This window comes from Somniosus microcephalus, chromosome 6 (genome assembly GCF_052327205.1).
Source record: "Somniosus microcephalus isolate GS21.2 chromosome 6, FLI_Smic_1.0, whole genome shotgun sequence".
In the NCBI taxonomy this organism is placed as follows: domain Eukaryota; kingdom Metazoa; phylum Chordata; class Chondrichthyes; order Squaliformes; family Somniosidae; genus Somniosus; species Somniosus microcephalus.
Window position 1 is genome coordinate 224,923,605 of NC_140992.1, and position 144,179 is coordinate 225,067,783.

Below are 144,179 nucleotides of genomic sequence, written 5' to 3' on the forward strand. Positions count from 1 at the left end.
AATGTTTAGACAAGTTATTTTTGTTTCCTATTTGTTTGCGCCTTAAAACACCATGAACTATTGCTAATTAAAAAAAAACTATAATGGTAGCAAGCATGGAGCAAATAAATATTATTCCCAATTATCTAAGCTTTGAAAAATTATTTAATAAACAGATTGAAATATTAATGAAGTGTTAGCTATCATATCTTAAACATGTACCCAATATGAAGGCAAAAGTGTCTTATTATTTTCTTTTGTTATTTATTCATTCAGTGTTTACAGCAAGAAACTAATTATCTGAAGCCCAAATATAGAAAATTTTATTTGAAACCTTGGTTAATCAACAGGGTTTCTGCAGTCACAAGCGATTCATACATGCAGGTTACACAACAACTGAGAAATTGTACGAATTTTGGCTGAAGAAGAGCAAAAAAACAGAATGATCTCAAACTGGACAGTGACACTTCATTCTAGTTCATTCCTGTGGGCACTGAAATGCCTCAAAATAACTAGGATGGAAGTTTGTGGTGTACTGGCAAATAAAAGTAAATAAGGGTGATTAAAAAGATTACTCTTGCATTACAGTGTGTCAGAACTGTAGGAACGTGAAAAAACCCCATCGAGATTGACTTCAGACTCTTTCATATGTGGATGAATATCGACTTGGAACCCAGATTCTTCACATTGTTTCAGCAAGGTAGAAATGTTGTTTTGAGACAGTCGCAAATATCTGGGGAAAAAATACAGTTAAATATGTGCAATGATAGAATGGATTATCTGCTGTAAACTATAAATCGAACTCTTGGGCCGGAATTTTTCCGGCGCTCGGGGCAGGTTTGGAGGCGGGACATCTGGCAAAATCGCAAAGATTGACAGCGGGCAGGAAACCCGCTGTCAACCCGCCTCCAATCAATCTTCCCAAGTGTCCCCGATTTGTGCATGGACCCGACATATCGCGGTGGGAAGAGGATTATAGCCACTTAACTGCGTGTTAAAGGTTGTTAACAGGCAGTTAACAGGCTCTTTTGCAATTCTGACACTTCTAGTTCGGGCTTCCTGACTTCCGGACACCACGTCAGGTAAGTGTGGCGTGTTGTGAGTCTGCTGTAATGTTTCTGCATTGATGACAGCTGCAGAAGTGGTGTGAAGGATCCAATGGTGCACTGGTGAGTTTCAGAGGTTAGGAAATGTTGGGAAATTAATTTTTAATGCATTTAGACTTTTCTGTAGGTAAGAAGTTTTGAATTGTATGTGTAGTCCCACCTCATTAGGAGAAACTCTCTCACTAGTGACAGATCGCTTCTGTAACCTCACCTGCAGCTGCCATCTGTTCTAGCCTAAGGGGGGGGGGGAGTCATGGAGAGCCTGGGTGCAAGAACTCACCTGTGAACAGTCATTGTCAGTGTTTGCAACGCCTCAATGCTGTCAAACACTGAGAAATAAGCTGTCAAAGAAAAAATGTGCGTGGTCCCTTTAAGAAAACCGGCAGATGACATGTCATCAAATGACATCATCTGACCGGCTTCTTCTTAACAAGGCCAATTGACATAAAATCACGTCCGTGGGCCGATTGAAGTTGGGGGTGGGACTGGAACCCGGAAACCAGCTGACCCGCTCCCAAGCCGCATCGATCGATAAAATCGCGGCATTGGTGTTTGTTAATGACAGCCATTCCACAGGGTATCATTCTGCTAGCCCTTGAGGTAATTTCTCAAGACTGGCTCAAGAACTAAGATATCCTTATAACAAGGATGTAATATCTACATGCTACTCATTCACCTTCTACTTCCTGAAAATGATATCCCTGCAATTAGTAAATTCTGGTGTAAGAGTGTGCACATTTAATTCTGCACATCCAATATCGGGCGATGTGCTTTTGATACATGCTTGTCATTAATTACCAACAGTCTCTTTATGTCAGGGTGTTTTGACCATAGAACAATCAACCACTGATATGAACAGAGGCAAGGAAACACAAAGTAATGGATAGTTGAATGGTGAATTACAAATGTATATGGGGGGTCACTGCTTTTTCAGTTATGGGCTGGAGTAGGCACTTTTCAGCTGTGCTAGTCCTGCACAAACTGGCTCAAAAGGGACACAAAGACACATGTACATTTGTGCCTTACCTTTATCATTCATCTATCATTTCATATTTAATAATGGTGTTTTCAAAATTACATATAACGGATACATTTGAATAAGATATGTACACGCAATTCTTAGTGGAACTGAATACTAACACTAAACTGCATAGTAGCTAAATATGTATTGAAAAAGTAGCAATATTTTATTATTAGTATTTTATATCTGTTTTTGCTAAGAAAAATACTACATATCATCTCAACATTTTATAATTATTATAATTGTAGTGTAGTGGTGAAAAGGTTAAAAAGAGCTAAGATGAGGGGATTAAGGAACAGAGTATATCTCCAACCATATAAGGAATGGTTATGAACAGAAGGGATGTCTGGTGTAACGTGGCCAAAGTGCACAAACCGTGAATCACTAACTGAGGAATGTATTGAGAGATAACTTATTGGGTCACAAGACCAATGCACACAGGTCACAAGAATTTGCACCCAAAGCCAACTGTATGATGAAAGAAATGTATACGTATAATGCACCTAATTGTAAACAGTAGCCACAACTCAGAACAAAACCTGTATATAAGGCAGGAGATTTTCAGCAAATGGGGAGCATTCATCGCAGGATGAGTGTCTTCCCTCTCAACTTGTAAGTAAAGTTGCTTTACTGAACGAACCTCCGGACTCCAAGTGATTGATTGGGAATAAGGCGGACGTTGACCCTTTATATCAGAGGGTCCGTCTCGGGGAGAAGAAGCTCTCCCGGTTTACCCTTACAAGTGGTTCTGGTACTGGACTAATAACTCAGAGGTTGTGAGTTCAAATCTCAACATGGCAAGTTATGAAATTGAATTCAATAAATCTGGTACAAAAGCAAAATACTGTGAATGTTGGAAATCTGAAATAAAAACAGAAAATGCTGGAAATACTCAGCAGGTCAGGCAGCATCTGTGGCGAGAAAAACAGAGTTAACGTTTCAGGTCAATGACCCTTCGTCAGAACAGAGTTCTGATGAAAGGTCATCGACCTGAAACATTAACTCTGTTTCTCTCTCCACAGATGCTGCCTGACCTGCTGAGTATTTCCAGCATTTTCTGTTTTTATTTCAATAAATCTGGTCATTTGTGGCTAGCACCAGAACAGTGAGAGCTGCTGCTGAATTGTCATAAAAACCCAACTGATTCACTGATGTCCTTCAGGGAAGGAAATTTGCAAACCCTTACCCAGTTTGGCCTACAGGTGACCCCTATCCTGCACTATGTGGCTGACTCTGAATGCCCTCTAACGTATCCTAACAAGTCACTTAGTTGATGGGAGAAATAGAGATGAGTAATAAACGTGCCTTGCCACGTTGCTCACGTCCCCAGAAGAAATAAAAAAAACTACTAGAATTACATTATAATTCATGGATTGTGCTTTCCACTATAAAGGAAAAAAATTGCATAAGTAGCCAGTATTTCAGTAATTCAAGAAAATTGGTTGAAACTGCATTGCAATTTTGCTTTGACACTGAGATGTCATACCCATAGAGATATAAATTTCCCATTGGTATTTCCCCACAAGTGTTACACAGTGGGTATGAAAACATTCACTCAAAGTTACGAGAAGAATTGATGACTCTGATTTCTGCCACACCACTTAAAGGTTCTAAACACCTTTACATAAATGTAATCCTTGGTCATTGTTTTGATTAGTAGATGCCAATTGGACCACATCTTCCCCTGCAGAATAACATAAATAATATTTGCTCTGATAAAAAGTGCTGGTGCTCATTGCAAACATAAAAAACAAGGCAAAAATTTATACTTATACTTTATACCCAATAACCCAGGCACAAAGGAGTTGTCACTGCAGCGGTATCAGGTGGTTGAGGGAACTGGGAAGAAAACTGGATTTTTTTTTTATTCGTTCATGGGATGTGGGCGTCGCTGGCAAGGCCAGCATTTATTGCCCATCCCTAATTGCCCTTGAGAAGGTGGTGGTGAGCCACCTTCTTGAACTGCTTCAGGCCGTGTGGTGAAAGTACTCCCACAGCAAGAGTTCCAGAATTTTGACCCAGCGATGATGAAGGAACGGCGATATACTTCCAAGTCAGGATGGTGTGTGACTTGGAGGGCAAATATTTCTGGAAGAAACTATGATTATGTGCAAGTTGGGTAGTTCCAACAATTCTGCCTGTGTGTGTCCTGGGGTAAATCAGGATGTATTAAAATCATTTGATTTGCTTATTTAGTTTTAACTTTTAAATGGTCACTGCAGTTGTTTTATTACCTGCATCTTAGAACCTCTTCAGGTTTGAGTGTTTCATAACTTGTTGATTGAGCTTTAATGTCCTCATTAGTGACCTTCGCAAGCATCTCATTTAGCTTTTTATCAAAGGAAAGAAATCCAAATAAGGTTTCACGTGAGTCATTCAAATGCTTGCTTCCTGCAGATAAGACCTTTGACAAAGAGGGCATCCTTGTGATTTTCCCACGACTGCCAAGACTACTGGGGATCTGGCTGGAACGTGAATAAGAGGTGCTAAATTTATTCAGTTTGGATAGATTGACACTTCCTGGCACACTGTTCATATTCTTGTTCGGGGTGTCCATGTTCCTAGAGACTGGCGAGTTAATTGGCAAACTTAATCTACTAAACGGTACTGAAGATTTTAAAGTTGACTGTGCTGCAGGAGAAAGATTTTGAGTTACTAAATATTCTTTTAAATCGAAGGTTACATCCTGTAAGTAGCAATATTCTATTGAAGACACATTATGCTCAGTCTTCACTTGCTGCAGCATTTTGCATTTTCTTCAAAAATATGTAAACACAACATGAAATTACACTGGGCCCAAAATTCAAGAAATACTTTCTCACGAATGTAAACCTTGTCATCCACAAAGTTTCATTGCAAGTAAAAAGCAGCAATATTCTTTTCTTTCTGTTTCATTTTCTTTGCCTCTTTCTCCACTTATCTCAGGTACAGTTCCACGTGCACCAGTGGTGCTCCAGTACTTTGCACAAGTGAGCATTCTACGTGAAAACCACTACAGTGAGCGTTGACATTGGCAGACTGCAATGACGGACATTGAGTCTGATTCTAATCTCACCCGACATCCACTCATGCATGTCCAGCAGGCATCACTGGATACGGACCAGAAGCAAAAGCATGGGCCAATTTTCCACCTCCTTTGCTCACTGTTACCCTTCTGAGATGGACTAACTCAGAGTAGTTCAGGGATTGAACCTGGAACCTTCCTGATGTATAGTGCTGCATTCTACACCATGAAACAATTGTTATGCTGATTGGAGATCACATGAACAGCGAAATTAATGTACAGATTCAGGTTCCACTATAAATGTTAAATAATAAAGAAAGAACTTCCATTTATATAAGCACCTTTCATGACCACAGGACATCCTAAAGTGCTTCACAGCCAATGGAGTACTTTTGAAGTGCAGTCACTGTTGTAATGTAAGGAAACAAGGTAGGCAACTTGTGCACACCAAGGTCCCATAAACAGCAACTAGATAAATAACCAGATAATCTGTTTTTTATTTAGTAATGTTGTTTGAGGGATAAATGTTGGCCAGCCACCAGGAGAGTTCTCCTGCCCTTCAAATACTATCACAGGATCTTTTACATTCACCTGAGAGGGCAGGGAGGGCCTTGGTTTAAAGACTCATCGAAAGACAGCACCTCCGACAGTACAGCACCCTCTCAGTACTGCACTGAAGTGTCAGCCTAGATTACGTGTGCAGGTCTCTGGAGTGGGGCTTGTACCCGTAGCTATCTGACTGCCACCACTAGTGCTACCACTGAACCAAGGCTGACATAAATGTCAAACATTGACGCTACAGGATAGAAATTGTGAGGATCCGCTGCTGATAGGGCTACAACATTGTTACTTTGCACCCTGCACTCATGTCTAGTGACCAGGAGTGGAAGCTCACAATTTTTGCCATTATATAATTAGCAGAATTTAACCAATGAAATTAAACTAACACATTATATTAAAAAATGATACAATTTAATTTGTCTTCTGGAGTCTGCCCTAAAAGTCCAAATTCACAGATTTGGAATTTTGAATCTGAAAATCCATATTAGCAGTCAGAGTGTGAACGTCCCTAGATTGCCAGGTTAACCTCTGCCCCCATTTTTTTTTTGGATGGCAGCTGTTGCTGATGATTCTGATATTCCCATTTACACCTCCTCTAGACCATTTTTTGTTTCTTTACTTGTTCCATTACCATCTCCTTTCACCTTGCACCATCATCGCTTTTGTCATTTAATCACTTCTGCCTGCCAACCTATCACAGACCTTCCGTTTTGTTCTTTCCTCCCCTCCGCCCCCCCCTTTCCCTGCCTCTGTACTTGTTTAAAACCGGTTCCATCTTTAACTTTTTTCAGTTCTGACGAAAGGTCATCGACCTGAAACGTTAACTCTCGCTCTCTCTCCACAGGTGCTGCCTGACCTGCTGAGCATTTTCTGTTTTTATTTCAGATTTCCAGCAGCCATAGTATTTTGCTTTTGTAAAGGTAACTTTGGGACTGATATCAGGAGGTGGTTCTTTACGCAGAGTGAACAACACATGGAATGGACATCTGGGCTGAATGGTAGAGGCGGAAACCCTGAAATCATTTAAGAAACAATGAGATGTAAAAATTGGGGGAGTGGAGAGTTGTTCTAGATGGATGAATTGAGATGGGCCAAATGCCCTTCCTCATCTGTAAGTATCTTGTGTGATTTTGCAATTCAAAGATCATACTGGCTGTCATAGAACATTCAAACTAACAGGAAACCTTTTGAGAAGATTTATGAATAATTATATTATTTTGTCAGCAAATGTTTCCAGTGACATGCTTCTTTATTGTTTTTTCCCACCCCTCTTTTTTTTGAAGGCAGCGATCATTCTGGTATGTAGTTCCACCAGCAGCACTCTCACCTCACCCAGATGGCCATTCACTGTGGCAAGCCTAGAGAGTGAGCGTTGACAGGCTATTTGCCGATCGGGGCCATGCCAGTAGAGCCTAATCCTGTCCTCATGAGACAACCACAGATGTGCACTTTTAGATTGTGATCAGGAGTGTAAATCCTGGTTGATATTTCCTCTTCTTAGCACAGGGACAGTTAGATCAAGTGCATTACTACCATCATTGCCCAAGTTGAGATCAGCTCGCTCAGTACGGCGATCAAACCTGCGACCCTCTTGGCCTACATGACTCAGCCCAGTGCATTTACTCACTGTGTCTTCCGGATGCCTTTCAGCTATACTTAAAAAATAGTTTAATTGCTTTAGTAACTGCACAGTAGAATTATCAACTATCATAAATATGTGCACAGCTACTATATTTACATGATGATATAGTAATTCAAATTAAAAGATAATTTCTTTATGCTATTCCTACCAATCCTTTTTGGGGGGTTCTGAAGAAAGCTCGCAAACTTAGGTAGATGGTCTCCAAACTGACTTCCTAAGGTTCCTGTAGATGCCTTTACCGACACTTGGCGTTGGTCTTCTAATGGTGTTACCTTAGAAATTTTTTCAGGCAACTTTGAAAACAAAAAGTTACTGTATATATTTACTAGGTTTTACAATACTGCTAGCCTCTTTATGAAAAAACGCAGAGGGAGATTGAGGTTGGTCAACATTGCTGTGCCCATTTAGCATAAAACAGGTGCAACGATGACAAATCTAGTAGTGGGAAGGCCAGCGCCCGATTTGAGTGTGTGCCCAGGCTACTGCCAAATTTAGCATGACCTTTTTTTAGGCTGCCCTGGCAGCCACCTGTAATAAGCACAGGCCTCATGTCAATATTGAAATGAGGCTCCTGCACCCATTTCTGGACCTGTTCATGAAATCTGTTTAAAACGTGCTGTGAATGCTCTGACTACTTTTCAGGCCTTACAGCGGCCTAACCAGCAGTCCTTAAAGGGACCGTTGGAGGCCGTGGAAAAAGCCTGTGGGTAAGCTCCTCCTGCCTCCTCATTAAGACTATGGCCACTGCTGGCCCACGCTTGTCTTCCTTCCCTTTATCCCCCTGCACCTCCCTTCCCCCTCGCCCAACCTACTGCCTGGACTTTCCTTGGCCAGAGTCCGAGCTGGCTGAAATTAGTCACACTCCAAGCGGGGAGCTGCGTCGGGTCGCTCGTTTGGCATCCGCAGTGCACCGCATTTATGATGATGAGGCCCGAGGACCAATTGAGGAGGGTTCTTGGGCCGCTTCATTCTGGCGTGCGTTGGATGCATGCCGCGTGGATTGTGCTCAGTTTCAAATGAATTTAGGCTCCATTTTCAAAAAAGGAAACACCAGTTGAATGTTGAAGGCAGCTAATTACCTCACCTATGTTTTATTGACATAAAAGGTCCTTGCTAATTGTGTACATCTGTGAGACAGAGATAATGGGCTGACTTTTCCGGGGTGGTAGCAGGCGAGATCAGTGGTGGGTCGGGAGGGAAAGTTGTTATTTTTGACAGTGGGTCAGGAACCTGCTGTCATCTCGCTCCCACGCGCCTTTCCCACAGACACGTCTGTCATCGTGGAGCCGAAGCGACCTGCAGCAGTGGAGGACCCAATTGAAATCATTATGAGGTACTTTACAGGCACCTGAGAGCCTTTTTCACTCTACTTTTTAAATTTCCACGGCCACAGGATTCACACAGCTCAGGAACCACAGCTGTCAACCTGAGGCGTGAGTTCCGTGGCCATTGCTCCAGCTGATTACTTGACAGCTTGGAAAACAAACCAAAATAAAAACATGTTGATTACATCAGCTAACGGATTGATGGAGATTCTGTTCTACTTGAAAAGCTACTGGTAAATGTTAATTCAGAAACTCCTGAAGGGATGGTGAGGGAACTACATTTTGCTGTTGCCTTCCAACTCAACAGTGAATTGATCTGCACTATAAAAATGACATATACTATTTAAATAAATTTTTGTGTTGTTTCTGGTCAGGTTTTTCTCACAGTATACTGTGATTGCCCAGTTACACGGTAAATCAAGTCATCAACTGTAACAATTTCATTTTCATCACTCATTCCACTGGTTCAATTTGCTTTCAGTCTCTGAATATGACTAATTTAATTTTTCAGTCTGAGACTTTAGGGTGAATTTCTGCAGAGATTCTCTTACCTGTCCATTCTTAACTTCAACAGAAGAGCTGCAGAAATCCCAGAAACACATTGTAAGCACGACTTGTTAGGGATTCTGCAGCTCTTCCGCTGAACTTGCATAAGATTGTAAATCCACCCCTTTACAATTACATTTAAAATCTGCTTAATTTTATGTATTACCTATACATGCACATTTTATTTGTACCAGTTACTGATACAAAAGCACCAATAACTTCTCAATTAGTATACTTTTTAAATTATGTTCTTGATTGTATTTGTAGATGGAGTCATAATACTTCATGATATTATTTAAATATTTCTTTGTCACTCATATATAACTTTACTGTACAATTGTACAGTAAAGATTCAACACCCATTATGTTAGTTAAACATAATATTTAATGTGGCCATGGTCCCTTTAAGGATCCTGGCTTAAAATGCACCATGACCTGCTCCACCTAATTGGGTCGGGTAATGTGCTGGGCAGGTTTACTAGGCCCCATTAAGGTAAGTTAATTTTCTACAGCGGGCTGGAGCTAGCAGCGGTGTCGTGACCCACCACGGACACCGGCGCACTGGACCTGCCAAGGTAAGAAAAATTCCAGCCTTAATTTCTAATACCTAGGCACATAGGCAGTATCTTCCCTCATTCTAATTTGCTTTTAAAAGAAAACAAGTTGAATTTTGAAAGCAAACAATGCCTCTTTGAGGGAAGCAGATAGGAAGGAAGAGTGGGAGGAGAGGATGGAAACTGGTTGAGGGTGAAGGGGCCCCTGCCCTCTTGGCATCACCCCTGGGGGAGTGAGCGGGAGTAGGGGAGAGTGGAATGAGGATTATAAGTGAGGTAAGGGATAACGGAGCAAGGGGAAGAAGAGGATACAGGGATTGAGTTGGTAGTTCAAATGGGAAAGGGTAGGAGTAGTCGTAGGATTGAGGAGGCTGGTAGGAAGGGCTGGGGACACGATGGGATCGAAGGGTTGTGGGGGTGGGGAGCACGAGTGATTGGGGGAAGGAATGCTGCTGCTGAGGGCTACATTTTCTCTACCAACCCCCACCCCAAATGCAGCCTGCAGCCATTGATGACTGCTTTCCCTGCCACACCATGCCATAACACCCACCAGGAAGGAGAGAACAAAAATAGAATGGGTACATTTCCTCACCAGTTTCAGCACATTAACAGTGCTAAAGAGTTAGGTGTGCAAGTGTTGCTTTAAGAGAGTGAAGAGTTTGCTGGATGGGCAAGGAAGAGAGGAAGAACATATTCAGCGTGTTAACTTGCCAGCCCTGCTGAGGTTGTTTTAACTTTCGACAGTACAGCTCTGCACTCCTGGAAGTGGGGGAGTTGGCAGTCAGTGCTAGTGCCACCTCCCTCCAGCTGGCACAAAAGCTTGGTGGTACACATACCCAGGAGACTGTGCTTCCTGATTTCAATCTCCTTCAGTACGGCTTGGAGGTCTGTATCACTGAAGTTTAGTATCACTGTGATTAGAATGTGGAACTACAAGGAGTATAGTTAAGGTGAATCGCATAGATGCATTTAAGGAGCAGCTATATATACACATGAGAGAGAAAAGAAGGATATGCTGATAGGGTTAGATGTAGAAGGTGGAGGAGGCTCGTGTGGAGTATAAACACCGGTTTGGGCCAAATGGCCTGTTTCTGTGCTGTACATTCTATGTAAGTTCTGTATCCTTCTCCTGGATTGAGTCCTACTCTGCTGTCCTCTGTGCACCAATGGCATGTGAGTAATCATAATTCTGTCCAAGTATAATCAAAATGTTGATAGGAAATGATTTGAAAGAGAAATGAAAAAGTGATTCACAGTTGCTGTCTTACCTGCTTGTCCCCCAGACTGCAGGCTAGCAGTGTTGTTTAAAGGTTGCACAGAGGTGTCCTGGAGGTTCAGCTGCTTACACTAATGCTTGCACCACTGAGCTTACCCAGGAAACTTGTGAGTAATTTCTGCTGGCCACTGGTGATTTTCTTGAAGAGGCAGCATTGAGGAACTTACAGGCCGGAGAGACAATCGGAAGTGCACAGATAGAGAAGTAAAAAGAGTTAAAGGGAGCGAAGTAGCAGAAAAGGGGGACAGAAGCAGAAGAGAGAGGCAGAGAGAAACAGCAACACAAAGAGAGCGAGACAGATAAGAGAGAGACCATATTCTCCGAGTGCAACACCTTGGGAGATCGGCTCGTATGTTAGAAGTATAACAGACGAATATTTTATCTGTCATATATTGATATTAGACATATTTAAATACACTTTGGTTGTTCGGTTTAATACTTAATGATTTCTCCATAAAGATTACAAATTCTACCCTGGGTTTTGAGATAACAACAACAACGTGTATTTATATAGCGCCTTTAACATAGTAAAACGTCCCAAGGCACTTCACAGGAGAGTTATAAGACAAAAAATTGACACCGAGCCACATAAGAAATTAGGGCAGATGACCAAAAGCTTGGTCAAAGAGGTAGGTTTTAAGGTGCGTCTTAAAGGAGAAAAGAGAGGCGGAGAGGTTTAGGGAAGGAATTCTAGAGCTTAGGACCTAGGCAGTTGAAGGCACGGCCACCGATGGTTGAGCGATTATAATCAGGGATGCTCAAAAGGCAGAATTTGAGGACTGCAGATATCTCGGGAGGTTGTGGGGCTGAAGGAGATTACAGAGATAGGGAGGGGCGAGCCCATGGAGGGATTTGAAAACAAGGATGAGAATTTTGAAATCAAGGCGTTGCTTAACCGGGAGCCACTGTAGGTCAGCGAGCACAGGGGTAGAAACATAGAAACATAGAAGATAGGAGCAGGAGTAGGCCATTTGGCCTGTCGAGCCTGCTCCGCCACTCAATGAGATCATGGCTGATCATCCAAACTCAGTACCCTGTCCCTGCCTTCTCCCCATATCCCTTGATCCCTTTTAGCCTTAAGAAATATATCTAACTCCTTCTTGAATACATTTAATGAATTGGCCTCAACTGCCTTCTGTGGTAGAGAATTCCACAGGTTCACCACTCTCTGGGTGAAGAAATTCCTCCTCATCTCTGTCCTAAATGGCTTACCCCTTATCTTTAGACTGTGACCCCTGGTTCTGGATGGTGATGGGTGAACGGGATTTGGTGCGAGTTAGGACACAGGCAGCCGAGTTTTGGATAACCTCAAGTTTACATAGGGTAGAATGTGGGAGGCCAGCCAGGAGTGCGTTGGAATAGTCAAGTCTAGAAGTAACAAAGGCATGGATGAGGGTTTCAACAGCAGATGAGCTGAGGCAGGGACGGAGTTGGGCAATGTTACGGAGCTGGCAATAGGCGGTCTTAGTTATGCCACGGATATGTGGTCAGAAGGTCATTTCAGGGTCAAATATGACACCAAGGTTGCGAACAGTGTGGTTCAGCCTCAGACAGATGCTAGGGAGAGGGATGGAGTCAGTGGCTAGGGAATGGAGTTCGTGGCGGGCCCGAAGACAATGGCTTCGGTCTTCCCAATATTTAATTGAAAATTTCTGCTCATCCAGAACTGGATGTCGGACAAGCAGTGTGTCAATTTAGAGACCGTGAAGGGGTCGAAAGAAGTGGTGCTGAGGTAGAGCTGGGTGTCATCAGTGTACATGTGGAAACTGACGCTGTGTTTTTGGATGATGTCGCCAAGGGGCAGCATGTAGATAAGAAATAGAAGGCGGCCAAGGATAGATCCTTGGGGACCCCAGAGGTAATGATGCGGGAGTGGGAAGAGAAGCCATTGCAGGTGATTTTCTGGCTACGATTAGATAAATAAGAATGGAACCAGGTGAGTGCAGTCCCACCAAGCTGGACGATGGTGGCAAGGCATTGGAGGAGGATGGAGTGGTCAACCGTGTCAAAGGCTGCAGTCAGGTCGGGAAGGACGAGGAGGAATAGTTTACCTTTGTCACAGTGGCAAAGGATGTCATTTGTGAATTTGATGAGAGCCGTTTCAGTACTGTGGCAGGGGCGGAAACCCGATTGGAGGGATTGAAACATAGAGTTCCGGGAAAGATGGGTATGGATTTGGGAGGCGACAACACGTTCAAGGACTTTGGAGAGAAAAGGGAGGTTGGCGATGGGGCGGTAGCTTGCAAGGATGGAGGGGTCAAGGGTTGGTTTTTTGAGGAGATAACATTATGAAATTTTATACTTAATATAAAATAATTATAGCCCACCTTTCGTATGCTACTGAGGACCTTCTGAGTTGAAATGGTCTTTAATTTTTCCAGACTTTTTTCAACTTTTTCTTTCTCCATTCTCCTCGACTGTTCATTCAGGACGTTCATATGCTCTAAAGCGCGAGTTGTTTTCAATAGCTAAAGTGGGGAGGAAGAGGAAGCAGTAAGTACATTTGCAGCATATTATCCCCAACAGTAGATCTCCTGTGGCAATTTTCATGGATAATGGTAAAAAATAGAGCAGTCACATAAGGATAGCAATATGATTAGAAGAACAGAATAGTTGGCAGGCAATGCAACATGAGTCTGGAGGGGGCAGGATTGGTTCGGTAAAATATATAGCATGCTTGCTCTTTTATTGTATTACTAGCTGGGGGGGCCCGGCATTGCCAGGGCTTTTTTTGGGCCGCGCGGTTTACGGCCGGTTGCTGCCGCTCCCTCGCTCTGTGTGTCAGGCCGCGCGGTTGACGGCGGGCCGCTGCCGCTCCCCCGCTCTGTGTCTCGGGCCGAGCGGTTGTCAGGCCCGGCCCGAGTGACCCCAACTCACCTGCCACTCCGGCGGGCCGGGAGCGGGATACTGTGCCGGAGCCGCAATGCGGGGGTTTGTTGTGCTGGTGCTGTCGCTGTCGGTATAAAAAAAATGGCGGTGAAGTTTCGGGAGGCTGCAGGATTAGGCCCGCCCACAGACGGAATGAAACGCCCCCCGTGACGCACCGATTGGTCAACCATCAGGTCACTGAAGTGTAGGATTGGTCAACCATCACATCAGTCAACGCTATCCCCTGTACGATTGGTGAACCATCACGTCACTCAACGCTAATGAACGGTAGGATTGGTCAACCGCTAATGAGCGGATTTTTGAACGTTTTTTTGTATACTGTCCGAACAATTTTTGTCTGACCAAAAAGTAAATACAGCTATGACACTCCCCTGATCATCAGCTTTCTTTTGATATAACATATGTGTAGGTACGCTCTATAACTTTTGAGTGTATAGCGGACAGACATACAGACAGACAAACCAACTGCTTTATATATAAACTAGCCGGGGGGGGCCCGGCATTGCCAGGGCTGTTTTGGGCCGGGCGGTTTAAATCGAGTCCCAGGCTTTCGGCCCTGTCTCTCTGTCCCTCTGTGAATCTGCTGCTGGGCAACATTTCTACTTTTTAATACCTTCAAAGATGGAAGTGAAAGTACTTATAAAAAGTTTTTGGTAAATCTTATGTTATTTTTAAAAGAGATACTAACTTTTTCGAAGCTGGATTAGCAGATTTTGAGCTGGAAGTAGTTGAAGTAATGGCTGCCCGATGCCTGAGTTCAAAATCATTAGTCCCGCCCACAGACGCAGCGATTGGCCAACCATCAGGTGGCTGAACTGTAGGATTGGTCAATCATCAGGTCACAGGATTGGTCAACCTTGACGTCACTCAATGCTAATTAGCAGATAATGAGTGGAATTTTGAAGGTTTTTTGTATATTGTCTGAACAATTTTTGTCCGACCGAAAAGTAAATACGCTTATGACCTTTCCAGAATCGTAAGCTTTCTTTTGATGTAGGTATGCTCTATAACTTTAGAGTGTATAGCCGGACGGATCCTTTTATATATATATATATAGATAAACTAGCTGGGGGGGCCCGACGTTGCCAAGGCTTTTTTGTAAAGCGGCAGTTTACAGGGCCGTGCGGTTTACGGCCGGCCGCTGCCGCTCCCCCGCTCTGTGTCTCGGGCCAAGCGGTTGTGAGGCCCGGCCCGAGTGACCCCAACTCACCTCCCGCTCCGGCGGGCCGGGAGCGCGATACTGTGCCGGAGCCGCACTGTGGGGATTTGTTGTGCTGGTGCTGTCGCTGTCGGTATTAAAAAAAATGGCGGCGACGTTTCTGGAGGATTAGGCCCGCCCACACATGGAATGAAATGCCTCCCGTGATGCAAGAGAGAGGGAGAGACTGGGGGGGAGAAGAGAGAGAGAGAGAGGGAAGGGGAGAGAGGGAAGGAGAGAGAGAGAAAGGGAAGGAGAGAGAGAGAAAGGGAAGGAGAGAGAGAGAGAGAAAGGGAAGGAGAGAGAGACAGAGAGAGGGAAGGAGAGAGAGACAGAGAGAGGGAAGGAGAGAGAGACAGAGAGAGGGAAGGAGAGAGAGACAGAGAGAGGGAAGGAGAGAGAGACAGAGAGGGAAGGAGAGAGACAGAGAGAGGGAAGGAGAGAGAGACAGAGAGAGACAGAGAGGGAAGGAGAGACAGAGAGAGAGCGAGAGGGAAGGAGAGAGAGACAGAGAGAGAGAGGGAAGGAGAGAGAGAGAGGAAAGGAGAGAGAGACAGACAGAGACAGAGAGGGAAGGAGAGAGACTGGGGAGGGAGAGAGAGAGGGAGACTGGGGAGATAGAGAGAGACTGAGGGGGGGAGAGAGAGAGATGGGGAGAGAGAGAGTGTAGAGAGACTGGAGGGAGAGAGACGGGGAGATAGAGAGAGACTGAAGGGGGAGAGAGAGAGACTGAGGGGGGGAGAGAGAGAGAGTGTAGAGAGACTGGAGGGAGAGCGGAGAGAGACTGGGGAGATAGCGAGAGAGAGACTGGGGGGGAGAGAGATGGGAGAGAGAGAGAGAGAGATGGGGGGAGAGAGATGGGGAGAGCGAGAGAGAGAGACTTGGGAGAGAGTGGGGGAGAGAGACTGGGGGGAGAGGGAGAGAGTGGGGGAGAGGGAGAGAGTGGGGGAGAGAGAGACTGGGGAGAGAGAGAGAGACTGGAGGAGAGAGACGGGGAGAGGGAGAGAGTGGGGGAGAGGGAGAGAGTGGGGGAGAGAGATACTGGGGAGAGAGAGACTGGGGGAGAGAGACTGGAGGAGAGAGACAGGGAGAGGGAGAGAGAGAGAGACTGAGGGGGGAGAGAGAGAGTAGAGAGACTGGGGAGAGAGAGTACGGGGGAGAGAGAGGAGAGAGACTGGGGAGAGAGAGAGAGACGGGGGAAGGGAGAGAGGGACTGGCGAGAGATAGAGAGACTGGGAGACAGAGAGAGAGATATAGAGAGACGGGGAGCGAGAGAGAGAGAGACTGGGAAGAGAGATGGGGAGAGAGAGAGAGAGAGAGAAACTGGGGGAGAGAGAGAGTAGAGAGACTGGGGGGAGAGAGAGAGAATGGGGAGAATACCCTCAGTCAACTAGTCCTGGGACTCAGTGAAGTAACTACTAACACTACTAACAATAACCAGCCCCAGGACAGTGACAGCGTAACACAAAGAATTCGACCCAACACAATCGTCGCTAAGCAAAAGGAAAAATATCTGTCATATTGGGCAGAAACAACAAAAACCCAAAGCAAACTCAATTGCTACTTGGCCCTAAACAGACAATACAACATGGCTGATTACCTGACCATGGTAAAGGATAGCAAACTGAGAAAAACTTTGACTATGTACAGACTTAGTGAACATAACCTGGCGATCGAAAAAGGTAGACACAGACAGACCCGGCTACCAAGAGAGGACAGGATATGCTCTCACTGCAGTCAGGGAGTGGTGGAGACAGAGATGCACTTCCTCACAGCTTGTAGAAAATATCAGGGCATAAGGGAAAATTTCTACCCAAAATTCACAAAAATATGCCCGAATTTCAGAAATTTGAATGACGACCAAAAACTCCCATACCTACTAGGGGAAGAGAGAAATTGTATAACACTAGCGGCACACTATGTTACAGCTTGCCATAAACAGAGGGACAACCACTAAATATAAGAAAAGAGTATATATAAATTATATGAAAGTATATTTATACACTCAGGGATATATCTGTTTATACACTGTATGGACAGATCTGTATTTTTCTGAACAAACATGAATGTTTTTCGATGCTTTGGCAACATAAGATGTAACTTGTCATGCCAATAAAGCGATTTGAATTGAATTGAATTGAATTGAATTGATAGAGAGAGAGAGACTGAGGGGGAGAGAGAGAGAGAGAGAGAGACGGGGGAAGGGATAGAGAGAGAGACTGGGGAGATAGAGAGAGAGAGAGCGAGAGAGAGACTGAGGGGAAGAGAGAGAGAGAGGGTGGGGGGGGAGAGAGAGACTGAGGGGAGAGATGGGGAGAGAGAGAGAGACTTGGGAGAGGGAGAGAGTGGGGGGAGAGGGAGAGAGTGGGGGGAGAGGGAGAGAGTGGGGGGAGAGGGAGAGAGTGGGGCGAGAGGGAGAGTGGGGGAGAGAGAGAGAGACGGGGGGAGAGAGAGACTGGGGGAGAGAGACTAGGGGAGAGAGAGAGAGACTAGGGGAGAGAGAGAGAGACTGGGGGGAGAGAGAGAGAGACTGGGGGAGAGAGAGAGAGACAGGGAGAGAGAGAGACTGGGGAGATAGAGAGAGAGAGACTGAGGGGGGAGAGAGAAACGGGAGAGAGAGTAGCGAGACTGGGGGGAGAGAGAGTTCGCAAGAACAAACCCAAAACAAAAAACTACAAAAGATGGTTTGACTCCGATTGCCAGAACATGAGGAAAAAACTCAGAAAAATATCAAACCAAAAACACAAACAACCAGAAAATGAGGAATTACGCCTTACTTATTGTCAGGCACTAACACAATACAAAAACACACTCAGAACCAAGAAAGAGCAGTATATTAAGAATACACTCATCTCCATTGAGGAATCCATTGATTCCAATTGTTTCTGGGACAACTGGAATACATTACACAAAAAACAACACGACGAATTGGCCATTCAAAGCGGAGACACATGGGAAAACCATTTTGAAAAATTATACCAGAAAAACACACTAAGCCCAGAGCAATACCAAATATGCAAAAAACTGGCAAAGCTAGAATTTGCCATAAAAGATAACCAAAACCCGATAGACCCCATAATATCTGAAAAAGAGCTAATTGAAAAACTCAAGGACCTGCGACCAGGAAAAGCTTGCGGTGCAGACGGCATCCTAAGCGAGATGATTAAACACACGGACGATAAAATGAAATTGGCTATACTGAAACTCTTCAACTTGGTTCTGAGTGTCGGTTACTTCCCTGATATCTGGAACAAAGGACTCATAACGCCCATATACAAAAGTGGGGATAAAGTTGACCCAAATAACTATCGAGGCATCTGTGTAAACAGTAACCTGGGGAAGGTTTTCTGTAGTATCATAAACAAAAGACTTATAAACTTCCTTGAGGAGCACAATGTCTTGAGTAAAAGCCAAATTGGATTCCTGCCAAACTATAGAACATCAGATCATATCTTCACCCTACAGACCCTAATTGACAAACACGTTCATCAAAACAAAAGCAAAATCTACGCATGCTTTATAGATTTCCAGAAGGCTTTCGATTCCATCTGGCACGACGGTCTATTCCTGAAACTTATCGAAAGCGGGGTAGGGGGAAAAACATATGATGTAATTAAATCAATGTATACAAACAACAAATGTGCAGTTAAAATTGGAGACAAACAAACAAAATACTTCCCACAGGGGCGGGGGGTGACGCAGGGCTCGCCAATCTCACCGACACTCTTTAATATTTACATAAATGAACTGGCAAAACTACTTGAACAATCTACAGCACCCGGCCTCACCCTATATGAATCCAAGGTTAAATTCCTCCTCTATGCAGACGACCTGGTTCTGCTGTCACCAACTAAGGAGGGTCTACAGCAGAACCTGGATCTGCTGGAGTCGTTCTGTCAGACCTGGGCCCTGACAATAAACCCCCAAAAAACCAAAGTCCTTGTGTTCCAGCAAAGATCCAGACATCAGGGACCCAAAATAAATCTCACACTAGGAACAACTAAAATCGAACAAACCACTAACTACACATACTTGGGCATAAAAATCAGCTCTACAGGAAATTTGAAACTGGCTGTGAATGAACTGAAAAAGAAAGCTAGAAGGGCTTTCTATGCCATTAAAAGATCAATCCAAATAGAAATCCCAATTAGCATTTCGCTCAAAATTTTCAAATCAGTAATTGAACCAATTGCACTCTATGGCAGTGAGGTGTGGGGACCGCTAACACAACAAGAATTTGCAAAATGGGACAAACACCCAATTGAGATCCTACATGCAGAATTCTGTAAAAGTATCCTCCGGACTCAAAGGAAAACCGTAAACAATGCATGCAGGGCAGAACTCGGCCAATATCCACTAATAATTACTATCCAAAAAAGAGCCACCAAATTTTGGAAACACCTAAAAATGAGCAACCCCCACTGCTATCATTACGAAGCCTTGAAATGCCAAGAGAGGACCATAAAGAAGAACACCCTCAGTCAACTAGTCCTGGGACTCAGTGAAGCAACCACTAACAGACAGATAGACAGACAGAATCCCCACAGTGCAGATAGAGGCCATTTCGGCCCATCGAGCCTGCACCGACACATATCCCACCCTATCCCCGTAACCCCACGTATTTAATCCCCTAACACTAAGGGTCAATTTATCATAGCCAAATCAACCTAACCCGCACATCTTTGGACTGTGGGAGGAAACCGGAGCACCCGGAGGAAACCCATGCAGACACGGGGAAAATGTGCAAACTCCACACAGACAGTCGCCCGAGGCCAGATTTGAACCCGGGTCCCTGGCGCTGTGAGGCAACAGTGCTAACCACTATGCCACCGTGCCCCCCAACACTACTAACAATAACCAGCCCCAGGACAGTGACATCGTAGCACAGAGAATTCGACCCAACACAATTGTCACTAAGCAAAAGGAAAAATACCTGTCATATTGGGCAGAAACAACAAAAACCCAAAGCAAACTCAATTGCTACTTGGCCCTAAACAGACAATACAACATGGCTGATTACCTGACGATGGTAAAGGATAGCAAACTGAGAAAAACCTTGACAAGGTACAGACTTAGTGAACATAGCCTGGCGATCGAAAAAGGCAGACACAGGCAGACCAGGCTGCCAAGAGAGGACAGGATATGCTCTCACTGCAGTCAGGGAGTGGTGGAGACAGAGATGCACTTCCTCACAGCTTGTGGAAAATATCAGGGCATCAGGGAGAATTTCTACCAAAAATTCTCACAAATATGCCCTGAATTCAGAAATTTGAATGACGACCAAATACTCCCATACTTACTAGGGGAAGAGAGAAACTGTGTAACACTAGTGGCACACTATGTTACAGCTTGCCATAAACAGAGGGACAACCAGTAAACCTAAGAAAAGAGTATATACAAATTATACGAATGTATATTTATACACTCAGGGATATATCTGTTTATACACTGTACGAATAGATCTGCGTTTATGTGTTCAACCATAAATGTATTTCGATGCTTTGGCAAGATAAGATGTACCTTATCATGCCAATAAAGCGATTTGAATTGAATTGAATTGAATTGAGAGAGACTGAGGGGGAGAGAGAGCGAATTGGGGAGAGAGAGAGACTGGGGGAGAGAGAGAGATGGGAGAGAGAGAGAGAGAGAGAGTAGAGAGACTGGGGGAGAGAGAGGAGAGAGACTGGAGGAGAGAGACTGGGGAGTGAGAGAGAGACGGGAAAGAGACGGAGGAGAGACGGGGGAAGGGAGAGAGAGACTGGGGAGAGAGAGAGATAGAGAGACTGGGAGACAGAGAGAGAGATAGAGAGACGGGGAGCGAGAGAGAGATGGGAGAGAGAGAGACTGGAGGAGGGAGAGACTGGAGGAGAGAGAGAGACGGAGGGAGAGAGAGACTGGAGGAGGGAGAGACTGGAGGAGAGAGAGACTGGGGGAGAGAAAGACTGGGAGATAGAGAGAGAGAGACTGAGGGGGGAGAGAGAGAGAAACTGGGTGAGAGAGAGAGACTGGGGGAAGAGATAGAGAGACTGGGAGACAGAGAGAGACTGGGAGACAGAGAGAGAGATAAAGAGATGGGGAGAGAGAGAGAGATTGGGGGAGAGAGAGGGAGAGGGCTAGAAATTCGGTATCGCCCCGTTTGGAGAGAGAGAGAGAGGGAAGGAGAGAGAGAGAGAGGGAAGGAGAGAGGGAAGGAGAGAGAGAGAGAGAGGGAAGGAGAGAGAGCGAGGGAAGGAGAGAGAGAGAGTGGGAAGGAGAGAGAGCGGGAAGGAGAGAGAGAGAAAGAGAGGGAAGGAGAAGAGAGAGAGAGGGAAGGAGAGAGAGAGAGAGAGAGAGGGAAGGAGAGAGAGAGGGAGAGAGAGAGAGAGGGGAAGGAGAGAGAGAGAGGGAAGGAGAGACAGAGAGGGAAGGAGAGACAGAGAGAGAGAGGGAAGGAGAGAGAGAGAGAGAGAGGGGAAAGAGAGAGAGAGAGGGAAGGAGAGAGAAAGAGAGAGAGCGAGAGAGGGAAGGAGAGAGAGAGAGCGGGAAGGAGAGAGAGAGCGGGAAGGAGAGAGAGAGAAAGAGAGGGAAGGAGAAGAGAGAGAGGGAAGGAGAGAGAGAGAGAGGGAAGGAGAGACAGAGAGAGAGAGGGAAGGAGAGAGAGACAGAGAGGGAAGGAGAGAGAGAGACAGAGGGAAGGAGAAAGAGAGAGGGAAGGAGAGAGAGAGAGAGAGGGAAGGAGAGAGAGAGAGAGAGAGGGAAGGAGAGAGAGAGAGAGAGAGAGGGAAGGAGAGAGAGAGAGCGAGAGGGAAGGAGAGACAGAGAGAGAGAGGGAAGGAGAGACAGAGAGAGAGAGGAAAGGAGAGAGAGAGAGAGGGAAGGAGAGAGAGACAGAGAGAGAGGGAAGGAGAGAGAGAGACAGAGAGGGAAGGAGAAAGAGAGAGAGGGAAGGAGAGAGAGAGAAGGAGAGAGTGAGGGAAGGAGATAGAGAAGAGAGGAAGAGGCCCGGCCCGAGTCACCCCAGCTGAGTAGGCTGGGCACAGTGAAAGCATTGATTTTTTTATGACAGCACAAAAACTGCTCTGACATCAGAGCAGCTCTAAGACATCATAGTCACTCAATGCTAATTCCCCCGTAGGATTGGTCAACCGCTAATGAGCGGAATTTTCAAAGTTTTTTGGATACCGTCGGCAGAATTTTTGTCTCACCGAAAAGTAAATACGCTTATGACCGTTCCGGAATCGTAAGCTTTCTTTTGATGTAACACACGTGTAGGTACGCTCTATAACTTTTGAGTGTATAGAGGACAGACAGACAGACAGACAGAAGTGCAATTATATATATACTAGCTGGGGGTGCCCGGTGGTGCCGAGGCTTTTTTGAGGGCATGTTGTTGTTGGAAGAGAGAGAGGGAGCGACGGGGGGAAGAAAGAGAGGGAGCGACTGGGGGGGAAGAGAGAGAGGGAGCGACTGGGGGGAAGAGAGAGAGAGAGAGCGACTGGGGGAAGAGAGAGAGAGAGTGACTGGGGGGAAGAGAGAGAGAGCGCGACTGGGGGGAAGAGAGAGAGAGAGCGCGACTGGGGGGAGAAGAGAGAGAGAGCGCGACTGGGGGGGAGAGAGAGAGAGAGCGACTGGAGGGAAGAGAGAGAGAGAGCGACGGGGGGAAGAGAGAGAGCGACTGGGGGGAAGAGAGAGCGACTGGGGGGAAGAGAGAGAGAGAGCGACTGGGGGGAAGAGAGAATGAGCGACTGGGGGGGAAGAGAGAGAGAGAGAGGGAAGGAGGAGAGGGAAGGAGAGAGAGAGAGGGAAGGAGAGAGAGAGAGGGAAGGAGAGAGAGCGACGGGGGGGAGAGAGCGACTGGGGGGGAGAGAGCGACGGGGGGAGAGAGCGACGGGGGGAGAGAGAGAAAGAGAGAGAGACTGGGGGAGAGAGAGAGAGAGACTGGGGGAGAGAGAGAGAGAGACTGGGAGTGTGAGAGAGAGAGGGAAGGAGCGAGGGAAGGAGTGAGAGACAGAGGGAAGGGGAGAGAGGGAAGGAGAGAGAAGGAGAGAGAGGGGGAAGGAGAGAAAAGGAGAGAGAGGGAGAGAGAGCACAGCCCGGTTCAACTAAAGGAGAAATTTAACCAGCTGGAGACACAGCTGGTTAAAGTTACAAATGAGGTCCTTCAAATGAAATCCGACCAAGCAGCAAAAAAAAAAGAACAAGACCAAGAGAGGGAGAGACACAGGAGGGAGCTGAACTTACTTCAGAATCAGGTGAAAGAGCTGCAGAAAGACAAAGAGAGACACAGGGGAGAGAGAGCGGCAGTAGCACAGCAGCCAGAGGCAAGAGATAAGACAGTACAAAGCCAGACTGGGCAGCTACACTCTCACAATGAACAACAGCAGCAGACCCACAATACAGGGGAGCCACACAGACCGACCAGCACACTGAAACCCAGTCACAAGAGGATCGCTCACACCAGACACGACCACACCGGTCCAACACACAACCGAGGAGTCCAGAGGAAAGCCACAAACCAGTAAACACCAACAAGGCAGACATAGTAATACTCATAGACTCAAATGGGAAATATCTATGGGAGAAAAGGCTCTTCCCTAGACGCAAAGTAGAAAAGCTCTGGTGCCCAACAACAGACAGAGCCCTAGAATGGCTGACCAAAACACAATTAGGCTCCCCCCAACACATAATAATACACACCAGCACAAATGAACTAAGAGCTCAGCAGGAAAGGGTAGCAACATCGCTAGGATCAATGATCAAGAAGGCAAGCGACACCTTCCCAAACACTAGAATCACGGTTTCAACAATATTGCCGAGAAGGGACTTCAACAACAGATTAATCCAAGAGATAAATGCAAGAATAGAAAGAGACTGTGAATCAAAACATAACGTGCACCTGGCCCAACACCCCACCCTCAATGTGGAATGTCTTTACGACCGAGTCCATATCCACAGGAACCAAATGTCGGTCTTTGCAAAGGACCTGAAGGACGTCGCGTTTAACCGGATCCCAAAAAGACCCCCTCCCGATCACCAAAGACCAACGGGATACAGATCAGGACTACCACAAAGACCATCACCACACCAACCGGGAACAGAGAGGATCCCCACGCACAACAACAATGTCGGAACTGCACCACTCATGTACTACAGGGGAACAGGACCACCCCCAACCAGACAGAGGGAGATGTGCTCAGAGCACACACAACACCACTGGCAGAGGCAATCCACTAAGAGACATAATGCAGGCGATCAGCAGCATCCACTCCCGACTTATGGACCAGAAAAAATAAGGATTAGTTGTTAGAAAAATTTGTAACCAATTATCCTCAGCATTTATAGACAATTGAAATGTTCTTTTTTCCCCATTTAGACACGACAAACACATTTTACTATTTATCATATTTTAACCGATCACATAAAAAAAAAAATCAAGTTTAGCATGAAATCCTTATATATATCAACCTGGAATATCCAAGGTCTACGCTCTTCTATGCTTGGCACGAAGAGTGAGACCCCAGAGTTCCTAGATGAGATTAAAAATCTAGACATTATCTTTCTACAGGAAACCTGGTGTAGAGGAGAAGGACACACTGGCTGTCCCATTGGGTACACAGAGCTGGTGGTCCCCTCCAATAAATTGCCAGGAGTAACCCAGGGCAGAGAATCTGGAGGCATACTGATTTGGATCAAAGCAGAACTTAGGAGTTGCATTGAATTTGTGGAAAAGGGCGAAAACCACTTATGGCTAAAAATTAAGAGGGGCATCATCTCCAGCAGGAAAGATATTTTCATTTGCACACTCTATATCCCCCCGACAGATTCCCCGTACTTCAAAGAGGACACCTTCTCCAACATAGAGAGGGAGATTATCCAATTCCAGGCCAAGGGAAATGTGTTGCTATGTGGGGACCTCAACTCAAGAACGGGAGAAGAACCAGACTTCACCAACAATCACGGGAATAATTACATATTTGGGAATAACCATTTTGATCTCCCTTCCCATCCACACAGGCATAACTTCGACAAACAGACAAATACGAACGGAAAACAGCTACTGCAGCTCTGTCGAAGCCTGGGTCTGTACATTGTCAATGGTAGGTTATTGGGAGACTTCCTAGGAAGACCCACCTATTGCTCACCTCTTGGCTTCAGCACCGTAGACTATATGATTACAGATCTAGACCCATCCTCTTTCAGAACATTCACCGTCAAACCGCAAACAACATTGTCAGACCACAGTCAAATTACTGCATATCTTGAAAGGACAGAAACAACCAACACAGAAACACAACCCAGTAAACTGTACAACATTAAAAAATCCTACAGATGGGCCAAAAACAGCACGGAAATATACCAGAAAGCAATTAGCAACCAAACAACTCAAGCTCTCTTGGACACCTTTCTGGAAAATACATACACACACAATAAAGAAGGCGTAAACCGGGCAGTGAATAACCTAAATATTTTTGATAATCTGGCATCAATGTCAAACTTGAAAGTTCGAAAGAACAAACCCAAAACAAAAAACTACGAAAAATGGTTTGACTCCGATTGCCAGAACATGAGGAAAAAACTCAGAAAAATATCAAACCAAAAACACAGACAACCAGAAAACGAGGAATTACGCCTTACTTATTGTCAGGCACTAACACAATACAAACGCACACTCAGAACCAAGAAAGAGCAGTATATTAAGAATACACTCATCTCCATTGAGGAATCCATTGATTCCAATTGTTTCTGGGACAACTGGAATACATTACACAAAAAACAACACGATGAATTGGCCATTCAAAACGGTGACACATGGGAAAACCATTTTGAAAAATTATACCAGAAAAACACACTAAGCCCAGAGCAATACCAAATATGCGAAAAACTGGCAAAGCTAGAATCTGCCATAAAAGATAACCAAAACCCGATAGACACCATAATATCTGAAAAAGAGCTAATTGAAAAACTCAAGGACCTGCGACCAGGAAAGGCTTGCGGGGCAGACGGCATCCTAAGCGAGATGATTAAACACACGGACGATAAAATGAGATTGGCTATACTGAAACTCTTCAACTTGGTTCTGAGTGTCGGTTACTTCCCTGATATCTGGAACAAAGGACTCATAACGCCCATATACAAAAGTGGGGATAAAGGTGACCCAAATAACTATCGAGGCATCTGTGTAAACAGTAACATGGGAAAGGTTTTCTGTAGTATCATAAACAAAAGACTTATAAACTTCCTTGAGGAGCACAATGTCTTGAGTAAAAGCCAAATTGGATTCCTGCCAAACTATAGAACATCAGATCATATCTTCACCCTACAGACCCTAATTGACAAACACGTCCATCAAAACAAAAGCAAAATCTACGCATGCTTTATAGATTTCCAGAAGGCTTTCGATTCCATCTGGCACGACAGTCTATTCCTGAAACTTATCGAAAGCGGGGTAGGGGGAAAAACATATGATGTAATTAAATCAATGTATACAAACAACAAATGTGCAGTTACAATTGGAGACAAACAAACAAAATACTTCCCACAGGGGCGGGGGGTGACGCAGGGCTCGCCAATCTCACCGACACTCTTTAATATTTACATAAATGAATTGGCAAAACTACTTGAACAATCTACAGCACCCGGCCTCACCCTATATGAATCCAAGGTTAAATTCCTCCTCTATGCAGACGACCTGGTTCTGCTGTCACCAACTAAGGAGGGTCTACAGCAGAACCTGGATCTGCTGGAATCAGTCTGTTGGACCTGGGCCCTGACAATAAACCTCCAAAAAACCAAAGTCCTCGTGTTCCAACAAAGATCCAGACATCAGGGACCCAGAATAAATCTCACACTAGGAACAACTAAAATCGAACAAACCACTAACTACACATACTTGGGCATAAAAATCAGCTGTACGGGAAATTTCAAACTGGCTGTGAATGAACTGAAAGAGAAAGCAAGAAGGGCTTTCTACGCCATTAAAAGATCAATCCAAATAGAAATCCCAATTAGCATTTGGCTCAAAATTTTCAAATCAGTAATTGAACCAATTGCACTCTATGGCAGTGAAGTGTGGGGACCGCTAACACAACAAGAATTTGCAAAATGGGACAAACACCCAATTGAGATCCTACATGCAGAATTCTGTAAAAGTATCCTCCGGACTCAAAGGAAAACCGTAAACAATGCATGCAGGGCAGAACTAGGCCAATTTCCACTAATAATTACTATCCAAAAAAGAGCCACCAAATTTTGGAAACACCTAAAAATGAGCAACCCACACTGCTATCATTACGAAGCCTTGAAATGCCAAGAGAGGACCATAAAGAATAACTCCCTCAGTCAACTAGTCCTGGGACTCAGTGAAGCAACCACTAACACTACTAACAATAACCAGCCCCAGGACAGTGACAGCGTAGCACAGAGAATTCGACCCAACACAATTGTCACTAAACAAAAGGAAAAATACCTGTCATATTGGGCAGAAACAACAAAAACCCAAAGCAAACTCAATTGCTACTTGGCCCTAAACAGACAATACAACATGGCTGAGTACCTGACCATGGTAAAGGATAACAAACTGAGAAAAACCTTGACAAGGTACAGACTTAGCGAACATAGCCTAGCGATCGAAAAAGGCAGACACAGGCAGACCAGGCTGCCAAGAGAGGACAGGATATGCTCTCACTGCAGTCAGGGAGTAGTGGAGACAGAGATGCACTTCCTCACAGCCTGTGGAAAATATCAGGGCATCAGGGAGAATTTCTACCAAAAATTCTCACAAATATGCCCTGAATTCAGAAATTTGAATGACGACCAAAAACTCCCATACCTACTGGGGGAGGAGAGAAGCTGTGTAGCACTGGCGGCACACTATGTTACAGCTTGCCATGAACAGAGGGACAACCAGTAAACCTAAGAAAAGAGTATAGATAAATAATGCGAATGTATATTTATACACTCAGGGATATACCTGTTTATACACTATGAATAGAACTGCGTTTATGTGTTCAACCATATATGTATTTTGATGCTTTGGCAACATAAGATGTACCTTATCATGCCAATAAAGTGATTTGAATTGAATTGAATTGAATTGAGAGGGAAGGAGAGAGAGAGAGAGAGAGAGAGGGGGAAGGAGAGAGAGAGAGAAAGGGAGAGAGAGAGAGAGGGAAGGAGAGAGAGGGAAGGAGAGAGAGGGAAGGGGAGAGAGAGGGAAGGAGAGAGAGGGAAGGAGAGAGAGAGGGAAGGAGAGAGAGGGAAGGAGAGAGAGAGAGGGAAGGAGAGAGAGAGAGAGGGAAGGAGAGAGGGAGAGAGGGAAGGAGAGAGAGAGAGGGAAGGAGAGAGGGAGACAGAGGGAAGGAGAGAGAGAGGGAAGGAGAGAGAGAGAGGGAAGGAGAGAGAGAGAGAGAAGGAGAGAGAGAGAAGGAGAGCGAGAGAGGAAAGGAGAGAGAGAGAGAACGAGAGAGAGAGGGAAGGAGAGAGAGACTGGGGGGAGAGAGAGAGACTGGGGGGAGAAGAGAAAGAGAGAGATTTGGGGGAAGAGAGAGACTGGGAGTGTGAGAGAGAGAGAGAGACAGAGAGACTGGAAGTGTGAGAGAGAGAGACTGGGAGTGTGAGAGAGAGAGAGAGATTGGGAGTGAGAGAGAGAGATTGGGAGTGAGTGAGAGAGAGAGACTGGGAATGTGAGAGAGAGAGAGAGACTGGGGGAGAGAGAGAGAGACTGGGAGTGTGTGTGAGAGAGAGAGAGACTGGGAGTGTGTGAGAGAGAGAGACTGGGAGTGTGTGAGAGGGAGAGAGAGACTGGGAGTGTGAGAGAGAGAGAGAGACTGGGAGGGTGAGAGAGAGAGAGACTGTGAGTGTGAGAGAGAGAGAGACTGTGAGTGTGAGAGAGAGACTGGGAGTGTGAGAGAGAGAGAGAGAGAGACTGGGAGTGTGAGAGAAAGAGAGAGTGGGAGTGTGTGAGAGAGCGTGGGAGTGTGTGTGAGAGAGAGAGAGAGAGAGAGAGAGATGGTGGGAGTGTGAGAGACTGGGCCGCCGCGGCCGCTCACCTGGTGGCTTTGGGTCGGGTTCTGGGACGGGGCTGTTGACGCCGCGGGGAAGTTTTGTGCGCGGCGGCTCCCGGCACGGATCGCCGCAGCCGGTCACCTGGTGGCTTTGGGTCCGGCCCCGGGACCGGGCCGAAGGGGTGAAAGCCCGAGTGAGTCCCCGGGCCGCAGCCGCAAACTGAGCCGAGCCCGGATGCCATTGGCCAAGGCGAAGACGGTGACCTGGTCATGGAAATGAACGGCCTTCAGCAGGTTCCGGGCATTGTCTAAACTGGCGACTAAAACAAATCGATTGGCGTCTGCCTCGGGCCCAGGGGGCAGTGGCATCGCGCCGGGAATCCGCTCAACTCAAGGCCCAGGCTTCCCGGGCTGCTAGGCTGCGCCCGGGCCGGCACAGCCGCTCAAAATGGCCGTCAAAGTCGGCGCGCCTCCGGGTGAAGGGCAGGGGATCACTTCATTTCTAACTGTTCCTAAATGCAATTTTAAACTGAAATAAATTGTTCTTTTCCTTAGTTCCCTAACACACAGAAAGTAGCAAAAATAAATAAAGTTAGGAATCAAGATGGCGGCCACTCACCTCTGGTCAGAAGCATTAGGCCCGCCCACACACGCAATGTGACGCACCGATTGGTCAACCATCAGGTCACTGAACTGTGGGATTGGTCAATCATCATGTCACTCAACTGTAGGATGGCCCGCCCGCACACGCAATGAACCCGCCCCCGTGACGCAGCGATTGGTCGACCGTCAGGTCGCTCGACTGGACAATTGGTCAACCTTCACGTCACTCAATGCTAATGAGGGGATAATGAGCGGAATTTTGAACGTTTTTTGGATACCGTCGGCACAATGTTTGTCTCACCGAAAAGTAAATACGCTTATGACCGTTCCGGAATCGTAAGCTTTCTTTTGATATAACACGCGTGTAGGTACACTCTATAACTTTTGAGTGTATAGAGGACAGACAGACAGACAGACGGACGAGCAATTATACATATATATATATATAGATACTAGCTGGAGTGCCCGGCGGTGCCGAGGATTTTTTGAGGGCATGTTGTTATGAAAAAAGTAGAAATAATTTTTATATATATAAATGAGTTTGTCTGTCTGTGTGGGAAGGAGAGAGAGGGAAAGAGAGAGAAGGGGGAAGGAGAGAGAAGGGGGAAGGAAAGAGAGGGGGAGGAGAGAGAGGGGGGAGGAGAGAGAGGGGGGGAGGAGAGAGGGGAAGAAGAGAGAGGGGGGAGGAGGGGGAGGGAGGAGAGAGGGAGGAGAAGAGAGAGGGGGGGAGGAGAGAGGGAGAAGAGAGGGGGGGGACGAGAGGGGGGGGACGAGAGGGGGGGAGGAGAGAGGGGGGGAGGAGAGAGGGGGTGGAGAGAGGGGGGAGGAGAGAGGGGGGAGGAGAGAGGGGGGAGAAGGGAGAGAGGGAGGAGAAGAGAGAGAGAGGGGGGGAGGAGAGGGGGCGATGGGGGCGGAGAAGGGGGGAGGAGAAGGGGGAGAAGGGAGAGGGGGAGAGAAGGGAGAGGAGGGGGAGGAGAGAGGGGGGAGAAGGGAGGGGGGAGAAGGGAGAGGGGGGGAGGAGAGGGAGGGGGGGTGGGAGGAGAGAGGGAGAGGCCTTGGTGACCTGGAGCCCCTGTGCCAGCGACGCCGCCGCTGACCTGCGCGGTTTCGGTCGGGCTCTCGGGCCGCGCGGTTGACGGTGAGAGAGGCCCGGGCCCAGTTGCCGGGGTAACCCTCCTCCCCTCCCCCGCCCTCCTGAGCGGCTACAGGCTGTGTGAGAGGCCTGGACTCGGTTGCCGGGGAAAACTTTCTTCCCCACCCCCCCCACCGCCCTTCTGAGCGGCTACAGGCTGTGACAGAGGCCCGGGCCCGGTTGCCGGGGTAACCCTCCAAGGTTCCTCTCTGTCCCTCTCTGTCTGCCTTTCCTGAGAGCCCAGCCGCGGTGAGCCGAAGCCCCCGTGTGTGGATCATCGCCTCAGGGCCGGCCGGTGCGCGGTTTAGCGCGTGAGGCCCGGCCGGACTCACCTTAGCTGAGGTCGTGCTCCGGGCTGCAGCTGACGTTGACGCACGCGCTGACTCCCGCCCCACCAGCCTTTACTAAGATGGCGGTGATGGCTACGATCGGCTCAGTCCCGCGCTGCCAGCCTTTACCAAGATGGCGGCGATCGCGGGGCGGGCCCAGCGGGACGGGCGGTGCCTAGCTCGGGCGTGGCTGGCGAGGAGAGACCGAGGCTTCGAGGCCTGCAGGTGGGGTAACCCTCCAAGGTTGCGGCGCCCGGCGGAGGCAGCGAGTCAAGAGGAAAAAAAAGGGTGAAAGGTAGGAAAATTAATCAGCTTAGAAAAAATATTTACAAATTAATTTACTTTTTTTAAAAACAATTTCCCCTCCACACACACAGAAAGTGGGAAAAATAAACACACAGAAAGTGGGAAAAATAAATCAATAGTTAGAAATCAAGATGGCGGCCACTCACCTCAGCTCAGAAGGATTAGGCCCGCCCACACACACAATGAACCCCCCCCCGTGATGCACCGATTGGTCAACCATCAGGTCACTCAAGTGTAGGATTGGTCAAGCATCACATCACTCAACGCTATCCCCTGTAGGATGCCCCGCCCGCACATGCAATGAAACGCCCCCCGTGACGCACCGATTGGTCAACCATCAGGTTAATTTCCTGTACGATTGGTCAACCATCACGTCACTCAACGCTAATGAGCGGAATGTTGCTGTTTTTTGAACCTTTGTATACTGTCTGAACAATTTTTGTCTGACCAAAAAGTAAATACGCCTATTAGACTCCCCTAATGATAAGCTTTCTTTTGATATAACATGTGTATAGGTACGCTCTATAACTTTTGATTGTATAGCCGGACAAACAGACAGAAAGACAGTGTAGGATTCGCAAAATTGGAATTTGTATTAATAAGGGTCAAATGGCAGAAGAGGCCATGATTTTAAAGACTCTTTTAAAAGAAGCCCAGAAAAAGGGGCATACAAAATGGCTGCCATACCATGTGACCAGCTTATTGGGACACTTTAAAATGGTCCCTGCGCAACCGCAGACAGCTTTGTGGATTCAACCCACAGTAAGTTCTGGAAGCCGTTTCTGAGAGAACGAAACCAGACCCACACATATACATATGGATTAGATGCAGATCCAGTCAAGATCGGCCTGGAGACAGAGGCCATCTAAATGTTGACCCAGACAAAAGGGGACAATTTCATATTCATGAGAGCAGCACCCAGGACTAGATAACGAGATCAGCAGGACATTAAAAACAATGAAGGTCATTCCAGACCAGAGATGGGCCTTTACCGGCCGTTTAAAACATTTTAAAATATAATAACTACCCCGCTGTGCTCCCAGCCCGCCAAAAGTTAAACAAAGACTAACCTGATTTTGGGCAAGAGACGGAAGTTTCTGGGAGAAAGGTATATCTGGAAGACTTTTCGGCAGTTGGCCATCGAGTTTGAATCCGGACACCCAGAAGAAGAAGCAGGCACTCGGAGGAGGACGAAGAACCAAGCCAACATCAAGAAGGCCGTCTCGAAGCCGGCGGCCTGCCCCGGGGAAACACATCGGGAGATCATCGACCATCCCCGGGCTGTTGCCGGAACGAGAGGCCATTGACCCAACTTGGGAGAAGAAACAAAAAAAAATAAAAACCCCAAGAGAAGAAACCTTCCAGCCACCCCGGTTGAAAGGAGAAGAGATAAAAAATAAACTGAAGAAGCGATGGGAGCCAGCCCAAGGCTCCTCTAACCAGGGTCGAGTCAACGATCCTCGACCCCGCCGACATCCAGGCCCGACGGTGTCCAGCCGCCCCCGACCCCCACCTCAGGAGAGAGGTGTGGCGCAGCTCGCAGGGGCTCCACGATCCACGTAGAAACGGAAAGCCTGATAGGATCAAACGCAGACTGGTTCAAAACCTTGCACTTCCGAGTGGGATTGGTGAGCATGTTTCTGGCCCTTCACAATCAGATCTAGATAGGTTTAATAAGGGGGTGGATTTAAGGGTACAATTAACATGAGTTGTTGTCCCTCGATGTTCCGTGTGTTTCCTTATTTCATGATGATCTTTGTAGAATATAAGATGCTTGTATTTGCCTTAGTTAGTACTGTGTCGTTATGATTTGTTTTGTGTTTTTCCCTCCCATGTACTCTCTTATCTGCTTGCATTTGATTTGATATTTTTCCTTATGCAATAAAATTTCATTTTGTTTCATCAAACTTGGTCTACAAGAGTTTTGCCTACATTGTAGTTCCTGCCCCTAAGTCCAGAGTATAGAATCTAAGGGGCGAGTGGGTCGAACCACTCAAGGTTTTACTGTGCAAGAGAGAGAGGCCTCCAGAGAGAGAAACCTCAGGGAAATCTCTCAAGGAAAACCCCTTACAACAGACAGACCAACTGTTTTATATATATACTAGCTGAAGTACCCGGCGGTGCCGAAGCTTTTTCGAGGGCATGTTGTTGTTGGAAGAGAGAGAGCGCGAAGGGGGGGGGGGGAGAGAGCGCGAAGGGGGGGGGGAAGAGAGAGAGAGGGGGGGGAGAGAGGGGGGGAGAGAGAGAGAAGGGGGGAGAGAGAAGGGGGGGAGAGATAAGGGGGGGAGAGAGATAAGGGGGGGAAAGAGATAAGGGGGGGAGAGAGATAAGGGGGGGGAGAGGGAGAAGGGGGGAGAGAGAGAAGGGGGGGAAAGAGAAGGGGGGGAAGAGAAGGGGGGGAAGAGAAGGGGGGGAAGGAGAGAACGGGGGGGGTGGAGGGAGACAGAGGGAAGGAGAGAGAGAGAGAGAGAGGGCGAGTGGCCCGCGGCCGCAAATGGAGCCAAGCCCCGAGAACAGGCGTGAGCCGGCTTGAGGCTGAGAGACGGCCACGCCCGGTTGCCAGGGTAACCCTTCCGAGCCCCCGTCCTCCCGAGCACCGGCCGCGCCGCCCCGCCCCGCACTCCCGAGAGCCCCGCTCTCCGAGCCCTGGCCGCCCCGCACTCCCGAGAGCCCCGCTCTCCGAGCCCTGCCCCCCCCAGCCGAGCCGGCTTGAAGTCCGCCGATTGCGGCTGAGAGAGACGGCCGGCGGGCCCGGTTGCCGGGGTAACCCTTCCCGCTCACCAAGCCCCGCCCGAGCCCCCCCCCCCCGCCCGAGCCGGGAACAGAGAGAGACGCCGCGTCTCAGCTGCTCGCGCACCCTGACCCTCGTGGCTGACGCCGTTGCCCCGGGTAACGTGACACGGGGGGGGCGGGGGGTGGTGAGGAGCTTTGCAGAAGCCGTGGGACAATTACCTAGCTCGGGCCTGGCTGGGCAAGAAAGGCCCAGGCTTTGAGGCCTAACAAAAACGGGGAAAGGTAGGAAAAAGAATCTTCAGGTTAGAGAAAATATTTACAAATGAATGAAGTTTTTTTTAAAACAATGTAATAAAAGCAATTTTATTTTGCTGGAAATGTATATTTGAAAAGAAAGACGCAGAAAGCAGGAAAAAGAGTGGAAGCAAGATGGCGGCTACTCACCTCGGTTCAGAACGATAAGGCCCGCCCACACACGCACCGATTGGTCGACCGTCAGGTCACCAAAGCGTAGGATTGGTCAATCGTCTCGTCACTCGACCGTAGGAGGGCCCGGCCGCACGCGCCAGCAACCCGGCGTACGATTGGTCGACCTCGAGGTCACTCTGTCGCTAATGAGCGGATAATGAGATGCTAATGAGCGGAATGTTGAAGGTTTTTCGGATACCGCGGGCGCAATTTTTGTCCGGCCGAAACGTAAATACGCTTACCATCGTTTTGGAACGGTGAGCTTCCTTTTGACATAACGCACGCATAGGTACGCTCTGTAACTTTTGAGCGCAAGGACAGACAGAAGGACAGACAGAATGACAGACAGAAGGACAGACATCGGTTCCTTTATATATATAGACTAGCTGGGGAGCCCCGCGTTGCGAGGGCAATTTTGGGGCGCAAGGGCAATTTTGGGGCGTTTGGTCTCCCTGCCCGTGTGTCCCCCCTCTCCCTGTCATGTCCTCTCCCTGTCCTATCCCTCCCTCCCCTCTCTCCCTCCCTCCCCTCTCCCTCCCCTCCCCACTCCCCTCTGTCCCTCTCTCCGGCCCCTCCCCCTGCCTAGCGCCTGAGGTCCGGTGCCGTTGCTGAGGTCCCCTGCGTATCGCGCGGCTGATGGACGGCCGCTGCGGGCGGGCGGGCGGCGCATGCGCGGTGAGTGCGGGCGGCGCATGCGCGGTCAGTGTGAGCGGCCCGCGGGAGCCGGCAAGGCCGTTAGCGAGCGGGAAACTTCGGGCGGCGCGCCCGCGCTCCGTCCGCGACACCTGAGAGGGGGAAGTAGAGAGAGACAGAGAGGGAAGAGGAGAAGGAGAGAGAGGGAAGAGGAGAGAGGGAAGAGGAGAAGGAGAGAGAGGGAAGAGGAGAAGGAGAGAGAGAGAGGGAAGAAAGAGGGAGAGAGAGAGAGAGAGAGAAATTTTTTCAGCTTCAGGCCCCGAGTCCCCCCTGCGCGAGGGTGAGGAGGAGGGGGGGTTGCTAAACACAATATAAAACTCAAATAAATTGTTAATTAATTGCCTAACACATAATTGAAATATTTACCTTAGTTCCCTAACACACAGAAAGTGTGGGGGAAAAAATCGTGGAAAATCAAGATGGCGGCCACTCACCTCGGTTCAGAAGGATAAGGCCCGCCCACACACGCCGACGGTCAGGTCACCGAAGCGTAGGATTGGTCAATCGTCGAGTCACTCGACACTCAACTGTAGGAAGACCTCGACGTCACATGGTCGCTAATGAGATGCTAATGAGCGGAACGCTGCACGTTTTTGGGATACCGCGGGCGGGATTTTTGTCCGGCCGAAACGTAAATACGCCTATGACCGGTCCGGAATCGCAAGCTTTCTTTTGAGGCGACGCGCGCGTCGGTACGCTCTGTAACTTCCAAACGTATAGAGACCAGGCGGACAGACAGACAGACAGAAGAGCCGCTTTATATATATAGATATAGATACTAGCTGGGGGGAGCCCGGCTTTGCCAGGGCTGTTTTGGGCCGGGCGTTTTAAATCGAGTGCGAGGCTTTGGGGCCTTTCTGTGTCCCTCTGTGAATCTGCTAATCAATAACTACATTTTTTAACCTGTTAAAAGTTCCCTGAAATTTCAGTCAAAAGTTCATGCTTTACTCAATTTTCTTGTTTTTACCCCCCCCCCCCCAAAAAAAAATCATAGCTGCCTTCAAAGTGTCCTTGGGCTTTAATGTTGTCAATCATTTTCTTTCATTAGACTGGAGGATGTGATTGCAAACAGCAACTCTTAGCATGTTCTGGGAATGATTGGCCCTATTCTCAGTCATAAAAGAAACCTTGAAGAGCTACGTGCCCCCGCACCCACCCCCACCCGCTGCCCCTTCACCACCCGGCGATAATCTGGTGGAGCAGATCGCCGCTTGTTATAGATCCCATCTGATTTTCATCACATTGGTATCAATGGAAGCAAAATTTGGGTGGTTTCTACAATGGGCCGGTTTTCCACTCCACCAGATTACCACCCGGGTGGCGAAGGTGAAAATTAACCCCGTGGTGATTTTCATTCGACTGAGGAAGCCTTTAACTGCATTCTGGGAGTTGTGGTTTCTTACCTGGTTGAGCGTCTTTATTTAAGGAAGCCCAATGTCGAGTGATAGCTGTGGGAAGAAGCAGAATTGATGTCCCAGGTGCCTAAAGTGGGGCAGGCCTCTGGAGGAAAGTATTTTTAGAGAATTCAAGCACAGCAAAGGCCACTGGATGTTTCTGTTTAATAATTTTGTTGTGTTATGTAATTGTTATGCTAGAAAATGTATGTACATTCTTGGGTTACTGACAAAACAATATATTAGTCAAACGCATTAAAAAAATATTTAGACCCTAAATAGGTCCATTTGTGTTGTTGTGCCCCAGAGGCAGCAGTTCCATGGGGAGGGAATGGAAATTACAGGTAAAGGCCTTTATATAGTCTAGAAAGGCTAAATATTTTAACAGCAAGTTGGAGTGGGGGCAGGGATGATGCAGCAGGTAACGAGTGAACATTTGAGGTAATTGTCAGGTATATGTTGTAGATGTGATATTTTGTGACACTTTAAAAGTGTCCAAGTGGAGAATCTGACAGAGACATCCAAAGAAAGGGAGCAGAGCCTTGAAAGGATGCAGAAAAGAAGAACACAAAGGTTTAATGAGACAGACCTTCAAACTCTCCTGGATGAGATGCAGCAAAAGAGACAAAGACTGCTGAGTTTCCATGGAAGGAGACAGCAAAAACATGTCTGCTGTGCCGTGTGGAGGGAGGTGTAATTAGCACCGAGTGCCCCCTCTCTCTCTCCCCCCACCCCCCGCCACCCAACTGCAGAGCAGTCCTGGAAAAAAACTACTGGTGGAGGATAAATGCTGACACCAGTTGGTTAGTCTGAATGTCCTGTTTCCATGTTGTAACTTCTATGTATTTCTATGTATCAGAGTAGGCAAGGTAATACATTGGCTGCTCTGCCTTTTCTTCCTTGGGCACCATGGGTATCCACAACTGTTCTTCTAAAATTAATAGCTGCACAAGTGAAGGGGTTAAAAGTTAGATTAGCGGCTTAACTGACTAGCTGGCTGATGTAATAAAGGAGAAGTCTGGCAGAACAAAGACAGTTGGAAAAAGTATATTACATGATGATTCGGGGAGTGAAAGAATCAAGCAGGCCATACATTGAACAATAGGCTGCCAAGATGTGATTTGCGAAGATGTGGTTAAGCGTAAGTAAATTGGATAGAACAATGGCAGATGTGGAATCAGGGCAAATGAGATAAACAAGATGTGTTTTGTGGAGATGTGATTAAGTGTACGTGAGTTGGACAATTAATTAGCCAAGTCCCGAAGATGTGAAGGAAAAAAGATGTAAGATTGTATATAAGCCAAAATAACAACAGAAAATGCTGGAAAAACTCAGCAGGTCAGGCAACATCCGTGGAGAGAAATTTGAGTTGACGTTTCGGGTTTGACCCTTCTTCAAAACTGGAGAGAAAAGGAACTAGATCGAAGGCAGGGCTGCGATCGGACAAAAGAATAAAAGAACCAAAAGAAGTAAAAGAGATTAGAAGCTAGACGAGATGGTAATAGGCTGGGATTAAGTGTAAAGTGTACTGGCAGGGCAAAAGATAGCTGCCAGGTGTGAGAGAGAAACAAAAGGAAAGGGGGGGGGGAAGGAAAGGAGTGGAAAAATATAAGTAAAAATGAAATAGGGGCCGAGGTTATGATCTGAAATTGTTGAACTCGATATTGAGACCGGAAGGCTGCAGAGTGCCTAATCCCCCCCCCCTTTCCTTTTGTTTCTCTCTCACACCTGGCAGCTATCTTTTGCCCTACCAGTACACTTTACACCTAATCCCAGCCTATTACCATCTCGTCTAGCTTCTAATCTCTTTTACTTCTTTTGGTTCTTTTATTCTTTTGTCCGATCGCAGCCCTGCCTTCGATCTAGTTCCTTTTCTCTCCAGTTTTGAAGAAGGGTCAAACCCGAAACGTCAACTCAAATTTCTCTCCACGGATGTTGCCTGACCTGCTGAGTTTTTCCAGCATTTTCTGTTGTTATTTCGGATTTCCAACATCTGCAGTATTTTGCTATCGTACTTGTATATAAGCCAACTGCTCGAATGTAAAAATTAGACTCCCGTCTCAGCTCAGACTGAGAGGGCCTCTCCCTGCATGTGCTTGAATAAAGATCGCTTGGAACCAGTACACGCTCGTCTCCGTCTGCTTTGGGGCAGAGAGAAATCCCACAACAACAAGTAACCCTTCACATTGCACTGCAATTAAGGGGTTTGCTAACTCTGGATGTGACAATATATGCATCTCAATCTCCTCTAACAGCAATTAGATGGATGCAGAACTTTAAAACACCTTCCTCCACTTTAACAGGGTGTTACCAGCAGATCTATTACAGCAGCAGTCTGATGCCACCTGGGAGACATCCGTCAGCTGCTAACTTTCACCTAATTCACTTAATCTTGTTACAGGGGAAATTGTATCCAGTGCCTGTGAAAAGCAAAGTACCAGAGGGGATGTCTCCAACATCAGAAAGCTGAACATACTATGAGGAGCAAGCAACAGAGCCGTTGGGGAGGTACCCTGCTCTAGCCATGGGAGATGGAGAGATCGGTGGGAACGTGCAGGTAGCAGATTATTGAGTGCACCCTGTAAAGCAGCAGACAGCCTTCTCTGTCTCTTTAATTCCAAGGGGTGTATGCTCACCCAGTCTTATCTTCCTGCAGATCCATCAAGCAATGGGAGGGGGGTGGTGGGGGGGGGGGGGCGGTAGAGGATGAAGGAGGAAGAAGCTGAAGAAGAGGAGGAACAGATGCCTTTGGACCATTCCCCATGATACCTCTTCAGTTGTTGATTTGTTCAATCGCTCTCTCAACTCCACCTTTGATACCCTCATACCTAACAAAACCTTCACTGTCTTCCAACTTAGTTGTTCCCCCTCTATGGACCCCGACTTTACTTATTCAAGTCCAATTCGAGTTGGGTTACCATCCATCACCAGATCTGGGTGGACCACATTAAGATCTCCTCTTTCCTAACCATGCACTGTTCTACAGTCATCCTGGAGGGCAAAGATAATCCCAGGCTTTATTTCTCCACTACTAATTGCCTCCTTAAGCTTGCTTCCCTGCCCCCTCCACCTCTAAGAACAAGTGCAAGGAGCTCATGAATTTCTTTGTCTCCAAGATAGAGTACATCTTTGTAGCTGCCTTTGTTGCTTCTCACCCCCCCTTTCCCCACAAAGTCAAATCTCCCCCCCCCAGCCCTGAATCTGTCATTCCCTATTTTTTTCTCATCTTCTCCCATGTCCTCTCTGAGCTTACCTCCCATGCCCTCTCTGCGCTCATCTCCTCAATGAGATCCACCCCCTGTTCCCTCAACCCCTTGCCACTAATAGTTGACTACCCAAATTCTTTTCTTGGCCCCCTGGTAGCTAATATTGTAAATGGTTTCTGCTCCTTAGGCATTAACCCCTCAATTTCAAAAGTGACAACACCCTCCTCAAAAAAACCTTCAACCTTTGCAATCTAACATTCCATCTCCAATCTCCCTTTCTTCTCCAAGTTCCTTGAATGAATCATTGCCTCCAGATCCAAGCCCACCTCTCCTACACAGCCACAGGCAAAGCTGTCTGGGCAGATGATCTTGGCCTCAGGTCTTCATGATGTAGTTGGCACAACAATTAGAGCTAGGGCATTTAGGAGCGTAATCAGGAAGTTCCTTTTTACATAAAGCATAGTGGGAATATGAAACTCGCTCCCCCAAAAGGCTGTAGGTGCTGGTTCAATTGAAATATCCAAGACTGAGATCAGTAGGTTTTTGTTAGTTAAGGGTAGCAAGCAATGTTCCCGTTCATTTTTCTTTTTGGGGGGGGGGGGGGGTGGTGAGACGGCTGCACGTGAGGTCCAGAGAGCTGCGCGGCCATGCAGCATAAAGGCAATGCTGGTAGCAAGGGATATGGAGCCAAGGCGGGTAAATGAGGTATAGATCTTCTTCTTAGGCAGTCCCTCGGAACTGAGGATGACTTGCTTCCACATTAAAAATGAGCTCACAGGTGACCGATTAGTCCAATGTGGGACCTACAGTCTCTGTCACAGGTGGGGCAGATGGTGGTTGAAGGGGCGGGTGGGTGGGGTGCTTGGGTTGACGTGCGCTCCTTGCGCTTGGCTTCCGTTTGCTCCCGGCGAAGAGACTCGAGGTGTTCGGCGCCTCCCCAGATGCTTCTCCTCCACTTTGTGCGGTCTTGGGCCAGGGATTCCCAGGTGTCGGTGGGGATGTTACACTTTTTCAAGGAGGCTTTGAGGGTGTCCTTGAAGCGGTTCCTCTGCCCACCTGGGGCTCTCTTGCCGTGCCGGAGCTCCGAGTAGAGCGCTTGTTTTGGGAGTCTCGTATCGGGCATGCGGATAATGTGACCCGTCCATCGGAGCTGATTGAGCGTGGTCAGAGCTTCGATGCTGGGGATGTTGGCCTGAGCAAGAACACTGACGTTGGTGCGCCTATCCTGCCAATGGATTTGCAGGATTTTGCGGAGGCAGCATTGGTGGTACCTCTCCAGTGCTTTGAGGTGCCTGCTGTACATGGTCCATGTCTCTGAGGCATACAGCAGGGCAGGTATCACTGCTGCCCTTTAGACCATGAGCTTAGTGCCGGGTTTGAGGTCCTGGTCTTCAAACACTCTCTTCCTCAGGCGGCCGAAGGCTGCACTGGCACACTGAAGGCGGTGTTGGACTTCGTCGTCGATGTCTGCCCTTGTTGACAGTAGGCTCCCGAGGTATGGAAAGTGGTTCACGTTGTCCAAGGCCTTGTCGTGGATTTTGATAATCGGGGGGCAGCACTGTGTGGCGGGGGCAGGTTGGTAGAGGACCTTTGTCTTACGGATGTTTAGTGTAAGGCCCATGCTCTCGTATGCTTCGGTGAAGGTGTTTACGATGGTTTGGAGTTCGACCTCCGAGTGAGCGCAGATGCAAGCATCGTCAACCATGATCTAATTAACAGGCTCAAGAGCTGAATGGCCTACTCCTGTTCCTATGTTCCTGTAATCAGCTCCCATCAGCATCGGCAAGCGTACACATTAAAACCCCAGATCACAATGGAAACTGCAGCCCTGCCATTACAAGTGGAAACCCAGTGAAAATGGGCCCCGAACATGCCACAAGTGATCGGTAAATTGGGGCCATAGTGATTTCATTGGTTTTTCTTCTCTTCTGTTTGGTAGTTGTTTGGCAACTACTGATACTTGATTGATATTTTTATCTGTTTGCTATTTGTTGACTGGTAAGTTCCCTACCTATTCAGTTGTGATTTGTTGCTTTTTTATTTATGATATTTGAGCCAATCAGACACAAGTCGGTACTTCTTAGACACTTCCAAATCTGAAACTTTTGAAGTATGGTAGTGTGACATTTTGATATGTGAGGGACATGCACTACATGCAAAATATTATTTACAAAGATTGTCCAAGGAATTAAGTTAGTCTTATGAACATTTATCTGTTAAATGTTGTTCATGAATGGTTTGTGGACAAAGTGAGTTTCCTACGATTTTGTAAACATGGCAAGCTCCATTTAGTATTTGACCAGTTTCAGAAAGAGTCTTGAAACAGGTATTGGATTCCTAAATAACATACTCAAGGGGCCGAATGTCAGTTTTATGCATCTAGAGTGCTCAAACCAATATGGCATTGGAGGTGAATCCAAAGCTGTTTGGCATGGAAGGCTGGTCCCCTAAATTCGACCTCGGTGCCCCCGTTTTTAACCCAGAACATGGGCGTAACAAGGTCCAATTACACCCCATGGTAGCTATGGGGCATACCACTTCTCAAGAGAATCATGATTGATTTCTGAGAGACAGAGCAAGTATCTCGTACATGGAACTATTTGTAAGGACAGAGAGAAATGTTCATCACAAGGGTATAGCCCCAGGTAGTTAGCTGAATTAAAGTAGGACAGTTTCCTCTGTGACCTACTCGCATACAGCTACTACAGCCATACATGCAAAATATATAGTTGTTGCAAGGGATGCAAAAGAACTACTTAGTATAGGAAACTAGACAGGATCCAGATGCAAATGAGGGTGACAAGTTAAAGGTAAGTACACAGGAGCAGACATGGTAGCACAGGCACAAAGATTATACCATCTGTTGCATAGTTCATACAAAATAAACGTGATCTATTCATCTCTTTGCAGGAGAAGCTGACGTTCAATAGGAAAGAGTGTCAAGGCACTGGAGCTTGCATTAGTGGTCAGTATCCCGTAGAATAAGGTGATTATGGACATTCTAAGTGCTGAAGCATTGGAAGGATGGGGCAAGGCAGAATTGGAGGGCTGTGCGCAGCCTGTGTACAAAAATATACATCTGCAAATGGGAGCTTAACATGAGGATATACTTGCTATAGAGGTAGTCCAACGAAGGTTCACGAGATTGATTCCTGGGATGGCAGGACTGTCGTATGAGAAGAGATTGAGTAAACTAGGCCTGTATTCTCTTGAATTCAGAAGAATGAGAGAGGATCTCATTGAAGCATACAAAATTATTACAGGGCTTGATAGGATGGATGCTGGGAGAATGTTTCCCTTGGCTGGGGAGTCTAGAACCAGGGGCCACAGCCTCAAGATAAAGGGTAGGCCATTCAGGACTGAGATGAGAAGAAATTTCTTCACACAGAGGGTGGTGAATCTTTGGAATTCACTACCCCAGAGGGCTGTGGAGGCTCAGTTATTGGGTATATTCAAAACAGAAGTCGATAGATTTCTGACTAGTAAGGGCATCAAGGGATATGGCGATAGGGCCGGTGAATGGAGTTGAGGCAGAAGATCAGCCATGATCTCATTGAATGGCAGAGCAGGCTCAAAGGGTTGAATGGCCTACTCCTGCTCCTATTTCTTATGTTCTTATGTCCTTAGCACACACATCTGCCAAGCACCAGGGATGATGAATGTAAGCCTTGTTGATGCTGTAGCCATTTATATTTCTGTGTAGGCGAAGGAGGAAGAAGCTGATGATGAAGACGAGGAGGAACAGGTGCCTTTGGACCATTCTCCACGATACCTCTGCAGTTGTTGATATACTGTGAGGGGATCCTCCACTGGCAAGGCTGCACCACAGCACACTGATCAATCACATCCTGCAAATAGCAGCACTGTGACAGACATCTGGAGGATGTAGGTAGTGACAGAGAAATGGGGTCACTGGGTGATGTACTGTACACGAGTGATGAAAAGTGTTGTGGAGTGGAGGATCTGCATATTGACTGGCAGAGTTGGGGAGCTTTGGGAATCACATCCTATCGGGCCTGCTTTAAAATGTACGTGGCATGAACTGCCATAGCCCTACTAGTTGCTTGTCTCTACACACCCAAACATCGCAAGCTGTCTTAGGTAGTGTGGAGGAGTCTGTTACTCGGATCTGTACTCCAAAACCATGTGTGTGGTGCATTGATGGAACAGTTGTCTATCCTGCCTCTGCACATTGCCACTGAGCATCTGGCAATGTTAGTGGCACTTGCTGGATTCAACTGGATTTTGGCTGCACCAGAAACTTCTCACTTGAGCTGTAAAGTATTAAAGTATCTCTCTCTAACTTTTTACTAAGTTTCTCTAAATATTTGAGTGCAAGCTGGCTATTATTCTTGGTTATTGTTGAACAGGGCAGTCTTGGTGTTGTTGGTAGATGGAAGAGATTTGAACAGGATGTGGTGGGAGAGGTGGGTGTAGAGTTGGGCTCTGATGACATTCTCAAGGACCTTATAGAGGAAGAGGAAGGAGAGATTAGAAATGGCATAGTAGTCGGAGAGGACACAGGGATCAGTGTGGGTTTTAAGGATAGGTGTTGACAGCAGTTTTGGAAGTTTGGGGGGGGGGTGTTGTAGGATTCGCAAAATTGGATTTCATATTAATAAGGATCAATGGGCAGAAGAGGCCATGATTTTAAAGACTGTTTTAAAAGAAGCCCAGAAAAGGGGAGGGGCATACAAAATGGCCACCGTATCATGTGACCAGCTTATTGGGACACTTTAAAATGGTTCCTGCACAACCTCAGACAACTATGTGGATTGAACCCATAGCAAGTTCTGGAAGCTGTTTTCTGAGAGGGAAAAAAAAAGCCAGACCCACAGGCATGCATACGGATTAGATGCTTGGAGACAGAGGCCATCTAAATGTTGACCCAGACGAAAGAGACAATAACATATTCATGAGGACAACACCAAGGGCTCGGTAACAGGATCAGCATGAAATTAACAACAATGAAAACCATTTCAAACCAGAGATGGGCCTGTTACCAGCCGCTTAAAATGATTTAAAATATAATAACTGCCCCGCTGTGCTCAAAGCCCACCAAAAGTTAAAACAAAGACTCACCTGATTTTTGGGCGGGAAGTGAAGCCTCAGGAAGAAAGGTATAACTGAAGAGACTTTTCAGCAGTTGAGACAAGCAGAAGCACCGGGTTGGAAGCGACACTCGAGGCAAGCTGAACAAGCAGCTTGGAGGACACGGCAGCGGGACACGACTCGACAGGGGCAACGACCCCAGGGACAGCTTGGACGAGTTGAGACACAGGACCAGGACGCAGCACCCCGGAACGCAGCTTGAGGAGGAAGACACAGCTTGGGAGAAGACGTTGGAGGAAGCTTGAATCAACAAGCTCGGACAGTCACAAAGAGAGCGGAGAAAAAGGACAGTTTAAAATCGGACAGTCGTTGCAGCCCCAGCAGCCTCGTTTTCAAAACCTTGCACTTCCTAGTGGGATTGGTGAGCATGTTTCTGGCCCTTCACAATCAGATCTAGTTAGGTTTAATAAGGGGGTGGATTTAAGGGTACAATTAACATGAGTTGTTGTCCCTCGATGTTCCATGTGTTTCTTTATTTCATGATGATCTTTGTAGAGTATAAGATGCCTATATTTGCCTTAGTTAGTATAATGTCGTTATGATTTGTTTGTATTTGTTTTTCCCTCCCATGTACCGTACTCTTGTCTTTGTTGCATTTGATTTGATATTTTTCCATTTGCAATAAAATTTCATTTTTATTCATCAAACCTGGTCTACAAGAGTCTTCCCTGCATTGCAGTTCCTGCACCTAAGTCCAGATTATAGAATCTAAGGGGTGAGTGGGTCGAACCACTCAAAGTTTTACTGTGCAAGAGAGAGAGGCCTCTAGAGAGAGAAACCTCAGGGAAACCTCTCGAGGAAAACCCTTACAGAAAATGGTGAGTCAGGCAGGAGTCTGGCAGCAGGATTGCAATGCAGTAGATCCAAGTTTGAATGGTCGAAATGCAATGGATGAGAGGATAGCGGATTATGTTTTTGGGAAGGTAAACCTTACAAAACAGTGGATATCCGACCTATTAAGAGATAGGCGCCCGCTAGACGCAGCCATCAAGTGGACAGAAAGCAAAGAGCACAAAAGATCTGTAGAAAAGGCGGTCTGGCTGATGTGCTACAAGAAGCAAGTCCAGCTTTTGGACCAAGTCGTTGTAGCACAGACGGCCCAGATAAAAGGGTTACTAGCAGAAGTAGAGGAAAAGGTTGCGGGAGGAAAGAGACTGATTGCATCGCTCAACGCGCTGAATCAGGAACGCCAATCCGTAACCAATCGTCATGAGACCAAGATAGATTACTTGGAGTGTCAGGTCACTGAGGCCAAGATCAGTGAAGGAAGAATAAGAGACAGGTGTGTCCGCCTAGCTCAGCAGGTAAAGGCACAGGAGGAAAGTATTCTGGGAGCGAGAGCAGCGTACAAGATGGCCATCGAGGATAGGTCTGAGAACGCCGACCATAGCGCTTGCCAAAGGGAGCTAGAGGACCTGAGAACGGCCCTAGCGAAGGCAAATGGCTTGGTGTGTCTCATAAACCCACCAGCGAGCCATCTACAGTTAGCCAGGGAATCCAAAAGACCGATTCCGCGAGAGGCAGTTGGGGTACCAACCACCGAGCCCTCGGCACCTCCCAGCTATGATGAGTCTTGGGTTGCGGGGGAGGAAACGGTGGAGTTAGTCGAAGAGATTCCTGAGGTAGAGCAACCCCAAGTAGTAGGGTCGAAGCCGGCACCGATGTGTCCCGCTCGACACCGGAGGCTCGGTCCGGACGAAGCGAATAGCGAGGACGGACCCCTCGTGAATCAGATCGTAATGCCCCACAGCGCACAACAGCTAAGGGCAATGATAAGCCACATCCCAAAACTCTCCGAGTCAGGAGATCCCTCCATCCATTTTAGGGACGTGGAGCAGACCGCAGCAGTTAATGACTGCGACGGGGTAGAGCAGTCCAGAATGCTGCTGTTCTCCCTGGACAGCTCGATCCTCCAGTGTCTCTCTGACGAGAGCAAGAGAGGGCACAGGGAGTATGAGGTTTTACGGGACGAGGTCCTGGAGGTTATGGGGGAAGATGACGGAAGTCCGTTCCTCCGATTGGGTAGGACGGTACAGCTAGAGGGAGAGCCCCCACGGGTTTTCGCCGGAAGGTTGTGGCCAGTGTATCGGCACAGCTGCCCGGGCGGGCTGGCCCGGGACGGGCTGGACGCTGGTCAAAGGGCTCATTGGCTCCGGTGCCTGGTCACCAATTGCTTGCCACAGGTGAGGGAGCAGGCCAAAACATGGTTTGACCCCAATAACCCCCGCTCCACGGAGGAGTTAGTACTTGATCAGCTCATGATAAGTTACAGGAACAGCAGAAGTCAGGAAACACCTCCCCAGAAAGGAAAGGTGCATGAGGCAAAACCCGCAGCTCCAAGCAAGAAGGAGTGGAGGCAGGAAGGGAATCACCCTGTCCAAGCCAAGCTCAATTGCTACGGGTGCGGGAAGGATGGACATTGGCGCAAGGACTGTAGAAATCCGTGGAAGGATAATAGAGGGAAATTTCCCGCAGCCCAAGCCCAGACCGCCGCCTCAGCACCAGCCCAAAACCAAACCATAGCTCCTGCCCCAGCACCAGGAGCTGGTGCAGTTGTGGATCCCACTGCGATTGAATCGATTTTAGAGACAATGCGGTCTCTGATGATTTCGCAGGGGAAAATGGCTGTCACCACCGGCCTTGTCGTTCCCGTAACCCCGACAGTTGTGCCCAATTGACTAGAGCCAGCGCAGCCTGTCGACCTGTGTCCTCTAGAAAGACATGCACAGGAAGAGACCTCCTGTAAAATGGAGGAATACCTGCGGTGCCAGGTTGCGGAGGCTAAGTTAGTTGAGCAGGTTTTAAGGGAGGAGAACGCCAGGTTAACAGCGAGGGCTGGCAGTTTAGAGGGTCAGCTAAGGGTTTTTAAAATGGTTCATGACCAGTGTAAACTGTTTAAGCCAGGTGCAAAAGAACCAGCAGGGAAAGCCAGGTCTGAGAGTAAAAGCAATAAGCCTGAGGCAAGTAAAGAGTCACAGACCACACAAGCTGGCGTTGCAGCCTGCTTGAGGGGAGGAGCCATCCCGCCCACCTGGGAGGCTTCCCCGATGGCCTGGGACTCGGACGAGGAGGGACCCGAACAGCAAGGTCCCGCCCTCGACACGATTCTGGAGGAGGAGTCGTCGGAGGACGGAGGTTCCGCCCTCGACTCGAGCGTGGGGGAGGTAGAAATTGGGGGCAGAGATCCTCCAACTGTAAGGACAGGTGGGGAGGAGCCGTCTGCCACAGACCCAATTCCCGAAGGGGCGGAGCCTGAGGGGAGGGAGCCGAAGCCCACAGTCGTGGAAGAGCCACGGGCTGTGAGAGCCAAAGTCCCACCCAAAGGTCCACTCGCCAAGGGAGCCTGCCCAAATCCCAAAGGGGCGGAGCCTGAGGGAAGGGAGCCGAAGCCTACTGTCGTGGAAGAGCCACGGGCTGCGAGAGCTGAGGTCCCACCCGAAGGCCCACTCGCTAAGGGAGCCATGCCCAAAGTACCTTCTCGCAGGTCAGCCCGAACGCCTCAGCCTGTAAGGTCTTGGCCCGAGTCACCCACTCCCAGTAGACACCGACTTCAGAAATCATTAAGAAAGCACAGTCCCCGTTTAACAGCAAAAGGCTGTGGGGAACCAGAGATACAGGTCACTGCAGCCCCGCCACAGGGAGCGGTGAGCTGCAGTCCGATCAGGGATTAGGCAAGCCGCCCGGGGACGGGCGGCGCTGTACATAAGTTTAGTTTAAGTTTTAAGGTGATTCGTTGTTTGTACACTGTAAAAAGGTCAAACATTCGCAAAAGTATGAGAATAGAGGGGAATGGAGGGAGCATTATGTGCGGGTAGAAGAAGAGACACCCATTTAGATTTTGCTGCTCTGTATAAAGTTAAAGTTTCCCTCCCTCCTCTGTATTATTTTTTTGATGTGTATTCATGTGTTTTTGGATTTTCGTATGTATTTCATTTTATTATTGAAGTTTATTAGACGTGATTATTATTATTTGATAATGTGTATGTACTAGGTGATGTAGGGGTATAAGGCCCACCTCCATGCCTGGAAGTAAGTTGTAAGATTTTTTAACTCCAAGGTATTGCCATCTATAGATGCTTAATGTACACTAGATTTTTCTGAAATGGGAAATGCATGTGTCGTGGGGTCATGGATAGGTAAACACTAGGGATGGTTAGATTGTGGAAGGACAGAAAATTTTGCTCACCCGGAATTATGATACTCCAAGCAAGTTACAGTATCATCAGGGGGGAGTGTAGGATTCGCAAAATTGGATTTCATATTAATAAGGATCAATGGGCAGAAGAGGCCATGATTTTAAAGACTGTTTTAAAAGAAGCCCAGAAAAGGGGGGGGGGGCATACAAAATGGCCACCGTATTATGTGACCAGCTTATTGGGACACTTTAAATTTCTGTTACTGCAAGTCAGACAGGCTTGTGGATTGAGGACATTAAGCCCGCGAAAACCAGTTTCGGGAAACCGAAACTCAGGGAACTGAGTATACATATTGATTAGATTATAAGTACAGGACAGATTTGGGTAGCAGGATGAGGCCCATCAAGAAATGGGCGGACAATTGAACGAACACTTAAACCCATTTACTGTACAAAGAAAACCGTTTGACAGCCATCAAGGGCAATCTCCAGACCGATCAATATACAAACCAAGTTACGGTGACAAAGCAAAGACATTATCGGCCCAGGAAGGCCAGTTCAGCTATCACCGACTCCCGTTATGAAGACAAAACACCCCTGCAGAGAGTCCTGCCCGCCAAAATTATTACAAAGACAGGACTATGATCTGGTGGGAGATAAGAATGTTCCAAAAAGGTATAACTGTGGATTGAAAAGGTCCATCAGTACGCTCAACGCTTGGGAGTAGCTTCGGAACTTCTATGGGGCTTCACTTCGGTTTTCATTTTCTTCAACGCTTCGGGACAGACTCTTCGGTTAAGGCAGCACTTCGGTTTCGGAACGTGGTCGGCGTTCAGCCAGGCAAGGCTCGGCCACGACGGGAAGACGACGAGGGTGGCCCAGGTACTTTTGTCGGGAGATCATCGACGACCCAGGCCGAAGGAGAAGACACCCTCGGGAAAACGACGATCCAGGCCGGAGAAAAAGGACACTCCGGGCCCAGCACTCCAGTGCCTCAACATCCCATCGGTAATGGATTTACCCATGTGCATCCAGTTCTTAAAGTCACGTCGGTAACGGATTCATCCGTGGCGAGCGCTCACCAAGGCTGTACCGGCTGCCTACATCGCAGGAGAACCAAGAGGAAAACAAGCTGCGCCAGAAGTTTCCAAATCCACGTGACGACGGAAAGCTGTGCCAAAAAGGCTGCGAAACCCTTTTCGCAATTCTGAAAGTGGTGAGCATGATCCCAAGTTCCTCAAGTCGAAACTTAGTTAGGTCTAGGGGAGGGGGTTAAGGGTAGTTGTAATGTGTTACCCCTTTTACGATGTGCCGTGTGTTCCCCATTTCCATAGAGTTAAGTTCATAGATGTGTGCATGCTTGTAGTAGCTTTAATCTGTGCTTATGACATGTATTTTATAATGCTGCAAACTGTTTAATAAAAGCATCCATTTTGTGCTATTCAACCTGGTCTATTGAGTTTTTCTCTGCACTACAGTTCCCTGCACCTAAGTCCAAGGTCTAGAACCGTAGGGAAGAGTGGGTCGAACCACTCAAGGGTAATTATTGCAAGAAGCCTGGCAGGAGACCAGAGCAAGCAAGAGAAACCCCCTTACAGAGTGGTAAGAGAACAATTGATGTATACAAGCACTGGGTTGAGGATTGGCAATCGAGTCATGAAGAGGTTAAGCTTAAGGTGATACTGTGTTTTACAAAAAACTCCAAGCTTCCCCAAAACTGGGGAAAGAACTGAGGGTTACCAAGGAGAGCTTTTTTTAAATATTCAATTATGGGACGTGGGCATCGCTGGCAAGGCCAGCATTTATTGCCCATCCCTAATTGCCCTGGAGAGGCGGTGGTTGAAGCTCAAGGAAGCACTGTTTGCTGGCCCCCCGCCCCCCCCACCTTGGAAGCCCGAGTATTGGCAGCGTTATAATCATTGAGGCAGACTTCAAGAGCCAATTTTACAAACACTATCTATCTCAGATTTCAGTAAATGAGTAAAAAAATGGAATCAATCTTTGAATAAGATTTCTGATGATTCGTGAAGCAAGAATAGCCTGAATGTAAACGCTGTAATCCATCAGTGAGTGCCAGGTCTTCACATTTGTGCTGCAAAGCCAGGGCCATATGAGACAAGAAAGTTAAGCTACTATCCACCCACCCAAGGGCTAACACGTTACAGATATAATTGTATACATATCCATAGTACCAGAACAAAAAAAGGATTAGCGATAAAAATGGGTGAGTCATTGTTCATGCTGTAAACATTTAATGAAATAACAAATGCACCAGCCAAATGGCTGGAAACCAGAAGACCCTGTTCAGTTGCTGAGGTATGCTCAACCCCAAATCTGTAACTCTCACAAATCAGAGAAATAACTGCTTATTTTTTCTTATGAAAGATAAGTCATGTGGCACCAAAAACACTTTGGATGCAAAAATAAACCAAGTGACGTGAGTCTATATACCCCACTTGCACTTTAGCGATAAAGATAGATGGAGAAAGGAAGACATTTGTAAAATTAGATTGTGTTTATCTTGTAAAACTAAATAATGTTAGGCACAGTACAAATATATGTAATTATGTCCAAAGTGGAAGCAGTAGCAGGTCCAACTATCTATGGTGACTTTTTTTATTCAGTCTTTCTCAAATAAAAATATATACCTAAAAAGAATCAGGTGGCATCTGGAGAACTGCATGTACGATTGCCAATACTGCTGTAATTATTTGAAATGTATTTTTAATATAGCATGTTAAAACCTTTCGAGTACGCTGGGAGGATACGAGAAAAAGCTTGTGAAGGTGCAGATTATGATGAAGGGGGATCTTTTATTTGTTGCCACACTTATTGTGATGTAATAAGGCACGAATGCAACGCAGGCAGTTGTAATTCTGGTTGTCCTGTTGCCCAGAATCATTCCTCACCTTATTTTCCTATCCTACGTGAGACTTTTAAAGTAAGTTCTTTAAACAGGAGCCCCTTGGTAATTAATAAATTGGGTTGGGATTTGCCCCAGAGGGGCGTTCTCGCAGTTACCATTATTAATAATAGTAGGGGAGGGGGGCAGGGGCGTGCCTATCTCCACACGCTGTACTAAAGCGTCTCTTTCCAGTGTCACACGTACCCGGCACTTTTCCCTCTCGTTGCTGACTTTAAGAACTCGTGCGTTCTTGCCGTCGATCCAGTCTGGATAAGAGCCTCCCATTTCCATACCACGCTGGCCGCCGCCTTCTCTTCTTCTGAAATGTTGCAGCTTTCCTCCAATAGCCCCATTGTGACGTGCCCCCTCTCCCTTTGTGACCGGCCGGTGCGATGTTGTGGAGAAAGACCACTGTTACGCATTTTGTGCGGTGTCAGTGATGGAAGGTGCACAGACTGGCGCATTTCCAACTGCTAATTCGCAGTTTTGGAATGCGGCATCCGCCCCCTTGTGTTAGCCAGTTGATTTAAACCCCGATGCTGCTCCTGGCCTAAATTTACCACCAAAGAGGGAGCAATCAACCACCACTGACAAAATTACAACAACAGTGGAAAACCAGACTCAGAAACTGGTAAGAAACACACGTTACTGTATGTTACACAAGTTAACACAATCTGCAATGTGTTAGGAGGCAATGTGCCAGCAGCGTCCACATCCCAAGAATGAATTTAAAAAAATAACATTTTAGGGTAAGCTTCACAGTTAATGTGTAAAGACTGGATCGACAGCAAGAACGCACAAGTTCTTAAAGTCAGCAACGAGAAGGAAAAGTGCCGGGTACGCTTTAGTACAGCGTGTGGAGATAGGCACGCCCCTGCCCCCCCCACTACTATTATTAATAATGGTAACTGTGAGAACGCCACTCTGGGGCAAATCCCACCCCAATGTATTAATTACCAAGGGGCTCCTGTTTAAAGAACTTACTTTAAAAGTGGTATTGATTTGATTTAAATTATTTTAAATTAATTAAAGGGTAAGTCATGGCAGGACAGCTCGGCCCCGTGGCATGCTCCTCCTGCGCTATGTGGGAAATCAGGGACACTTCCTGTGTCCCTGACGACCATGTGTGCGGGAATTGTATCCAGCTGCAGCTACTGACAGACCGCATTGCGGCACTGGAGCTGCGAATGGATACATACTGGAGCATTTGCGATGCTGAGGACATCGTGGATAGCACGTTTAGGGAGTTGGTCACACCGCAGGTAAAGGCTGCACAGGCAGGTAGGGAATGGGTGACAACCAGGTAGAATAGTAGGCACAGGCAGGTAGTGCAGGGGTCCCCTGTGGCCATCCCCCTCAAACATATACCAATTTGGATATTGTTGAGGGAGCTGGCTGATCGGGGGAAGGCAGCAGCTGCCAACTCCCTGGCACCATGGGTGGTTCTGCTGCACAGGATGGGCGTAAAAAGAATGGGAGAGCTATAGGGATAGGGGATTCTATTGTAAGGGGAATAGATAGGCGTTTCTGCGGCCGCAAATGAGACTCCAGGATGGTATGTTGCCTCCCTGGTGAAAGGGTCAAGGATGTCTCCGAGCGGCTGCAGGGCATTCTGGAGGGGGAGGGTGAACAGCCAGTTGTCGTGGTGCATATAGGTACCAACAATATAGGTAAAAACCGGGATGAGGTCCTAAAAGCAGAATATAGGGAGTTAGGAGGTAAATTAAAAAATAGGACCTCAAAGGTAGTAATCTCAGGATTGCTACCAGTGCCACGTGCTAGTCAGAGTAGAAATAGAAGGATATTTCAGATGAATATGTGGCTAGAGGAATGGTGCAAGGGAGAGGGATTCAAATTCCTGGGACATTGGAACCGGTTCTGGGGGAGGTGGGACCAGTACAAACTGGACGGTTTGCACCTGGGCAGGACCGGGACCGATGTCCTAGGGGGAGTGTTTGCTAGTGCTGTTGGGGAGGGTTTAAACTAAAATGGCAGGGGGTTGGGAACCTGTGCAGGGAGACAGAGGAACGGGAAGCAAGGATAGAAGCAAAAGACAGGAAGGAGAAAAGCAAAAGTGGCAGTCAGAGAAATCAAGGGTTTAAATCAAACATGGCCACAGTAAATAATAATTCTAAAAGGTCTAAGAGTGTTAAAAAAACAAGCCTGAAGGCTTTGTGTCTTAATGCGAGGAGCATTCGTAATAAGTTGGATGAATTAGCTGTGCAAATAGATGTAAACGGATATGATATAATTGGGATTACGGAGACATGGCTCCAGGGTGACCACGGCTGGGAATTCAACATCCAGGGGTATTCAATATTTAGGAAAGAGAGGCAAAAAGGAAAAGGAGGTGGGGTAGCATTGCTCGTTAAAGAGGCGATTAACACAATACTAAGGAAGGATATTAGCTCTGATGATGTAGAATCTGTATGGCTAGAGCTGAGAAATACCAAGGGGCAGAAAACGTTAGTGGGAGTTGTATACAGACTCCCAAACAGTAATGCTGAAGTTGGGGATGGCACTAAATGGGAAATTAGAGATGCATGCAATGAAGGCACTGCAGTTATCATGGGTGATGTTAATCTACATATAGATTGGGCTAACCAAATTAGTAACAATACTGTGGAGGAGGAATTCCTGGAGTGTATACGGGATGGTTTCCTGGACCAATATGTCAAGGAACCAACTAGAGATCAGGCCATCTTAGACTGGGTATTATGTAATGAGAAAGGATTAATTAGCAATCTTGTTGTGCGAAGCCTCTTGGGGCGGAGCGATCATAATATGATAGAATTCTTCATTAAGATGGAGAGTGAAGTATTTGACTCAGAGACTAGGGTCCTGAATTTAAATAAAGGAAACTACGATGGTATGAGGCGCGAGTTGGCTAGGATGGATTGGGGAACATTACTTAAAGGGTTGACGTTGGATAGGCAATGGCAAACATTTAAAGATCGCATGGATGAACTACAGAATTTGTTCATCCCTGTTTGGCATAAAAATAAAACAAAAAAGGTGACTCAACTGTGGCTAACAAGGGAAATTAGGGATAGCATAAGATCCAAGGAGAGGACATATAAATTGGCCAGAAAAAGCAGCAAACCTGAGGATTGGGAGCAGTTTAGGATTCAGCAAAGGAGGACAAAGGGATTAATTAAGAAGGGGGAAATAGATTATGAGAGTAAGTTTTCAGGGAACATAAAAACTGACTGTAAAAGCTTCTAAAGATATGTGAAGAGAAAAAGATTGGTGAAGTCAAGCATAGGTCCCTTGCATTCAGAATCAGGGGAATTTATAATGGGGAACAAAGAAAGGGAGACCAATTAAATACATACTTTGGTTCTGTCTTCACAAAGGAGGACTCAAATAATCTCCCAGGGAACATAGGCCTAGAAATTCAGTTGTTTGCGCCACCAGTTTGCGCCCAAAGAGGCCACTCAGAGGCTTTAGCGCCACTGGCCACAACCACCGCGATATTTAGCGGGGCGCTAATGGCGGCATTAGCCTGTAGCGCTGCGCCACCACCGATGATGTCATCGGTGTGCGCAGCGCCCCGCTACCGCCCCGAGCGCCATATTAGGTCGCGGCCGCCTCTTCCGCGCCGGCCGCAAATAGCGACCGGTACACAGGAGCCTACCTGTGGCCGTAGTGGGGCGAGTTAAGGTGGAGGTGCGGCCGGCCGGTTTTTCGGCGGCCGCCTGCCCGCAACTCCGTCCCCGGCCTCCTCCACCCCCGCCCCCCGCGGCATTGCCGGCTGTTTCCCGAGAGCCCGGCACTTCTCCTTGGTGCCGGGCTCATTTGCCGGCACTCGCGAGCGGGGATCGCGCTGTTGCAGGCACCTCCCCCTTAACAGTGGGAGGAAGGCCTGCAGTACCGCAGCCTGCCGTGCCGCAGTGGGTGGCGCTGCAGCACTTTGCGCGCCGAAATTCAGTTTCAGCGCCCCAAGCAGGGCGCCTAAAGCCTTGTTTAGCGGCCGGCTTCCATTTGGGGCGCTGAAACTGAATATCACGATGGCGCAAGTGGCTCTGCGCGCAGCGGTAATTCCGGCGCCCAGGTGAGCTTGGCGCCCCAAACTGAATTTTTAGCCCATAGTGAAATCAGTATTTGTAGGGAAATGCTGTTAGGGGAATTGAGGGGATTGAAGGCCAATAAATCCCCAGGGCCTGATAATCTACATCCGAGGGTACTTAAGGAAGTGGCCCTAGAAATAGTAGATGCATTGCTGGTCATCTTCCAAAATTCTATAGATTCTGGAACAGTTCCCATGGATTGGAGGGTAGCTAATGTAACCCCACTATTCAAAAAAGGTGGTAGAGAGAAAACAGGGAATTATAGACCGGTAAGCCTGACATCGGTAGTGGGGAAAATGCTAGAGTCCATTATAAAAGATGTAATAGCAGAGCACTTGGAAAACAGTGACAGGATTGAACAAAGTCAACATGGATTTACAAAAGGTAAATCGTGCTTGACTAATCTGGAATTTTTTGAGGATGTAACTGGTAGAATAGATAAGGGAGAACCAGTGGATGTGGTGTATTTGGACTTTCAGAAGGCTTTCGATAAGGTCCCGCATAAGAGATTAGCGTGTAAAGTTAAAGCACATGGGATTGGGGGTAATGTACTGATTGGATAGAGAACTGGTTGGCAGACAGGAAGCAAAGAGTTGGAATAAACGGGTCCTTTTCCGAGTGGCAGGCAGTGACTAGTGGGGTACTGTAGGGATCGGTGCTAGGACCCAGCTATTCACAATACATATTAATGATCTAGATGAGGGAACTAGATGTAATATCTCCAAGTTTGCAGACGACACAAAGCTGGGTGGGCGTGTGTGCTGTGAGGAGGCTGCCGAGAAACTCCAGTATGATTTGGACAGGTTGGGTGATTGGGCAGATGCATGGCACTTGCAGTATAATGTGGATAAATGCGAGGTTATCCACTTTGGTGTCAAAAAGAAGAAGGCAGATTATTATCTGAACGGCAATAGATTGGGAGAAGGGGAAGTGCAATGAGACCTGGGTGTCCTTGTGCACCAGTCGCTGAAGGTAAGCATGCAGGTGCAGCAGGCGGTTAAGAAGGCAAATGGTATGTTGGCCTTCATAGCGAGAGGATTCGAGTACAGGAGGCAGGATGTCTTGCTGCAGTTGTACAGGGCCTTGGTGAGACCACACCTTGAGTATTGTGTGCAGTTTTGGTCACCTTATCTGAGGAAGGATGATCTTGCCATGGAGGGAGTGCAGCGAAGATTCACCAGACTGATACCTGGGATGGGAGGAATGACGTATGAGGAGAGATTGGGTCGATTGGGCTTATATTCGCTGGAGTTTAGAAGAATGAGAGGGGATCTCATTGAAACGTATAAAATTCTAACAGGACTAGACAGACTAGATGCAGGAAGGATGTTCCCGATGGCGGGGGAGTCCAGAACCAGGGGTCACAGTCTAAAGATAAGGGGTACGCCTATTAGGACAGAGATGAGGAATTTCTTCACCCAGAGAGTTGTGAACCTGCGGAATTCTCTACCACAAAAGGCAGTTGAGGCCAATTCATTAAATATATTCAAGAAGGCGTTAGATATATTTCTTAAGGCTAAAAGGATCAAGGGATATGGGGAGTAAGCAGGGACAGGGTACTGAATTTGGATGATCAGCCATGATCTCATTAAATGACAGAGCAGGCTCGAGGGGCCGAATGGCCTACTCCTGCTCCTATCTTCTATGTTTCTATGTTATACTTCTTTGGCTTTATGATTTCACAAATGTAGGTCTTACATAGAAATTTCAGCACAGAAACAGGCTGTTCAACCCCTCCAGTCCGTGTTGGGCTTTATTCTCCACATGAGCAGTCCTCCAATCCCTGACTCTACCGAGCCTGCCTTTAACACGCTTTCAGTTCTGGCAATCAGAATGATGTTGTGGTTGCTATTCACCAATGAGATTGCTGCAAATGGATGCCGAAAGAATGATCATATGATTCATATTAGCCAATTATGTATGGACACAGACCTGGCCCCACCCCAACTATTATTGTGATGAGGACTATTGCCTAATCAACTGGCTCCAAAGCAACGTTGACATTTTCTTAAGATGAAGGTTGTGAATAAAGAATCCTGTTGATCAACAATCACATTTTAGCATGTTTTGCCCAACATTTCTGTTGTATTGTTTTATTGCAAGAATAAATAAATAGGTTTAATTCATTATTCTAAAGGGTACTTTTCTGTACAATATCTTACAAGGTGGGTTTGTATAACAGGAAAGTACATAAGAACATAAGAAACAGGAGCAGGAGTAGGCCAATTGGCCCCTTGAGCCTGCTCCGCCATTCAGTAAGATCATGGCTGATCCAATCTTGGCCTCAACACTACTTTCCCGCTCTTTGCCCATACCATTTGACTCCCTTGCAGTTCAAATGTCTGTCAATCTCTGCCTTGAATATATTCAATGACTCCGCCTCCACAGTTCTCTGGGGTAGAGAATTCCAAAGATTCACGACCCTCTGAGAGAAGAAATTCCTTCTCATCTCCGTCTTAAATGGGCGACCCCTTATTCTGAAACTATGCCCCCTAGTTCTAGATACCCCCACTAGGAGAAACATCCTCTCAGCATCCATCCTATAAATCCCCCTCAGAATCGTATATGTTTCAATAAGATCACCTCTCATTCTTCTAAACTCCACTGAGTATAGGCCTAATCTGCTCATACGTCAACCCCTTCACCCCAGAATTCAACCTAGTGAACCTTCTTTGCACTGCCTCCAATGCAAGTATATCCTTCCTTAAATATGGAGGCCAAAACTGTACGCAGTACTCTAGGTGTGGTCTCACCAGCGCCCTGTAAAGTTGTATCAAAACTTCCCTACTTTTATGCTCCATACCCCTTGCAATAAAGGCCAACATGCTATTAGCCTTCCTAATTACTTGCTGTACCTGCATGCTAACATTTTGTGTTTCATGTACAAGGACCCCCAGATCCCTTTGTACCGCAGCATTTTGTAGTCTCACTCCAATTAAATAATATTGTGCTTTTCTATTCTTTCTACCAAATTGGATAACCTCACATTTTCCCACATTATACTCTATCTGCCAAATTTTTGCCCACTCACTTAACCTATCTATATCCCTTTGCAGACTCTTTGGGCTCGATTTTCAGTGTGCCATGGAGTCGGGTTTGGAGGCGTGCGGGGGGTTAAATTTCCGAAATCGGGGGTCCCGACCTCATCCTGTCCCCAACCCGCCTCCATGCCAATTTCAAAGGAGGTGGGTACCCGCCCCGCACTGGGACCCGCCTCCCTGAGGTGGGAAGGGATTAGTGCCAATTAACTGCCTGTTAACAGGTAGTTAACAGGCATTTTTTAGCCTAATCCCTATTTTTAAGCTTGAACTATGGGAATCCCGACGGCTCCAAACCACGCCAAGTTGGAGGAGTCGGGCCGTCGGGTTGAAGGGCTTGGAGGGGTCGAGATGTCGGTGTTCAGGTGAGTGATGTGTACATGAGTGCAAAGGTAAGTGTGTTTGGTGTGTCTAAAGTGATTAAATAAGTTTTACATACATTTTCTTACCTTTTCAGCCTTCCTTTAGGTTCGGCAAGTCCCTTATCTCACCGGCACAGAAAGCTGAATGGCTGCGATCTGTCAAAAGTGACAGCCTGCAGCTTTCTGTGCAGGAGAGATTTCTAACTGAGTCTGTGGAGAAGGACTCATGTTAGAAGTAAGACTGTCAGTGTTTGACAGCTTCAAACAGCTGTGAAACACTGATATTTAATCTGTCAAAACATCTTGACAGATGAAATTTCAGTCTGTGATGTCACCTGTTGCCGGGTAGCCCTTAATTGGCCTGATGAGCCCGTTGGGCGGGCTCAACAAGGTCAATCAAGTTAAAATCACGTGGATTGGCTTTATCTCGATGGAGGCGGGACTACAACCCCGAAAGTTGTAGTCCTGCCTCCAACCCGACTTCTGAATGAAAATCCAGCCCTTTGTGTCCTCCTCATAACTTTCTAACCCACCTATCTTTGTAACATATTAAATCATCCATCATTGGCTCCAAGTATTTTGTTTATATCTGTTTACAATAAAAAGTTAAATGAAATACAAAATTGCAATATTCCCACCAGCAGACCAGTATGCTGCCGTATAAACTTTCCCCCTCAGGCACTATTTCAGTGGAGCATGAGAGGCGAGACCAGACTGCCTCCAGGGAGGCAGCCTGCAGTAGTTCCTTGCCAGGAGCAAGCTGCCATGAGACAAGGGCAACTTCAGTCCTATGAGTCCTCTGTAGAGCATGAGCAGCCAACCACCTCCTACAATCCTGGCTTCAGTTTGCACCTAGAAGAAGCACGGGAATATGCAGGAAAAAAAGGTCATGAGTAGGCACCTGGGGGAGCACAGTGTTAAGAAAAAGTAGGTTGGCTTGTGTTCACTTTGGAATTCACTAATATAATAGAATGTGCACTAACATGGCGCTTTGTTACTGAGGGAGCTTTAGAGTCATACATGAAAGGGTACACTTATGTGATGCTGAAATCTTCTGTCAGGTGATGATTATTGGCACGGCAAGTAGGGGCAAAGGGGGCTGATGTGTTCTCATATCATAGCATTCATAGTGGTTTGAGGAAATGTCCTTTTATTTGAAAATGTGGGGGGGGGAATGGCAAGGCTGTGGTGTCAAAGATAGACTTTGTTTCACAGAGGAGAAGACTTCAGTGAGGAGATGCTGTAATGTGTCTTGTGATAAATGCTGCTCGAGTTTCCTTTGCTCTGTCCTGTGATGCTCCTCCTCCTCCATGATAATGTCATACAAGAGTATGCCCATAGGTAATGCCATACCTTATCCTGAGAATCCCTGGGGTGGGGTGGAGTGGGGGTCTGAATAACTGCCAGTGGTCTGACTCTGTAAGAATCAATGAGAAGCAAGTCCTAGTTGTAGAAATCTGTATTCAGAATCTACAGACCCTTCTATGTCAGGATGTCCTCAGTTCCTCCTGTATCAGCTGATCCGGGCAGCTGGTGCGCCTCATGAATTTCAGTCTTAGTTCCCAGACTCTGGAAACCTGCAGCTGCTGCACCACTGGCTCACACTGACATATGCAAATGTGCTCAGTGGGTACTTGGCATTGGATGGGGTGGAAGGCTCAAAGATCATAAGGAAAGTTGGGAAAAGCACTTTAAAGGTGCACACATGGTGGGAACAACTTCCACGCGTATTTCCTCAATACAAAGTATCCTACGCTGTTTATACACCACTAATGCACTGAAAACAGGGAGGAAATTCACCCCCCAATATCTTTTCAATGAACATTAGTAGGCAGAAGATAATGGCCCAGAAATTCGGGTCTCCATGGGTGAGTACGCACGGGGTACTCATCCGTAGGCCCGATGGAAGTGCCGGTTTCCTGCATGCACTGCGCATTCGCGGGAAACCGGCACTTCCGTTCCTCTGAACGAAGAGGTTCAGAGGTCGAACGCGTGTGCGCATAAAGCTTCGTTTTTTTTACAGGTTTCCCCGGGAGGGTAAGCCTGCAGAATTTAGAAATATAAAAAGCAGGCGTAAGGCCTGCTTTTTACAAGGTAAGTGGTGAATTAATTAAAATTAAAACATTTTTTCCACAGGTTTATTATTTTTAAATACTTTAAAGCAAGGTAAGTTTATTTTTAGCCCCGTTAGAATATAAAACTATTTTTTTCAAAAATTTAAATGATTGTTTAAAATAGTTATTTCATGTAATTTATAGTTTATTTAAAAAATGTGATAATTTATTTGAAGGTTTAGTGCTATTTTGAGGCCGTAGTATTTATAAGTCTTGACAGCACTTCCTGTCAGACTTATGAATGGAGCATTCCCTGCTCCGATTGGCTGCCCATGGCCCACGTGTTCCCAGGGGACGCATCGAACTAACTGCGCCCCTGGGATATGCAAGCACTGCGCGCCGGCAGTTGGACCAGGCCCCGGATCGGAATTCCACGGGGCCCTACAGCTCAACGGCCGGCGCGCAAGGTAAGTGCAGGTCGGGGGCTTGCACCCGCGGGAAGCCCCCGACCTGAATTTCTGGGCCAATATCTAGGAGATATTTTATCTGCTTACCTATATGACCAGCATGAATGTAATTGTTGGTTTTGCTACCTCAGTCTGATTCATAAGAAAAGGAATGTGTCTGACTGGAGGCTTTTACCTCCGTTCTGAATAGGAAATACTCTCAACTCTCGTGTGCAATGGACCACTCAGTTAATAGCTCACACTTCTAACTGTAGCTTCTTTACGGCATTTCAAAGAGGACATTCTACTACAGTTCTTTGTCTCCATTTATGAAGTCACAGAAGTGTGGAGTCCTGTACGCCATGTCGAGTTCCAGGTTGCCTCTAACCAGTAGTTGTAAAGTGCAATATAGGGCACCATTTTAAATCGGAAACGAGGAGGAATTTCTTCTCTCAGAGGGTCGTGAATCTGTGGAATTCTCTTCCCCAGAGAGCTGTGGAGGCTGGGTCTTTGAATATATTTAAAGTGGAGATAGACAGATTTTTGAATGATAAGGAAGTCAAGGGTTATGGGGAGCGGGCAGGAAAGTGGAGTTGAGGCCAAGATCAGATCAGCCATGTTCTTATTGAATGGCAGAGCAGGCTCGAGGGGCTGAATCACCTACTCCTGCTCCTACGTCTTATGTTCTTATGTTCTTGTTCTACCACCAGTCTGAAACTGGTTAGTTTATATGCAGTGCACAGCTAGCAGGTGTGAGTTATGCTGTCAGTTGCACCTTGGTGCGGGTCGCATTGAGCTCAGCAGTAAAAGGATTCTACTCATTTATGACCCGGGGCCATGAGAATAAAGTCCTGTGTTAAATAAAAACTGGATACTGTAGTATCATGTGTCATCGTTCCCCGCACTCGTTCTGCCTTCCATTGACTGATTTAAAACTTTAGTGCGACAGGGCCAATGAAAAATCAAAAACATAGTTTATTTTACTGATTCCACATGAATGAACAGAGCAGTAAATTCTGAATTGTAACTTATTCCATAACATATTCTATAACATGTAAAACAACAAAATACGCCACACTGTCCCAGGCTAGAACACATTCTTGGAACCAGTTTTTTTCTGTGACTTTTTGGCCCCAGCCTTCTAGAAGAGATCTGTGTCCTTCTAGTACTATGTTCCCATACTCAAACCAACCAGACAGGCTCCCCACACTCGGTGTTTCTGTCCTTTTTAATTTTTTGGCTGCACAGGAAATCAGCCTCACCTCTGACCTACTTGTCCAGGGGCTGGTTAACAGGACCGCCCGTTAAACTGACTAGAATGCCTCTGGTAAATCACACCCTTGGTAGTGTCTGCTAGAAACTATCTCCTACTGTTTGCAAATAAATGAAACATTCCAATCCCTAATGTCATATATTTGCTGGAATGTTTTTTTACCGAAAGCCCATTGTTTCAAACCATCTGGATTGTCCACATCTTTAATACACATCCTCTCGCCTTGAAGTAGGCTTCTCTGGAGGATTTTAGTCTCTCATGAGCTAAATTTAACTCAATAGTAACATTTTAATAAAAATGATATCAAGGTCCTTGCATGGCATTTCTCTGATTCTGACTAGGCTGGAGTTATACCTGGTGTGGAGTCCAAGTGTTGGGAGACTAGCTACAAAGGGTGGTCTTGCATCTGTTAGGGTCTATGTGCCTGCTGGTTTCCGAGGTACTCTATAGCTTTCACATCATACAAGTATGTAAAAAGGAAGAGAGTAGCAAAAGGAAACATGGATCCCTTAGCTGCTGAGACAGGATAAATTATAATAGGGAATAAGGAAATGGCTGGGACGTTAACCAAATATTTTGTATCTGTCTTCACAGTAGAAGACACAAAAACATACCAGAAATAGTTGTGAACCAAGGGTCTAATGAGAGTTAAGAACTTAAAGTAATTAATATTCGTAAAGAAAAGTACTGGAGAAATGAATGGGACTAAAAGCTGACATTCCCTGGACCTGACAGACTACACCCTAGGGTTCTAACAGAGGTGACTGCAGGGACAATGGACGTATCGGTTGTGATCTTCCAAAATTCCCTAGATTGTGGCACTGTCCCAGTGGATTGGAAGATAGCAAATGTAACCCTGGTATTCAAGAAAGGAGGGAGAGAGAAAACAGAGAACTACAGGCCTGTTAGCCTGACAGCAGTCGTCAGGAAAATGCTGGAATTATTATTAAGGAGGTGGTATCAGGGCACGCAGAAAATCAAAATATGATCAGGCAGAGTCAACACGGTTTTATGAAAGGGAAATCATGTTTGACAAATCAATTAGGGCTAGAAACTCATTGTGACCCAGGAATGGGCGGTATCATTAGAAAAGTTGGAGATTTGTGCCAGGCGCTAATGCTCTAGACCAGCGGTTCCCAACCTTTTCCTTTATGCGGACCACTACATCGTCATCAAAAGCTTTTGCGGACCACAACATAAGCAAGCCATTTAAAACATTTTTAACATTGCCTATGGCTGACGGGAGTCAAAGGTATATATCAACAGGTATTAAAAATGCAGCTGTTTCAATCATTTATTATGCTCATTCACAAATACATTGCACTTGTCACAGCACATTTAGCTGCAGTAGGCCTACCAATGGGGAAAAGATAACACTTACCTAATGAGAAGGCTGATGTTGTTTCGCAGACATCAAATGCTGGATGTCAGGTTCCAGCGATGACAGTCTCAATCGGAGATCTGGTTCAACGTGAAGTTTATTCCGATATTTGGTCTTCAATGCGACAAGCGCAGAAAATCCAGTTTCGCAAAGGTAGGTTGTGGGAAAAGGCATTAGAAACTTTACTGCCTTGTCGGACAGTGCTGGGTTTTCTGAAGCAACTTTAAGCCAAAAGTCAGTCAGGTATTGCCAAGAAAAATCCTGCTTTAAAGCACTGTCACAGGACAGTTCCACAAGGGTGTCTTGCTCTTTCGAGGTCAGGCTTGCGAGGCTGTCATCATCAAGGCTCGCAAAGGGATTTCGTATCCAGTTGAATTTTGTGTCGGGCACAGGGAAGTACTCACGTATTTTCAAACTTTGGAGGTGCTCTCTGATGATATGTTTCACATTGTTTGGAAGCTGCATCTCTGCCATGACCAAAAAATCAGACAGATTTGCAAACGAGTCGTAATTTGACTGCTCAAGTCGTTTGGCCCACATCTGTATTTTCTTGATCATCGCTTCTATTTTGTCCTGCACATGAAAGAATGTCACTGATTTTCCCTGAAGACGCAGATTGAGACCATTCAAGTGATCGAAAATATCTGCCATATGTGCCAATTTGGCAAGCCACTGAAAATCACCGAAGCGATGTGAAAGTTCAACCTTTGAATCCAGTAAAAAAATTCTCACCTCATCATGCAACTCTAAAAGAGGAGTGAGTACCTTTCCTCGGGACAGCCAGCGGACCTCAGTGTGCAGAAGTAGTTGATGGTGATCACTGCCCATCTCGTCACATAGAGCTGCAAATATTCACAAATTCAGTGGATGGGCCTTGATATAATTAACTGTTTTAACGGCTTCCTCCAAAACGGTCTTGAGATCAGCAGGCATTTTCTTTGCAGCTAACGCCTCCCTATTGATGCTGCAGTGAATGGATGATGCTAGCGGAGCCACTGCTCTTACACGCGTAACAACCCCACTGTGTTGGCCTAACATCGCATGGGCCCCATCTGTGCTAAGTCCGACACACTTTGACCAATCAATCCCATTTTCAAAAATGAAACTGTTCAACATGCCAAAAATAGCCTCTGCAGTTGAGCGTGTGGGCAATGATTTACAAAAGAGAAAGTCCTCATGTATCTCTCCATTGTGTTCATACCTTACATAGGTGATCAGGTTTGAAAGGTTTGCAATGTCCGTTGATTCATCCAGTTGAAGTGCATAAAAACGACTCGCTTGCATTCTCGCTATTAGCTGATCACACAAGTCGTGGGCCATCTCATCAATTCTGCATTGAACTGTTATCCGACAATGAAATCATGTTAATTTGCTTGCAGGCCCCCTCTCCCAGCATAACACCCACCATCTCCTTAGCAGCTGGCAATATCAACTCCTCCCCGATTGTGTGCGGCTTCCCTGTCTTTGCTATGAGCCTAGCTACCCGGTACGAGGCCTCCACCGCCTTAGCATTATCACTGCCTTTAGATGTGCATTCCATAATTGTCTTGCTACTTTGAAATTCTTTCAGCTGGTTGTAAAAAAATCCAATTGGCTTGGACACGTATTCCCCATGCTTAGTCTCAAGATGACGGTGAAGATTAGCGGGCTTTAGGCTTTCATTCGACAGAACATCATAGCACAAGGATGTTTGTGAAGCATATTACATTGTGAATAATAATGTAATATCGAATATGATACATATGAGGTACACGTGATTATATTATTACAGTATCATAATTTTATTTTTCACGGACCACCTGCAGTGCCCTCGCGGACCACTGGTGGTCTGCGGACCACAGGTTGGGAACCACTGCTCTAGACTGTATGCAAAATTCATGCTCACTGCTCAAAGAAATGATTGGAGCGCTAATTCAAGTCTTTAAGCCCAAGCTCATTGGCGTTACACTCAAAGGGTGGACCAATATCAGGTGCAGTCTGATCACAAGTCATGATTGCTACAGGCTTTTTCCAGTTCTTAAAGGGGAGGTTCATTGATGCTGCAGAACCTCATTCTCAGCATTGCTGGCTGTGCAGCTGCCTCAGCAAGAAGCAGCAGGTCAAGGAGAAGGAGGTAGACAACTGAAGCAGCTGTACTCATGGCAGATCCACGCCCCAGAGAGAGAGAGCCTGCAGATACTGCGATCAAGCATTGGAGGCAATGGTGTTCGCTGTGGAGAGATGGAGGGCGGTGTTCTACCTGAGCATCCTGTCCCTGAGGGCACTGTAGTGAGCAAAGCAGGAGAAGAGGAGGAGGAAGAGCACACCGCATCACTGCATGTCTCACCCGCAGGCACCAGCTCAGATACTGGCGCTACATGTTCTTTAGAGGCTAGTATAGTTGAAGGGATAATTACTAGTCCTAGCTCCTTTAGGGTTACCCCGGATCAGGCGTATTTCTCAGACATTCACTTTCAACTAAAGTTTGAGGTATCCGAATTCTAAAGACGCTTAATTGGGTCTAAAGGTCCGGGCTATCTCTCCATAAAGGAAAGGAACAACCCGAAAATGTTACCGTTCCCCAGATAGCACTTTTAATAAGTTTAGCTAGACTGTAACGTTACGGATATTATGAGGGTCCGGAAAACTCCCTCAGAATTCTGCAACTCCTCACCAAAGGGTGTACAGAGATTGAGTTTGCGAGTTTTTGATACAGAAGTCTTATGTGAGACAATTCTAAAAATACATAGATTTATTAAAGAAGCGACATGCAATTTACTGTTGGTGAGTCAATCGCAACATTAACAGTTCTAAAAAGAGAAAACATACGATCTTTTTAACAAAGAATCTTACTTTCAAATCTTAACTTCGCTACAGTATTACAGTTCTTAAAGTATTCTACAGGATATCCACCAATATCAAATATCTTTGATCCCCGAGGTACAAAGAGTTGGAGACTACAGAGCCGCCTCTGAAGCCGAGAATTGCTTTGCCCGATTAAAGCGTGCCTGTTATCCCATTTGAGAGTTTAATATTTATACCCTTTTCCAGTGGTATTTCCTTTAAGGTTTTCTGCTGATGGAAGCTAATTATCTCTAGTCATTTTCCTCCTGACCTCTGCATCTCTTACTGCCACCTCAGCCAGACTCATGTCTCATCTCTAGGTGTTCTAAGTTTACCATATGAAAAATGGTGTGATGGCAGGTGTTCCTTACTTTATGTCTTCTTTACGAGGGCAGATGTTCCTTATCTTATGTGCTTCTTTACGAAGTGTAAATTAGAACACCTTATCCAGGGTGAACCATTGTTTTGTTCCCAAAAGTTCAGCCTGTCGGAGCCTTTCACCTTCTGTTTCAATAAGGTTATTTATTCAGGGTCAACAACTATCTTATCTCAATAGCCAGAATGCTTTCATAGCTATTTCATCGTTAGGTTTCTAAATTTCCACACCCAGTTTGTCATGTTTTAATAAGGCCAGAATTCTTTCATAAGATGGTGTATTTTTCTGAATAGGTTATATGGCTTATTCCTTCACATAGTAGCGGGATCTGCACAGGGTGAGGCACCGGGGATGAATGGGCTGCAGCAAGGCCGGGGGAAAGGGTAACTTGGGGGCCAGCTCCCCGGCGAGTTCTGCTGCACAGGACTCAGATGAGGACTTCGATGGGGAGGCCTTTAGAAGAAGAGTGATGGGCATGCAGACGATGATGATAAGTGCAATCGCAAGGGTGCCTGAGAGCCTCTCGGCAGTGATAAGGAGCATGGAGAAGTCTGCCTCCAACATTGCACAAGGCTTTGTGCACACCATGGAGCCCATTATTTCCAGTCTGGAAAGGATGGTGGACTCCCAGAGAGACCATGGCGACCCAGACCTGATGCCACGTATGATGGGTGATCTGGCAGCTTCCATTGCAGCACAGGCGGAAGCGACGCAACATCTTAGTGCTGTAATGCAGTCTATGCTTGGTGGCATCCAATCTCAGACTGCTGTCGTGCAGTCTCAGCTTGATGCCACGCAAGCTCTGACTGCTGCCATTATGGCTGGGTCTACCACCGTTGACTGGGGCTTTCACGGTGTTGCAGCAGGCCAGCAATCTGTGCTCCAACAGATTGCTAGGGATACTGAGCTGCTGCCCCGGGGGAGTGACATTGGGTCAGTGAAGCAGGAACCTGCTGCCCTCATCATGACAGCATTCCTGCTCTCATCACTGCCACTCCGTCATTGCCCTTGTAACTGCCTGTCATCCAGCCAGCCCAGACTGCTGCCGCCTATGCTGAGGTGGTGCAGTCTACAGCCAGGCCTTCCAGGCCCAGAGCTGGTCGAGGGCATCCTGCAAGGCCATCTGAGGTCTCCTGCATGGACACTCAGCAGCCTTCCACCAGCCGTGCTGCAGCCACTAGTGGGCCAACACATCGTAGGAGCACTAGAGTAGGCAAAGGCACAGTAATGAGAGGCACTAAGGGATTGCACAAGGGTGAATGATTTTTGTTGTAAATATGTGTTCACTGATTTTTGATAAATTTATTAACTCAGTTTGGATTCTTTTGTGATGTGTCTCATTTCAGCTTTGCACTTTGATATGGCCTGTGACAGGGATGGAATTATGGGGATGTGATGAGCAATGAGGATCTGGAGTTTAATTAATTGGAACCACAGTCTGATGAGGCGTTCACGGACCACCCTTCCGGAAGGCCGATTGAGTGGCTGCCTCCTCCCTCGCTCCTGTTCCTCCTCCTCCTCGTCTTCCTCTTCCTCCTCATCCTCGTCCTCCTCCTGAGGTGGTCCCCCAAGGGCTGGGCCCTCATGTTGGACCAGTTGTGGAGCATGCAGCAGATCACCATGAAATTGGACACCCGCTCAGCCGAGTACTGGAGGGCTCCTTCTGAGCGGTCAAGGCAGCAGAACCGTTGCTTCATCAGGCCGATGGTCTGCTTGATGATGTCCCTGGTTGCAGCATGTGGCTCTCATTATATGAGTGCTGGGCAGGAGTGTTGGGGTTGCGGAGGGGAGTCATGAGCCAGGTGGAGTGCGAGCAGCCGTTGTCTCTGAGCAGCCAGCCGCGAGCTTGACGTGGTGGCTGAAAGAATGCTGGCACATCAGTCTGGTGCAGGATGAAGGCATCGTGGCTGCTGCCAGGATAACGGGCATTCACATTGAGGATTCGCTGTCTGTGGTCGCACACCAACTGCACATTAAGTCAGTGGTAGCCTTTGCGGTTACGGAAGATCTCAGGATTGTTATGCGGTGCCTGCAAAGCCACGTAGGTGCAGTCAGTGGCGCCCTGCACCATGAGGAATCCCGCTATCCTGACAAAGCCTCATGCGTGCTCGTCCTGCTTCTCTCTGGTGATAGGGAAGGAAATGTAGTCCCTTCTCCTACTGTTGTGAGTCTCTGTGACCTCCCAGATCCATCCCAGATGGCGAAATGCGAGATGTTCACTATGTCTCCTGCTGCAGACTGGAAGGATCACTGGCGAAGAAATTGAGGGCGACAGTGGCCTTGACTGCCACTGAGAAAGCCGTGGTTGTCCTGATCCGAGGCTGTAGGTCTGGTTGCAGGAGGTGGCAGAGTTCTGTGACCACCTCCTTGGTGAAGCAGAGCCTCCTAATACATTGCTCCTCACTTAATTGGAGGTAGAAGTGCTGTAGGAATACCCTCGGAGAGCAAGGCCTCCTGTTGAGAGCCCTGATGCCCCTCCTCCTTCCTCTGGCCACATGTTCCAGTCTTTCTCCCTGCCTCCGCTCCCTCCGCCATAGATCCTGGAGGGCGAGGTTGACTGCCAGTACAGCGCCCATTAATGTAACTAAGTGTAGCAGTTTGAATTTTTTAAGAATAAATGTAGCTACTTTTTATTTGCCAGAACACTCCTGATACTAAATAATGTTAAAATGACGGAATGAGACTGTTGCACGATGTGAAACTGACAAGAAAGCACTGAAACTCTACTAACCTACAGCTGCGATTCATTACTGATGATCCCTTTAAATAACATCCCTGGAACTGGCTTCCTGTTGCTTCACGCCAGCTCTCCCTGTCGCTGTTTCCTCCAGGCACTAAGGTAGGTGGCGACAATCAATTTTGCAGATCAGGCAGTCAGTGAGCGTTGCACCTGGCGTTGTGGCTCCCGGCAATAACTTAGTGACAGTGCTGCAGGGAGTGGCAGCGCTGCAGGGAGTGGCAGGATTTGGCATACAGCATTGGATTCGCCTCGCCTTGGCGATAATGCTCTAGCGCCCTGTTAATGCCATCTGCTCGCGCTAGCGGGAGGCGCTAAGGTACCGAATTTCTCCCCCTTAGAGTTTTTTTGAGGATGCAGCTGGGTAATTTAAATTCAGTTAATTAAATAAATCTGGAATAAAAAGCTAGTATCAGTAATGGTAACCATGAAACTATTGGATTGTTGTTAAAAACCCATCTGGTTCATTAATGTCCTTCAGGGAAGGAAATCTGCCATCCTTACCTGGTCTGGCCGATATGTGACTCCAGACCCACAGCAATGTGGTTGACTTTTAACTGTCCTCTGAAATGGTCTAGCAAGCCACTCAATTGTAACAAACCACTACAAAACAAAATAATAAGAATTAAACCGGACGGACCACCCGGCATCGACCTTGACACCGGCTATGGACACGGCAACGGCACACCCAGCCCAGTCAACGCTGTACAGTCCTCCTCACCAATGTCTGGGGACTTCTGCCAAAATTGATGGGGCTGTCTCACAGACTAATCAAGCAACAGTCTGACATAGTCATACTCACAGAATCATACCTTTCAGCCAATGTCCCAAACTCCCACTGGCAGGACAGACCCACCAGGGGTTGCAGCACAATGATATACAGTCTGGAAGGAGTGGCCCTGGGAGTCCTCAACATTGAATCTGGACCCCATGAAGTCCCATGGCCTCAGGCCAAGCATGTGCAAGGAAACCTCCTGCTGATTACCACCTACCGCCCTCCCTCAGCTGATGAATCAGTACTCCGCCATGTTGAACACTTGCACTGAGAGTAGCAAGGGCACAGAATGTACTCTGGGTTCGGGAACTTCAATGTCCATCACCAAGAGTGGCTTGGTAGCACCACTACTGACTGAGCTGGCCGGGTCCTGAAGGACATAACTGCCAGTCTGGCCCTGCGACAGGTGGGGAGAGAACCAACATGAGGAAAAACCTACTTGACCTCGTCCTCACCAATCTACCTGTTGCAGATGCATCTGTCCATGACAGTATTGGTAGCCATGGCCACCACACAGTCCTTGTGGAGACGAAGTCCCATCTTGTTGTGTGGCACTACCACCATGCTAAATGGGATAGATTCAGAACAGCTCTAGCAGCTCAAAACTGGGCATCCATGAGGCGCTGTGGGCCATCAGCAGCAGCAGAATTGTATTCTACCACAATCTGTAACCTCATGGCCCGGCATATCCCTCACTCTACCATTAGCACCAAGCCAGGGGACCAACCCTGGTTCAATAAGGAGTGTAGAAGAGCATGCCAGGAGCAGCACCAGGCGTACCTAACAATGAAGTGCCAACCTGAGGAAGCTGCAACACAGGACTACTTGCATGCTAAAAAGTGGAAGCAGCATGCTATAGACAGGGCTAAGCGATCCCACAATCAACGGATCAGATCAAAGCTATGCAGTCCTGCCACATCCAGTCGTGAATGGTTGTAGACCATTAAACAACTAACGGGAGGAGGAGGCTCCATGAATATCCCCATCCTCAATGATGGTGGAGCCCAGCATGTGAGTGCAAAAGACAAGTCTAAAGCATTTGCTATCATCTTCAGCCAGAAGTGCCGAGTGGATGATCCATAGTGGCCTACTCCTGAGGTCCCCACTATCACAGAAGCCAGTCTTCAGCTAATTCGAGTCACTCCACGTGATATGAAGAAACGGCTGAGCGCACGGGATACAGCAAAGGCTATGGGCCCTGAAAACATCCCAGCTATCGTGCTGAAGACGTGCTCCAGAACTAGCTGCGCCTCTAGCCAAGCTGTTCCAGGACAGCTACAACACTGGCACCTATCCGACAATGTGGAAAACTGCCCAGCTATGTCCTGTCCACAAAAAGCAGGGCAAATCCAATTACCACCCCATCAGTGTACTCTCAAATTATTAGCAAAGTGATGAAGGTGTCATCGACAGTGCTATCAAACAGCACTTATTCACCAATAACCTGCTCACTGATGCCCAGTTTGGGTTCTGCCAAGACCACGCTGCTCCCGGCCTCATTACAGCCTTGGTCCAAACATGGGCAAAGGAGCTGAATTCCAGAGATGAGGTGAGAATGACTGCCCTTGACCTCAAGGCAGCATTTGACCGAGTGTGGCATGAAGGAGCCCTAGTAAAACTGAAGTCAATGGGAATCGGGGGGAAAACTCTCCACTGGCTGGAGTCATACGTAGCACAAAGGAAGATGGTTGTGGTGATTGAAGATCATTCATCACAGCCCCAGGACATCACTGCAGGAGTTCCTCAGGGTAGTGTCCTAGGCCCAACCATCTTCAGCTGCTTCATCAATGACCTTCCCTCCAACACGAGATCAAAAATGGGGATGTTCGCTGATGACCGCACAGTGTTCAGTGCCATTCACAACTCTTCAGATAATGAAGTAGTCTATGCCCGCATGCAACAAGTCCTAGATGACATTCAGGCTTGGGCTGATAAGTGGCAGGTAACATTTGCGCCACAGAAGTGCCAGGCAATGACTATCTCCAACAAGCGAGAGTCTAACCACCGCCCCTTGACATTCAATGACGTTACCATCACCGAATCCCCCACCATCAACATCCTGGGGGTCACCATTGACCAGAAACTTAACTGGACCAGCCACATAAATACTGTGGCAACAAGAGCAGGTCAGATGCTGGGTATTCTGCAGTGAGTGTCTCACCTTCTGACTCCCCAAAGCCTTTCTACCATCTACAAGGCACAAGTAAGGAGTGTGATGGAATACTCTCCACTTGCCTGGATGAGTCTTCTTCCTTAGGCAGTCACTCAGAACCGAGGATGACTTGCTTCCACATTAAAAATTAGTTCGCAGGTGACTGATGAGTCCAATGCGGGACCTACAGTCTCTGTCACAGTGAGGCAGACGGTGGTTGAAGGGGTGCTTGGGTTGACGTGCGCTTCTTGTGCTGCCTGAGCTTGGCTTCCACTTGCTCCCGGCGAAGAGACGCGAGGTGTTCGGCGCTTTCCCGGATGCTTCTCCTCCACTTTGTGCGGTCTTGGGCCAGGGATTCCCAGATGTCAATGGGGATGTTACACTTTTTCAAGGAGGCTTTGAGGGTGTCTTTGAAGCGTTTCCTCTGCTCACCTGGGGCTCTCTTGCTGTGCTGGAGCTCCGAGTAGAGCGCTTGTTTTGGGAGTCTCGTATCGGGCATTTGGACAATGTGACCCATCCATCGGAGCTGAGTGCAGCTCCAACAACACTCAGGAAGCTTAACACCATCCAGTACAAAGCAGCCCGCTTGATTGGCACCCCATTCACCACCTTAAACAGTTACTCCCTCCACCACCGGCGTACTGTGGTTACAGTGTGTACCATCTATAAAATGCACTGCAGCAACTCGCCAAGGCTTCTTTGGCAGCACCTCCCAAACCCGCGACCTCTACCACCTAGAAGGACAAGAGCAGCAGGCGCATGGGAACACCACCACCTCCAAGTTCCCCTCCAAGTCACACACCATCCTGACTTAGAAGTATATTACCGATCCTTCATCGTTGCTGTATCAAAATCCTGGAACTCCCTCCCTAACAGCACTGTGGGAGTACCTTCACCACACAGAATGCAGCGGTTCAAGAAGGTGGCTCACCACCACCTTCTCAAGGGCAATTGGGAATGGGCAGTAAATGCTGGCCTTGCCAGTGACGCCCACATCCCATAAACGAATTAAAAAAAATTAATATATCTGGATTTTCAAAAGGCATTCGATAAGGGAAAATAAATTGTGAGGAGGACACAAAGAACCTGCAAAGGGATATATACAGGTTAAGTGAGTGGGCAATAAGGTGGCAGATGGAGTTTAATGTGAGGAAATGTGAGATTATTCACTTTGGTAGAAAGAATAGAAAAACAATATTTTTTATATGTTGAGAACCTATTAAATGCTGGTGTTCAGAGAGATTTAGGTGTCCTCGTACAGGAAAAACAGAAAGTTAACATACAGGTAGAGCAAGCAATTAGGAAGGCAAATGGCATGTTGGCCTCTATTGCAAGGGGGTTGGAGTACAAGAGTAAGGAAGTCTTACTCCAATTGTACAGGGCTTTGGTGTGACCACACCTGGAGTACTGTGCACAGTTTTGGTCTCCTTATTTGAGAAAGGACATACAACCCTTAGAGGCAGTGCAATGAAGATTCACTAGATTGATCCCTGGGATGAGATGGTTGTCATATGAGGAGAGATTGAGAAAATTGGGCCTATACTCTCTGGAATTTAGAAGAATGAGAGGTGATCTCAGTGAAACATACAAGATTCTGAAGGGGATTGACAGGGTAGATGCTGAGAGGTTATTTTCCTGGCTGGAGAGTCTAGAACTAGGGTTCAGAGTCTCAGGATAAGGGGTCGGCCATTTAAGGCTGAGATGAGGAGGAATTTCTTCACTCGGAGGGTTGTGAATCTTTGGAATTCTCTACCTGAAAGGGCTGTGGATGCTGAGTCGTTGAGTATATTCAAGGCTGAGATAGATAGATTTTCGGACTCTTGGGGTATATGGGGATCGGGCGAGAAAGTGGAGTTGAGGTCGAAGATCAGCCATGATCTTATTGAATGATGGAGCAGGCTCAAAGGGCCGTATGGCCTACTCCTGCTCTTATTTCTTATGTTCGTATGTTCTTAAGGTGCCACATAAATGGTTGTTACATAAGATAAGGGCTCATGGGGCTGGGTAATATATTAGCATGGATAGAGGATTGGTTAAAGGGCAGAAAACAGAGAGTAGGAATAAACGGGTCATTTTCAGGTTGGCAGGCTGTTACTAGTGTGTGCTGCAAGGATCAGTGCTTGGGCCTCAGCTATTCACAATTTGTATTAATGACTTAGATGAAGGGGCTGCGTGTAATGTATCAAAGTTTGCTGACAGTACAAGGCTAAGTGGGAAAGTAAGCTGTGAGGAGGACACTGAGGCTGGAATTTTTACCTGTGAGTGGGTTCGGGTGTGGGGAGGGGGGGCGTGTAGCGGGTCGCCATCACAAACTTTTTATCAGCGCTGTCTCCACTGTGCGTTTATCTGAATTAGAACAATTGAATGAGTCTTGCGGGTTTCCCAACCAATTAACTGGAACGGGTCTGATAACGTCACCGATGACGCGCCTTCAGCTTAGTTATTTAAAGGAGCTTTGCACACATCACAGTTGAAGGTTGTTGTTGGAGGCTCAGAGGTGGTTGGGAGAGGTGCCTTCGCTTATCCATCCAAGACTTTGTAGGATTCACAAAATTCCAGGACCCCCTACTCAATGGACATGTGTCTGGAATTTAAAAAGGGACTGTGTTGGACCTTTTGGAGGAGAAATGTGGACAGAAATATCTCACTATTAGGCACCTTTGGACTAAACTAGGGCCTATTGGATTGAGCTTGGACATTTTAAATTGTATGCTGGGTCTGCACAGGAAAATGGGATACTTTCAGGGCTGCTAACCCACCTGGGAGGCAGGCCCCCAGGGAGACATTAGCAGTCTAACAAAAGCCCACTTACCAGGGACCCAGATATACACATATTTTAATAGTTCTTAAAACGGCGATACAGAAAAACCCTGGCATCAGCAAAACACACAATGGACAGTATCAAGACCTGATTACATTCTAACAGCACCATTCAAAAACCCCATCAACACCTTTGGGAATCTTGTATCATGCTAGTGCCCAATCAGCCCACCAAAATTCTCACAAAGGGATCACATCAGAGTTGATCAGCCTGCCAAAATCGCACAAAAGGGAGTCATCTAAAATCAATTGTGCACCCGAGTTTTGGTGCAAAAGTTTAAGCAGTCTCTCAGGTATAACTGGGGGCTTGCTAGTAGCTAAAGAGACCTCAACAGACGGGCTGAAGAGAGAGAGTGCCGGCGGGCAGCAGCAGCAGCACACCGGAGCAGAAGAAACGTACCCGAGAACACGCTGGAAAAGCACTTGGACTCTGGGTTCTTTGACTCTGGCTTTGAAACATCTAACTTGCCACACGAGGTTACAGCAACGCAACAAGAAAACCTAACAAGAAGCCTCGGAGTCATTGAAAGATCAACCATCATCCAGCACTGACTCTAGGAAAAACTTGTTTACCATCAAAACGTCGACCAGTGCTAATACCGAAGACACCACAACCAGCCAAGGAGTCCAAAAGATTGAGGAGAGAGAAAAGCAGTGTGCAACTGGTCTAAACTGTGGAGAAATCCTTTGGTGAGCATAGTCCCTGTAATTTCAGAGCCTAACTTAGTTAGTGTAGTGGTGGGAGGTGGTTTTATTTATTTATTTATTTTCTCTCACTGCATAACCTCTGTACCTGTTGCGTATACGTTTTTGTTTGGTTAATTCGTGTGGTGTGCGATTTCTAAATAAAATATTTGTTCTTGCACCAAACAGTTATCTGCCTACATCTATCACATCCCCTAAATAATTCCAAGCCCAGAACCAGGGAGTGGGATGATTCGAACCGTCAAGCTCAATTTAAAAGGCCGACAAACCCACCACCCCCTACAACTTTGACTGTGAGGATGCAGGAAGGATGCAGTCCCAGCATCAGAAGGCTGCACCGAGGTTTTCGGATTCCTCCCTGGAAGTCCTGCTGCAAGGATTCAATGCACGGAGGGAGGTCCTATTCCCTGGTAACAGCAGGAAGAGACCAGCCAGTGATACCAAGAGGGCATGGCTGGTGATCGCCCAAGAAGTCTGTAGCAGGGGTGTAGTGAGCTGCTCCTGGATACAGTGTCGGAAGAGATTTAATGATCTCATGAGGTCAAGAAAGGTGAGTACAATGCCACATTCAACTACATCCTCATGTGCGTGTCACCCCTACCCCATCACTCTGCCTTCCCAAGCCTACTCCTGCACGTCACTCCTCACACCAACCTACCTTGCAGGTGCACCCATCCCTCACTGTCTATGCACCTACTCACATCCCCTTCTGATCATCCACCACTGACACCCTCAGCCTAATGCAATCCTAGAAAGTAACGCCACAGATGGATGCTGTGATAAAAATAATAACTTCCGGGAAGTTATGTCATCACTTCCTGTGAACTGTGAACTATGAACTATGAACTGTGTACATACCTCACTTCCTGTCATGTGTCACTTCCTGTTGGACTGGTATAAATACTGGTCTGTTCAGTATTGTAAGAGGCTTCTACCAGAGGCATGGTAAAGACCTCTCTTGTATATAGTGTGTTTATAAGTTACTTAAAGCTTACTTTAAAGTTACTTGATGGTAAGCCTCCTTTTTCTTACATCAATTTAAGTAACTTAGTATTTACACTCACGAATACTAGACCTTCGGACAAACTCGGAATTAAGGATCCAGGGAACCACCCATCATGGAGAAAATCCTTAGACCTATTCGTCTGGACTTGGACCCGAATGCACCAGCAGCTGGCAGGGTATGTAAGCATTGGTACCGTACTTTTGAGAATTTTCTGGATGAATGTGAAGCGGATGCTCCTGCTAGATTGAAGATACTTATCAATTATGTGACCCCAAAAGTGTTCGAATATGTTGATGAATGGGATAATTACGATGAGGTGATTCGGGCACTTAAGAAACTGTATGCCAAGACCCCAAATGAGGTCTATGCTAGACATCTACTGGCCACAGCCCGACAAGGGCCAGGGGAATCAATTGATGAATTCCTGCAAGAACTTCGCAGGCTCAGCGTAGATTGTAACTTTCAGGCAGCCTCAGCTGAGCTGTACCGCCAAGAAATGATTCGTGATGCTTTCATCTGCGGGATTGCCTCTCCATTTATACGCCAGCGTCTACTAGAAAGTAAAACACTTGAGCTACAAAAAGCTTTTGACCTAGCTTGTTCACTGGATTTGGCAAAAAGAAATGCAGACCTCTATCAGCTGCCCAGATCTCGATCTGCTGCTGTAGCTGCAACCAGACAATTCAAGCGGTCTCAGGTGAACCCTATCATGGGGGAATCTAATTCTGATAATTCTGATGAAGAAGAGGAGGACGACCCCACTTTAGCAGCCTCTTGGCAATCTAGGAAGGAATGCTTCTTTTGTGGAGATGCTTTTCACCCTAGGAAAACTTGCACTGCTCGCAATGCAATCTGCAGTTATTGCGGGAAAAAAGGACACTTTGCTAAAGTTTGCCTATCAAGGGCCTCTACGAGGGCCAATCCAGCTAAGGCCTACCGAACTGCCCCAATTAGGGCCTATCAAGATGCTCCAGCTAGGACCTATCAAGCTTCCTCTCGAGCTCTCTCCCGAAGAAGCACACCGAGAGTTTTAGCCACTCTCTGTGCAACGACACCAATTACAGCTGCTTACCCACAGAACCTGTCTCATGCTGCCACAAAAATTTCAATTAAAGGGCATACCTTAGATGCCTTAATTGACTCAGGAAGTACTGATAGTTTCATTAAGGAACAGATTGTTGCGAAATTGAAACTACATGTCTTCCCATCGGACCAGGCAATTGCGATGGCCCAGTCATCACTTAATACCAGAATCTCCGGCTTTTGTGTTGTTGATATGACACTTCATGGTCGTATGTATCCCTCCACCCGACTTTCGGTGCTCAAGGACTTATGTAGTGATCTCCTCTTAGGACTGGACTTCCAAAAACAGCATAAGAAACTCACCATTGAGTTTGGTGGATCCAAACCCGGACTTACTATTTCTAATATACCGTCTAAATTACCATTTTGTGCATTATCAGCAGCTTCACTTGATGAACCCTCATTATTTGCCAGTATTCCGCCTCAATGCCAACCGATAATAACGAAATCGCGGCGCTTTAATCAGGAAGACCAATCTTTTATTGCGGCTGAAATCTCTCGACTTCTAGCAGAGGATATCATTGAACCATGTTCGTCGCCCTGGCGGGCTCAAGTCGTCATTGTCAAGAACCCTCTAAAACCTCACAAACAGCGACTATGCATCGATTATTCGCAAACCATCAATCAATATATCGACTTGGACGCCTACCCATTGCCACGCATTGATGATATGGTTAATAAACTGGCCGAATACAAAGTGTTCTCAACTTACGATTTAAAAAGTGCCTATCATCAGTTACCCTTGAAGGTCTCAGATAAGCAGTACACAGCCTTTGAGGCTAATGGACGGCTGTACCAATTTCGTCGCCTCCCATTCGGGGTTACTAATGGAGTGGCTGTCTTTCAACGGGCAATGGATGGCCTGGTTAAGCAGGAAAACCTAAGGGACACTTTTCCCTATCTTGATAACATTACCATTGCAGGTCACGATCAACAGGAACACGACTCCAACCTCCAAAAATTTCGGGATGCCCTCCATCGCCGTAATTTGACCCTGAATGAATCCAAATCTGTTGAGTCGCAACCGACCATCAACATCCTTGGCTACTGCGTAGGCAATGGTATCATTCAGCCAGACCCAGAAAGACTTCGCCCGCTCCAAGAGCTCCCGTCACCTAAGAATCCGGCTTCTTTACGTCGGGCTCTCGGTCTGTTTGCATACTACGCTAAATGGATTCCTCATTTTTCGGACAAAATCCAACCCTTGCTGCATGCTAGATCATTTCCACTGGGAACAGCGGCTGTTGCAGCCTTTAACCTTCTCAAAAAACAGTTGGAGAAAGCGGCTCTTCACTCCATTGATGAGAATCTCCCTTTCGTGGTTGAATGTGATGCCTCGGAGGTGGCGATCTCGGCTACTCTGAATCAGGAAGGTCGTCCTGTAGCATTTATGTCCAGGACCTTACAAGGTGCCGAGCTACATTATCCTCCGGTTGAGAAAGAAGCCACAGCCATCATAGAGGCAGTACGGAAGTGGAACCATTTTCTAGCTCGCCAGCACTTTACATTGATCACGGACCAACGATCAGTCGCCTTCATGCTCGATAATCGAAAACGAACCAAAATTAAGAATAATAAAATACAACTTTGGAGGATGGAACTGGCCTCTTTTGGTTATACCATTCTCTATCGGCCTGGCAAGGAGAATGTGGCCCCGGACACCCTCACACGGGCATTCTGCTCCACTATGTCATCCTCCACCCTCATGGATGTCCACAATGGTTTGTGCCATCCTGGCGTTACGCGCATGCTACATTTCGTACGATCACGGAATCTCCCTTTTTCCACTGGAGATGTAAAGAAAATATGCTCAGAATGCCGGCTTTGTGCGGAATTAAAACCTCAGTTCTTCCGCCCCTCAGATGGTATACTCATACATGCAACCCAACCGATGCAACGACTTAGCATCGATTTTAAGGGCCCAGTGGCCTCTTCAACTCGGAACACATATTTGCTCGCCATGATCGACGAATATTCACGTTCCGTTTGCCTTCCCCTGCTCCAATATGCTGGCGTCCACAGTAATCTCCTGCCTTGAGCAGGTATTTTCTCTCTGTGGCATGCCGGCTTATATTCACTCAGATCGGGGTCCATCCTTTATGTCGAGGGAACTCAAGGACTACCTCTCAGAACGGGGAATTGCTACAAGCAAAACAACACCATACCATCCCATCGGAAATGGGCAGGTAGAGAGGTATAACGGTATTATCTGGAATTCCGTACGTCTCGCTTTAAGATCTCGGGGCCTACCAGACCAGCAATGGGAAACAGTGCTTCCGGATGCATTGCACTCTATACGGTCCCTGCTTTCTACAGCCACAAATACTACACCTCATGAGCGGTTCTTTGGATTCCAGCGTCGCTCATCTCATGGGACATCACTCCCGTCATGGCTAACTACTCCTGGACCTGTATTACTCCGAAGATACGTTCGGACGTCTAAAAATGACCCTCTTGTAGACGAGGTCGAACTAACCGATGCCAACCCCACCTATGCAAACATACGATATTCCGATGGCCGAGAATCTACCGTATCATTACGGGATCTGGCTCCCTGCCCACCAGGACCTAGTGGGACATCGGGTGATGGCATTTCACCAGGAAACTCTTGGGACCTATCGGGTACCCCTCTCCAGGATCCTGATCGGACACCAACTAGCTTGGTGCCGGTAGAACCCCGTGCTCAAGGTTGCGACCCTCCCAGTACCACGCATGAAAGTACTGGTCTGCCACAGACCAGCTCTGCACCTCCCTCTGAACAGAGGCAGTCTGACTTTGAACCTATTGGGGCTCGTACTCGAAGCCATGATCTCCCCGACCCTTCACAGGGCAATCCAGGCCACACGGACTCTGGCCAATGGCCAACCGCATGTAAGCGGACCAGTGACCCTCTACGACGGGAATCCAAACGGGTGCGACTCTTCCTTGTTCGGCGGCTGCGGACCAAAAGGTAGACCAGCCTCCTAAACCTGCAGGAGGGAAGAATGTGATAAAAATAATAACTTCCGGGAAGTTATGTCATCACTTCCTGTGAACTGTGAACTATGAACTATGAACTGTGTACATACCTCACTTCCTGTCATGTGTCACTTCCTGTTGGACTGGTATAAATACTGGTCTGTTCAGTATTGTAAGAGGCTTCTACCAGAGGCATGGTAAAGACCTCTCTTGTATATAGTGTGTTTATAAGTTACTTAAAGCTTACTTTAAAGTTACTTGATGGTAAGCCTCCTTTTTCTTACATCAGATGCCATTTGGCAATGTTATGCCACTCCCTCATTGTCACCCTCTACAGATGTAGCCCATCCATCCCTTACACTCATTCCATCACTCTCACTCAGAGTTCTCTTTCCCTCCTTGCAGGAGAAGAGGGCCCAGAACAACAGAGAGACAAAGAACCGGAGGTGGCCCTCCAATATACACAACTTTGACGCCAGCAGAGGAAGAGGCATTGGAAGTAAGTGGAGTGGCAGAGCTGCTGGCGGTGGGAGACGGAGAGAGGGGGACCTCCCAGCAACCTGGTGACAGAATTAAATATCCCACATGGCATACAACAGTCACTCATGGTGACTGCTGTCAGCAGCCAGTGAAATATCATCATGCGCGTAATGTTAATGTTACCCATTCTCATCATAAGACTTGTGATTCATCTCTTTACTCTCCCACAGGTCCATCAAGTGCCTCCACCCCCCTCCACCACCACCCCCACTGTCCAGTTGGAGGAGGAAGTCGACTCCTTAGAGGAAGCTCCAGCCTCTGAGGGTGCACTGTCAACAGACCCAAGCGCACCCAGCACCAGCTCAGATACGCACACCTTGGTGGGTCCTGAGACATAGAGTAGAGTTGTCACCTGGTGTCTCGCACATCACAAGTGAGCAAGAGCAGATGGTGGCGACAGGGACAGCAGTGGAGACTCCTCGCTGGAGGGTGCAGGATGCTCCAAGCTCTGCTCAGCTAGATGCAGATGCTGAACCTCGGGGGCCATTGAAAAAGAAGTTCCACATGCTGCCTTGGATCCTAATGACCAAGTCTGCCCCTGCACAGTTGCAGGAGGAGCAGTCTTTGGTGAGGCCCTCACAGGCTCCAAAAGTGTCTAAGCAGTCAGAGCAGGGAAGTAAGCCTCTACCTCTGCTGAAGCCACAGGGAGTGCACCTCGTAGAAGCACTCGGAAAAGAAAAATGACACAATCGTAGATGCACAAGGGTATGCACGTGGGTGTTTGCCAAAATGTTAGTGTTAAGTTTCAGTTCTATTTATAACCCACACAAATTTATTTCTTTGCACCACTTTCCCGTCTTGTCCATTTTTGCCTGCCACCTGGGAAGTGGCCTTGTCTCTTGGAGTGAATGGTGAGACATTACTTAACCTTGAGCAATGGATGTGTGTGTGACAGGAATGGTTTGGTCATTTTAGGACTGCTTTGTGGTGCTGTTGGGGTTGGGAGGGGGGGCGCGTGGGTACAGCAACTGGGAGCCAGATGGGTGCACTGGTGCAACTTAACTAAATCGTGCCATTATGAAGCCCTCCCGGGCAGCAATGTGCGCCGCTGCTGGTGCCATGTCCACATCAGATTCCTCTTCCTCCTCCGAAGAGGCTGTACGCTCTGTGCCTTGCTCCTCCATCTTCATTATAGTACTCCTCGGCCTTATTGCTTGGCCTCTTCAAGGGTGTCATCAACCACATCTTCAGTGGATAGCCTTTGCCTCCAAGCAGCCAGCTGGTAAGTCTGTTTGAAGGTGCGAAGAGTTGATTGAGGGTGGGCTGGTGCAGGACAAAAGAGTCATGACAGCTCCCTGGGAATCTGGCACACACAAGCATGATGATCTTTTTATGGTTGCAGACGAGCTGCACATTGAGGGAGTGGAAGCCCTTCAGGTTCATGAACACTCCTGGGTAATGTGGGGGTGCCTTGATGGCCACATGTGTGCAGTCGATGACGCCCTGCACCTATGGGAAGCCAGCCAGAGCCTCAAAGCTGAGTGCTCGCTCAGTCACACTGGCTTCATCAGTGGCAAAGTGTACCTAAGTGGCTGACTTGTGAAACATGGCATCGGTCACCTGGGTGATGCATTTTTGGGTGGCCGACTGCGAGATCCTGCAAATGTCTGCTGTAGATTCCTGGACGGAGCCTGAGGTGAAGAAGTTGAGGGCGGTGGTGACCTTGACAGCCACTGGTAAGGCATGTCCACCAGGTCCTCTGGGCAGCGGGTCTTCTTCCAGCGAGCTACAAATGTCTGCCACGACCTGGCACGATAGCCTGAGCCTCCTGAAGCACTGCTGTGTTCATGTCCAGGAAGCTGATCCTCTGCCTGTATACCCTGTGTTTGGGGTATCGCCTCCGGCGCGGTGCTCCCCTGTGCTGATCCCCTCTCCCCTCTCTCCTGTGGAGCATCAGTTCGGTGCTGGTGCTGCTGGTGTGGCTGGTGTTGTTGGTGCTGGGGTTCAGCATGGTCCGAGGTCCAAGGTAAAACAACATAAATGGCACCCATGCTGATCTGATAGATGCCAGGTAAAGTGGAGATCAGAGGCACAATCCTCCAATGTAGTGAGAATTACTTCTGAGGTTGCAGAAATCACCTGCAAACTTTTGAAAGCAAAATCTCTGCACAAAATGGTATCAGCCAGAACCTTTCCCTTAGGCAAGGAAGCAAGTGTAAGGTGTGTGCATTTATGTGCTTTTTCCAGCTGTCATTTAATGAACTAGCACAATGGTCACTGAACTCCCGCCTTGCCTTCACAGGCAAGCTTCACGAAGTCCGTGAATCCCGTGCACAAGCAGTAAAAGCTGAACCTCACATTAAAAAGTCTCTTAAGGGTCTCTCAACGAGCTGTTAACTACTTCAATGAGCTCGCCCACCTCTCCCGAGCCGGTCCATGGTGTGCTTCGAAATGTGCCCCGGTTAAATGTGGAAGTCGGCGGGATGAGGGTGGGTTGCCGACGTGCTGTCAATTTCAGCGCTTTTAACTGCAGATGTGCTCCCAAACCCGCACTCTCTGCAATGTGAAAATTCTGGCCAAAGAGTCTGCAAAGGGATATAGACAGGTTAGGTGAATGGGCAAGAAGGTGGCAGATTGAGTATAATGTGGGGAAATGTGAGGTTAAAGAATATTTTTTAAAAGAAGAGAAACTATTAAATGTTGGTGTTTAGAGGGATTTGGGTGCCCTTCTACATGAAACACAGAAAGTTAACATACAGGTATAGCAAGCAATTAGGAAGGCAAATGGTATGTTGGCCTTTACTGCAAGGGGGTTGGAGTATAAGAATAAGGAAGTATTGCTGCAATTGTACAAGGCTTTGATGAGACCACACCTGGAGTACTGTGCCCAGTTTTGGTCTCTGTACCTAAGGAAGGACATACCTGCTTTACAGGGGGTGCAGTGAAGATTCACTAGATTTGTGGGATGAGAGGGTTGTCCTATGTGGAGAGATTGAGTAGAATCGGCCTATACACTCTGGAGTTTAGAAGAATGAGAGGTGATCTCATTGAAACATATAAGATTATGAGAGGGATTGACAGGGTAGATGCTGAGAGGCTGTTTCCCCTGGCTGGAGAGTGTAGAACTAGGGGGCATAGTCTCAGGATAAGGGGTTGGCCATTTAGGACTGAGATGAGGAGAAATTTCTTCACTCAGAGAGTTGTGAATCTTTGGAATTCTCTACCCGAGGGCTGTGGATGCTCAGTCGGTGAGTATATTCAAGGCTGAAATCGATAGATTTTTGGACTCTAAGGGAATCAAGGGATATGGGGATCGGGCAGGAAAGTGGAGTTGAAATCGAAGATCAGCCATGATCTTATTGAATGATGGAGCAGGCTCGAGTGGCCGTATGGCCTATTTCTGCTCCTATTTCTTATGTTATTATACAGGAAACTCTCGTTTAAACGGCACCTATATCCGGAATTCTCTATTAACCGGCAGAATTCTCGTTCCGAAAACAACACTTCAATAACCGGCAATGTTGCCGAATCCGAGTCCGAGTCTCCCACGGTGGCTGAGTTAGTCAGTGGGGGTAGTTCTCCAAACTGCCACTACTCAGCTTCTTGCAGCTGTCGGGAGTCGGAACACCTCAAAACCCCTATAACAGGAGTCTGACTCTCCCGCGCTGCCGGTAGTCTCTTCTGATCCGCCATTTTACAGGAGTACTGTGTGTCTCCCACGCTGCTGGTAGTCATTGCATTGCATTCTGGAAATCCCAAAAGTTGGTCCAAGCAAAAGGAAGAGAGTGGTGTTAACTTTAAAACAGAAAATCGACATATGCCAATGACTAGAAAGGGGAGAGAAGCATATCAACATTATGAATGAATTCAAAATCGGTTCGTCAACAATCTACGACATCAAATCGCAGAAGGATAAGCTGCTCAAGTTTTATTCAAGCTCGGAGACATCTAAGAGTGTAGAGAAACGGCGTACACTTCGTAAGCCTAAGCTGGAAGAGCTTGATACCGTGCTTTATGAGTGGTTTTCCCTTAAGCGTTCAGAGGGTGTTCCAATTTCTGGACCCATGCTAATCGAGAAAGCGAAGGATTTCTACGTAAAAATGGAGCTCACTGACAAGTGTGCTTTCTCCGAGGGATGGCTAACGTGCTTCAAGTTACGGCACGGGATACGACGACTCGCTATTTCCGGGGAGAAGAAATCAGCTGATCACGACGCCGCAGAAGAATACTGCGATTATTTCAATCGGATTGTGCAGCAACATGATTTGTCGCCAGCACAGCTATACAATGCCGATGAAACTGGCTTATTTTGGAGGTTTTTGCCAGAATCAACGCGTGCTGGGGCTAGTGAGGCTAATGTTTCAGGTTACAAGAAAAATAAAGATTGTGTAACCGTGCTAACATGTGCGAACGCTGTTGGATCACACCGGGTTAAACTTCTCATCATTGGGAAGTATAAAAATCCCCGTGCATTTAAAAATGTGAGGCACTTACCTGTTGAGTACAAAGCTCAAAGAAATGCTTGGATGGATAAGGAAATTGTTTCGAATTGGTTCCATCATATTTTTGTTCCACCTGTGAGGGAACATTTCCGTAGAATAGGGAAACCTGAAGATAGCAAATGCATTTTATTGCTTGATAATTGTAGAGCCCATCCGCATGAATCCGAGTTGGTTTCGGGAAATATTTTCACCATTTATTTGCCACCAAATGTAACTTCTCTCATACAACCCATGGACCAGGATGTTATCCAAAATCTCAAGTGTCATTACAAGAAAGACTTCCTACGTAAACTGATAAGCCAAGATGGCAATATTCACGCATTTCAGAAGGAATACAATCTTAAAGATGCCATCTTTAATGCTGCATGTTCCTGGAACTTGGTGAAAGGTCACACTTTGAGACAAGTCTGGCGCAAATTGTGGCCTTCTGTAATGTTTGCTGAAGGTTCTTCTTCAGAGGAGGAATTTCATGGGTTCAATGTTCGTCCCAAGAGGAGTACAATAATGGAAATGGCTGGCATGGTGAAAAATGTAGGCCCAGCAAACCCTCTACGTCACCTCAGTGAAAGTGATATTGAGCAATGGGTTGATGCAGTTAGAGAAGTTGCTGTTGTGCATATGCTAAGTGATGTTGAAATAATTGAGACTGTTTTGAATCCAAAGAAAGAAAAGGAAAGTGAGATGGAAAATGAAGAGGATGAGATTTCTGAAGAGAAGAAGATTTCTTGGGCTAAAGCTGCAGAAGGATTTGCTTTATTCCTCAAATTTGCTGAAAGGCATCCTTGCTACTCTGCCCAAGAAGTTATGCACCTCCATATTCTGCATTCCACCTTTCTACAAAAAAGGCAAGAGTCCACTAAGCAAGCAGACATCCGGGACATGTTTAAGAAAGCTTCCAAAAGAGTTGAAGCAGTGGAAGTGCCTGAAGAATCTGTTGAAGTGCATGATCCTGATGACCCAGCTGGCATGGATATTCCTGATGAACCAGCTGACTTGGAATAAGTGTATAGTCAACAACAGTACTTTATACTGTACTGTAAAGTCGTTTATAAGTTTTGTTTTACTGTTAAGTAATTAAAGAGTTATGGAGTACCCTCAACTGGCAGTACTGTACTTAATCAAGCATCTTCCACCATCCATTTAACACAACATTCTGTAGGTGAGTACCCAATTACTGCATACTGCACATTTCTTGATTTTTTTATTTTTCTTTGTAAAAAATAGCCTTGGTAGATAACCCTCTCCATCATCCGGAATTTTTGATCAACCGGCAACACGTCGGTGCCGGATACCAAAGAGTTTCCTGTAATATGTGTCAGAAACAGCTATGAATTGACACGTGGTTAACGAAAGGCAGTCTGAGAAATATTGAAGAGTAAAGATATGTCCCTTTATAACATTTAGAATTATGGGATAGAATTTACTTTTGCATTAAGTAACCTTGATGAGCACAAGACAATGTTTGTGTCCCTTTCTGTCCTTAATTTCCGCAGTACACTTGCTCAAGGGTAGGAGGTAATGAGAGACAGGTTATGTTAATGAATAAGCATTGGGAAAAACTAAGAATCAGTTTAAGAATCTGGGAGTGTAAGTGGTGCTGGAGAATACATATAACAGGTCTACAAGGCCACAGGCGTAAGTCTAGCATGCAATTCACATGAAACTTAGTAAAAATGAGTCTTAAATGAAGATTCTGTATGTCTGAGATTGATTGCTATAATATTTAATTGGTGTACTATTTCAGGAAGTATTAGATCAATGCAAATAAAAGGTCAGGTTGGAATTCTGACTCCGAAGCTGTCGCAATTATTTTTTTAATTGTACTTATTGGATGAGTGATAATGTAATCATTGGGTACAACAGTTAAAGTAACATCAAAGAGGAAGCAATAAATATGACATAATTAGTAGCAAGAGGCCTTTTGTGACATTATCATAACACAGAATGACCTTGCGTATGATTATCCTCTATTACTGTACTTCGGAACTAAAGCATTCTCATTATTGTGCCACATTTGAACATGCAAAGATAATTGTTAATATTAAAAAAAAATTGGCCTGATTTTACATCTTAAATAATAGCCACATTTTCAGTAATGTTAAACAAAATTGGTTTAAAGTTGTTACCTGTGATTATATATAGATTGTCACAACATCTTGTTAAATCTTTGTCTACATAATCAATACACTCAATAATATAGCAGCTAAGATATTCAAATATTTGCCTGAAAAATATTGCCAGAAAGCATAGCTTGTAGTCAATTGTTTTTGGATTTGAAATGTCTGCAGCAATGCATTGAGCTCATGTAGGTTCCCAAGCATAGCAATTGAGAAGACACAAGATAATAGGCTCTTGCTCCCAGCATGCTGTTGTATAGACATCAGAATAAGGTAAAACGTGAACTCTTCAACTTTTTCCTGATGCAACTTTGAAAGCAAATATGTGTATATTATACAGTAACTGAGCTCCTGCAACTACAGTCAACACCTACTGTTAGAGAAATGCATTGAGGAGAAAACCAATGAGTACACAGAAGGACACAGGTGGGAACAATTTGGAGCAGGCCTCCATATTTTGTTATTTGTAGTAAATCGTTACACCAGCAGCACTTTTTAAAATTTACGTTTGTACTCTGGACTCAGAAACAACCATTGTTCCTATAAATTAATGCAAGTTCTGTAAGGACTATACTATTACTCAATTTGGAGGGCGGATCTGGGTAAAAGTGCTGAAATTAAATGTATGTAAATACTAAGGGGGAGAAATTCGGTATCACCCCATTTGGGGTGCTAAATTTTGAAAGCTGGAAAAATTAGCGCCAGGCGCTAATGATTCTCAGCTTTCTCTAACTTGGGTGTTAGTGCTCCAGGAAGGAAGTGGAGTGCTAAATCAAGCACTACCGCTTCCTTCCTGGAGCGCTAAACCACGCAGGAGGGGCGGTAGAGGTGCAGTAATGTCCCATGCAGCACTGCCGGGATCCGAGGCTCCTTCCCTCCCTTAAAGGGAAGGGCCATCGCTGCAGGCTCTGCATTTCAACGATGTCCCTCGTTGCCGACGGCAGCCGGGATCCATGACGATCAGCCCCAAGCACTCTAACAGAGTGCAGGGCTGCTCAATCGCGGCAGTTAAAAATTTTCAAACGGCAACCTAAGGGTTGAAACAAATTTTGTCTGCAGACCAGCAGCCTTACCTTTAGTTACCACTCCCGAAGCGCCCGGCCTCCCGAACAACGCCTCCTGCAGCTGTCGGTGTTGTCGCCCGGCAATGCTGCAGGGGACGGAACTGAATTTTGAGTCCGGAGCGCTGTGTAACCAGATGACGTCACGATCTCCGGGCGCCGGAAACCTCCAGGTGAATTTTGCCGGCGGTCGTCCTCTTGCCGTGCCCGGGCGGTCAGTCGTTAGAGCCCCGTTAGAGCCCCCCCGGAGGCGCTAACTGGAGGCAAATTTCTAGCCCTACGTATTGTTTGGTAACCAAGGAAAGTTTAATCTTTTCTTAAGTGTTATATATTTCTTGGTTATTAGAAATCCATATTCTAACCAGGTGGACAGTAAAGCTGTTGCCCTTTATTACACGCAGATATATTTTAATATAAATGTGGTTTGTGAAGAGAACATTATATTAGGCGACAAGCTGATCCTCCTTGGAGACTTTAATGCCAGAGTTGGAAAGGACACTGACCTCTGGGGAGGTGTGATCGGCAGAGAGGGGGTAGGGAAAGCCAACTCCAATGAAGTGATTCTGTCGAAGTGCTTAGAACATGGCATTGTCATAACCAACACCTTGTTCCATCAGAGAGACAAGTACAGGGCTTCATGGCAGCACCCTCGCTCCAAGCATGAGTACCTGCTGGACTACGTCATTGTCCGAGCGAGGGACTGCAAGGATGTCCGCATCACCCGCGCTATAACAGGAGCTGACAACTGCTGGACAGACCACCGCCTAATCCGCTCTGTCATCTCCATCAATGTAGCCCCAAAACAGCGGCGGCAACAGAAACAATGCCGCAGGAAAATTAACGCTGGAGCACTCAAAGACCCCGCTAAGAAAACCCTATTCCGCCTGCGCCTCACAAACAACCTGACGACTCCCAGTGATGCAGAGACACAGAGTGCCCACAGCGCCTGGTCTGCACTCAAGGCTTCCATAATCAGCACCTGTGAAGAGACGCTCGGTCACTCGACCAGGAAACACCAAGACTGGTTGGACGAGAACGACCAGGCGATCCAGGAGCTAATAAGCCGCAAGCGCAAGGCATTCCTGATCTGGAAACAGCAACAGAACTCGAGAGCAAGAAAGCAGCTCTACAGACGCCTGAAGGCCGAGGTCCAACAAAAAACTCGCGACCTAAAGAACAGATGGTGGGTGGAGAAAGCGCAGGAGATCCAGCAGCTAGCCGACAACCACGTAGTGCGTGGATTCTTTAGCACAGTCAAGACCATCTACGGCCCAAGCACCCAAGGCCCTACCCCACTGCGGGCCAAGAACGGAGAGGTACTCATCAAGGACAGAGAGGCAGTCAGTGCCCGCTGGAAGGAGCACTTCGAAGATCTCCTTAACCGCGACTCTGTCTTCGACGCGAGTGTCCTCAATTCCATCCCGCAGCAGGCTACCTGCCACCATCTCAGCACAACCCCAGTCCGGCATGAGGTTGAAATGGTCATCCGACAACTGAAGAACAACAAGGCCTCAGGAGCAGATGGAATCCCCACCGAGGCAGAAAGCATGGCGGAGAAGCACTACTGGCGCGAATTCATGAACTAATTTCTCTTATCTGGAAGGAGGAGAGCATGCCAGGGGATCTCAGAGATGCCGTAATTGTGACCATCTTCAAGAAAGGTGACAAGTCCAATTGCGGTAATTACAGAGGAGTTTCCCTGCTGTCTGCCACAGGAAAAGTCATCGCAAGAATCCTCCTCAATCGCCTTCTCCCAGTGGCCAAAGAGCTCCTTCCAGAGTCGCAATGCGGATTCCGCCCACTAAGGGGCACAATGGACATGATCTTCACCGCACGACAATTACAAGAGAAATGCAGGAAACAGCACCAACCGCTGTACATGGCCTTCTTTGATCTCACAAAGGCCTTCAACACTGTCAACCATGAGGGATTATGGAGTGTCCTCCTCAAATTCGTCTGCCCTCAAAAGTTTGTCACTATCCTCCGCCTGCTTCACGATGACATGCAAGGCGTGATCCTGATCAACGGTTCCACCACAGACCCAATTAACGTACGAACCGGGGTCAAACAAGGCTGTGTCATTGCACCAATGCTCTTCTCGATCTTCCTTGCTGCAATGCTCCATCTCACCCTCAGTAAGCTCCCCGCTGGAGTGGAGCTAATTTACAGAACAAACGGGAAACTGTTCAACCTCCGTCGCCTCCAGTCCAGATCCAAGGTCGTTCCATCCTCTGTCGTCGAATTACAGTATGCAGACGCCGCTTGCGTCTGCACTCACTCGGAGGTCGAACTCCAAACCATCGTCAACACCTTTACCGAAGCGTACGAGAGCATGGGCCTTACACTAAACATCCGTAAGACAAAGGTCCTCTACCAACCTGCCCCCACCACACAGTACTGCCCCCCGATTATCAAAATCCACGACAAGGCTTTGGACAACGTGGACCACTTTCCATACCTTTGGAGCCTACTGTCAACAAGGGCAGATGTCGACGACGAAGTCCAGCACCGCCTTCAGTGTGCCAGTGCAGTCTTCGGTCGCCTGAGGAAGAGAGTGTTTGAAGACCAGGACCTCAAACCCGGCACTAAGCTCATGGTCTACAGAGCAGCAGTGATACCCGCCCTACTGTATGCCTCAGAGACATGGATCATGTACAGCAGGCACCTCAAAGTACTGGAGAGGTACCACCAACGCTGCCTCCGCAAGATCCTGCAAATCCATTGGCAGGATAGGCGCACCAATGTCGGTGTTCTTGCTCAGGCCAACATCCCCAGCATCGAAGCTTTGACCACGCTCGATCAGCTCCGATGGGCGGGTCACATTGTCCGCATGCCCGATACGAGACTTCCAAAACAAGCGCACTACTCGGAGCTCTGGCACGGCAAGAGAGCCCCAGGTGGGCAGAGGAAACGCTTCAAGGACACCCTCAAAGCCTCCTTGAAAAAGTGTAGCATCCCCACCGACACCTGGGAATCCCTGGCCCAAGACCGCACAAAGTGGAGGAGAAGCATCCGGGAAGGCGCCGAACACCTCGAGTCTCTTCGCCAGGAGCAAGCGGAAGCCAAGCGCTGGCAGCGCAAGGAGCATACGTCAACCCAAGCACCCCACCCACCCGCCCCTTCAACCACCGTCTGCCCCACCTGTGACAGAGACTGTAGGTCCCGCATTGGACTCATCAGTCACCTGAGAACTCATTTTTAATGTGGAAGCAAGTCACCTTCGGTTCCGAGGGACTGCCTAAGAAGAAGGAAGATTGTTATTTATCTTCCTGCAGTAAGTAAGGAAAACACTATTTATTTTCCCGGAACCAATTGCAAAACAGTGAGGCTGGGAACTTCTTCAGAGCTGCTCCCACTCCACTGACATAACTTCGCTGGAATTGCAGCAGAAACGTGCGTAAGCGGTGCTTGCGCTGCAGTTCTGATGAAGTTATGGTGATGGAGCCATGCTGTCACTTGCGCACAGCCACACAGGTGCTGTCTCTCTCGTGCTCTTGCGGGCGCTCTCTGGCTCTGTCTCTCTCACACACGCACTCAGTAGTAACAACAGATATTGCAAGTTGCCTGAAATTTACAAACAGTTTACTTAATTCTAACTGACCTCAGCTAGAATTTACAAGCAGTCACAATCACCTGAATGTTCACACAGAGTACTTGGGACATAGCCTTAAAGGGACAGACCAGGTTAGCAAGTCAACATTAACAGACCCCAGACTATGGGGGTGATTTTCATTCAGAAGTCGGGAAGGAGGCGGGACTACAACTTTCGGGGTTGTAGTCCCGCCTCCATCGAGATGCGGCCAATCCACGCGATTTTATCTTGATTGACCTTGTTGAGCCCGCCCAGCGGGCTCAGCAGGCCAATTGAGGGCCACCTGGCAACAGGTGATGTCACAGACTGAAATTTCATCTGTCAAGATGTTTTGACAGATGAAATATCAGTGTTTCACAGCTGTTTGAAGCTGTCAAATACTGACAGTCTTCTAACCTGAGTCCTTCTACACAGACTCAGTTAGAAATCTCTCCTGCACAGAAAGCTGCAGGCTGTCACTTTTGACAGTTCGCAGCCATTCTGCTTTCTGTGCTGGTTAGATGATGGACTCCCGGGACCTAAAGGAAGGAAGGCTGAAAAGGTAAGTACAGGTAATTTAAACTTCTTTACACACTTTAGACACACCAAACACACTTACCTTTGCACTCATGCACCCATCACTCACCTGAACACTGACATCTCGACCCCTCCAAGTCCTTCAACCCGACGGCCCGACTCCTCTAACTTAGCGTGATTTGGAGCCATCGGGAATCCCACACTTCAAGCTTTAAAATAGGGATTAGGCTAAAAACTGCCTGTTAACTACCTGTTAACAGGCAGTTAATTGGCACTAATCCCTTCCCGCCTCGGGTAGGCGGGTCCCAGTGCGGGGCGGGTACCCGCCTCCTTTGAAACTTACATGGAGGCGGGTTGGGGGCGGGATGGTGCGGGACCCCCGAATTTGGGACTTTAACCCTCTGCATGCCTCCAATCCCGACTCCACGGGTCAATGAAAATCGACCCCTATGTGTGCACAATGCTACAGGAGATTTTTTTTTCTGATCCTATGAATATTTGACATGTGCAGAAACTGTTATCATTTTTGAATCTCCAAAATTAAGAAGTGTGCACGTGTACAATTCCTGTTTCCCCATTATATATATTCCACTTACCCAAGTCCAGAGAATTTAAGTGCTGCCTGGTAGAGCCAAGGCTTTTAGATGTGTAAGTGTGCACAGGCATACTGCTGGAACTTAACCAGTTAAAACCCTGTTGCTTACCAGCATAGCACATAGCTTCTTGCTGCTTGTCCAACTAGGACCACCCTACCTATTAGGACTGTGCCTTACTGAGCTTTTTGGATCTGAATGGAAAGAATCCTAGCAACCCTCCCCCCCCCCAACCCCCTGCAAAAGACAAGTCTATTCCTCCAGCTTCCCTTGATCAATTAGCCTGGCTCACCAAATCATCAATGCTGCTAGGAGTACTGTGGACCTGCCTGATTCAGGTACTGAATTATTAAGACTGCCACGGAGACAACTTCTATTTTGAAGCCGCTTTGACCCCAAGCACACTCAACTTACTTTCCACCCTGCCAAGGGGGATAGTAACTTGCTGGTCATTAGATAATTGACAAACGTGGTTTTTTCCAGTAGCTCTTTACAAGTGGCAAGGTCTGAAAATGTGTGAGTGCACCATCCTCCTAACCACACTTCATAGCCAATGGAACAGTGGTGCAACCAGTTGGAGTTGTGGAGCTTCACAAGCAGCTGCTTGCTTCTCTGCAACCCAATCATGGTAGCTGCTGAGCCCTGGATATATGAGTGTGTTCTCATACCTGGCCTTGATATAACGCCTTTCAGTGCCTGTCATCCCAAATCACAAGAATTTCATCTGCAACTGTGCCATAGGAGATTTGATAGTAACTTGTAAACCGTGGCTGAAGTGTGTACCATCTACAAGATGCACTGCAGCAACTTGCCAAGGCTTCTTCCACAGCACCTCCCAAACCCGCAACCTCTTCTACCTAGAAGGACAAGGGCAGCAGGCGCATGGAAACACCACCACCTCCAAGTCACACACCATCCTGACTTAGAAGTATATTGCTGATCCTTCATCGTCGCTGGGTCAAAATCCTGGAACTCTCGACCTAACAGCACTGTGGGAGTACCTTCACCACACGGACTGCAGCGGTTCAAAACATTCACTACCTCCACCACCGGCGTACTGTGGCTGCAGTGTGTACCATCTACAAGATGCACTGCAGCAACTCACCAAGGCTTCTTCGACAGCACCTCCCAAACCCATGACCTCTACCACCTAGAAGGACAAGGGCAGCAGGCGCATGGGAACACCATCACCTGCAAGTTCCCCTCCAAGTTATACACCATCCTGACTTGGAAATATGTCGCTGTTCTTTCATCGTCGCTGGGTCAAAATCCTAGAACTCACTCACTAACAGCACTGTGGGAGTACCTTCACCAGAAGGACTGCAATGGTTCAAGAAGGTGGCTCACCACCACCTTCTCAATGACAATTAGGGATGGGCAATAAATGCTGGCCTTGCCAGTGATGCCCATATCCCACAAACGAATAAAAAAAATGTTGGCTGCACATTGACTACAAAACACTGAAATATCTTTTGTATGCCTTTCATCACAAAATGCTGATTTGGGTGAAGAGACACTGTACTTTGAAGCTGAGGAGTTTTTGTAAAATCATTAAGATGCAGTATTTTGATTTTAATGACTATAATCAGGCTGCCTCAATGATGCATAATAGTGTCCAACTCTAAAAAGCAGGTCTATGTGGTACAATGTCCAAAGATCATCAGAACAGCAAGTCATATAGTCGGAAATAGATTGAGGTGACATGCACTTTGAAATTTTGCCTTGCCAGCTAATGTAGACAGCCTGGAGGATATGTTGACCTTGCTTAAAATGAGGTAGCAAACTTCCATAAATATTTGCCAGATGTGTCTTGAATTTGTTCAGTGTTGCTGCACAGTCAGAATCCTCACAATCAGACTGGCCGCTGCTGGCCCTGGCAGTGGAGCTCACAGAGCAGACAAATTGCTGAAGTTGGATGTCAAGGGAGCCGCTGATACAGTTTTGGATTGTCAATCAAAGAAATAAATAGTGGCCCAAAGAAGATAGACATGCATTTTAACGTCTGTGTTTTTGTACTGTAAATTTTCTGAGCCTCTTCTAATAACGTGCGCGGATTAGAAAATCAGGCTACTGACCACAAGCGCCACAGTTGTACACATCGGATTTTCTGATAGCCATTTTCCCTGCCAAAAATTAGGCCTGCCGAAGCTAGCTTTTTTAACCTACAGTGAGATCATTGCCCATATAAAATGCATCTGTTTGAAATGGGCCAAGCAATCTTTGGGCCTCTCTTCAGGATGGCTTATTGTTGCTTTCTTCGTAATGATTGCAAATGGATTCTTATAGTTGAGCACACCATCTTCAGGCAAATTTCAGAAAGATGTGATGCGCCTCAATAACTTCAAGGCTCAAAGTTAACTGGATAAAACAAGGCTTTTATTAACAAAGAAAGATGCCTGTGTCTTCACCTAGCATTCTGCTGTTCTGCTGCAAGACAAGCCTGGGCTTGTCTTAAGTAGGGCCAGGTATGGGCGGAGCCGACACACCCAATGGGGAGAAAGGGGGCGGTGCACTATATACAATACAAGGTAAAAACACAGGAGCAGGCAATACAAACACAGGAGCAGGCAATACAATATATGTAGTTAAATACAGAGTCTGATGAATGACATATTTCATCACATTCACCCCTTCTACAGATTTAGTCTGTCCGGGGGTGTGATAGTCCTCTGTGACCGACGTAACGGTTGCGGTGCCGCGGGTGATGGCTGGGTGTCCCAGGTGACCTCCTGGGTCTCTGCCGGGGGTGCCACCGGGGTTGTTGAAGGAGTAGGTGGTGGGGGTACCGTTGGCTGGTGTTCTTCCGGGGGTGATGAAAGAATAGTGGGTGGGTAATAGTTGTGGTTGTTGTCGTTGTTGCTGTTGTTGTTGTAGTCATTGTCGTTGTTGCTGTTGTTACGGGCTGGGGCGAGGTCTTTTATGGACACAGTGTCCTCCCGTCCGTCGGCGTGCCGGACATACGCATATTGTGGGTTGGCGTGGAGCAGGTGCACTGGCTCCACGAGAGGGTCCGTCTTGTGGCCCCTCACATGCTTCCGCAAAAGTACCGGACCTGGGGTGGAGAGCCATGACGGTATCGATACGCCTGAGGTGGATTTCTGGGGAAACACAAACATTAGCTCATGAGGCGTGGCATTAGTGGCGGTACACAATAGTGACCGTATTGAGTGGAGCACATCTGGGAGGACTTCCTGCCAGCGGGAGATAGGGAGGCCCTTGGTCCTTAGAGTTAGAGTGACTGCCCTCCATACTGTCCCGTTCTCTCGCGCCACCTGACCATTACCCCGGGGGTTGTAGCTGGTGGTACTGCTCGTGGCAATCCCCTTGGACAGCATGTACTGGCATAGCTCTTCACTCATGAAGGACGCCCCCCTATCCGTGTGGATATAGCTTGGCATACCGAACAGGCAGAACAGGCTGTTGAGGCATTTAATGACCGTGGCGCTGGTCATGTCTGGGCAAGGGAAGGCGAATGGGAAATGGGAGTATTCGTCCACAATGTTCAGGAAGTAAACATTGCGGTCGACGGACGGGAGGGGGCCCTTGAAATCTAAGCTAAGCCGCTCAAAGGGCCGTGTAGCTTTGATTAGGTGGGCTCTATCAGGGCGGTAGAACCGAGGCTTGCACTCAGCGCAAGTGCGGCAGTTCCTGGTCACAGACCGAACTTCCTCAATCGAGTAGGGTAAGTTGCGGGACTTTATGAAGTGGAACAGCCGTGTGACCCCTGGGTGGCAGAGGTCGTTGTGGAGGGTCTGTAGCCGATCCCCGGTGGCGTTGGCACACATCCCTCGTGAGAGGGCATCGGGGGATTCGTTAAGGGCCCTCGGCCGGTATATGATGTCATACTCGAAGGTGGAGAGCTCGATCCGCCACCTAAGAATCTTATCATTTTTAATCTTCCCCTTCTGTTTATTATTGAACATAAACGCTACCGACCGCTGGTCGGTAAGTAGGGTGAAGCGTTTGCCGGCTAGGTAGTGCCGCCAGTGGCGCACTGCCTGCACGATGGCTTGGGCCTCCTTTTCCACGGAGGAGTGTCTGATCTCGGGCCCCTGGAGGGTCCTTGAGAAGAAAGCTACGGGCCGCCCTGCCTGGTTGAGGGTGGCTGCCAAGGCAAAGTCAGATGCATCACTTTCCACTTGAAAGGGAGTGTTCTCGTCCACTGCCTGTAGCGTGGCCCGCTCAATATCCTGCTTAATGCTTTTGAAGGCAGCATGGGCCTCAGCAGAGAGCGGGAAAGAGGATGCTTTCAAGAGGGGGCGGGCTTTATTGGAGTAGTTAGGGACCCATTGGGCATAATACGAGAATAACCCCAGGCACCTTTTCAGGTCTTTGGGAGTGTTGGGCAGGGTCAGCTCCCGTAGGGGGCGCAATCGGTCGGGGTCTGGTCCGATTTCCCCATTCTCCACCACGCTGCCTAGTATGCAGAGGCGCGTGGTGTTGAAAACGCACTTGTCCTCGTTGTAAGTGAGGTTGAGTTTTTGTGCGGTTTTCAGAAACCTCGCGAGGTTTGAGTCGTAGTCCTGTTGGTTGTGGCCGCAGATGGTGACGTTGTCGAGATAGGGGAAGGTTGCCTGCAAGTGGTGGTCATCGACCATGCGGTCCATCTCCCTCTGAAAGACCGAGACCCCATTCGTCACCCCAAAGGGGACTCTGAGGAACTGGTAGAGGCGTCTGTTTGCCTCGAAGGCAGTGTACGAACGGTCCTCTGGTCTGATAGGGAGCTGGTGGTACGCTGACTTGAGGTCGATAGTGGAGAACACCCGGTATTGGGCAATTTGGTTCACCATCTCGGATATGCGGGGTAGCGGGTAGGCGTCTAGTTGGGTATAGATGTTGACTGTTTGACTATAGTCAATCACCATCCGCTTCTTCTCGCTACCCCTCACCACCACCACTTGGGCGCGCCACGGGCTGTTGCTGCGTTCAATAATGCGCTCCCTCAGGAGCCTGTCTACCTCGGTCACGATAAACCGCCTGTCCTCCCAGCTGTACCTCCTGCTTTTGGTCGCTATTGGCCGGCAGTTAGGGGTAAGGTTCGCGAATAGCAAAGGCGACTTTACCTTCAGGGTAGCCAGACCGCACACTGTGAGGGGCGGCTGGGACCCACCGAAATTGAGCGTGATGCTTTGGTGGTGGCACTGAAAATCCAGGCCCAAGATCACGCTCACACATAAATCCTTCATAATTAACAGTTTAAATTTATGATATACAGTGCCTTTAACGGACAATCGTACCGCGCAGTAACCTGCAATAGTCGATATCTGGGTTTTGTCGGCCATAGAGATCGTGCCCTGAGTAGGGACTATAGTTAGAGAGAGTCGTTGTACCAGACCAGGGTGAGTGAAGCTCTCCATGCTCCCGCTGTCAATTAAACATTTAACCTTGCACCCGTTTACCTCGATGTCCACCATCGATTTGGATAGTGGGTGCGGTCTGGACTGGTCCACTGTGATCGACGCCACTGTAGGGCCCTGATCGGGATAAGATGGTGGGCCACACGAGGCCGGGTAAGATGGCGTCCACGATGTCTGCTCGCGAGATGGCGGACCCCACGAGGTCGGACAAGATGGCGTCCAAGATGGCCGCTCCCACGGCGCGCACGCGGCGGTGGCGGGTTTGCCTGCGGGGTTCCCTCTGCACACCTTCCCAAAGTGCCCCTTCTTACCGCACTTACAGCAGGTGGTGCCTTTCGCCGGGCACAGGTTCCTGGTGTGCTTCGGCTGCCCGCAGAAGTAGCATTTGGGGCCCCGATGCGTCGCGGCGGTCGTAGGGCTTCTGGGGGGAGAGCAGGGCCCCGACGGTGTTGGGCTACCGGGCGGGGAAGATGTCTTCCAACATGGCGGCGCCCTTGGTGCGTACGAGGCGGCGTGGGCCGCGCGGCCTGAAGAGTAGGAGTCAGAGTTCTTCTGAGCCACATCCAGCGATCGCGCTGTGTCCACAGTCTGTATCAGATCTAGGCCCGTTTTCTCTAGCAGTCTCTGCCGGATGTAATTAGAGCTAAGGCCTGCGATAAAGGCATCCCGAATAAGCTCGTCTGTGTATACCGTGGCTTTCACGTCTTTGCATTTGCAGTCTTTGCCAAGCACTTTTAGGGTGACTAGAAAGTCCTCTAGCGACTCTCCGGGTCGCTGTGTGCAGGTAGCAAGCAGATGCCTGGCGTACACCTCGTTGGTAGGCCGCTGATAGTGGGCCTTTAGAATGTTGCAGGCATCCAGGTAGGTGGCGGCGTCTTGGATGAGTGGAAAAACCCGGTGGCTTACCCGATTCTGCAGGATCCCGAGTTTCACATCTCCGGTGGCTCTAGAGGCTGTGACGGCTTCGGAGTTGGCCATAAAAAATTCCAAGCACTGGAACCAGTGTCCAAACCGTGCCGATGCATCCGAAGCATGCGGGTCCAAATCCAAGCGTTCCGGTTTCAAAAGTTGATCCATCGCTGAAAGTTTGCTAATAAAATTGATGCGCCTCAATAACTTCAAGGCTCAAAGTTAACTGGATAAAACAAGGCTTTTATTAGCAAAGAAAGATGCCTGTGTCTTCACCTAGCATTCTGCTGTTCTGCTGCAAGACAAGCCTGGGCTTGTCTTAAGTAGGGCCAGGTATGGGCGGAGCCGACACATCCAATGGGGAGAAAGGGGGCGGTGCACTATATACAATACAAGGTAAAAACACAGGAGCAGGCAATACAAACACAGGAGCAGGCAATACAATATATGTAGTTAAATACAGAGTCTGATGAATGACATATTTCATCACAAGATGCAAGAAGAAAAGAGTAGTGATCATGGAGGACTTCAATTATCCTAATATAGACTTGGAAAATAACAGTGTTAAAGGCAAGAAGGGGAGGAATTCCTGAAATGTGTACAAGAGAACGTTCTTGATCAGTGTGCTTCCAGCCCAACAAGGAAGGAAGCAGTGTGGGTTCTAGTTTTGGGGAATGAAGTGGGACAAGTGGAGCATGTTTCAGTGGGGGAGCATTTGGGGAACAGTGATCAAAATATTATTAGGTTTGTTATGGAAAAGGACGAGGAACAATCAAATGTGAAAATATTCAACTGGAGGAGGGCTAATTTCAGTGAGTTGAAAAGGGATCTGACCCAAGTGGAATGGAATCAAAGATTGGCAGGTAAAACAGTAAATAAGGAATGGGAGGCCTTCAAAGAGGAGATAGTTTGGATACAGACTAGGCACAGTCCCACGAGGGGGGGAGGAAGGACATTCAAAGCTAGAGCTCCCTGGACTGCCATGTTGGTGCTCAACGCTCCAGCTCATGCCCTCTCTTAACCTCGCAAAGCTGAACACGTGTTCAGCAGCAGGAAGGACCCCCCCATCAGCGCTATTTAAAGGGCATTACTGGAGTGGCAGTGGTGGGATGATGAATGCAGTCATGCTGTGAGAGGACAGCAGGTTCATGTTCCATGGAGCCATTGCCACTTCCCCGGGGCAGCACCTCAGCAATCCCAGTAATCTCAATAATCATCAAAGTGATGGAAGGTGTCATCGACGGTGCTATCAAGCGGCACGTACTCATCAATAACCTGCTCACTGATGTCCAGTTTGGGTTCCGGCAGTACCACTCGGCTCCCGACCTTATTACAGCCTTGGTCCAAACATGGACAAAGAAGCTGAATTCCAGAGGTGAAGTGAGAGTGACTGCCCTTGACATCAAGGCAGCATTTGACCGACTGTGGCATCAAGGAGCCCTAGTAAGTCAATGGGAATGGGGGGGGGGCGGGGGGAACTCTCCACTGGCTTCATTCATACCTAGCACAAAGGAAGTTGGTTGTGGTGGTTGAAGGTCAATCATCACAGCCCCAGGACATCGCTGCAGGAGTTCCTCAGGGCAGTGTCCTAGGCCCAACCATCATCAGCTGCTTCATCAATGACCTTCCCTCCAACATAAGGTCAGAAATGGGGATGTTTGCTGATGACTGCACAGTGTTCAGTGCCATTCACAACTCCTCAGATAATGAGGCAGTCCATGCCCGCATGCAACAAGACCTGGACGACGTTCAGGCTCGGGCTGATAAGTGGCAGGTAACATTCACGCCACACAAGTGCCAGGCAATGACTATCCCCAACAAGCGAGAGTCTAACCACCTCCCCTTGACATTCAATGGCATTACCATTGCCGAATCCTCCACCATCAATATCCTGGGGGTCACCATTGACCAGAAGCTTAACTGGACCAGCCACATAAATACTGTGGCAACAAGAGCAGGTCAGAGGCTGGGTATTCTGTGGCGAGTGTCTCACCTTCTGACTTCCCAAAGCCTTTCCACCATCTACAAGGCACATGTCAGGAGTGTAATGGAATACTCTCCACTTGCCTGGATGAATGCAGCTCCAACAACACGCAAGAAGCTCGACAACATCCAGGACAAAACAGCCCGCTTGATTGGCACCCCATCCACCACCTTAAACATTCACTCCCTGCACCACTGGCGTACCGTGGCTGCAGTGTGTACCATCTACAAGATGCAGTGCAGCAACTTGCCAAGGCCTCTTCAGCAGCAGCTCCCAAACCCGCGACCTCTTCCACCTAGAAGGACAAGGGCAGCAGACGCATGGGAACACCACCACCTTCAAGTTCCCCTCCAAGTCACACACCATCCTGACTTAGATGTATATCGCCGATCCGGCGAGCTGGCACCTGCACTATCCTTGCCCCTTTTTCTGGCTGCAGGCCACTTGTGCCCAGTGTCTCACCACGTGCAGATCCGCCTCTAACCTATCCTCTAAATTACACGCTGTGTCAGTATCTGAGCTTGTGGCTGCAAGTGTGAAATTGAGTGACTGTGTCTTCATCATCACTGTCTTCTTGCTCTTCTACCACTGCCTGGGCAGGTTGCAGTTCTTGGGTATCTGAAATGAGAAAAGCAGAAGGGTAAGGTTGTGGTTGGAGTGTGTGTGGTGGGGGGGGGGGTGGGGTGGGGTGCAGGGAGCTAAAGTAAGAGGTGCATGCTTACACCATCTGCAGCTTGTAAGTCAGAAGAGATTGTGGGATCAGGGGGAAGTGGGTTGTGAGAAAGAGGATTAGGTATGAGGATACCGTCATCTTCGATGGTTTCAGCCCCACCGCTGGCCATGGCCTCGGCTATGGCCATTCCAATAATGGTGACCACAGTCTCCTCCATGGGGGTTAGGACATGCAGGCGTGCTTGTCCCCCACCGGGTAGCTTCTGCTGCCTCTGGTTATGCGCCACATTTTCCTGCAAGAGAGAGGGAAATGTGAGTGTCGTGCAATCTGGGTGATGTGGCTGTCATGGTTGAATAGTTTGCAGTGTGTGAAAGCTGTGAGATGTGGATGTGAGGCTTGCAACAGTGCTAAGTATGTGAGGGTGAGGTGAAGCTATGAATGTTGGGTATGACTCCTGATTGATAGAGATTGTAGGTGAGTGATGGGGGTGCGATACATTGAGCAGTGGCTGAGGCTAGTGGAGCAGTTGGTAGGATATGGCATTTGAAGATGCATTCATTGACCTTGCCCACTCATTTGAGGTCATTGAACTTCTTGTGGCACTGCACCCAGGTCCTCGGGGCTTGACTCCTGGCATTGATCTCCACAGCTACCTGCTCCTACTGCCTTCTGAGTGTGTGTCTGGAGGACCTCTTGGTCCCCCGTGGATCCTGCTTTCCACCTCCTCCGCCAAAGCCTTCAGTGCAGCATCCAAAAACCTTGGAGCCTGCTCTCTCCCATGTTGTGTTATTATTCACTGTTTCTTAGTTCAGTTTCAGTTCCTGAACAACTTCCAGCACCTGCTCCAGCCACAATGCACCTCCCCTTTAAGAGATGCAGGCTAGCTTTGCGCATTGCAGGCTAGCTTTAACTGGTGCTAGCCTCTCCTGATTTTGGGCCCCCTACTGATGTGTGTAGCCAATTATCAGCACAGTTAACGCTGGCTGCACACTGAAATCATTGAAATGAGCAGGCAGCACAAAGTTGGCATGCTGCCTGCATTACATTGAACGGATGTGGGTTAATCACGCATCGTAATCTCCACGCCCGTTTTCGGGCGCTATCAAATTTGACCCCCAAAGTGTTTAAAATGGAACAGAAAAAGGAGGCTTATGATAGATGTCAGACTCATAATAAAGTAGAGAACCAAGCTGAACACAGAAAGTAGAGAGGAGAACTAAAAAAGGAAATAAGAGGGGCAAAGAGAGTGTATGAGAATAGATTAGTGGGTAACATAAAAAGGAACTTTTATATACATACATCTATATATATAAATTGGTCGGTGTGTCTGTCTGTCATTCTGTCTGTCATTCTGTCATTCTGTCATCGCGTGTGCGTCTGGCGAGCTATGCGCTCGAAAGTTACAGGGCGTACCTACGCGCGCGTTACCTCCAAAGAAAGCTTACGCTTCCGAGACGGTTTTAAGCGTATTTACGTTTCGGCCGGGCTAAAATCCTGCCCGCGGTATCCCAAAAACCTTCAACGTTCCGCTCATTAGCATCTCATTATCCGCTCATTGGCGACAGAGTGACCTCGAGCTCGACCAATCGTACGCCGGGTTGCTGGCGTGTGCCGCCAGGCCAATCGGTGCGCGTGTGGCCGGGCCTTATCCTTCTGAACCGAGGTGAGTCACCGCCATCTTGACTCCAAACTTTTCCTTTCTTTTTCCCGCTTTCTGCGTCTTAAAAAAAAACGTTGCTTTTAAAACACATATTGTTTTTTAAAAAAATGATTTAGAAAGTGATTAACTTATCTAATCTCATTAATTTTCCTACCTTTCCCCGTTTTTCCAGGTAGGCCTAGAAGCCTCGGCGTCTCCTCCGCACCCACGCCCGAGCTAGGCACCTCCCGGCCCCACTCAAAGGCTGGAGGGCCGAGCCTCAGCCCAGCGCCGCTAGGGTGCGCGCGCAGCAGGAGCTGAGAGGCGGCATCTCTCTCTGGGTCGGCCGGGGAGCGGGGCTTGCTGAGCGTCAAGCGTTACCCTGGCAACCCCGGCCGGCCGTCTCGCACAGCCGCAATCGGCGGTCTTCACCTCGGGCCGGGGGGTCGCGACCCTCGGGGGGGGGGGGGGCGCGACCCGCGGGGGGGGGGGGGCGCGACCCTCGGGGGGGGGCCGCGACCCTCGGGGGGGGGGGCGCGCGCGCAGCAGCAGCAGCTGAGACGCGGCGTCTCTCTCTTTCTGGCTCAGCCCGGGAGCGGGGCTTGCTCAGCGTCACGGTTACCCTGGCAACCCGGCCCGCCAGCCGAGCCAGAGACGCCGCGCCTCAGCTCCTGCTGCGCGCGCAATCGGCGGTCTTCACCTGGGGGGGGTGGCCGCGACCCTCGGGGGGGGGGGGGGGGGCGCGACCCTCGGGGGGGGGGGCCGCGACCCTCGGGGGGTGGGCCGCGCGCGCAGCAGCAGCAGCTGAGACGCGGCGTCTCTCTCTCTCTGGCTCAGCCCGGGAGCGGGGCTTGCTCAGCGTCACGGTTACCCTGGCAACCCGGCCCGCCAGCCGAGCCAGAGACGCCGCGCCTCAGCTCCTGCTGCGCGCGCAATCGGCGGTCTTCACCTTGGGGGAGTGGCCGCGACCCTCGGGGGGGGGGGTGGGCGCGACCCTCGGGGACGGGGACGGGGGGGCGCGACCCTCGGGGGGGGGCGCGACCCTCGGGGGGGCCGCGACCCTCGGGGGGGCCCCGTCCTCCCTCCCCCCTCCCTTCCCCCCCTTTCCCCCCTCCCCCTCCCTTCCCACCTCCCTTCCCCCCCGCCCTCCCTCCCCTCCCCTCCCCAGTCCCCCCTCCCCTCCCCCCCTCCCCTCCCCTCCCCCTCCCCTCCCCGTCCCCCTCCCCTCCCCCCTCTTCCCCCCAGTCGCTCTCTCTCTTCCCCCCAGTCGCTCTCTCTCTCTCTCTTCTCCACCCCCCAGTCGCTCTCTCTCTCTCTCTTCCAACAACAACATGCCCTCGAAAAAGCCTCGGCACCGCCGGGCACTTCAGCTAGTATAAATAGTAAAAGCATAGTCAAAGGAAGGGTGGGGCTGGTTAGTGATCAAAAATGAAATCTTCTTGCGGAGGTAGAGGGCATGGCTGAGGTAATAAATAAGTACTTTACATCTGTCTTCACTAAAGAAGAGGATGCTGCTAATGTCACAGTAAAGGAGGAGGTAGTAGAGAAATTGGATAGGATAACAACAACAACTTGTATTTATATAGAGCCTTTTACGTAGTAAAACATCCCAAGTTGCTTCACAGGAGCATTATAAGACAGAACATTTGACACCGAGCCACATAAGGAGAAATTAGGACAGATGACCAAAAGCTTGGTCAAACAGGTAGGTTTTAAGGAGCATCTTAAAGGAGGAAAGAGAGGTAGCGAGGTGGAAAGGTTTAGGCAAGGAATTCCAGAGCTTAGGGCCTAGGCCACAGAAGGCACGGCCTCCAATGGTTGAGCGATTATAATCAGGGATGCTCAAGAGGGCAAAATTAGAGGAGCTCTGATATCTCAGGGGGGTTGTGGGGCTGGAGGAGATTAGAGAGATAGGGAGGGGTGAGACCATGGAGGGATTTGAAAACAAGGATGAGAATTTTGAAATCAAGGCGTTGCTTAACCAGGAGCCAATGTAGGTCAGCGAGCACAGGGGTGATGGGTGAATGGGACTTGGTGCGAGTTAGGACAAGGGCAGCTGAGTTTTGGATGACCTCAAGTTTACGTAGGGTAGAACGTGGGAGGCCAGCTAGCAGTGCATTGGAATAGTCAAGTCTAGAGGTAACAAAGGCATGGATGAGGGTTTCAGCAGCGGATAAGCTGAGGCAAGGGCGGAGATGGGTGAGGTTATGGAGGTGGAAATAGGCGGTCTTAGTTATGCTGCGAATATGTGGTCGGAAGCTCATTTCAGGGTCAAATATGACACCAAGGTTGCTGTAAAGTCTGTGTGTTCTAGTTGTAATTAATAACACACAGGCTACAAGCTTAAAGTTCAACAGGTCTTTACTGGTTGGAGGTCAGGACGATCTGCAATACATCTTACTACACAGTGCTTATATACCGGTGGTCACCACCGGTATTACGTATACAGCAGCCAGAGAAAGTAGTACATCTCTTAAGGTGGAACAGGCTTAAGTTCTCTTAAGGTGGAACAGGTTACATACACCACAATCCTCCCTTTTTAGCTTAATAGTCATATCCCCATTTAACATAACATCATAACATATATACATATTGTGGTAAACCACTTTTATCGTTACACTATAGTTATCACTGTTGTATTGTTATCACCGTTATCACTGTTGTATCACGATACGAGGTCGCCTCTTGTCGCGCTGTTATACCTGGGCTGACCACCTCCGACTCCGCCCATGGCTCCACCTACCTGCCCAGGTATAAAGGTAGTCGACTGGCTGGTATTCCTCCTTGTTGGACCCGATCACCCACGAGGGTGGGCTCTGTTATTTAGTCAATAAAAACCTTTAGTTACGTTCCTAACTCGTCGCTTTTTATTGGACGAATTGATAGGTATATCAATTTTATTGACTAAATTTTAAAGATGTCTACTACTGACCAGCCAGGAGCCCTCCCAGAAGCACAGCCACAGCAGCTTTCAGACACCGGGCTACACCAGCCACACCAGCCGGCTTGGCTGCAAGCCCTCAAACCACCGTACCTGGATCTAAACCCACAGGCAGCAAACTCAGCCCTCAACTTCAAACACTGGCTGGACTGCTTCGAATCCTACCTGGAAGAATCCGGCGCCCCGCAGAGATCCAAACTAAGACTTCTGAACGCCCAAGCGAGCCCGAGAGTATACGCACTCATCCAGGATACGACTACATACGAGGCCGCTATCAACCTACTGAAACAGCAGTACCGCAGCCCGGTAAATTACATGTACACCAGGCACCTCCTAAGATCCCGCCCGCAACAGCCAGGAGAGTCTGTAGCTGAATTTTTACGGGCGCTAAGAGCACTCGGCAGGAACTGTGACTTTAAAGCGGTGACGGCTGTTGAAAATACGGAAGATAATATCCGCGATGCCTTTGTGAAAGGCCTACGGTCCGACTACTCACGGCAAAGACTGCTTGAAGCTAAAGACCTCGACCTGGACAAAGCTGAAGCCCTCGCTCTCTCCCTGGAGGTGGCCCATCAGGACCAGGAGGCGTTTTCCAGGTACTGCTCGCGACCCTGGGACTCGGGCCCGACCCCTACCGCAATACCCTTCGCAGCGCCGCCCCCGGGACCTACCTCAGCGTCGGCGTCCCGGACCCGACCGGGCCCGCCACCCCCGGTACCGGCTCCGACATCGGGCACCCGCGATCGGGCCGCCGGCTGCTTCTTTTGCGGCCAGGAGAAGCACCCGAGGTCGCGCTGCCCAGCCAGGAACTCTACCTGCTCAACCTGCAGGAAGAAAGGCCACTTCTCTAAGGCCTGCAGGAGCGGATCTTCAGAGGCCAGCAGTGCCTCATGCGAACTGTGGGGGCGGCCATCTTCTTTCACGGCAACTGAGGCCAGTATCCCCACACGTGAGTCATGGGGGCGGCCATCTTTGATCAAGGCAACCGACCCCAATAGTGCCTCATGTGAGTTATGGGGGCAGCCATCTTCTCCGCCATTTTGTCCTACCTCGTGGGAGACGCCATTTTACCCACCACGCCCGACTGCCACCGGGCCCCCGGACCCGACGACCGCCTCGCCCGCAGACGACAACGACTCGCTTACCTACACACTAGCCTCCGTCACTCTGGATCAAGCCCGCCCACACCACCTGTCCAAGTCGATGATGGACATCAAAGTAAACGGCCACGCCACGACCTGCCTGTTCGACAGCGGAAGCACGGAGAGCTTCATCCACCCAGACACGGTGAGCCACTACTCCCTCCCTGTCCTGCCAACGCGCAACCGAATCTCGATGGCATCGAGGTCCCACGCCACGGACATTAGCGGCTACTGTGCTGTGACCTTGTCGGTTAAGGGTACAGAGTATAAAAACTTTAAACTCCTCGTCCTCCCCCAGCTCTGCGCTGCCGTCCTACTAGGGCTGGACTTCCAATCCCACCTCCAAAGTGTAACCCTAGCATACGGTGGACCCCTCCCCCCACTCACAGTCGACAACCAGCGAAGGTTAAACCGCCCACCGCGTAACACCTGCAGCCTATCCACCCTCAAGGTGCCGCCACCTTCCCTGTTCGCTAACCTCACCCCCGACTGCAAACCCGTCGCTACCAAGAGCAGGCGGTACAGCGCTGGGGACAGAGCTTTCATTAGCTCTGAGGTGCAGCGTCTCCTGAAGGAGGGCATCATCGAGGGGAGCAACAGCCCCTGGCGTGCCCAGGTCGTGGTCGTTAAGACCGGCGATAAAAATCGCCTGGTCATCGACTACAGCCAGACCATAAACAGATACACCCAGCTGGACGCATACCCCCTTCCCCGCATATCTGACATGGTCAATCAGATTGCACAATACCGCGTATTCTCGACCATCGACCTTAAGTCGGCCTACCACCAACTCCCTATCCACCCCGAGGACCGCCAGTACACCGCCTTCGAGGCGAATGGGCGCCTATACCACTTCCTTAGGGTCCCCTTCGGTGTCACCAACGGGGTCTCGGTCTTCCAAAGGGAGATGGACCGGATGGTTGACCAGAACGGACTGCAGGCCACATTCCCCTACCTAGATAACGTCACCATCTGCGGCCGCGACCGGCAGGACCACGACGTGAATCTGGAGAAATTCCTCCGTACAGCCCAACGGCTGAACCTCACCTACAATAAGGAGAAATGTGTGTTTAACACCTCGCGCCTTGCCATCCTTGGCTGTGTAGTAGAGAACGGACTCATCGGCCCCGACCCCGAAAGAATGCGCCCCCTCATGGAGCTACCCCTCCCCCACTGCCCTAAGGCACTTAAGAGAACCCTGGGGCTCTTCGCCTACTATGCCCAATGGGTGCCCAATTATGCGGACAAAGCCAGACCCCTCATGAAGTCCACATCCTTCCCCCTTACGGAGGAAGCGTGCGCAGCCTTCTCCCTCATTAAGGGAGACATTGCCAAGGCCACTATGCACGCAGTGGATGAGTCCATCCCCTTCCAAGTCGAGAGCGATGCATCCGACTTCGCCCTAGCCGCCACCCTTAACCAGGAGGGGAGACCGGTGGCCTTCTTCTCAAGGACCCTACAGGGCCCTGAGATCCGACACTCGTCGGTCGAGAAGGAGGCCCAGGCGATTGTGGAGGCGGTACGACGCTGGAGGCACTACCTGGCAGGCAAACGATTTACCCTCCTTACCGACCAACGTTCGGTCGCTTTTATGTTTAATAACAAGCTGAGGGGCAAAATCAAGAATGACAAGATCTTGAGGTGGAGAATCGAGCTCTCCACCTACGATTATGATATCTTGTACCGGCCAGGTAAGCTGAACGAACCCCCCGATGCTCTGTCACGAATTACATGCGCCAGCGCGCAAAGTGATAGACTTCAGACCCTCCACAACGACCTCTGCCACCCCGGGGTCACCAGACTTTACCACTTCATTAAGGCCCGCAACCTGCCCTACTCCATCGAGGAGGTCAGGACCATAACCAGGAACTGCCAGACCTGTGCCGAGTGCAAACCGCACTTCTTTAGGCCGGACAGAGCAAGCCTGATCAAGGCCACCCGCCCCTTCGAGCGCCTGAGCATCGACTTTAAGGGGCCCCTCCCGTCCTCTGACCGTAATGTGTACTTCCTCAACATTGTTGATGAGTACTCCCGTTTCCCCTTTGCCTTCCCCTGCCCAGACATGACCAGTACCACGGTCATTAAATGCCTGAACGACCTCTTCGCCTTGTTCGGGTTCCCAAACTATATACATAGTGACCGGGGCTCCTCTTTCATGAGCGAGGAACTCCGTCAGTTCCTACTAGCGAGAGGTATTGCAGCAAGTAGGACCACCAGCTACAACCCCCGAGGGAACGGCCAGGTGGAAAGAGAGAACGCGACGGTATGGAAGGCCGTCCTCTTAGCCTTAAAGTCTAAGGGCCTCCCAACCTCCCGCTGGCAGGAAGTCCTCCCGACAGCGCTGCACTCCATCCGGTCACTACTTTGCACTGCCGTTAACGCCACCCCCCATGAACGAATGTTTGTTTTCCCCAGGAAGTTGACTACGGGAACCACTCTACCAACCTGGCTGACCTCTCCGGGGCCTGTCTTGCTGCGAAAGCACGTGAGGGCCCATAAAACAGACCCCCTGGTCGAGAGGGTGAACCTCCTGCACGCCAACCCCCAGTACGCCTACGTGGCTTACCCAGACGGGCGGGAGGACACTGTCTCCTTACGAGACCTCGCACCCTCGGGCACTCCGGAGACACCACCTTTACCCCCCCCCACCACCCCCCCAATTCCAGCCCAGGTAGACGGCATGCCGGAACCCCACGAGCCTTCGCCGACCACGCAGACACCAGCACTAACACCGGATAATGCAGCACCGCCGCTGCGACGATCGGAGAGGCTTACGAGGCCTCCGGACAGACTGACATACCAGAACTGGTAGTACACTTCACCCCGCCGGACTCAAATCTAAACAAGGGGTGAATGTGGTAAACCACTTTTATCGTTACACTATAGTTATCACTGTTGTATTGTTATCACCGTTATCACTGTTGTATCACGATACGAGGTCGCCTCTTGTCGCGCTGTTATACCTGGGCTGACCACCTCCGACTCCGCCCATGGCTCCACCTACCTGCCCAGGTATAAAGGTAGTCGACTGGCTGGTATTCCTCCTTGTTGGACCCGATCACCCACGAGGGTGGGCTCTGTTATTTAGTCAATAAAAACCTTTAGTTACGTTCCTAACTCGTCGCTTTTTATTGGACGAATTGATAGGTATATCACATATATAACTTCAGGTATAAACAGTTCAAAGGTTCAGTCTCTCAGGAGGCCTTCTGATTCGGTCTGGATAACGCCTTTCAGTGGTCTCTGATTCTTGTTGCTGAGGTGACTCTGCTTGTTGGTTCCCTATGTATTGGACGTCATCATCAGGTACAGTCCCTGCCGAGGTAGATGCTTCAGGTTCATTAATGTCTTCCACAGTTGTCTCTGTCGCAACCATGGGTTCGACTCTTGCTCTTGATTCTACCAATTGATCCGCATGACGCCTTATCACATTGTTACCAATATCTACTGTGTACATCAGAGGTCCTTGTCTGGCCCGAATTGTTCCGGGCTGCCATTTTTCGTTTCCATAGCCCCTTGCCAACACTGGTTGTCCTACTTCGAAACTTCGCGTGGACTTGTTATTAATATGCCGGAACTGTTTGTCTTCCACTTCCCTCCGCACATTTGGTTTTAACAAGTCCAACCTGGACCGCAACCTCCTGTTATAAAACATCATGGCAGGACTTTGGTTAGTCACTGCATGAGTGGCGTTTCGATACGCCATTAGGAAATTGTCCACCTTGTGCTGTAGCGGAATCTGATCATCGTTCATGGCCTTTATTGCCTTTTTGAATGTTTGGACAAATCTCTCGGCCAACCCGTTTGTCGCCGGGTGATATGGGGCAGAGGTATAATGTTTCACCCCATTCTTCTTTAAGAATTTTTGGAATTCTTCTGACACGAACTGTGGTCCATTGTCCGAACAGATCTGTTCTGGCAATCCGTTCCTTGCGAATATTGTTCTTAACACCGCAATTGTCTTTTCTGAAGTAGTGGTATTCATCTTGATCACTTCTGGCCATTTGGAATGTGCGTCCACCGCAATTAGGAACATGGAGCCCATGAATGGACCAGCAAAGTCAATATGTACGCGTTGCCATGGGGCTGAAGGCCATTCCCATGGGTGTAGTGGTGCGATCGGAGGTGCATTTTGCACTTTTTGGCACCCAGCGCAGCTTTTCGTCAACTCCTCTATCTGTTGGTCAATACCCGGCCACCATACATAAGCCCTAGCAAGACTTTTCACCTTAACTCCCCCAGATGACCTTCATGCAGTTCTTTTAGAACTCTTTCCCTTAACTTGGGAGGAATAATCACTCTTGTCCCGTACATCAAAGTACCATGGCAGACGGACAGCTGGTCTCGCCTTGCCGAGAATGCCGGTAACAGAGGATCACCACGTGTTGGCCATCCTTTCACTGTCACCTCGTAGACTCTGGACAGTGTCGGGTCGTTCCTGGTTTCCCTTTCAATACTTGCATTGGTGACTGGTAAACACTCGATGATGGTCGAATGAAATAACTCAACAGGGTCAACTTTCGTCGTTTCTTCTTCTTCAGGTAGTGGCAGGCGCGACAGCCCATCAGCATTGCCATGCTGCTTCGTACCTTTGAATTCTATTTGATATTGATGTGCCCCTAGGAAAAGGGACCATCTCTGGAGATGCTGTGCTGTCATCACTGAAACACCCTTCTTAGGGTTAAAAATGGATACCAACGGCTGATGGTGTGTCAGAAGTGTGAATTTTTGGCCCTGCAGGTAATGATTAAACTTCTTCACTCCCCTTACAAGGCTGAGAGCCTCCCTATCGATCTGTGCATAGTTGCGCTCAGCGGAGGTCAATGATCTGGATGCAAACGCGACTGGCCTTTCCGTGCCATTTGGCAACTTGTGTGAGAGTACTGCCCCAATATCATATGGAGAAGCATCACAAGCCAACCAAATAGGCAGTGTCGGGTTGAAGTGAGCCAACACTTCCTCTGAGGTGATCAATTCTTTGCTTTTGCGAAATGCCTTCTTACAGTTTTCACTCCATTCCTATGGTACCCCCTTCTGTAAAAGAGCGTTTAGCGGGTGCAGTACCGTGGATAGATTTGGTAGAAATTTATGGTAATAGTTAATCAATCCTAGAAACGACCTCAATTGAGAGACATTATCCGGAGCGGGAGCCTTTACAACTGCCTCTATCTTGTCAGGAGACTTATGAAGCCCCTCCCGGTCAATGACATGACCACAGTACGAGATCCACTTCTGGAAGAACTCGCATTTCTGCCGATTAACTCTAAGTCCATACTCTTTCAGTCTGTTGAGCACCATAGAGTCATAGAGTCATAGAGTTTTACAGCACAGAAAGAGGCCCTTCGGCCCATCGTGTCTGCGCCGCCCATCCATCCCTGTCCAGTCTAATCCCATTTTCCAGCATTTGGTCCATAGCCTTGTATGCAATGGCATTTCAAGTGCTCATCCAAATGCTTCTTGAATGTTGTGAGGGTTCCTGCCTCCACCACCCTTTCAGGCATTGAGTTCCACATTCCAACCACCCTCTGGGTGAAAAAGTTCCTCCTCAAATCCCCTCTAAATCTCCTGCCCCTTACCCTGAATCTATGCCCCCTTGTTATTGACCCCCCCACTAAGGGGAAAAGTTCCTCTTTATCTACCCTATCTATGCCCCTCATTATTTTGTACACCTCAATCAGGTCCCCCCTCAGCCTTCTCTGCTCCAAGGAAAACAACTCCAGCCTGTCCAGCCTCTCTTCATAGCTGAGGCGCTCCATCCCAGGTAACATCCTGGTGAATCTTCTCTGCACCCTCTCCAAAGCAATCACATCCTTCCTATAGTGAGGCGACCAGAACTGCACACAGTATTCCAGCTGTGGCCTCACCAGCGTTTTGTACAGCTCCATCATAACCTCCCTGCTCTTATATTCTATGCCTCGGCTAATGAAGGCAAGTATCCCATATGCCTTTTTAACCACCTTATCTACCTGTTCCGCTGCCTTCAGAGATCTATGTACATGTACACCAAGGTCCCTCTGACCCTCTGTACTTCCTAGGGTCCTACCACTCATTGTGTATTCCCTTGCCTTATTTGTCCGTCCAAAATGCATCACCTCGCACTTTTCAGGGTTAAATTCCATTTGCCACTTTTCCGCCCATCTGACCAACCCGTTTATATCGTCCTGTAGCCGGAGGCTTTCCTCCTCGCAATTTACCACCCCACGAATTTTCGTGTCATCTGCGAACTTACTGATCATACCTTTTACATTTTCATCCAAATCATTTATGTAGATCACAAACAATAAGGGACCCAGCACCGATCCCTGAGGTACCCCACTGGACACAGGCTTCCAGTCACAAAAGCAACCTTCGACCATCACCCTCTGCCTCCTGCCACTCAGCCAGTTTAGGATCCAACGCGCCAAGGCACCCTGGATCCCATGGGCTCTTACCTTCTTGACCAGTCTCCTATGCGGGACTTTGTCAAAAGCTTTACTGAAGTCCATGTAAACCACATTCACAGCATTTCCCTCATCCACCCCACTAGTCACCCCCTCGAAAAATTCGATCAGATTTGTTAGACATGATTTACCCTTGACAAAGCCATGCTGACTATCCCCGATTAATCCTTGCCTCTCCAAGTGGAGACTTAATTTTGTCCCTCAGAATTTTTTCCAATAATTTCCCCACCAGTTCCAAGTTTGCGAGGTGTTCTTCATCACCATCACCTGTAATCAGAATATCGTCCAGGTAACATTGTGTGCCTGGAATTCCCTGTAATACCTGCTCCATGGCCCTCTGCCAAATTGCTGGAGCCGATGCCACTCCAAAAACCAGTCTATTGTACCGGTACAAACCTCGATGCGTGTTGATTGTGAGGTATTGGCGTGACTCTTCTTCAACCTCCATCTGCAAGTACGCCTGCGCCAGGTCTATCTTGGTGAAGTGTTTCCCTCCAGACATCGAAGCAAAAATATCCTCAATCCACGGAAGCGGATACTGCACTGTGTGAAGCACTGGATTAACGGTGATTTTGAAATCTCCACAGATGCGAACCTTCCCTGGTTCTCCTGGCTTGTTGCTCGAAGGACGTTTCATAACGGGAACAATGGCCGTAGCCCACTCACTCCAATCTACCTTAGACAGTACACCTGAACGTTCTAGCGCTTCCAGTTCCGCTTCTACAGTAGGTCGTATTGCATAGGGTACCGGTCTGGCTTTAAAAAATTTTGGTTGTGCATGTTCATCAATCTTGATGTTTGCCGTAATTCCTCTCAGTGTTCCCAGTCCCTGCTGGAACACCTCTTTAGCATCATCCAATATTCTGGACAATCGTTTAGGTTTGACATCTGTTTCCCCGGAATCTACCGTTAGTGCCTTCAAGGAGTGCCAGTCCATATTCATTTTCCTAATCCACTCCCGTCCCAGTAGTGGTGGACCTCCTTCAGGTAGCACATATAAGTCCATTACTTGGCTTTCTTCGCCCTTGTGGACCACTTTTACCTCTATCTTTCCGACGGGGTACACTCTTTGCCCCGTGTAAGTTTTCAATATAATCTCCGTATCCCGTAGGGGAATATGTTGGAATAACCTTTTGTAATCTTTCTTATTCATGACCGTCAATGCCGATCCAGTGTCCAATTCCATCTTTATTTGGACTCCTGCTATCTGAAGGGTGACCCAAATTGTCTGGAGATCTGCATCCTTACCAACGTTGTGTACTCTTAAGCTACCCAGTTCATTACTACTAGCGTCTGAATCTGACTTCTGTTCGGTCGAACTGTTCTTTGTCACCTTGTGTACCTTTATGTATTTTCCTTGCGGTGACTTTTTGTTGCTGGTCTTCTTTCCTGACCGGCATACTTTAGCTATGTGGCCAAGCCTGCCACACGTTCTGCATTCTTGGTTTTTAAACCAACACTGGTTCTGATCGTGCGTTGTCTTTCCGCAACGATAACATTTTACAGTACTCAAACCCAATTTATTTGTACTGAGTTCCGGTGACCGTAGCTGCATTACTGCCGTGCCTCTCGCTGCGGCTTCGTGTGCTGCTGCCATAGTGACCGCTTTCTCAAGCGTCAGCTCATTCTCCTCGAGCAATCGCTTTTGTGTATCTTCTTTTAATAAACCACACACAAATTTATCTCGTAGCGCCTCTGTCAATCTCGTTCCGAATTGACAGTACTTTGCTAGCTTACGCAATTCCATTAAATATTCAGCATTGCTTTCATCCTTCAGCTGCCTTCTGCTGTAAAATTTAAATCGTTCCACTAGCATCAGCGGCGTGGGGTTTAGGTGATTTTTCAGGACAGTAACAATCTCCTCGAACGTCTTATCCGCCGGTTCATCTGGTGATACAAGGTGTTTCAATTGCCCGTATGTCTTCGCACCCATTAAGTTTAATAATGTTAGTGCTTTCTCTGCATCTGGCATTTTATTTGCTTTACAATAATTTTGTATGCGTTCTACATACATAGCCCAATCTTCGATGTCACTATCAAAGGTATTAATGTTCCCATGTTTAGGCATCGTTGCAATTTAATTTATTTTTATTTTTATCCAAGATGGCGGCTTCCGCGCTCTTTCTTCGTCCTCTGCCTACAAAATGGCGGTTTTCCCGCGCTTGGTGGTCTTCACCCTTCCCCCGACGCTGTCTCCGCTTCACCGCGGCTCTCGCGCCTTCAGTTGCCCCCAGACGCTGCGCCTTTTTAGCCCGAATGCGGCCCGGCCCTTATCACCAGCCGCGATCGATGTCCCCGCGCTGCGCCTTTCGGCCCGAATGCGGCCCGGCCCTTATCTCCGGTCGCGATCAATCTCACCGCCCTTATTCCTCCGTCTTCCCTCCCCGTCTGTACAGCCAACGTGGCCGATTTTCTGGTCGCGTCGCTGCCCGGCTTACCCACTACCGAGGTAGAAAGAAGATAGCTGACAGCCGCTGATGGAGGCTTCGAGTTCAGGGTGTCTTCTGCACCCTGGTTTCTCGATGTCTGCCGCGCGACGCGTCTTCCAGCAGGGTGATGAGGGTGGAAACCTCTCTTTGACGTCCATTCAGTGGACGAAGCCGCCGTGGATATAACTGCCGCAGGGTAAGAATCTGACTTGTCGCCACTGTAAAGTCTGTGTGTTCTAGTTGTAATTAATAACACACAGGCTACAAGCTTAAAGTTCAACAGGTCTTTACTGGTTGGAGGTCAGGACGATCTGCAATACATCTTACTACACAGTGCTTATATACCGGTGGTCACCACCGGTATTACGTATACAGCAGCCAGAGAAAGTAGTACATCTCTTAAGGTGGAACAGGCTTAAGTTCTCTTAAGGTGGAACAGGTTACATACACCACAGTTGCGAACATTGTGGTTCACCCTCAGACAAATGTTCGGGAGCGGGATGGAGTCAGTGGCTAAGGAACGGAGTTTGTAGCGGGGACCGAAAACAATGGCTTCGGTCTTCCCAATATTTCATTGGAAAACATTTTTGTTCATCCAGAACTGGATGTCGGACAAGCAGTCTGACAATTTAGAGACCATGGAAGGGTTGAGAGAAGTGGTGGTGAGGTAGAGCTGGGTGTCATCAGCATACATGTGAAAACTGATGCTGTTTTTTCGGATGATGTCGCCAAGGGGCAGCATGTAGATGAGAAATAGGAGGGGGCTAAGGATAGATCCTTGGGGGATACCAGAGGTAACTATGCGAGCGGGAAGAGAAGCCATTGCAGGTGATTCTCTGGCTACGATTAGATAGATAAGAATGGAACCAGGCAAGTGCAGTCCCACCCTGCTGGATGACGATGGAGAGGTGTTGGAGAAGGATGGAGTGGTCAACCGTGTCAAAGGCTGCAGACAAGTCAAGAAGGACGAGGAGGGATAGCTTACCTTTGTCACAGTCACAAAGGATGTCATTTGTGGCTTTGCTGAGAGTCATTTCGGTACTGTGGCAGGGTAGATACCTAATTGGAGGGATTCAAACATGGAGTTGCGGGAAAGATGGGCACGGATTTGGGAGATGACAACACATTCAAGGACTTCAGAGAGTAAAGGGAGGTTGGAGATGGGGCAGTAGTTTGCAAGGACGGAGGGGTCAAGGGTTGTTTTTTTGAGGGGTGGGGTGATGACAGCAGATTTGAGGGAGAGGGGGACAGTACCTGAGGAGAGAGAACCGTTAACAATGTCAGCTAACATGGGAGCCAGAAAAGGAAGTTAGGTGGTCAGCAGTTTGGTGGGAAGAGGGTCAAGGGAGCAGGAAGTGGATGTCTTGGACAAGATGAGCACAGAGAGGTCATGAGGGAAGATCAGAGAGAAACTGGAGAAAGATGTGAGTTCAGGTCTAGGGCAGGGAGGAACCTTAGAGGAAGTTTGGCCCAATGGGCTAGGGGAAGGAAGGGAAGTGGCAGAGGCAGTTGAACGGATGGTCTCAATCTTAGAGACAAAGAGGTCCATGAGCCGATTAATGATCAAAAAGGAGATCTTCTTGTGGAGACAGAGGGCATGGCTGAGGTACTAAATGAGTACTTTGCATCTGTCTTCACTAAAGAAGAGGATGCTGCCAATGTCACAGTAAAGGAGGGGGTAGTAGAGAAATTGGATAGGATAATATTAGAATATTTTAAAGTGGTTTAAATGGTCAAGTAGCCTAGCGAGCTTTGCATTAACATTTTAACCAGAATGTAATATGAAGGGGGTAGGGATTGGATGTTGTTCTTGGTGCTTGTGAACAAAGGAAGCTTACAGACAGAGAATGCTGAATATCCCTTCGGCTGTAACTCCCAGGTCAAGAGGTGACCCTTACGTGGATAAGAAATCTGGTTACTAGGAGATCCACATATCCAACATGGGAAACTGCTGTCACTTGTCGCATTTTGACAGCTGTAAATTTCTGAGAGGTACGGACTGTGTCTCCAGCCAAGATAAGAGAAGAGGCCACCACCATTCCATAATCCACTAAAGCAGAGCTAGAATGATGGGATAATTTATGATGAGAAGATAAGAACAGGAGATGAGTACGTGCAGCCTAAGGCAGCTGCTTGGTAAAAAGATAGAGCTTTCCCCATTCGAAAGTTAGAGTTCTCGGGACGGTTGGAAGTCCACAGCCGAACAGACAGCTTAGAAAGTCGGAACTGATCACTCCATACTCAGGGAACCAGTTTGTATTACTTGCATGTCATTTCCTTTCTTGTCATTTAATATAATACGTAGAATAGTTGTACAAGAACAATGCTGTTATTTCTCAATATACATTAACACTTGTTGTTTGAACCACTCATAGAATCATTGAAGTTTATGGCACCGAAGGAGGCCATTCGGCCCATTTTTTTCTCTCTTTTCTCTCTGACCTAGGTCAGTGGTTTAAACTAGGTGCGGGAAACTACAAAGTACTGTATTAAATTTATAGCTTAACTAGTTAAACTAATTAATATAACTATTAATAATCATTGGCCCAGAAATTCGGGTCTCCACGGGTGAGTACGCGCTGGGTACTCACCCGTAGGCCCGATGGAAGTGCCGGTTTCCTGCATGCACTGCGCATGCGCGGGAAACCGGCACTTCCGTTCCCCTGAAGGCAGGGGTTCAGAGGTCGAACGCATGCGTGGGGGAGGCTGCGTGTGCGCATCAAACGTCGTTTTTTTTTACAGGTTTTCCTGGGAGAGTAAGCCTGCAGAATTTAGAAATATAAAAAGCAGGCGTAAGGCCTGCTTTTTACAAGGTAAGTGGTGAATTAATTAAAATTAAAACATTTTTTCCACAGGCTTATTATTTTTAAATACTTTAAAGCAAGGTAAGTTTATTTTTAGCCCCGTTAGAAAATAAAATTATTTTTTTCAAAAATTTAAATTATTGTTTAAAATAGTTATTTCATTTAATTTATAGTTTATTTTAAAAATGTGATGTTTTTTAAAATTTATTTGAAGATTTAGGGCTATTTTGGGGCCGTAGTATTTATAAGTCTTGACAGCTGTTCCTGTCAGACTTATGAATGGAGCATTCCCTGCTCCGATTGGCTCCCTATGGCCCACTATGCAGACCAAGGCATCGTGGCTCAGAAGGCCATTCAAGGCGGGGGGGGGGGGGGAGAGCAGAATAGAAATGTGGTAGTGATAGGGGACTCTATAATTAGGGGGATAGATAGATAGATAGCGTCCTCTGAGGCCAAGATCGAGAATCCCGAAGGGTATGCTGCCTACCCGGTGCCAGAGTAAGGGATATTTCACGGTGGCTTGAGAGGAACTTGGAAAGGGAGGGGGTAAATCCAGTTGTTGTGGTCCATGTTGGAACAAACAACATAGGTAGGAACAGGGAGGAGGTCCTGCTGAAAGAGTATCAGGAATTAGGCTCTAAATTAAAAAGCAGGACCTCGAGGATAATAATCCCTGGATTATTGCCCAGCCATGTGCAAATTGGCATAGAAGCAGACAGATCAGGAGAATTAACACGTGGCTAAAGGGCTGATGTGGGAAAGAGGGGTTCCTTTTCATGGGACACTGGCACAAGTTCTGTACCAATGGAACAGGCTCCACCTGAACTGGGATGGGACCTGTGTTTTAGCGGATAGGGTAAATAGGGAGGTGGCAAAGACTTTAAACTAGTAAGATGGGGGGAGGGATCTGCAAGAAATGTAACCAGCCTAATTATAAACAAAACAGGAAAAGAAAGCATAGGAAAGAATAAAGTAAGGGAGGACATTGATGGCAAGGGAGTTATAGAACAGGAGTCTAAAAAGATGGTTAAACATAAAGTGAGAGGAAATCCTAATAAAATTGAGTTAAACTGTCTGTACAGCAATGCACACAGTGTCCATAATAAAACAGGGGAGCTGGAGGCAATCATGCGTTGCGAGGAACCAGACATAGTAGGGATTACTGAGACATGACTACAGATAAATCAGGACTGGGAATTAAACATTGCAGGGTATAACATATTTAGAAAAGATAGAGAGGGCAAAAGGGGAGGTGGAGTAGCTGTACTTATTAGGGATAACATAATGGCAGTAGAAAAAGGTGACGCCGCTATGAGCAAGACAAAAATAGAATCCATATGGATAGTGATAAAAGATAATAAAGAATCAATCACACTAATTGTTGTAGTCTACAGATCACCTAATAGTGGAAGGGAGGTGGAGGAAGAAATAGGCAGACAAATGAGGGAAATGAGTAAAAAAACATAGATTAATAATCATGAAGGATTTTAATTACCCTGATATTAATTGGACAGAAGAGGTAGGTAAAGGGGATAAGGGAATGGAGTTGCTACAATGTATACAGGACTCCTTTCTAACCCAATATGTAAATAACCCAACAAGGGAAGATTCGCTATTGGATCTAGTAATGGGGAATGAACCAGAGCAGATAAAAGAAGTAAAAGTAGGGGAACATCTAGGCAAATAGGGGAAAGAGGGGGCTGTTCCGTTGCGAAGGGCTCCACTTAAACTGGGCTGGAACCAGTGTCCTGGCAAATCGAATAACTAGGGCAGTAGACAGGGCTTTAAACTAATGAAGTGGGGGTGGGAGGATTCAGGAAAGAGTACATTTAAAAGCAGTGAGAGAAATGTCAAGGCTCTAGAGCAGAGTAGAGTTTTGGGTAAAAATAAGCAGAGTGGGTCAAGAAGGGACAGAGAGAGTAACAAAGGTATTAAGGCATCAGTGACTAAGGTGACATCAGGGAAAAATAGAAAAAAGTCAAAGCTAAAGGCACTATATCTGAATGTGTGAAGCATTCGCAACAAAATAGATGAATTAATAGTGCAGATAAAAATTAACAGGTTTGATCTCATTGCCATAACAGAGACATGGTTGCAAAGTAGCCAAGGTTGGGAACTAAATATTCCAGGATACATAACTTTTAGAAGGGCTAGGCAAAATGTAAAAGTGGGAGGGATAGCCCTGATAATAAAGGATGGGATAAAGACAGTAGAGAGAAAGGATCTTGGCTCCGAAAATCAAGAAGTAGAATCAGTTTGGGTGGAGCTAAGAAACAGCAAGGGGCAGAAAACATTGGTGGGAGTTATTTATAGGCCCCCAAACAGTAGTTGTAATGTAGGGCAGAGTATAAATCAGGAAATTAGAGATGCATGTAACAAGGGTAATACAAAGATCAGGGGGGTCTTTAATCTACATATAGACTGGGCAAACCAAATTTGCAGTAATAGTGTGGAGGATGAATTCATGGAATGTATGCAAGATAGTTTTCTAGATCAGTATTTTGAGGAACCAACTCAGGAACGGGCTATTTTAGATCTATTATTGTGCAACGAGAAAGGGTTAATTAATAAATAATCTTGTAGTAAACGGGCCTTTAAGGAAGAGTGACCATAATATGATAGAATTTTATATTGAGTTTGAAAGTGACTTAGTTAAATCCGAAACTAGGGTCTTAAATCTAAACAAAGCAAACTACGTAGGTATGAGGGGCGAGTTGGCGAAGGTAGATTGGGAAACTACATTAAAAGGTATGACAGTGGACGAGCAATGGCTAGCATTTAAAGAATTAATACATAATTTACAACAAATATACATTCCTTTAAGGCACAAAAACCCCACAGGAAAAGTGGTCCAACCGTGGCTAACAAGAGAAGTTAAAGATAGTATTAGATCAAAGGAAGAGGCTTATAATGCTGCCAAAAAGAGTAGTAAGCCTGAGGATTGGGAGGAATTTAGAATTCAGCAAGCGAGGACCAGAAATTGATAAAGAAAGGGAAAATAGAATATGAGAGTAAACTAGCGAGATACATAAAAACAGACTGTAAAAGCTTCTATAGATATGTAAAAAGGAAAAGATTAGTAAAAGTAAATGTGGGTCCCTTATAGGCTGAGACAGGAGAAATTATAATGGGGAATAAGGAAATGGAAGAGAAATTAAACAAATACTTTGGGCTGGATTTTCTCAGCCCTGAGGAGGTGGGCATAGAGGCGGGACTGCCGGTAAAGTAGCAGAAAGTGGGGGCGGATGGCAAACCCGCCCCCATCCCGCCTCCGTGCCCTTTTGCCAGGAGGTGGGAAGATATGCTGCTTCGGGTCCTGTCTCCTGGAGGTGGGAAAGGGATTAAATCCTTTTAACTGCCTGTTAACAGGTAGTTAACAGGCAGAAAAAAGGATTAGTGCCATTTTACCTTCTCAGGTGAAGGCTTCCCGGCCTCGGAGAACCCTGCTGGGTTGGAGGATACATGAAGGAGGTCTGCGGGGGTCGGAGGCACCTGGAAGTAAGATGTAGAGGTCAGTTATGGTTGCAAGTGTGGAGTGGTAAGTATGGAAGGTGAGTGCTAAGCATTAAAAAATGTTCACTTACCTTGTTTTCTGTCTACATCCTTTGTCATGAATCTTATAATTCATGAAGAAATGACTCATGAAATAACACTGGGCGGCCAGCTAGTGGCGCCGTCCAAGGAGTATAAATACTCGGGCATGGGCCCAGCTTGCCCAGGACGTTTTTGTAACCAGGAACTAATGATGTAACTAGAATCTCATGGTTGTGAAACAGTTGATTAAAGCCTTGTTTTATACTCAAATCAAGTGCTTAGTAGTTTCTTACGTCAGCCTTCACCCACCCTCGATCGGGAGACCCGACATCTTCCTTGTCGATTTCACAGACTGGTTGTTGGATCCTCTGACCCAAAAGCCAGCTGAAATCTACAAAGTTACAAGGTTTGATGAGTCCTGAATGCAAAGCCTCATCAAACTACAGAGAATGACAGTGTTTGACAGCTCACAGAGCTGTCAAATGCTGACATTTCTTCTTTCAAGAAGCCTTGACAGATAGCATGTCAGACATTGACGTGCTCTGTCAGTGACTTCCCCCCAATTGGCCTGCTGAGCCTGCAGGGCGGGCTTAACAAGGTCAATCAGGGGAAAATCCCTCTGGTTTGCCAGAAGATGATGGAGGCAGGACATTGACACAACAAGCAGCAGTCCCACCTCCAACTCGTCTCCATTGAGAAAATCCAGCACTTTATGTCTGTCTTCACGGAAGAAGGTGCAAAAAGCATTCTGGAAATAATGGAGAACCAAGGGTCTAGTGAGAATGAGTAATTGAAAGAAATTAGTATTAGTAAAAATGTAGTACTAGAGAAATTAATGGGACTGAAAGATGATAAATCCCCTGGACTTGATGGTCTGCATCCTAGGGTTTTGAAAGAGTTGGCTATAAAGATAGTGGATGCATTGGTTGTCATTTTCTAAAATGCCATAGATTCTAGAATGGTTCCCGCAGATTGGAAGGTAGCAACTGTAACCCCACTATTTAAGAAAGGAGGGAGAGAGAAAATGGGGAACTACAGACCAGTTAGTCTGACATCAGTAGTAGGGAAAATGCTAGAATCCATTATTAAGGACATGGTAACAATAATAATAGGATTGGGCAGAGTCAACATGGATTTATGAAAGGGAAATGTGTTTGACAAATCTGTTAGAATTTTTTGAGGTTGTAATTAGCAGAATAGATAAGGGAGAACCAGTAAATGTGGTGTGTTTGGATTTTCAGAAGGCATTCGATAAGGTGCCACACAAGAGGTTATTAAACAAAATTATGGCTCATGGGATTGGGGGTAATATACTAGCATGGATTGAGGTTTGGTTAACAGACAGAAAACAGAGAGTAGGAATAAACGGGTCATTTTTGGATTGGCAGGCTGTAACTAGTGGGGTACCGCAAGGATTAGTGCTTGGGCCTAGCTAGTCACAATCTACAGCAATGATTTGGGTGAGGGGACTAAATGTAATATCCAAGTTTGCTGATGATACAAAACTGGGTGGGAATGTAAGTTGTGAGGAGGATGCAAGGAGACTTCATGGGGATATAGACAGGCCAAGTGAGTGGGCAAAACATGGCAAATGGAATATAATGTAGTAAAATGTGAAGTTATCCACTTTGGTAGGAAAAATAGAAAAGCAGAGTATTTTTAAATGGTGAGAGATTGGGAAATGTTGGTGTTCTTGTACACGAATCACTGAAAGTTAACATGCAGGTGCAGCAAGGAATTAGGAAAGCAAATGGTATTGTGAAGGAATAAGCCTTATAACCTATTCAGAAAAAGACACCATTCTATGAAAGAATTCTGGCCTGATTAAAACATGACAAACTGGGTTTGGAAATCTAGAAACCGAACGATGAAAAAGCTGTGCAAGTATTCTGGCTATAGAGATAAGATAGTTGTTGACGCTGAATCAATAATCTTATTGAAACAGAAGGTTAAAGACTCCGGTAGTCTGAACCTTTCAGAATGAAACAATGGTTCACCTTGTACAAGGTGTTCTAATTTACACTTCGTAAAGAAGCACATAAAAGTAAGAAACATCTGCCTTCATAAAAATGACATCAAGTAAAACGCACCTGCCGTTACACCGTTTTTTATGGTAAACTTAGAACATCTAGAGACGAGACATAATTCTGTAATGCTACCAGCTGAGGTGACTGTAAGAATTGCAGGAGTCAGCAGAAAAATGACTAGCGATAATTAGCTTATATCAGCAGAAAACCTTACAGGAAATACCACTGGATAAGGGTATAAATACTGAACTTTCAAATGGGATAGTAGACTCGCTTTAAAGGGGCAAAGCGATTCTCGGCTTCAGAGACGGCTCTGTAAGTCTCCAACTCTTTGTACCTCAGAGATCAAAGGTATTTGATTTTGGTGGATATCCTGAATAGAACTTTAAGAACTGTAAAACTGTAGCGAAGTTAAGATTTGAGAGTAAGGTTCTCTGATAATAGAATTGTAAGCTTTTTCTTTTTGGAACTGTTAATGTTGCGATTGACTCACCAACTGTAAACTGCATGTCGGCTCTTTAATAAATCTATATATTTTTAGAATTGTCTCACATAAGACTTCTGTATCAAACTCGCAAACTCAATTTCTGTACACTCTTTGGTGAGGAGTTGCAGAATTCTGGGGGAGTTTTCCGGACCCTCATAACATCCGGTATGTTACAGTCTAGCTAAACTTATTAAAAGTGCTATCTGGAGGATGGTAACATTTTCAGGTTGTTCCTTTCCTTTAGGGAGAGATAGTCCAGACCTTTAGACACAATTAAGCACCTTTAGGATTCGGCTACCTCAAACTTTAGTTGAAAGTGAATGTCTGAGGAATACGCCTGATCTGGGGTAGCCCTAAAGGGGCTAGGACAAGTAATTATCCTTTCAGTATGTTGGCCTTTATTACAAGAGGATTTGAGTATAAGAGTAAAGATGTCTTACTGCAATTATATAGGGCCCTGGCAAGACCACACCTGGAGTATTGTGCACAGTTTTGGTCTCCTTACCTAAGGAAGAATATACTTGCCATAGAGGAAGTGCAACATAGGTTCACCAGTATGGTTCCTGGGATGGGGGGATTGTCCTATGAGGAGAGATTGAGTAGACTAGGCCTATATTCTCTAGAGTTTAGAAGAATGAGAGGTGATCTCATTGAAACATACAAAATTCATACAGGACTTGACAGGGTAGATGTAGGGTGGATGTTTCCCCTGGCTGGGGAGTGTAGAACCAGGGGTCACAGTCTCAGAATAAGGGGTCAGCCATTTAGGACTGAGATGAGGAGAAATGTCTTCACTCAGAGGGTGGTGAATCTTTGGAATTCTGTACCCCAGAGGGCTGTGGAGGCTTAGTAGTTGAGTATATTCAAGATAGAGATCGATAGATTTTTGGATATTAAGGGAATCAAGGGATATGGGGATAGTGCAGGAAAGTGGAGATGAGGTAGAAGATCAGCCATGATCTTATTGAATGGCAGAGCAGGATCAGAGGCCCGAATGGCCTGCTCCTGCTCTTATTTCTTAGGGTCTTATATTCTTATAATATAATACACTTTAAGATGATAATTGAGAAGGACATAAGTATGACGAAAACCAAGGTAATAGATTGGAGAACAGCTGATTTTGAGGGGCTGAGAATGGAACTTGGAAAAATAAAATGAGCAACAATATTGGCAAACAACGATGTAGAACAGCAATGGAAAACATTTAAAATGGTGTTCAACAGAGTGCAGGAATAATATATTCTGCTAAAAGGAAAGAACAAACTAAACACTAATGAGACTCCATGGATGAATAAAGCCGTAAGGGAACAATTGAGGGTAAGGAAAGAGGCATACGTTAAGTACATAGACAGCAGGGGAGTGCATGATAAAGGAGAATACGAAGAGATTAGGCGAGAAGTCAAAAAAAACAATTAGGAAGGCAAAGAGGAACTATAAAATTAAATTATCAAGGAACATAAAACAAAATAATAAAATATTTTACAGGCACATCAATAAAAAAAGGAAGTTTGGGATGGGAATAGGGCCATTAAGGGATAGACAGGATAATACCACAGGTAACGATAGAGAGATGGCAGAAATATTAAATAATTATTTTGCTTCAATATTTACCAGGGAGATAGAACAGGTGGAGATGACATTGGATGATGAGATTAGTAATGAGATAAGTGCATTTAAAATAAAAAGAGGGACTATATTAAATAAAGTAATCAAACCCCTGATCCAGATGGATTGTATCCACGCATTTTAAAAGAATCTAGGGAAGATATAGCAGAGGCATTACTATACATATTTAATAATTTGTTAGAAAAAGGTGTAGTGCCAGAGAACTGGCGGATAGTTAACGTAATACCTACATTTAAGAAGGGGGATAGAACATGTCCAGAGAATTATATACCAGTCAGCTTAACATCAGTGGTAGGAAAAATAATGGAATCCCTACTAAAGGAGAAAATAGAGGAAAAATAATGGAATCCCTACTAAAGGAGAAAATAGAAGAACATCTAGAAACCAAAAACACAGTAATGAATAGTCAGCATTGATTTCAAAAGGGAAAGTCTTGCTTGACCAACCTCATTGAATTTTTTGAAGAGGTAACAGAGAGAGTAGACAATGGTAATGCAGTAGATGTAATTTACCTAGATTTTCAGACTATGAACATAAGAAATAGGAGCAGGCGTAGGCCATTTAGCCATTCAAGCCTGCTCTGCTATTCAATAAGATAATGGCTGATCTTCTACCTCATCTCCACTTTCCTGCATTATCCCCATATCCCTTGATTTCCTTAATATTCAAAAATCTATCGATCTCTGTCTTCAATATACTCAAATGCCTTCAATAAGGCACCCCATAATAGACTGATGAACAAGGTCAGAGTATGCGGAGTCAGGGGACAAGTAGCAGAATGGATAGCTAGCTGGCTTCAAGACAGAAAGCAGAGAGTAGGGGTAAAGGGTAGCTATTCACAGTGGCAGAGGTAGGTAGTGGTGTTCCACAAGGATCAGTGCTGGGACCACTGTTGTTCACAATTTATATTAATGATTTAGACTTTGAAATCAAAAAAATTAATTTCTAACTTTGTGGATGACACCAAATTGGGGGGGGGGGCAAGTCAACACTGAGGAGGACTGCAACAAATTACAGGAGGACATTAATAAACTTGCAGAATGGGCATGTAATTGGCAAATGAAGCTCAGCACAGATAAATGTGAGGTTGTGGCGGAGCCACCAAGGGTCTCAGAACAATTGGTAATAATCCCTTTAACTACAGTGTAGTGCAACCGTGGACTGCACCTTTAAACTGCCTGTTAACTGTACTGTATTGTGTTTTCCTGCACTCCACGTGATGACGTCATGACGCCGATCACATGACCACCAGTGGCGCGAAGAACGCGATGACGTCATGACGTCAGCTTCCAGAATCTTCCAGTAGTCGTCGAGTGCCCAGCAAGCTGAATAGACCTGTGTACCGTTTCTCCTGTAGTTTCCCTGTTAACTTCGTTGTTCATTAAAACCTGTTGATTTGATTCATCGAGTTGAATACCTTATTCAGATAGGAACCTCCGTTCCTACATTGGTGACCCCGATCTCATTGGACAACTTTCGTCGAGGATGAACACGAACGCCGTCGCCCTTAAACTGCCGCAGTTCTGGGAACAGCAGCCAGCAGCATGGTTTTTCCAGGCAGAAGCACAGTTCGCTCTCCGGGAGGTCACAGCGGATGCGACCCGTTATTATTACGTGGTTGCTGCTCTTGACAGTGCCACGGCCTCGCGGGTCGTCAGCATCCTTGGAAGCCCACCGGAGGAGGGCAAGTACGAAGCGCTTAAAGCCCGTTTGCTACAGGTATTTGATCTTAATAAGTCGGAGCGGGCACGCAAGCTTATTTCCATTCCCGGCCTCGGGGACTCAAAACCGTCAGAGCTGATGAGTCAAATGCTCACGCTGTTGGGCGCGGAACCCCAATGCTTTTTATTCCGTGAGCTTTTCCTCTGCCAGCTGCCCGAACCGGTTCAGGCAGCATTGGCCAACACTGCCATCACAGACGGTGCTGAACTCGCTGCAGAGGCAGACAAGATATTTACTGTTACTCAGCAATGTTGTGCAGCCACGAGGTGCCTTTCCCCCACGCGAGCGAAGCCCGGCCCTCCCCCAGCAGGATGGTGCGCGTACCACACCCGTTTTGGCGCCAAAGCTCGATGCTGCCGTCCTCCTTGCAGTTTCCCTCAAGAAAAAAAAACTCCAACAAGCCCGCGTCCCCCCAGATGGACGACAAGGTCTAAAAAGCACAGCAAGTTAGCTACGGCGGCGGGCTCAGCGGACAAACTCATTTACGTTACGGATTCTGTTACGGGCCGACGATTCCTGAGCGACACTGGTTCACAGTGCAGCATCCTCCCAGCTTCAAAGCTGGACCTACTATCCGGCGACCAGGGCCCTTCCCTCGTGGCAATAAATGGCGCTGCCATGCGTACGTTCGGGAAACGGACGGTAAAAAACCTTCGCCGGTCAGCGTTTTGTCTGTGACTTCATTACAGCTAAGGTCTCACAGGCCATCCTGGGTGCTGATTTTTTCTGTGCAAACGGTTTGCTGGTCAACGTCCAACACTGCCGACTCATTAATGCGTCCACTTTCCACGCAGTGCCCTGCCACCGCAGCACCGCCGTGTCCTGGTCGGTGGCCTGTGCGGTTCTGTCACAAGACAGGTTTACGCGCCTGCTCGGCGAATTCCCGGAGATCACCAGGCCTACTTTTTCGGCTGCAAGCACACGGCATGGGATGGAGCACCATATCTCCACGACCGGAGCACCCGTTTACGCTCGGGCGCGGCGATTAGAAGCCGGCAAGCTGGCAGCCGCAAAGGCTGAGTTCCAGACCATGGAGCGCCTCGGGATCATCCGGCGTTCGGACAGCCCTTGGTCCTCCCCACTGCATATAGTACCCAAACCAGGCGGTGGATGGCGACCTTGCGGGGATTACAGACGCTTAAACGATGCCACGACACCGGACAGGTATCCTAGTCCCCACATCCAAGATTTTTCGGCATATCTGGCCGGCAACGCTATATTTTCTAAAGTGGATCTCGTTCGTGGATATCACCAAGTTCCGGTGCACCCTCCAGACGTCCCCAAAACGGCAGTCATCATTCCGTTCGGCCTTTTTGAGTTCCTCCGCATGCCATTTGGTCTGAAAAACGCAGCGCAAGCATTCCAGCGGTTGATGGACTCTGTCTTACGGGATCTGCCCTTCATTTTTGTATATTTGGACGACATCCTAATAGCCAGCAAGGATACGACAGCTCACATGGCCCATTTACGTACACTTTTCGCCCGACTCAGCCAACACGGCCTTATTGTCAATCCGGCTAAATGCACGTTTGGAGTATCCAGCATTGATTTCCTGGGACACAGGATTACCCCAGAAGGCGCCGTCCCGCTAGCCACTAAGGTAGAGGCAGTTACCGCATTCCCGCGGCCTCACACGGTCAAACCCCTACAAGAGTTCTTGGGGATGGTAAATTTTTATCATTGTTTTGTCCCCAAGGCGGCCCAGTTAATGCAACCTCTGTACGAAGCACTAAAAGGAAAGTCGGGCAAGGATGTTCTCACTTGGACACCACAAATGGACCAGGCATTCCGCGATACCAAGGCGGCGTTGGCGGATGCAACTATGCTAGCACACCCACTCCCGGGCACGACTGTTGCCCTCACTACGGATGCCTCCGACTACGCCATCGGAGCGGTGCAAGAGCAGTGGGTCGATGGGGGTTGGCAGCCGTTAGCCTTTTTCAGCTGGCAACTGCGCAAGAACGAGCGAAAGTATAGCACTTTTGACAGAGAGTTGCTAGCCCTGTTTTTCGCCATCCGGCATTTCCGTTTCCTGCTAGAAGGCCGTCCGTTCACTGCATTCGTGGACCATAAGCCGCTCACCTTTGCCATGGCCAAAACGGCGGAACCTTGGTCAGCTCGGCAGCAGCGCCACCTCACGTTTATATCCGAATTCACAACGGACTTGCGGCACGTGTCAGGCAAGGATAATCTTGTGGCAGATTGCCTTTCCCGGGTTCCAGTCCAGGCAGTCCACCTGGGCATCGATTTTGTCGGACTGGCAGAGGATCAACTGGCAGACCCAGAGGTACAAGCGTTTAGGACCACGCCTTCCAGTTGGCAGGTTGCAGACGTGCTGTTTCAAGCGGCAGGAACCACGCTCTTGTGCGACACATCCATGGGAGTGCCCCGGCCCATTGTGCCGGTCGAATGGCACAAGAAGGTATTCCAGGCAATCCACGGGTTATCTCACCTGGGGATGCGGGCTTCTCAACGGCTGCTGTCCCGCAAATTTGTTTGGACAGGCATGCATTTGGACGTCCGGGACTGGACAAACAATTGCGTCGATTGTCAAAAATCCAAAGTCCACCGTCATGTCAAGGCTCCGGTGGCCAACTTCCCGGTGCCTGAGCGCCGTTTCGACCATGTTCACGTGGATTTAGTAGGTCCCCTTCCCGGGTCGCGTGGATTCACACACCTCCTGACGGTGGTAGACTGGACCACCAGGTGGCCAGAGGCAATTCCCTTGGCCGCTACTGTAGTGTATGTGCCTTTAAGAGCCCCAGGTGTGCTGTAATGCCGGTAATGGCCACTCGGGCTATATAAGCCTGTATATTGTGTATATCCGTTAGAACCCCCCCCCAGACTTTGCTTAGTAAACACCTATGAACCAACTCCTGTCTTCAGTGTCTTTATCAACACACGGACACTACAGTGGCGACGAAGTGGAAACGGACTTACCTGCAATTCGGCAGCACCTCCAGGACATCGATTCCTCGGGCGTCCAGAAGACTCAAGAAAGTGAGAGAAGCTGTGGTTTCACCAGCTGGCCAAGCTGGTGGCAGGTACTGTGCTAATCCTTCCTGGGCGTCAGGCTGGGGCTCCAGCGGCTGGCTCTACAGCTGAGACAGGCAGCGAAATCGGAGGCAAGCAATAACGGACTGGGAGGGAGCACTCGGGAGACGGCCAGCGCGGCAAGCAGGTCAGCGTTCAGACCTGGAAAGAAAGTCCCGCGGGAATGAGTCTCCAACTGTAAACAAATAAAATTTAAAAAAACAAAGAACGGAAACCGCGGGAAACAGCGTTGTCATCGGCAGCAGCGGCGGGAAAGCATGGGAAGCGCCATATCTTTTCTGAAATGCCTAAGTCTGGCAATATTGATGCTTTTGATAGCGAAATAGAGGATTGGACCACATACGTGGAAAGAGTAGAGGTAAATTGCACTGCAAATGGAATAGAAGATGAAAAAAAAGCTTCAGTACTGCTGAACCTAATGGGCGCAAAGGCATACGGGCTGTTACAAAATTTAATCACTCCAGCCAAACCAAAGGAAAAGAATTTTAAAGAAATTGTTGATACCCTGCAGGAGCACGTAAACCCAACACCGCTGCTGATAGCGGAACGATTCAAATTCTTCAAGAGAAATCAACACAAGAATGAAAGTAACGCTGATTACCTAACCGAATTAAGAAAGCTATCAAAGTACTGCCAATTCGGGGCAGGACTAGCAGATTATCTTCGAGACAAATTTGTTTGCGGTCTCTTAAGTGAAGGAACACAAAAAAGGCTGCTTTCTGAAAAAGATTTAACATTGAACAAAGCTTTCAGTATGGCTGTATCATACGAAGCAGCAGCAAGAGGAGCTGCAGAGATACAACAAAAGACACAGGACTTCGGCACCCATGAAACGACACAGGGTTTCGAAAGATGTTATCGCTGCGGCAGATCCACCCATAACCAGAAGGACTGCTGGTTCAAGGACAAAGCATGCAGGCAATGCAGGCGGCGCAGACACGATGGGCCGAAGGGCCTCTTTCTGTGCTGTAAAACTCTATGACTCTAATGCGGAAAGATTGGACACATTGCATGGGTATGCCGATCTGGACAAAATAAATCCACAGACAGAAAAAAAAAAATCAATAAACGAAAGTACAGGAAGGTACAAATGATGACGGACAGTAGCTCCGAAGACCAGAAGAGCGATAGCGACTCCGAAAACAAGAGACTAAGCTGTCTCAAATTACATAATGTACTTGCCAAAGATGATTACCAAACCATTTGGGTTACCCTCACGATAGCAGGGTCCCCTGTTAAAATGGAGCTAGATACAGGATCAGCTCTAACCGTAATAAATCGACGGGATTACGAGAGGCTATTTTCGCATATACCTCTAAAAGACACATCCATTTTCTTAAAAACATATACGGGGCAGAAAGTATACCCCAAAGGAAAAATAAGGGTGCCTGTTGTATACAACGGCAAAGAAATACAAAAGTTGTATTTATACATTCTACAAGATGGTGGTCCACCGTTGTTGGGACGTGAATGGATCAGAAAGATACGTTTAGACTGGCACTCCATTCAGGCACTGACGGTGACCAGTAAGAAAATAAACAATGATGACATCATACCTGAACGATTAAAAGACATCTTGGCCAACGCCAAAGAAGTGTTTCAAGAGAAACTAGGAACCTTGAAAGGCATCACCGCCTCAATAAAAGTGGAAGATGCAGCAATTCCCAATTTTTTTAAGGCAAGACCGGTGCCATACGCAATTCATCCAGCAGTCGAGGCAGAGCTGGAGAATTTGGAAAAGGCAGGCGTATTATCCAAAGTAGATTGGAGCGAGTGGGCAACACCCATCGTTCCAGTCATGAAGAAAGCATTGAATAATGATAAATCTGAAGAACAGAGAAAAATTTGCATCTGTGGAAACTTCAAGGTGACTGTAAACCCGGTCCTTCACACGGTACAGTATCCTCTTCCGAGGATAAAAGATATTTTCGCCTCACTATCCGGAGGGAAACGTTTCACCAAAATTGACTTGGCACAGGCATATCTACAGATGGAGGTTGAGGAGGCCTCTAAAAAGTATCTCACGATAAACACACACAAAGGCCTGTACCAGTACAATCGACTGGTTTTTGGAGTAGCATCAGCTCCAGCTATCTGGCAAAGAGCTATGGAGCAAGTCCTGCAAGGGATCCCGGGGACTCAATGCTACCTAGACGACATCCTTGTAACAGGAGAAAACGACAACGAGCACCTTGCCAATTTGGAGCAGGTGCTCACTAGGCTGAAAGAGCGGGGCCTATGAGCAAATCGCCCCAAGTGCGAATTTTTCCAAAATCAGATATCATATTGTGGCCACATAATTAGATTTTCAGTTGATAGCGCCAGCAGTTAGCGCCTTAAGAGAAGTGATTTTCGGGCGCTATGCGTGTAGCGCCCGTGCGCAGCGCAGTTTGCGCCCCGCCCCAAATTAAGTTGCCCGTTAGCGCCAGCGCAACGTTTAGCGCCCGCCCGGATGCGCGCGCAGAAAATGACGTCACATCCTCGTGCAACGTCCTTTGTGCGCCCCGATTCCAAACTTCAGTCGGACCGCCTCATTGTGCGGCTGGCGGCCGGAGCGTTTGGAAAAAGGAACGCAACACAACCAGCGCGGGCCCCGGGGGGCGCAAATTAAAGGGGACGTGCTCTCCAGTATAAAGGCCAGCCTTTTTTCAGAAAACACTCTTGTGCAACGCATTTCTGGAGACACAACAAGGAGGATAGCTAACTGGTTTCAAGCAGCAAGAGCTCAGGTATTTTTGGACTCAGGCCAGAGCGCTGCAAGTGGCCTTTTGGAAATTTGAGTGTTTGCCAGGATTTGATGGGGGTTGCATGGGGTGCCAACGCGGAGCTGCAGCTCCATGTCCGTAGGGCTCGCAGACGCATTGTGAGAGGGGCAGCCCTGGCTAGAGGCAGAGGGGGCTACAGGCGTCGGCCACGTAGGCCTTACCCAGTCAGGCTATACCGCCAGCAGCGCTCCTACCTAAACATGAGTGCCGCGCGATGTGTTAAAAGGCTCCGATTCCGAAAGGAGGTGATTGCAGAGATCTGCCACCTGCTTCGCCGAGATCTGCGGCCAAAGCTCAGGTGCAGGACGTCTCTGTCGGTGGAAGTGAAGGTGACGGTGGCATTGAACTTCTATGCCACCGGCTCCTTCCAATACGCTGCTGGGGACATAGCAAACATCTCCCAGTACGGCGCGCATCGCTGCATCCGCCAGGTGACCGAAGCACTGTTCAGAAGGAGCAGCCAATTCATCTCCTTCCCCATGGCCCTGGAGAGCCAGCATCAGCGCGCATTGGGATTTTCCAGACTCGGGGAATTCCCCTTGGTGCAGGGCGCCATTGACTGTACGCATGTGGCTTTGCGGGCCCCTCTGGAGCATGGCGAGCAGTATCGCAACAGGAAGGGCTACCATTCTCTGAATGTGCAGCTGGTCTGTGACCACAAGCAGCGCATCATGGCAGTCAATGCCAGCTTCCCAGGCAGCAGCCACGATGCCTTTATCCTGCGGCAGAGTACTGTGCATGACATGTTCCAGGCACAGCCTCCCCCAAGAGGATGGCTACTCGGGGACAAAGGCTATCCATTGTGCACCTGGCTCATGACCCCGCTCCGCGCGCCCAGGACCGCTGCTGAAGAGGCCTACAACGAGAGCCATCAAACCACCCGCAACATCATCGAGCTAACTATTGGGGTCCTCAAGCAGCGGTTCCGCTGCCTTGATCGCTCCGGAGGAGCTCTCCAGTATTCGCCGGACCGGGTCTCCCAATTTGTGGTGGTTTGCTGCATGCTACACAACCTGGCTATCCGCAGGACTCAGGCACTGCCACCTGACGTTGGACCAGCACCTCAGGAGGAGGAGCAGGAGGGGCATGAGGAGGAGGAGGAGGAGGAGCAGGAGTACGTTCCCAGGAGGGAGCGACCAGGGCCAAGGGCCGCACGACGCCACCTTATTACACGGTACTTCTAAGCCCCCGTCAGGGAATGGCCAGGGGCCATGAGGGAAGATGAATGCAGCCGCTCCGCAAGCCCTCAGCCGGCGAAGCCAACAAACACTAAGAAGAACAACCATGGAGACTGCATGAAAAAAGATAATTTTTTATTACACAAAAATGAAAAGCCCTTCCCACATGAATCCACAAAAACAATAAACGGGCCCCACAAAAAGCCCAACAAACGACTCACTCCCACAAACTGGGGAGGAGTCACTCCACCTTTCTTCAAACCGGGCCTCAACGTCGGCCTAACGCAAAAAATAAGCCCTCCAACAACACAACCATGGGCAAAATAAAGATGGCCACCGCCATATAAAAGGAAAGCTGGCCACACCCTCTACTGAGTGGCCCGCGAGGGCGAGACCTTGCCCAGCCTTTTGCCTCCCCTGCCCGGCCTGCTGCTCCTTCGCAAGCTCTGCCCAGTGGCTGCTGCGAGGCTGGGGGAAGGTGCCTGAGGCTCAGATGCCCTTCCGCCAGATGCCGCTGGGGGGCGGCCTACACGACGTTTGGGCCTCGAGGGGCCGTCTGCTGAGTGGCGCACCTGAGCCTGGCCACCATCAGCTGCAGCCGCTTGCCCTTGACGCCCCAGTGGGGGAATGGCGGCGACGGATGTCGCAATGTGGGCCAGCTGGCGTCTGGGATGCGCTGGCTGGTGCTGTGGCGCGGTGGCACTCGGCCGGGCCCGCACTGCAGGATCCGCAACAATCAGCCGAGGGGCGGCTTGCTGGGATGGTCCAGCGCGGCGGCTGCCCTGGCGATGCCTGCCTGAGACAGCGCGTGTGGCAGCAGTGAGTGCCCCTGTTGTCCTGGTGTGCGCGCGCATCACATCCGCCAGGGTCTTGACGGCATCAGTCAGCATGCGGCCACTCGCGGCAGTTGCTGCCCCGAACTCGTGCACACTGGTCGCCAGCGACTCGATGGCCTCAGGCATGCACCCCACCACGCTCATGAGCTCCGTGTGGCGCCGGTCCGAATCCTCGGCCATCTTATCCAGCTTCCGCACCTCCTCCGAGGTGAAGGTGTCCGGACTGGAGTCGTGACTCTCCCGCTGGGGAGGAGGGGGCCGAACTAAGGGACCCTTGCCACGTTGGTGGCAGCGAGTGTGCCGATCAGCAGCACTCCCCTCTGATCCTTCCCCCCTTTGGGGGGAAGGCCGCGGGCCACGCGCACGGCTCCTGGGTGGCTGGACGCCACTGGTCCCAGAAGCTGCATTGCCCTGCTACAGTTCCTCCAGGCACTCGTCCAGTGAGGAGGTGTCAAGCATTTCCTCCTCTCCTGCGGGACGTGACTGTTCCCCCGATGGTCCGGCTTGCTCCTCCTCCTCCTCCTGCTCGGAGGTGCTGTCACTGGCAGCTTCAGGGTCCTGGTCGTCACCAGCTGAAAGCAGGAATGCACAAGAGTAGCTTCAGAGTGAGGAGACGGCGTCAGCGAGGGAGTTAGGACTGGTGGCATTCAGCGCATTGGTGGGACAGTGGCAAAGGAGGTAGCTCGGATGGGCCAGTGCGACGCGAGAGGGCCAAAAGGCGAGGTCCTTACCATTGCCGGGCAGTGGAGGGTCGGATACTCCGCACGCTGTGGGGACGATCACACGGGCTCCCATGAGCACACACACGCGCTCCTCCAGCCGAGTGAGCTTCTGCAGCTTGGCGCGGCCACCCCTGGCAGGGGCCTGGCGATTAAAGGCTACTTTAGCCTGCAAGAGAAAGGACGGGCTGTAAGTGCGCAGTGTAGCCCTGATGTAGTGTGCACTGCCTCCCATGGTGGAATAGCTTGGCCAGAGTGAAGCCCTGATGTAGTGTGCACTGCCTCCCATGGTGGAATAGCTTGGCCAGAGTGAAGCCCTGATGTAGTGTGCACTGCCTCCCATGGTGGAATAGCTTGGCCAGAGTGAAGCCCTGATGTAGTGTGCACAGCCTCCCATGGTGGAATAGCTTGGCCAAAGTGTAGAGTGCCGAATAGCCATTTGATGCTCATGACTGTCCCAATGCTGCTGGCTGAGGGCTGGCCAATAGGACTTTCAGCTCCCTTTGCCCATCATGTCAGGTGTACATGCAAGAATGAGGAGGAGACTGGAAAGGCTACTCACCTTGACAATCCTGGTCAGGTCGTTGTATTTTTTACGACATTGTTTGTGGGTCCTGGGGGCATCGCCGGTGAACGTCACCCTCTGGGCGATCTGCTTCCAGGCTTTGGTGTAGTCGTGGTGGGTTGGATTCCTCCCACTCTCTGGGAACAAGATCTTGCGCCTCACCTCCAGAGCTGTGACCATTATGTCCAGATCACCCTCTGAGAAGCGCAGGGCACGCTGACGGGCCTTCTCTGGCGTTGCCATGACTCCCTGGGGCTGAGCAGCAGTGTTTGTACAATGGAACGCAACGGCCCTCCTCCTGCACTATAATGGACGGAACCAGTGTGTTGTGACTGGTGTATCATCATCATCATCCTCATCCTCCTCCTCCTCCTCCTCCTCCTCCTCCTACTCCTCCTCCTCCTCCTCCTCCTCCTCCTCCTCCTCCTTTCTCCCCAAACTTTGCATTTGAAAAAAATACATGCACCCTTCCCCTTTAAGAGCTCACTGGCACCAGAGTGTCTGCCGTGCGCTGCGCCCGAGCTCGGGTGTTGCGCTCTCCACCGCCGGCTTAGCGCCTAAAGATACTAGTGGAACGCCTCTTTTAGCGCTCCACCAACCTCTTAGGGCGAAGCCACTGAATTTCCGGCAACGGGGCGCTACTTTGGGGCGGGCGATAACTTCGGGCGGGCGCTAAGCTTAGCGCCCCAAAACTGTCTATACTGAAAATCTAGCCCATGCACCCTTCCCCTTTAAGAGCTCACTGGCACCAGAGTGTCTGCCGTGCGCAGCGCTCTGCACCGCCGGCTTAGCGCCTAAAGATAGTAGTGGAACGCCTCTTTTAGCGCTCCACCAACCTCTTAGGGCGAAGCCACTGAATTTCCGGCAACGGGGCGCTACTTTGGGGCGGGCGCTAACTTCGGGCGGGCGCTAAGGTTAGCGCCCCAAAACTGTCTATACTGAAAATCTAGGCCTATGACTCTATGAGTATTAAGGACCATATTTGCCAGGAATGGGCTGCCGGAACAGATATGTTCTGATAATGGACTGCAATTTGTGTCCGATGAATTCAGAAAGTTCTTAAAAAACAATGGGGTTAAGCACTGCACGTCCGCCCCATACCATCCCGCCACCAATGGATTGGCTGAAAGGTTTGTCCAGACCTTCAAGAAGGCCATAAAGGCCATGGGTAATGAAGACATAAAACTTCAGCACAAGGTGGATAACTTCTTATTCGCATACAGGGATGCAACACATATGGTTACCAACCAAACTCCCGCCATGATGTTCTTCAATAGAAACCTAAGATGCCGGCTGGATTTGGTCAAGCCCAACATCAGAAGGGACGTGGAGAACCGGCAGTTTCAAGGCATGAATGAAAGGCCAACTAGAACCTTCCAGATAGGTCAACAAGTTTTGGCCCGGGACTACCGTACCGAGAAATGGCAGCCTGGAACTATCTACACACGACTAGGACCACTGATGTATACCGTGGACATCGGAGAAAGCATAATAAGGCGCCATGCTGACCAAATCATAAAGTCATCCGAAAAGGGACAACCTACACCACAACTCTATACGTCTAACGATGAAGTAGAGATACCCATATCTACCTCCGATCCGGTGATACTGGAACCCGATGAACCCGACACTGGCATTCAAGCCGAATCAGCCTTGCCAAAAGAACCTACTACACCACCAGAAACTACTACACCCCCGAGGCGTTATCCAGACCGAGTCAGGAAGCCTCCTGAGAGACTGACTTATAATTAATTAACTACAGCAATGTGTATATTATTTTTCTTATAACATGTAATTAATAATTACTTAAAATATGATGTACTGGTTAACTAAAAGGGGAGGAATTGTAGTGTATGTGCCTTTAAGAGCCCCAGGTGTGCTGTAATGCCGGTAATGGCCACTTGGGCTATATAAGCCTGTATATTGTGTATATCCGTTAGAACCCCCCCCCCAGACTTTGCTTAGTAAACACCTATGAACCAACTCCTGTCTTCAGTGTCTTTATCAACACACGGACACTACAGCTACCACCGCAGCAGACATCGCCAGGGCATTTCTTTTGTCGTGTGTGGCTCGGTTCGGGGTGCCATCGGACATCTCCTTGGACCGCAGTCCGCAATTCACATCAGAGCTGTGGAACGCAGTGGCACAAGGCCTGGGTACCAAGCTGCACCATACTACCGCGTACCATCCGCAGGCGAATGGCCTGTGCGAAAGGTTCCATCGGTCTCTCAAAGCGTCCCTCCGTGCCAGCTTGAGGGGACCCAACTGGGTGGACAGGCTCCCATGGGTGATGCTAGGCCTCCGGACAGCACCAAAAGAGGATCTTCAGTCTTCATCGGCTGAGCTGGTTTATGGCCAGACACTCAGAGTACCAGGTGACTTTCTCCCTCCACACACCGAACCATGGTCTGCAGCTCAACAGCTCCTACTTCATCAGGAGGCGGCCAGGACTTTCCTGCCCATCCCAACCTCGCACCATGACCTGCAGAGGCCTCACGTCCCGACAGAGCTCATGAGGTCGGACTAAGTCTTTATTCGACAAGACGGTCATAGAGACCCACTCAAGCCACCGTATACCGAACCTTTTCGTGTCATCTCATCAGGGGAAAAGTTTTTCACAGTCGAAGTCGGTGGAAAGTCTGATACCGTCTCTATCGACCGGCTCAAACCAGCCCACCTGGATCGGAGTGAGCCTGTCGTGGCTGCCCAACCGCCTCGCCGCGGCCGACCGCCGTTAGCCGCCAGACCAGCCGTGCACCTGCCCACCGTCGAACTGCCCGATTCGACCTCTGACGCGCCTGCACCTCTGACTACCGTTTCTGCCTCGCCCGGGACGCCGCTTCTGCCGCAATCCGGCACTGGTTCTTCTACTAATGCCCCGTTTCCGCTGCCTGAATTTCGTCGCCGTTCGGCCAGGATCATTAAGCCTCCTACTCGGCTGACAATGTCCGTTAAAGTGGATTCTGGGGGGGCGCCTGTGGCGGAGCCACCAAGGGTCTCAGAACAATTGGTAATAATCCCTTTAACTACAGTGTAGTGCAACCGCGGACTGCACCTTTAAACTGCCTGTTAACTGTACTGTATTGTGTTTTCCTGCACTCCACGTGATGACGTCATGACGCCGATCACGTGACCACCAGTGGCGCGAAGAACGCGATGACGTCATGACGTCAGCTTCCAGAATCTTCCAGTAGTCGTCGAGTGCCCAGCAAGCTGAATAGACCTGTGTACCGTTTCTCCTGTAGTTTTCCTGTTAACTTCGTTGCTCATTAAAACCTGTTGATTTGATTCATCGAGTCGAATACCTTATTCAGATAGGAACCTCCGTTCCTACAAGGTATTACATTTTGGTAGGAAGAATAGGGATGTCACTTATTACTTGGAGGGTACAAGTCTAGGTGGGGTAGAGGAATACACAAATCACTAAAAGTTGCGATACAGGCTAGCAAGGTCATAAAAAAAGCAAACCAAGCATTAGGGTATATTTCTAGAGGTATACAATTGAAAAGTTGGGGAGTTATGCTAAGCGTGTATCGAACCTGGGTTAGACCACACTTTAGTATTGTGTACAGTTCTGGTCGCCATATTATAAAAAGGATATAGAGGCACTGGAGAGGGTGCAGAGAAGATTTACAAGGATGATACCAGAAATGCGAGGGTATACATATCAGGAAAGAATGAACAGGTTGGGTCTCTTTTTCTCTTGGAAAAAAAAAGGCTGAGGGGTGACCTAATAGAGGTCTTTAAAATTATGAAAGGTTTTGATAGAGTGGATACAGAGAGAATGTTTTCACTTGTGGGGAAGAGCATAACTAGAGGTCATCAATATAAGATAGTCACCAAGAAACTTCTTTACACAAAGAGTGGTGAGAACGTGGAACTCGCTACCACAGGGAGTGGTTGAAGCGAATAGTATAGATGCATTTAAAGGGAGGCTAGACAAGTATATGAGGGAGAAGGGAATAGAGGGTTATGCTTTAGATGAGGAAAGACGGGAGGAGGCTCGAATGGAACATAAATGCCGGCATGGACTGGTTGGGCCGAATGGCCTGTTTCTGGCCATATATCCTATGTAATCCTATGTAATGTCTGTGCTGGCCGACAAAGAGCTCTCCAGCCTAATCCTACTTTCCAGCTCATGGTCCGTAGCCTTGTAGGTTACGGCACATCAAGTGAATATCCAAGTACTTTTTAAATGTGATGAGTGTTTCTGCCTCTACCACCCTTTCAGGCAGTGAGTTGCTTACCCCCCACCACCCTCTGGGTGAAAATATTTCTCCTCAACTCCCCTTTAATCCTTCTAAAAAATACTTTAACATCTATGCC

The 144,179-nt window shown here is 48.0% G+C and overlaps 2 protein-coding genes across 3 annotated transcripts; both read right to left on the reverse strand.

The window, feature by feature from the left end:
• Window positions 1-285: 285 nt before the first annotated feature.
• On the reverse strand, window positions 286-106,002 carry LOC147116489 (uncharacterized). Of its 2 annotated transcripts, none has more exons than XM_085991493.1 (5): window positions 105,757-106,002; window positions 13,342-13,482; window positions 7,462-7,606; window positions 4,341-4,737; window positions 286-712 (listed from the first exon to the last, which is right to left on the reverse strand). In XM_085991493.1, exons 2-5 carry the CDS (start codon window positions 13,450-13,452, stop codon window positions 562-564), a joined length of 804 nt encoding a protein of 267 aa, XP_085847619.1. In that variant the 5' UTR covers window positions 13,453-13,482; window positions 105,757-106,002; the 3' UTR covers window positions 286-561. The 2 variants fall into 2 exon arrangements, with proteins under 2 accessions (XP_085847619.1, XP_085847620.1); XM_085991494.1 differs by lacking the exon at window positions 105,757-106,002 and adding an exon at window positions 52,304-52,487.
• Window positions 64,724-65,551, reverse strand: LOC147116490 (zinc finger BED domain-containing protein 5-like). Its single transcript, XM_085992049.1, has one exon. It carries the CDS (start codon window positions 65,549-65,551, stop codon window positions 64,724-64,726), a length of 828 nt encoding a protein of 275 aa, XP_085848175.1.
• Window positions 106,003-144,179: the final 38,177 nt, after the last annotated feature.

What these genes read in the sequence shown, in the direction of transcription:
- LOC147116489 (XM_085991494.1), bottom strand. Translation starts at nt 52,390, where the DNA reads ATGGAAATGGGAGGCTCTTATCCAGACTGGATCGACGGCAAGAACGCA. An exon ending in ACGAGAGGGAAAAGTGCCGG is followed by an intron (nt 13,483 to 52,303) that starts GTACGTGTGACA and finishes TCCCCACTTTAG; the next exon opens with CTATTGAAAACAACTCGCGC. An exon ending in GAACCCCCCAAAAAGGATTG is followed by an intron (nt 4,738 to 7,461) that starts GTAGGAATAGCA and finishes TTTCTCCTGCAG; the next exon opens with CACAGTCAACTTTAAAATCT.
- LOC147116490 (XM_085992049.1), bottom strand. Translation starts at nt 65,551, where the DNA reads ATGGGCAGTGATCACCATCAACTACTTCTGCACACTGAGGTCCGCTGG.